Source organism: Mus musculus, chromosome 18 (assembly GCF_000001635.26).
Source record: "Mus musculus strain C57BL/6J chromosome 18, GRCm38.p6 C57BL/6J".
Taxonomy (NCBI): domain Eukaryota; kingdom Metazoa; phylum Chordata; class Mammalia; order Rodentia; family Muridae; genus Mus; species Mus musculus.
The window spans coordinates 48,192,291-48,336,469 of record NC_000084.6 but is presented as its reverse complement, the minus strand read 5'-3'; the positions used below and the strand labels follow the sequence as shown (position 1 = coordinate 48,336,469).

At 37.3% G+C, this 144,179-nt stretch overlaps 1 long non-coding RNA gene across 1 annotated transcript; it reads right to left on the bottom strand.

Moving 5' to 3' along the window:
• Positions 1 to 30,153: 30,153 nt before the first annotated feature.
• Gm41721 lies at positions 30,154 to 95,926 on the bottom strand. The gene is made up of 3 exons (XR_877387.3): positions 95,743 to 95,926; positions 53,606 to 53,679; positions 30,154 to 31,192 (listed from the first exon to the last, which is right to left on the bottom strand). It is a non-coding gene; the product is annotated as a predicted gene, 41721 (long non-coding RNA).
• Positions 95,927 to 144,179: the final 48,253 nt, after the last annotated feature.

Sequence of the window (144,179 nt, the reverse complement as noted above, 5' to 3'; positions counted from 1 at the left end):
TGGACTAGCAATTCATATAACATCAACTTTCTCTTTCACTATCATAAAGATGAAAAGATAAGTATAGAAATAAATACTGAGTAACTTGTACAGATTGGTAAAGCAGACAGATGCCTAAGCCCAATTCCATCCCATCTGAGTTTTGTGTTGCAGAGGAAATATAAAGCCCTTGACTAACCATGATAGTTCAGAATTGGAAAATGAGTCAGTGGAGCTTCTTTTTCATCAAAGGCCTTAGAACTACACACTTGCATGGCCAGCTAAATACCTGTGTCTCTTGTAAGATGAAGCAACAATTTATACCAAGTTTTTGATTATGCCAGGCCAGTGAAAATTCAAATTTATAGTTTGCAAAAAGTTCTAGTGCACTCTCTTTTTCAGGAAGCTGTCCCCTACAGTGCCAAGAGTCAAAACGTAGTTCTCTGCAGGCTTATTTATAGAGATTGTTCCCAAGAAAGAAAACAGTTTAAAATCATGAACAGTGCTCCAGAAGAAGGAGGAAAGATATGAGACTCGACTGCACTTGCTTACTGCAAACAGGCATGTTAGGCTACAGCTTGTGCATGGGAAAACTCATTAGAGCCACTTGAAGCCTTGGCAAGTATAGTGGGCAACTCGAGAGCTCAGCCAGGAGCCTCCTTGCCCAGAAGTCAATCAATCTGCTGCCAGGGCAGAGCAGGCAGCGCATAGTGAATCAGCGTATCAAGGCTACAGATTGGTCTCCAGTAGTGCACACGGTCTGCTAAGCAGGAAAACAATGTCAGATCACAGTGATGGCTGAGCAGTTCAAATAAGCTGGACTTCATTTTTCCCTGAACTAGAAAGGACATTTGACAAAAGTCTTCATGAAGGAGGTAGAGGCAGTTCTACTACTCAGTACACAAATGTTTTCTTTATATTAATCAGCCCTAATAATATACAATCCAAATCAGATGGGTCCACTAGAAAGATTTTAATGAAACAACATAGAGTGGTAGAGGCATATAAAAAAATCAAACTTCAAAAATAAAATTGAGATACCCAGAATCAATTACAAGCTAAAAGGAGCAAAGAAGATAAGGAATACTGATGAAAACTAGGGACAGTTTAGGGAACTGTGATTATAATGGCTACAGCCTCTTGCCAAAGAGATACTGGCACTGTAAGGGAGTTGGGTAGGTATGGGTATTGTCTCAATAGTGTCTTCTCTTGCCCTTTATTCTCTTGCCCTTTCTTCTCTTGCCAGTGTCTTCAATTGACTACAGCAGCCTGGAGCTACATAGGAAAGGAAACCCCAGGGAGTCAATCTGTTCACATCAGCTGCTCAAGGAGCACTGCAGGACAGAATGTCTCTGAGTGGGTAAACACGTCAGACATCTTCCTTGGAGAGGAGCTCTCTGTTCTTCATGCCAACAGTGACAGAGGACATGATGCAGGCACACTGGAAGAGCAAGCAGCATATCTTGGTAATAGAGCATGATGCTCACACCCAAAGAACAAGAACAGTACACACCCAGCTTCCTTCACTACATGTGGAACCAGGTCTGCTGAAGGTTCAGTTTGAGAAGAGAAGCTAAAAGTCCAAGTCACTATGTTTTGAAAATCACCATTTCAATCATTTGTATCTATGGGAAATACTAATCCCATTCTTTGGAAGTGAAGAACATTCTAATTATTGTGTGAATTCAGCTGATTATGAAATATTGGTATAGTTAAAAGCAGTATTGTGATAACCAAAACCTATTTATGAGGAATATTGTTTTTTCCAAGGCAATGCTACTCTTACTTACATAGTTTGGGCTTGTATAATGCAGAGAAAGGCAGCAGTGAATAGGTTTGAATTTTGTGCTTTCAATCTTCTGATCCATCAGTATCCTACACTTAAAAGGAGTGTTCTAGTATTCAATTATGAGTGGAACAAATAATGACCTTTGTAATACACCTTTATCGTGCACTTGCCTAGATATTTCCAACCATCATCTATGTAATTTATTAGTAATCACTGACAGTCACCCACAGTGGTGAAGAAAGTCTCTCATTCTGAGTCTTCTACTTTCATTTTTCCTGGGTCATCTGCTCTGGAAGCAAAGCTCTTTCATAGACTATAGTTTTAGAAAAACTCCTGGCAACTTCCATCAATTTTCAAACTATGCTGTAAAAAATTAAAACACATCTGACTTTGGGTAACAGTTTATGTGTACCAATTGCATACTGCATATTTGTGGCAAAATAAGCCACCCACCTCTGCCTAAATTGCTTAATAGTATAATTAAGCCCAGAGAAAAAAATATAAAGTCATCTAAACATTTATGCCTGGTACTGAACAAAGTATAAAAATTAATTTCTGTGAATAGTCATTAATTTTTGTTTTACTTTGATTGCTAACACCTTAAAAATAATCAATAGAAATTTCTCTAAATATTTATTTTTATGTGTTTATAGAATAATTCCAAAAGTGGGCCTGCATTCTTTCTAAGAAATGAGCTGTGTGGGTAGAGATGTTAATATACTTCGTAGTAATAGGGACTAGCAGAGAGGCCTATAGGCATAACAAATATGACGTGGTCAGTGATTTATATCTCTATGTGTTGTTTTCATCAGATTTAATTTATACATTAAATGCATATTCATATATCCAGTATGTATTTATTAAGTATTTTGTATTTGCTAGGGAATGAGATACAACTTGGAGTTACTTCAGTGAAGCCAAAAGCTCCACCTCTGCTTTCATAAGGTTTACAGTATAGTTGGCTAGAAAATTAAACCTGTAAAAGCACTGAATCTACTTTGCCGAGAAAATAGAAAGCATTCCGAAATTATACCAGAGGTATTTCTAACTCCACATTTCTGGATGAAGGAGCGATAACATGTGGACATTGAGTTATAGATGAGACCATGAGAATATGTCAAAGTCAACCAACTAAGGGAAACGACGAGGCAAAGAATTTTCCATAGGATAACTAACAAATGCACAAGGGCTGTGGGCTTGAAGAACAATTGGGATCTGAGATTATGGATAAGGAATGATGACAGGCTTCCTACAAGACAGGCAGAAAGCAGGTCATGAATATCAAACATGCATTGGAAGGGTCCATGATTTGCTGAAGAATGATATTTCAGATTCAAATAGTGTGCAACAACAAAGAGCATTTATTCTGCAGAAATCCAGCATGCAGGGGTCTCCCATTCATGAAGATGGAAGTGTGAACTTTGCAGGTTCCCTTTAAAGCCTGTTAGGGTTGGAGTGGATGATCTTTGCCTTCTTTCCTTTGATTGAATGGCTCTATTGCCAGGGTTATGGATACCTTTGTGATTGGTTAAGGCTCTGTGGAATATTTGGGATGTTACCGAACCATTGCTAATTAACTATATTTCACTCAGAATAGGTAGCAGGGCAGCTGCTACTTGACTGGTGGTGATGTGTGTTTTTTCCTGGAATTGACTTGTGTTGGACTTCTCCAGTTCTGGGAAACAGAAACTCAGGTCTAGTCCCCTTAATTGCTAGTTTGCATGATGGAGTCAGTCAGGCTCTGGCCACCTCAGTCCTCTCAGCATGGTGAGGAGTATGGCCTTTGCCCCACCTGGCTGTGATTGTGGAGCTGGACTTCCTTAACTCTCTGTATGGTAGTGTACAAGACCAAGAATCCAAAGCCATAACTGCAAGGCAGAAGCAGAAGGCACAGTGAAGTTGATGCGGGGGAGGGGACAAATGAATATGGGAGTTGATTTAAGAAATAATGGAAAGGCTTTCAGGTTGTCTTTCCAAATGAACCAGAGACACTCACTGCACTGGTACTAACAAGTTCAGACATGAATTAGTCATTCCTGTTGTATCCATCAATAAGCAATTAGTTTACAATGATGTGTAAACAGTATAACCTAATTATTTACAGTACTTTCAAATTACCTGAAATTAATGAAAATCCTCCCTTGCACAGAGCTTGCTCATCACCTGATGAGAAGAGTCAGTAAGGACTAAATTAAGAGAGTCAGAACCATCATGGAGCCTTTATTTTCAGACTGCAGGACTCCTTAAAAAGAGATTTTATTGATCTCTGTCACCTCTTGGGTTACTATCACAGTGCACCTTGGCAGAAGCTTGGAGAAAAATGCTTGACACCTAACCAGTAACTACATTTACTGAGACTGATTGCCAATAATAGTACCTTTGGTAACTTGTTGAATGACAAGAGTGCCACTCTTATATCTCAAAATATGCTTTTTTATGTGTGTACATAGAGCTCTTATTTATCTTGGGTATAGGAGCTGTTAATTCTTAATACATACTTTCACAATTATGGGATAACTCTGAGGGTTCCTAATATGAATATGATATTTATTTCAAACCTGAGCATATACAGCTCTTCAAATAATAGTCAATTCATGTGATGGCCATTTGTACATTTATTGAGACAGGAACACATATTGTAATCTTGAACTTATGGTCCTGTGCTTCAGCCCCCAAAGTGCTGGGACTGTAAGTGTGAGCCATCGAGCCTGACTCAGAGATTGTATACTCCTAGTCAACTGGAAAAGCATGATTCCTTTGTTTTGCCCCGAGTTAATCTACCATACTATAAGAGAAGCAGAAACAATTCATCCAGAATTAGTGCCTTTTTTGAACTTCCCACTGTCTTTCTCACTTTCTATTGACTATTATACTGCTATGTTTCTCCATAAAATTGGCCTACAACTTTCTGCAAATTAGTAAGCTTATGTGGCACAACTTTCTGTAAATTAGTAAGCTTATGTGGCACGCACATTTGTATCAGCTTTATTCTATTAATGCGATGCACTCTAGTGCCATATGTGGTTCACAAAGTTACAAAATTTTTCATTTGCCTGAATAGTATTCCCTCTCTCTCTCTCTCTCTCCCTCCCTCCCTCCCTCCCTCTCTCTCTTTCTCTCTCTCTCTCTCTCTCTGTGTGTGTGTGTGTGTGTGTGTGTGTGTGTGTGTGTGTGTGTATGAGTGGGGGAATGCAGATGATTAGTTATTTGAAGAAAGTAGAATATTTTAGAATATTGAAGCCTCTACTACTGTATTAGGTCCTACTTTTACTTTTAAGTTTAATAATATTTGTTTTATGTGTTTGGAATTCTTTTGTATGCATATATGCATTAATCTATAGAAACATATAAATATTTCTATAATCATTGCATTATATAGTAAAATAAATAACTTGTATATAAAATATGAATATATAGGCACAATTATTTCAAATGAGTTGAACTCTTTAAATAATATTTCATAGATTTTAATATTTAGCTCTATACTTGTTTCCAATTGTATGTTAACTTTTTCCAATATTTTACATTAATCTCATTGCTTATTTAATAGTAAGGTAAGTTACTTCCAGTTAGCTTATAAACTACATTTTTATCATTTATTCAGCTTGAATCTTTTTGTTGATGAATTTAATCATTACTTTAAAGTTGTTATTGGCAAGCATGAAATCTCCTTGTCTCATTAGTAACCATATTGTATTTGATGGGTCTTATGGTTCATATGGTTCTTGTTCCTACATATATTTTTTTAAATTTTCTCTATAATCTAGTAGTTTCTATCATGCTAAGGCTTGGCCTTTCTTTCTTCCATGTAATTCTGTGATAATAGGTTTTATATATCCTTTTTCCCCTTTGATGTTAATTGTACTAGATAGTTTTCTCATGGCTTTAGGAAAATATTTTACAGAACATGGTGAGAGAGAGAGGATTTATGGCCTAAGGTTAATGGGAGTATCTCACATGAATATGGGACCATGTGTTCATATCTCAGTGGCTCAGGAAGTAGAAAGTGCAAACAAGCTGTAAGACTCTAAAGCCTTCCACCAAATGGCCCACTTCTTCCAGCTAGGCCACCTTCTAGAGGTCCCTTTAAAAATGCCAGTAAGTAGAAAGCAAGCGTTCCGTTCACATGAATATGGTGAAAGATTTCTCATGCAGAATCTGGCTTTCTGCTGATGGGCATTTGCCTATCTTGTACAGCAAGATTCATTCAGTCCATGTCCCAAGGTATCCATAATTTTAGCAAGCCTAACACTATTCAAAGTCCAGAATCTCATGCAAGAACCTCTTAACTCTTAAATTATAGTTTTTAAAAAATATATGTTTAAAATATAGGGTATAAAATAAACACTTACATTCCAAAAGGGAAAACCATGTATGTCCAGCAAAGACAGTGCAAAGCAAGACCAGTAGGGAAAACAGAAAATCTGAACCTTCATGACCCATACCTTAGGCTTCCAATTGCAGTGCTAAAGTTAAACAAACTTGAATAGTCGCATGGTATGTGCAGTCTTTCTCTTGGACTAACTCCACACAGTATGTAGCCTTTCTTGGTGAGTATCCCATATGTCTTGAGTCTGTAATATTCTGGAGTTTCTGGTACATTTTCAACTTGGTCTCTATAGCTTCACACACAACACACTTAGGAGCTCCACAATGCTACATACTGTCTGATCTATGGCTTTCTGGAATGATGGTGGAAAACTCGTTAGTCCTTCATTATTGTCTACTACATGCCTTTCTGGTGAAATCAGTACCGTATGAATGTTGCAAAGTTTCACTGCTAGATTAAGATAGAGCCATGGCACATTGATGCATGAATGAAGCTGTTCCTGTGTGTCTTCACCATTGAACCAGGACACTGCCTAAAAATATATATTTTCCAGCCAACTGTGCTGAAGGCTCCCTCTTTCCAGATCCTTGCCTTTGAATTGAGTTTGTATTGTGTGTCTACACATTTTCCATGAGAGTCATGAAATTATAACCATTTTGCCCACATCCACTTTGTCTCCAGTATTAACTGGGATCAAGCTCCTCTAGTAAGGCTCCTCCTCTTGAAGCTTTCCAGACTTTCAAAGCATTCAGGACCCACACATTCAAGTGCATAGACCAACGGGAAGTATCTCCTATCCAACCATAAAGTTATCATTTTATTTCTAGTGTAGTTTTTTTTTTCTTTTTGCTATTTCACGTAGGGCTTATCTGGAAGTGAAGAATTTCCCCACTTGCTTATCTGGGATTTTTTTTTTCTAAATTTCCTCCAGATTTTAAGGATCCTTTTGATTGGTGGTGTATTTTTGGATGGCATTCTTTGTTGATCAGCAACTTGAATATTCCATCTGATTCCCTTTGGACCTATAAGGGTTCTATTGGCTAAGTGTAGATGACTTCCGATTATCTGTGACTTTTTCTGTTGTTAGTATTCTTCCTAATCCTATGTTTTTGGCATTTTGATTAAAACATGTCTAGATGAAAGGTCTTTTTAGTTTGGGTTCTTTAAGATTCCTAGGTGTGAATGTTCATATCCTTCATTATTTTGGAAGTTTTCATTAATTTTTTTTCTTTTTTTCTTTTTTTTTTACAAAACAGATTTTCATTAGGTTTTTAATTTTCTTCTGGAATTTCTATAATATGAATATTTGTTCAATTAATAGTATTCCACTATCAGTTTTCTTTATCCTTTTAATTTTCTTCCCCTTTTTATGTCTCTATTAATTCAAATGATATGCACAGAACTCCTTTCTTCTAGCTAGGTGTGGTGGTTTCTGACTGTGATTACAGCATTCAGTACATAATGAAATACTGAGGGAAGGAGGGAAGAAGGAGAAAAAATTCTTTGTTATAGAAACTATTATGTTTGTCATTCTCTTAATTGAAGATTTATCTTAAAATTCTGTTTGACTTTCTATGACTTATATCTATATTAAATGTCTCATCTTGGTCATTTTTTCTCTCAATGTCATTTGCTGAGTTTTCTTAAGAGGACTTTAAAAATTATTTCATTCTCTTTTGAAAATATGAAGCTTCATTTTCCTTACATCGATGTCTGCCCTTTTATCATATAGTCCTTTCAGTTTTATATGGTAGATGTTTGTTAGATAAGGTATAAGGATATTTAATAGATATATTGTGTTTCTTCATATATACATACAAATATATCCTAAACACTGCCCCCTGTCAGTCCTCCCCACAGAGACCCTCTCTGGTCCTCCCTCCCCTTCTTCTCTAAGAGAGCAAGCTCTCCCTGGTATCCACCTACCTTAGCACAATCAAGTCTTTGCCAGATTAGGTGCATTTTCACCCACTGAGGCCAGACAAGGTAGCCATGTTAGGGAACATATACCACAATCAGGCTACAGCTTTACAAAGAGTCTCTAGTCCAGTTGTTTGGTTCCCCATATAGAGATTGAACTGTGTGTCTGCTACACATGTACTGGGGGCCTCAGTCCAGCCTATTTACTTTGGTTGGTGGAGCAGTCTCTGGGAGCTCCCAGGGATCCAGGTTAGTTGACTTTGTTGGTCTTCCTATGGAGTATCCATGCCCTTCAGGGCATTCAGTGTTTTTTTCTCTTAACTATTCAATTGAGAGACTTCAGCCTTAGTCCATGTTTGGCTATGGGGATCTATGTCTGTTTCAGTCAGCTGATGGGTAGAGCTCTTCAGAGGACAGTTATGCTACGGTACTGTCTGCAAGCATAACAGAATATCATTAATAATGTTTGGGACTGGGACAGATTTCAGTTTGGGCTGGCTATTGGTTGGTCATTCCTTTCAGTCTCTGCTCCATCTTTGTCACTGCATTTCTTTTAGACAGGACAAATTTTGGGTTGAAAGTTTTATGGGTAGGTTGGTGTCATGATCCTTTCGGTGGGGGTCCTGATGGTTACAGAAGATGGCCTCTTCAGATTCCATGTCTCCACTGTTACCATCTCAGCTAAGGTCACTTGCATTGACTCCTAGAAGCCTTCACCATCCCAGATCTCTGGGACTTCTTAGAGATCCCACACATGGACACTACACATGGCTGCAGATTTCCATTTATTCTCATTGTCCCTCAGAGCCTCTTTCTTGTCTCTCCCCACACCTGATCCTGCCCTCTCCCATTGCCCTCTCCTATTCAGTTCCCTCCCTCTCTCTGCCTCTTATGACTATTTTGTTCCTCTCCTCTAAATGTGGTTCAAGCATCCTCACGTGGGCCTTCCTTCTTTTTTGTTTAATTTCTTTGAGTCTGTGGCATATATCATGGGTATTCTGTACTTTCTTAAAGGAAGCTTTAAAAATGCACAGCCTGTAGGTGTGTCTTTCATCTTGAATCAATGTCCACAAGAAGGCCTTTAGAGTCTAGTCTATAGCAGTCAATAAAGACTGCTTTTTCAGTAATTCTGGAGCTCTATGAGATGTGGCTCTGACAGCACTAGGTGCTGTGGCAGCTGCTACCAGTCTTATGGTGTGAAATATGGAGACTTTCTTCACATCTCTCCATAGCAGTACAAGTGATACACAAGGCTGTGCCTCTAGTAGCCATGATCCCTAAGCTACAGGATGTACAAGAGACCTTCCCTAGGACTCTCGGTATAAATGTTTGGCTATGACTGGCATTGTGAATCTCTGGATCCATGGGATCAAATAAGGAATTCCATTAGCTTCACAGCATTGTGCTGTGTTGGAGTCTGTACTTATAACCATGGTCTGAAAACTGGACTAGTAAAGGCCCTTAGGTTCTGTGCACAATTTCAGCTGGTACATGGGATTGATGTATTACTTGATGCCTTGATGGAGCTCTGGAACCAAGATGGTACTTTCGTTCCTCAGATTGAAAACAATAAGGCCTTTGTGGAGGATATGTGTCACTGGAGTGGGCTCTGAAGTTTCAACAGCCTTTTGCACACCCTGACAGCTTTCTTTGCCTAGTGCTTGTGGATTGGGATGTTACTGTCTTTTCAATGAAAGGTTGGTTGTTTCTCTAACTAGATACTTCCAAATGTATATTCATGATCTTACATGAAAAGTTCTGGAATTTGTTTATACATTTATATTTGAGAATAAGAAAGCATAAACAAAACAAAACAAAACAAAACAAAACCCCAAAACCAGTTAGGGATGGTAGCCCAACCTGAAATCTTAGCACCCAAGAGACCAAGTCCGGAAATTGTACCAAACATGAAGCCAGTCTGTGGCACATAGAAAATTAAGGCCAGCCTGGGATATTGTGTGATGCCTGATCTCAGGGAAGCAAACAAAAGGAAAAGTGCTTTAGATTACTTTTTATTTCCATAAGTCAAAATATTTTAGCCTGCATCTTTAGGTTATTAATTTTATCTCTTAAATAAATGAATGTCTCTTTGAAATGACAAAACTGTATCTTCAGCATCATGAAGGACTTTCAATGTATTTGAAGAAGGGTCTTGGGATACTACTATGGAAATGGAAGGAAAGAGAGAGAGTATAGTAGAAATTTATACTAAATTAAATCTATCCTAAAATGGTAGAATATTTTAGAAAAGGAATATATAGTGCCATTTATCTCTTTAGAGGCAGATTTCTTAAATATTCCTAAAAGTGTATACAACTTAGCAACTATCTTCATGTTAGTAACATTATGCTTCTGTAGACCTCCTAATGTTAATAAATATTTATAATAGAAGCTCACTTTGTATAACATGGAACGATTACATTTTTAAAATACTCTGTATTAAATGCCACTTTTGTCTTGCCCACTTGCGAATGACTGGGGTTACTTGTATATAAACCACACAGTTAAATATTGAAATCTACCAACAGTCTCTTTCAAATCGTAGCATGAAGTGCAATGCAAAATCTTTAAAAGCATTTCCCATGATTGTGTATTTTTTAGCAGAACCTTTTCCTTTTTGATTAATAATCTTTCCTTCTTCATGATTCAGAACACAACCTCACTCAGAAATGCAGTTTATGGACTGCCTTTGGCCTGTTCTGTGCTAGATAAAATATATGTTAACACATTGAAATCTTAAGGTCTATTTCTCCAATGTTTTTGTTTGTTTGTTTTTTGTTTTGTTTTGTTTTGTTTTGATGTTTTGGGATTTTTGGCGGGGGGGGGGGGCACAGAATAATGATTAAAAACTGATAAAATTCCCCTTTATGAATCTCACTGTATTTCCTCTAAACTAGCCCACCACCAGCTGCTGCTGGATGAAGTATGCTTAATGAACAGAGCCCAAGACTCACTCCATGTTCTTCAAAAAGCAAAACAAGAAGAAAATCTATTCTAAAGATTTTTAGATTTGTGTAACCCTTTATAGTCATTACCTCGAAGTGAGCAGTACCAAAAAGCACTCTTTCTCTTCTTCAACTTTCTTCCTTAACTAATCCTTGCTATGTTCTGTACTTGTGCTAAGACAGAAATAAGAAGCTCTAATATATTAGAAGTAATCATTGATACTAATTGTTCTCACTGCTAAAGAGACATAACGAATATACCACCAAAACCCAAACAATGAATAAAACGTGTTGAGAAAAGACTATTTATGAGGTTTTAAATTTTGAAAGATAAACAACGGAGGTTTTTTTTTTCAAACTCTTCAAATGATTTGACTTTGTAAATTTCTCAAATTCTATTCTTTAAGATGTCACTAGAGTATAGAATATGCAGAATGGGTTCTGAGACTGAAGGAAGGAAAACAGTTGGAAAGATGGCACTGGATGAGCTACAGAAAACACTGCACAATGGGCTTCTATCTGAAGCATCTTATTATTCCTAAATTTAGAAACCTACAGAAAAGTAATTGTGGTGGGAGCATAGTGGCTATTCACCTGAGCTTCTGCTGTGGGTTTTAATAGGGGGTCTCACTATGTTTAGTTCCGTGTCCTCAGACAGACATCTTAATATTCCTCAGGATATGATTATCTTCTTACTCCAAATATATAGAAACTGAGGCTTGTAAGGTTTATTTCCAGGCTTGCATAATATCCAGTCAAATTTCAACTTGCTTTGAAATGCAAATGCCCTGCTCTTTAAAAATCAACATTCAAAGAGAAGATTGGCATTGGTTAACATGGACAGATCTCCTTGTTAAAAAAAAATCTCTACAATTAATTAAAATGATGAGATTACTTTGAAAGCTTAGGAAACTGTAATAAAGCAATCCACACGTATGGCTTGACTATCTGTTTAAATAATTTTGCCTAAAAGATGAGCAATTTTGATTTATTCTTATTTTTATTTTTCAAGAAAGGGTTTCTCTGTATAGCTCTGGCTGTCCTGGAACTCACTCTGTAGACCAGGGTGGCCTGGAACGCAACTGCCTCTGCCTCTCAAGTGCTGTAGTTGTGATTCATGTACATCAATGATGTTGAGGTACCCAAAGTTAAAGTGCTTTATCCAGCATCCAAGTAATCTTTATTTTGGTGAACACAGCTTTGGTAGGGAAACCTTTTGTATCTTTAGGAATAATAAAGTACTATAATAATAAATACATATAATAATAAAAATAAATAAATATATAAATAATAAATTTTACTTTTCTCCAGTAGACCTTGACCCAACAAAGTATTAGACTGGGATAAAAAAAATCTATGCAAAGCGCTCCAATTATAATGATTCAAATCACATTATATTAAATAGGTCCTTCTTATAAAGAAAGCCACATACTAGGGCTGGTCTCTAGAATGCAAGTTGATTACAAAGATTCTTTCCATGGCAGCCCTAACTTCATCTGGGATGAATGTGCTATGATTTTGTGATGAGTAGAGTTTTCCTCTCATTTCATTTAAAGCTGCTTTAGACTATATCATTTCAAGTACTATTGTTAGAAGAGCAAATTATGGCAAGAATATTACAATATTTTAAAGCCACATTTATTGCTTATTTTACAATTAATGAATATATAAGACACAATTTACTTGAATGGAAGAAGACCAACTCATAATTATATTTAACTGAACTACTTAAATATAATTTATGTTGTCGTAGCTTTCTCCACTTCTTCCAAGCAGGGAAATAGCCCAATGCTTTTAATCTTAAAAAATTTTGATAACCTTCACGTTATGAGGACTCAAACACACTTTTCCTAATATAAACAAGAATGGTAAAAGCCCATGGTATATGTCTCTTTTTTTAAACCGTGTTTACAAGTAATTGCTTTCTGAGTGACTTTAAAGGCTGGGTGTAATGTTGCGAGCAGTGTAAAATTTGCACAGAACATAAAGCCTTCACCTCCTTCATATCAATACTACAAATAAAGTCACGAACTTCAAGAATTCATCAAGATTTCTATCCTCCTATGTAAGGCTTTAAACTGTGGGTGATTTTAGATAATTGAATGAGTAGATCAAGTAAAGTGAGATAAAACATTGTGGTATATATTTCAATATTATTTATGATAGCTTTATGATGTGATTCTTTTATGGAAGATGCATAAAATATAGCGACCTTAACACTGAGATTATGCTTTTATTTTGTGTTGACAACAATTTGTCATTTCCAGCTTAAAAGGTGTTAGGAATCTTCTGAGCCTTATTGATTCTGGATGTCATTGCATGAAAAAAAAAATTCATTTATAAAGTAGCACCAGACATCATCAGCAAGGAAGCATTTATGCAGAATTTTTAAAAATTAAATTGTGTTGTTATAAACTTTATAATTGTTTCTGAAGAGGCTATCGCATTTTCTATGGCAATGGTCAACCAAATCTCACTAGAAACAAACAAACAAAAAAATAGTAAGGAGAAATTTTGTGTCTGTAAACAAAGACCAAGACTGGTTGAATGCTTAATTGGATTACCCTAAACACTTTTATATAAGTTTAATGCATAAAAGCAGATAGAAACACATGTTCCAAGTATTTTAAGCTAGAGATGGTCATTTCCATCTTTCTTAGTACCTGCCATTTACCTAAATCTAATTTATATTAAATACTTCTAGAATTCTCTTTCTCTATTAAACAGCTGGCTTTTAAAACTCATTCAAAATGTTTAAAAGAAGTTTCTGATTCTTTAAACCAATAGTATATCATTTGTGCTTTGGTCAATACCGTTAGAAAGAGAAGGACTATATCCACAAATTTAGAGAAAATATTTGCAAATTCTATATGCTCAAATGGATTTATTTTTAGAATGCTAGAAGAATCCTTGTAATAAGGATAAAAAAATAAACAGAACATATTATGCCATTTAGAAATGGTATAAGTTTCAGAAAGTCAAGATTATCTCTGAAATCAAAAAAAGAAGGTGGTGCACTATGATTCACACAAAATTCACACGTGAATTTTGGGCAACTTAAATCCTTGCCATAAATATGGATTGCAGAACATCAATTCCTCCCAGTGAGCTTCACACAATGTAAATGCTAAAAGGATCTAATGCAACCCAGATTTTCAGCAGCCCTTGTTTGTCTTCACCACTTTCTCTGGACCCTCAGGCTTCACACCTCTCACCATATTAGTGCTTATAGAGTACCATGAAGAAACAAATGCCTCAGTGGGATAGTCTCATGGTTTATCTTCATCATCACAGACCATGGTGTGGGCCTCAATTTATTTTTCAGAGAATGAAGGTCTCTGTAACTACACAGCTCAGATAAGACCCCAGGTTAGATTGGAAGGCATCAGTAGCAGGGCAAATCCAACACAGGAAAAAAATAGTGCCTTTAAACTCCAAAAACTAAACAGGCATAAACACTTCTTATAGGAACATTGAACAGTAGTTAAAATAACACACATTTAAGTGATTTGGAGTCAAGAAAAGTTGAGAGTGCTAAAATGGTGAAAAATTAATTCAAAGACCTATTAATAGATACTTCCCAACCTAGAGAAGGAAATGGGCATCTAGTGGAGAAGACCAAAGGTTATCACTCACATGTAACTTAATCTACCCAAGATGTCCTATCATTAAACACTCATGGGTGAAAAAGTGAAACCCTCATAGACATGAAGTACAAACAACTTCAAGGTGCAGCAGCTTGCATGATATCCAACTTTTTTAGCAGAAATCTTGTCAAGAAAAAAATGCCATGAACATTTCTGAGTACTGGAAGAAAATTATATCTACCAAAATATCTAATCTAAGCTAAACTTTAGCAATGGTGAGCAGATTAAACACTTTAACCAACAAAGGCAGAGACAATGTCTCCACCACACACATTCTACGACAAGTGCTGAAAGAAGTTATTTAAGCAAAAAGTAGTGGACATTAATGAGGAAGGCTGTATAATGAAGGTATAAAAATCCCTATAATTATACAAATTGATATTATCCTAATAGTGGAAGCAAGCACACATAACAATCATAATTAATCAGTATTAATAAGTGTAAGTGGGGAAACACCAATACTACAATAGTTGGCAGCTTATAACATCTTCCTTTCAGCAATGAACACCAGATCGAGAATATTGGCAAGGAAAATGAGTGTAGAGTTGCACCCTGAAATGAATAGACATCTACAGGACATTTTGCCTAAGAACTGCAAAGAAAGGTTCACCTTTCTTTTCTCACTGGAGCATGTAATATTATTCATGATATATGATATGCCTCCCCCAAAATGGTATTCAACACATTAAAAACATATTGAAGAAAGGCACATAGGTTCCCACCTAGGGGGCCTATGGGTGATGCCACTATGCTGAACAAATACGTGATGGAGAGATCAGAAAGAGGGAGTAAATACATAGTGAAGAGATGAGAGAGAAAGCGAATTTACGTATTTAATGTGAAGAGACATAGAACTGGAAGTGATGAACAGACAGATATAATGAGCCTGTGTAATCACCTAGGGTCATGGTGATGTCCCAGGCTGGGCTACCAATAAGGGCCCTTTCTGTGTCTGAGGCACTACTGCAACCAGGATCTGTGATGGTGACTTGGTCTGTGTTGCCATAGAGGGGCATCTGAATGTCACTGGTCTGAGCTGCCACTGACATGTTAATGTCTGGGGATAGGGGTAGGAGCCGCACTAATGTGATGGTAGGGTGCTGAGGACTAGGGTGGGGAGGTTGGCAGATGGGGGTTATTGGAAGAAAATTTGATCTGAGTAGTTTGTGTAACTACCTGAGATCATGGTGATGTCCTGGCTCAGGCTGCTGCTGAGGGCCATGCGGAGGCCTTTGATGTCTGTGAACAGGTTACCACCAAAGACCATGTGGGCATCAATGATCTGGACTGCCACCCATAGGGCACTGTGCTGATCTGGCCTGACCCCTGGACAGCTCCTACACTAAGCAAATCTGGACTCATATCTAGCCTGGATAACATAGCTGGCCCTGGTTGTGTGGGTGTGGCACAGTCCACCCAAGGGCAAAAGAGCAGGAGAGCTGGCCCTGGTGGTGTGGTCACAGAAGCACTGGTTGGCTAACTGACTGAGCTACCAACCAGACCCAGATCCACGCCATCTGTGAACTACTGATGGAATATGTGAAAGGGCTGGTCCGGTATATGTAGAGCTGAAGGATCTCCATGACATAAGCAACAACCCAATATGTAGAAGGAGTTCCAATGAGGATCCAGGATTGGTAGTGTAGCAGAAGCCAGAGGCCTCAAACCAGACCAAGGACCCATTACACTTAACATTTGTGAGTAAAGCTGTTTGGGGCAAGGGTAACTGTGACATATGGGAACACACCACAGATTGCACAGCAAGATTCTTGTTGTGGTTTCTTTGTTTTTTCAAGGGTAGAATACAGACATGAAGGGACAGAGGGATTATTGGGATTGCGGTGCATGATGTGAAATTCACACAGATTCAATTAAAAAGTTTAAAAATACATACTGAAATAATGTAACATATTTTGGAGGGACAAAAATACAATAAATTTAGAAGTCAGCATAAACAAAAATCTTGAAAACCACCATGATATATGGAAATAAAGTCACTTGCTCTTAAACAATCAAGGGATCATGGAAGAATGCAAGAATATTATTAAAATATTTCTTGACACAAAAGAAACAGAGAGAAAAATACAAGTGCATACAAAATCCTGTGGGATAGAGCAGTGCTGGAAGGGAAGCTTAAGCACATCAATGCTCACATCAGAAACCTAGAAACATCTCAAATATATACACTGCATTTCAAGAAAATAGAAGAGAGTACAATCCACATTTCTAGAAAATACTAGAAAAATAAAAGAACCATCTAAACCCAAAGTGGTAATAAATAAATAAATAAATAAATAAATAATAAAATTTGAGGACATAGAAGAAATAAAGATGGAAAATATAACTCAAAATCTACAGAAGGGAAAGCTGTTTGCGGGGGGGGGGGGGATGAGCACCTAGATTAAGAAAGAGAGAGAAATCAGAGATTGGGAAGGTAATATTATAACTGATAAAACACACACTAATAGCTTCACTGGGTGTTATGATGGGAATTATATCCCAATACAATTAAAAATGAGAATGAAACAAAGAATTTTCTCGATACATAAACTTTATACCAAGAATGGATTATGAAGAAACAGAGAAGACAAAGAGTCTCATAACAAGTAATAAAAATCAGTAATAAAAAAGCTTCCCATGAAGGAACAGATGTACTCACTGCTGAATTCTATAAAACACGTAAGGAATGGCTACCCATTCTCTTTTTGTGATTCCAAAAGACAGAAGAGGAAGGATTTCTTCCAAACACACTCTCTGAGGCCAGAATCATCCTGACACACAAGCCAGTTAAAGACACAAAAGTAAATTTCAAAAGTTGTATGTTTAGCTGGTACACTTGTGTGGTATCAGCGAGTGGAAATCTAAGAGGAGAGGATCATTGAATTCTCTAGGACATCCTGGGCTATCTAGTGAGTCCAAGGTCAGTCTGGGCCAGAGAATAAGGCAAAAAAAAGAAAAGAAAGGAAGGAGAGAGGGAAGGAAAGAGGAAGAGAGGAAGGGAGGGAAGAAAAAAGAGAGGGGGAAGAAAAGTGAACAGGCCACATGTTTAAAGTACATAAATGCAAATATCCTAAAATATAATACTGGTAAACCAAATATGCAAGTGTATTAAAAAGATTATTCACCATGATCAAGTTAGATTCATTCCAGAGATGCAAAGATGAGACAATGCACAAAGATCTATAAATGTGAAACAGCAAATCAACAGTATGTGGGGTAAACCATGTATCCCTCTGAATTTATACGGAGAAGGCATGAATGAAGATACATGTTCTAAGATGATGAAGTAACTCTATCATTTTACTACTTGTTACATAAGCATGAACAGCTGCATCCAAATACTAGCACCTATGTAGAAAGTTATGTAATGGGACTGTCTGTAACTACTGTTCACAAGAAGATATGTCTAACTCAATAGGCTCTAGTCAGAGAGAGACTTTGCTTCAAAAAGTAATTTATAAAGTGATGAAGAAAGATACCTAACATTGAACTTTGAACCCCCTACACATACACATATCATTCCACAAGTACATATAAACATGTTTTTTAAAAGATGTAACATTTTCTATTCTAGAAAAATATTGAATGAATTAAACATGCCAAAAATATACTCCAACAAAAAAAATACCATGGATAAAAGTGAAAAGCTAATATTACATTTAATGGAGAAAGGTTAAAATTTTTCTCACTAAGACTTAGAACAAGACAAAAAAATCCACTTTTGCGACTTTGATGAACATAGTCTGGGAAGAACTGGATGAAGCATGTAAATAATTAAAACAAATAAAGAAAAAAATCAGAAAATGTCAAGTCCAATAGTCCCACTTCACAGATGCTAAATAAGGTCTTGCTGAGGACTTATTAGAATAAATGAATTCAGCAAAATTTCAGAATGCAAAACTAAGATGCAGAAGTCAGTAGTGTTATCATATAACAGTACCAAATTTGCTGAAATAAATAATGAATTCAACCTCCAATCTGGAGAAATGGCTTAGCTGAAAAACTGACTGCTGCTCCAGAAGGCACAGCATCAAACTCCAGCACCTGCTTGACAGATCTCAACCACTTGTAACTTCAGTGTCAGGTGTACATCACCCTCTTCTGGATTCCACAGGCACTGCATGCCCATTGTGCACCGACATACACAGAGGCAAAATACCCATATACATAAAAGAAAAACTTAAGAAATCCTCCTAATTTATAATAGCTGCAAAACTTTATATGAGTAGGTATATATTTGATCAAAGAAGTAAAATGTGTCTAACAAGAAGATTCCAAAACATTGATATAAGAAATGTGGAATAAACAACCACATGTGTACACAAATGATCATTTGCACACACATTTATGACATGTTTTACTCGATAGGTTATGATACATTATTGTTAAAATGTCCACAGTAGCCAAAATAAATTACATATTAATGCAAGCCTTAAAATATAAAGATTTCTTCATGAAACGTCTAAAGAAAAACAATCTAAAATTCATGTTGAGCCACGAACACATTAAAAAAAGCCAAAAATGCTAATGTCATCCTAAGCAAAATGAGCAGAATAGGAGGTATTGCTCTATTTGACAACAAAATAACATGGTATGAGAATGAAACACACACAAACCAATGGAGAATAATAGAGAACTCAACAATACACTCACACACCCATAGACAAATACTCATTGGATAAAAATCAGCTCCTTCAAGAAATTTGTGTTTAGAAAATTAGACATGTACATGCAACAATATGAAATTCTATCCTTATATCTCACTAGTTTAAAAGATAAATACAAATTGTATTAAACATAGCACCAAGCTATGACACGATTATAAGACAATAAGACAGGTTTCAAGAGAACACACCCATATAAGCACAGGAAACAAAAGCCAAAATAAGTAGACTAATTGGCTACATTAAAAGATTCTGCACAAGAAGCAATCAACAGAGTACAGAGACTGTATGCAGAATGAGGGAAAGTACTTGTAATGCTGACATCTGACAAGGATTCGATGACTAGAATATATAAGAAATCCAAATATTTAATATCATTTTAAATGGACAATATATCTTTCAAACAGACAATTTTCAAAAGAATACACACACACACACACACACACACACACACACACACACACGCGCACACGCACACGCACACACACACACACACACACACATACATATATATATATATGCTTAGCAGGTAAAGAAAAACATCCTTAATACCACTAATCATCACTAAAATGCAAGTCAAAATCATCATGCAATATTCTTCAGCTCATAATAATGACTTGTAATGCAAGGGCTAAATCAAAGAAGTGTTGGTGATCTGAAGAAATAGGAAGACTGACACACTGTTGGTAGGAAAGGACATTATTGCAATCACTGTCTCCCACTTCATGGAATTCCTCTGTATTCACAGAGAACAACAATATGATCTAGGAACCCCATTCTTAACTCAGCATACACACAACGGAGCCCATAAGATCACTCAGCATGGTGACATGCATCATAACCCTGAAATGCATTTACAGATGGCCTACGAGAAAGTTGTCCTCTAACCTATGCACATTACTGTCACACGCATGCCTCTTCACAGACACATACCTAAATACAATGAAGAAAAGAGTGACCAAAAAGGATAAAATGCTGTCATGTACGGGAAAAACAATATTAAGCAAAATAAGCCAAACAAAGCAGAACGAGGATTACATATTCTGCCACCAGAATGCAACTGAAGGGGGAGAAAGGGGAAGACAAGAGAAGAGTATCCCTGAAAGTAGAAAGGTGGTTATTAAGTGATAACAGATGGGGCCAGGGTAGAGGTGGAAGTAGAAAAAAATGGATGTGAGTGTGTGTATGCATACACGTGTGCAGACTTATGAGAATGTGTGTATGTGTGTGCATACAATCTATTCATGCCATTTGTATATGCAAAAACATCGGTGAAACTCACTAAATGATACAATTAACACAAGTTAACAATACAGTTGCACTGAAACTGTGTACAAATACAAAGAAGGTAAATATCTTAAATACATTGACTCCGAACCCAAAAAGAAGGCAAATGTCTCCAAGTATTTACTCTCTATTCAGTCCGAAATATGTGGTTCTCCATATGAAGGTCTTGAGTATTTTTGATGCTTTATTCTTAACTATTCTTTCATTTCTTTTTTAATATTTATTTTATGTAAATGAGTACACTATAGTTGTACAGATGGTTGTAAACCATCATGTGGTTGCTGGGATTTGAACTCAGGACTTTCGGAAGAACAGTCAGTGCTCTTAACCGCTGAGCCATCTCTCCAGCATTTTGTTTTGTTTTGTTTGTTTGTTTGTTTGTTGTTCTTGTTTGTTTTTTGTTTTGTTTTGTTTTTGAGACAGGGTTTCTCTGTATAGCCCTGGTTATCCTGGAACTCACTATGTAAACCAGGCTGGCCTCGAATTCAGAAATCCTCCTGCCTCTGCCTCCCAAGTGCTGGGATTAAAGGCGTGTGCCACCATGCCCGGCCCATCTTTCATTTCTTTATGCTTTTAATACTAGGCTTTGTCTTCTTGATACATTTTATGTTAAACATACATTTTGTACAGCTTCAAAACTAAAAAGTGAAATATACTTTCTATTAGAATTTAAAAAGACTTAAAGATTTACTTGAGCCATATTCTATAATTTGTTTGTCTAAAATTTTATTTTCTTCAGGGTAACTTATCCTGATTATCTGTGAATAAATAGCTAGAGGCCCTGTGTGAGATGCCTGTAGTAGAGCCCTCTGTGCTTGTTGTAATCATTCCCTTCCTGTCTCTGTAGACCCAACTTTTTCACAATCACACCAAGCAAGTAGAAATGCACTCATTCACACACACACACACACACACACACACACACACACACACACACACATACAGGGCAGGGGGAGGTTCTTGCCTAGGCAAGACATTCTGAAAAGGTCTGAACAACATTTTGCATTGTACACCAGTTTCAAGTTGTCTCTGTTTATGATAAGCATTTTATTCCTGGTGAGCAATATATCACTGTAGGCTTCATTATCTGTAGTAGCCCAGTTAATATAATTCTAATGGAGAAAATTATAGATGGTATCTTGATAAAAGGGACCAAAGAACAGACAATAGCAGATACAAATTCAAATCTTAACCTAAATTCTTCATTTAGTTCCAGACCCTTGGCATTATTACCATGATATCTTTGTTCTTGAGACAGATGTGAGCAGTGGAGCAATGAGGCTGTATATTGTCTTCATGATTTGGAATAAGCTATTAACACTAAAGGTCCACTGTCTAGGAAGCATAAAGGAGGTAAAGGGAAAGCCGAGGTTTCTTCCAGAAGTAGCACACCTTTGAAGACCATCTCCTTATCTCCTTCTCAGTAGTGGGAAACTAGACTGTCTTGGTTTGCCTTGAAGTTTTCTAATCAATCACGAAAGTGGGCGAAGAATATAAAAATATGGTGTGTTGGTTTGAATAAGTTTGGCCCCCATAGATCCGTGTATTTGAAAGGTTGGCCTATAGGGTGTGGCACTATTAATAGGAGTGGCCTTGTTGAACAAAGTGTTTCACTGTGGGGATGGGCTTTGACCTTTCATATATAAGCTCAAGCTAAGCCCAGTGTGAAATTCCAGTCCCCTTCTTCTGCCTTAAGACCAAGATGGAGAACTCTTAGCTCACCTAGCATCATGTTTGCCTGCATGCTGCCATGCTCTCTGCAAGGGTGATAGAGTGAACCTCTGAAACTGTAAGCTAACTCCAATTAAATGTTTTCCTTTATAAGAGCTGCCTCAGTCATGGTGTCTCTTTACAGGAATGGAACTCTAAGACAGATGGTTTTGAAATCTCCTTTGTGCCAAGGGGGATTTAGTTTATTAATTTTACAACAGTACACTTTAACTTTTTAGTAGCTAGAATTGGTAATTACTGAATGAATCAGGCTACAGACTTGCTTTTTATGAAAGCTTATAAAAATGGTTTGGGTTTAAACTGGAGACAAGAAATGCCTCCTATTGAAGCTAATCAATAAAAAGTACAACTCAGCTAAGCAAAAAGTAGTCTATATAGTTCTCCAAAATAGCTTTTGCATACTGAACCAAACCAAGCAACTGCCAAATAGACAAGGAGGCAGAGGGATGTTGTTCCTTCAATATGTCTTAGTAAATGAAACTGAAATTCATGAACTCATAATTTGCAACTGATATGATTTTCCAAAAGCCATGAGACACAATTCTAAGTTAAAAGATATGCTTAAAGGTATAAGTAAATGAACATCTTATTACATATTAGAGGAAAGCACTCATCTTTCTGCATCATTTTATAACTCTCTCAAAGTTTGAATTTGGCAGATTGTTGGAACCACAATAAAGGGTGTTAGGAAATAAATCTAGTAATTATAGTGTTTTTAAAAGAAGACATAGTTCTTTTCCCTAAGCACTCAAAATCCAAGAGCAAATCAGGTTAGCGAATATTTAGTCACATCCTGATGTCAAAGGGGGGAAAAGTAAAGCCAGAAATATAAAAAGATACACAAAGCTGTGGATACATGGAAAACAGGGCTAGAGACATTTCTCGGGAAAATAATATTTGATGAAGAGTTCTACAAAAGAAGATAGGAGATAATAGGTTCAGCACACAAAGCCATGCAAGAATGACAGATGAGAGGACTGCATATGTGAGAAAAGAATGAAGTTATGTGCTCTGGGGGTGCAGTGGTCAGGCAAGCAGTGAATATTGGGAAATGTCCTATTGCAGAGGTACTAGCTAGTTTTTGGACTTTACAAGTCTTGGAGAAATTTGTGTGTAAAATAATATCCATGGCCACAGCCTGGGGAATTCCTAATGCAATGACACCAGTGGGGACCAGAATGTAAGAGTCACAATCTAAGACACTCAGGAAGTTATCTGCCTGACATAGATAGGATCCTGAATATTCCAGTGAACCCACACAGAATTTGTATGAGAAAGACATACTTCATTTCTTTTCCATAAATGACTTAAAACAGTGAAAATAGTATAAGGCCAATTATAAACTGAAGAACATGGTAATTTACTAAGCACTCACAAGTCCACAACCTTGCCCAGTGCATTGAGGAATGGCTAGCTACTCTTTCAGTCCCTAGGGAAGAGAACACGGAGTGCACAGATAAAGCAGGCTGATGAATGTCAATGCACAGCTGCCTTCCAGACTGACTGTCATCTACTCGACAAGATAGAGTAACCTGATTTCCCACATGTGCATGTTTCATAGAAAAAGTGAGTCTCACCAATGAACACAATAAGGGTTTGGTGACAAGGGCATGGTTTCAGCCATGTGGTTGCAAGACAAATAGCTCAACCCAAAAGCTGTATTTCATTAACAAAGCTCTTAGAAGAAGTAGGTGAGACAACGGTTTTCATCAAGTAAACAGCATTAAATCCCTAATTGCCAATAACTTCAAAATGCTTTTCTAGAGCATTGGTGTGTCTATGTGTGTATGTACCTGCTTAATGTGGGTGCATGCCATGGCATGTGGGGAGAGGGGCTTAGATGATAACCTCTGGAGCCAGTTTTCACTTTCCATGTTATCTTAAACATTTTTCCTTCATTGTTCATCGACTGATGATTTCACCAGGACAAGTGGGCTGCTGCCTTTCAGACATTCAAATGGGCTACTGCCTTTTAGTCATTCTCTTATTTCAACCTTCTGTTTTTCGGTTGAAGCAATGAGATTATACAGGTGTACTGCTATTCACAGATTTACCTGGGTTTTGAAGATTCCAGCTTAGATCTACAACCATTTAGTGACTGAGCATTCTTCCCAGCCCAATTTTTTCCGTAGCTTTTAAAAAATGTTAAAGACATATGGAATAGATCTGTGCTGTATATACGAACCACCTCTAAAAGGAAAAAAACACCTTAAAAATACACATTTAGGTTCAGTTTTATGAATTTGGCATTCAGTGACCATCAAGACAGGAAAAGATACACCTTAAGACAGAAGATGTACTAATACAAGTTCAGGAGTAGATATCTATGAGCACATGGTTGAGAGTAGAAATGCAAACTGTTTTACCTTCTGGAATTATTTTATATCCTTTATCTTATAAAATAAATCCAGTAAATATTTTAGGAAACTGGTCCTAACTGGTAGAAATAATGATAAATATGTATGATAATATATAGCTTTATTTTTTACATCCTGTAAATGTATTCTAAATATAAGATTTACAGAGGAAGAAGAGACCAGCTTTGGTAGGTTCTCTGTATGAATTTGTGAGGAAAGCTCGAGCATCCAAGATGCTCAAGCTAAAATGTAGAATTAGGCAAGTTTAAAAGTTCCCTTGTCATTGAAGGTTTCTTTGACATTCTAAAAGAATTAATAACTCCTAGGATAGCATGAGGTCAGAGCCATATGCATATATAAGAATTCCACATAAAAATTTTTTATATGAATATTGTTTTTTAGGAAATTGTGTGAACAAGAGAAAATTTGGATAATTTTCAATAGTATAATAAAGCAAACACATGATAATAAATATCTATTCACATATCTCTATTGCTATATATCTGTATGATTTGTGTTAAGTGAGATAATTAGTATATAAATCTTGAACTGTCTGTAGCTATTTCCTCAGGATAGAAACATTCTAGGATTCTCTCCTAGAGGGAGGTAAATATGGCCCTTGGAGGGTAACAAAATTTACAAGGCTCAGGACATACCTGAAATTTACAAGATTCACAAGCCTCAGTCTTCATGGTTATATCAGAAATAATAAATTCTAGGAAGAAAACTCTAATTTCCTAACTGCCTAAAATTATAAGGGATAATTGATAGCTTTCCTGAGTTATGTGTCATTTTATTTTATGCTTCCTGGTGACACAGTTGCCTTTGAGTCACCTGTTATTCTTATTAAATTAGAATTGGTTAAAATCAATTTTTTGTTGTGTCATCAGTACTTGAGGTTAAATAAAAGTTTGTTCACATTTGCCCAAAAAAGTCATACAAGAATTTCTGTGTGTGTGTGTGTGTGTGTGTGTGTGTGTGTGTGTGTATTTATGTGTGTACTAGTATTTCTGTTTACCTATTTTTCAATGTCTTCTTATTTCAAAGCATGAGGTACTTAGCTGTTATTCTATGCACAAAATATAGGTCTCCAACTTGTAATTTTGATTCAGTAGAGGTAGTAAAATTTTTCTGACCATTCATCTCCATTCATTAATGTCTACCTCACCTATAAACTATTTAGATGTAGCATAATTTCCTTCACCAAGTAAAGAGCAGTTCATTTTCAATGACATTATATTAAATAAGATTTATTCCCTTCTTTAACCGCGATTCAGATAGTACTTTGATGCATGCAAAGTCATCTGAAATATTGATGATTTTTTTAAAGAGAGAATAGGATAGCCATGGACTAGATTTTGCCCATGTGGACTCTAAAGACCCATGTTTTAAATTTAAGTAAGAGTTCCCTATTGGTCTTTATCTTCAAAAGCATGTCATTTACTGTTCATGTATAATTTGAGCTGTTATTAAATTCTTTTAGTAGAGAATTCCTTAGAAGAGAGCATCTTGCTTTATAAAATATCTTTAGTGTTAGGGAAAAGAATATATAATTGAAAAACATGTGGGTTGCTAGGATTACAGGATGGGAATAAGTTTCAGGTAATTTTTTTTTTTACAAAGCAAGAACGATGTCTTATAGCATTCAACTTATCAGATTTTTTACTAAATTACTTTGTAGTGAAAAACAAAGAATGTCATGGCATATATCTACTTCATAATATTTATGAACTTACGATGAGAGGGATCCCCTGTGGTGTTTTTGTCTATAATAAGCTGTAAATATCAAGGTAGACAGAGTTTCTAACAAATGCTATTCATAGTAACGAATCAATGCTCAGAGCAAGAGCATAGTCACTGCTATATGGAGATGCTCTTTCAGAGACCTTGAACTACATATACAGAGCATATACGTATATGTGTGCTATATACATTTAGTATATACATATATATAGCATATAGCAAATACCAAAAGGATCCTTTAAAAGCTTTACTGTGATAGTCTCAAACTCACTCTTCTTGGGGAGGATGTAACAGGGGTCAACAAACAAATACAAGTAGGTTACTCCTTGAGCAAATAAATTGCTAAGGAAACACCTCAGTTAACTTCCTCTGCTTGAACCATAGGTATTTGTCAACTGGTAATATACAACCCAAAGAAATAGAATATTAACTCTATGTTTTATATTACTATGCTGGGTGTTTCAGTCAGATCTAGTACCAGTTAACTGTGAGACTACACTCTTGAATCCTCTTTAGTTTGCGATATTAGCTTTTCTATCTGTTTAGTAGGATTTACTACACAAGAAAGGCAACATCATGATCAACACTTTCTCAAAGGTTTCATAAAAGAATGCTGAGTAAAATACAAAATAAATAAATAACCTTATTTTTTGCAAGTTTCAGGTGAATATTAACATCCAATGACAGTATCAATCTGCAAAATTCATGAGATTTTCATAGAGGGATTAATCATTGTGACCATATATACAGCTTTAATCTTGCCAATGAAGATGCTGATAAAAATTTTATATCGAATTATATTGCTTTGGCTTTTTCTACCATTTGTTACTTTACAATTCTTTGTATATCCTATATTCTTGATAACTTTCTGATCATAGACTACACATCCAAAACCAATACCCTTTCAAAACTGAATCTATGCCACATCATTCTGATAGGACATTTAAGCAGCCCATATATTTCAATTTTTTTCAAGATCCTTAGGGTGTATTCAAATTGGAATGTGACTTTAGGGGAAGGTTTTATTCCAACAAATATGAGATCCAATCTAAGTAAATATAAGGATTGACTCTGTTGTCTGTCTGTATATTTGGAGATGGAAACACATATAAAGCAAGGTGACCACTGAATCATTTCTGTGGTCATTTCTGTAAGCAGGAAAATCAGGATTTATTGATGATTGGTTTAGATGAAGTATAGAGTTTATGGAGTTCTATGTTGTTGGTTTATGAAACGAGCTACAATATAGCTCTAATTTTGGAGAAACAAATTTAGGGCATAAAATAAAAAGCATCTTCCAAAGAAAGATGAAGAATAAGTAGCTGAATATATGTGTGAAACTCTGGGTGAAAGCAATTAGTAGTTATTTGCATATAAATGATATTTAAATTCAATGAACCAAGGAAAAAAGAAAGTTCCAATAAATGACAAGAAACAATAATGAAATGTGAATAAGGAAAATAGTTCATAGCATTCCAATGCTAAGAACTGAGGAAGAAGAATTTTTAAGGCAAAATATTGACAGATTAAAAAACAAATATGTAAATTAATTGACTTTAACTGCAAATAAAAGAATTAAAGATAAAATAAGTCTTTTGCAAATATTTATACAAAATATACTGGTAAGTACTTATCTCATAATTATTCAAAGTTATTTATTGGAATATTATTTTTCATTTCAAATGAAGCAAAGAATATGAATGAATATTTTCCATGAGTGGCAGTCATAAAACCCAGGAAAATGTACATTTTGTAAGTTATCAAAGAAATATAAAAACAATAGTATATTTTTCATTAGTGAGTAAAATGATTTTACTTAAATAAGAACATTCAAAGCTTGTAAGCTTTTGGTGAAACAAATATAATTGAACACAGCTGTTTGTTCTGAAATGAACAATGCATAGTGAAAAACAATATGTTCATCGTATTTAACTCAGTAATTCCACCTTTGGGGATATTTAAACTGAAACCATAATTATTCAGAAGAAGGCTACTTATATAAAGAAACAGATTTTCATCGCAATATCTTCTAACTTTTAGAAATTAGAGAAAATCAACATAATTACATATAGAAATGTGGTCAAATCAAGCATTGTGGCTGTAAAGTGGGTAAATACTTTTAAACCACACAAAAAAATATTATACATAATCCATGGAAACCCATGGAAATAAGCAAAGTGTAATAGGATTTTAAGTGTCTCTAGCTGCATATGTAACAGAGGATGGCCTAGTTAGACATCAGTGGGAGGAGAGGCCCTTGGTTCTGTGAAGGTTCTATGCCCCAGTATTGGGGAATGCCAGGGCCAGGAAGCAAGAGTGGGTGGGTTGGGGAGCAGGGCCTGGAGTGGGTGGGGTGGGGATTGGGAATTTTCAGAGGGGAAATCAGGAAAGGGGATGACATTTGAAATGTAAAAAAGAAAATATCTAAGAAAAAAAAAAAGAAGATTAAATGAATGGTACCAAGTTGTTCTTCTGAATGTTAATGGGTGGATTTGGGGTTGTGTTTCTGTTTTGCTTTGGTTTTTGGTCTTTGGTCAACGTTCTCTGTTAAAGATTCTACAGGATTATAGAATTCTTTCTCTATGTACCTCTGCCATTTTAACCAACTACCACTTGAGGCTAATGGCTATGAGTTAGAGTGACATCACCTCTGACAGGCTTTCATTTGTGGTACATCACACTCAAAATCATGACTTGTAATATCCAACAAATTGGGGCTGAAGAAGTAGCTATATGAGACCTGGAGGTGACAAAATAAGTAAATGACTATAACCTAAATGATTCCTAGAGGACTGATTTATTATTATTAGAGGTTACTCATTAGAATATTACTCTTTAAGTACAGCAGGAACGTGTGTGAAGTAGGTAGGTTTGAGTCAAAGACACAGGAAATTTGAAAAAGTCTGAGAGTGTAAGAAATGACACTTTAACCCTTGTCCTGATGTTTCTTTTTACTTTTCTTTCTTTTCTTTTCTTTTCTTTCTTTCTTTTTTTTTTTTTTTTTTTTTTTTTTTTTTTTTTTTTGTTTGAGACAGGGTTTCTCTGTGTAGTCCTGGCTGTCCTGGAACTCACTCTGTAGATTAGGCTGGCCTCAAACTCAGAAATTAGCCTGCCTATCCAATGTTTCATAATGACCTCCATATAAGCCCTACTAAGTATAGAAGACCTAGAAATCTGATTGACCTATTTTTTTTCCTTTGGGGTGTGATAATGGTTTCAGTGACAGAACTAAGAAATCTCTTTGTCCCTATTTAAAATACCTTTGAATATTTAAATAAAATTACTAAAACATCTTGATACACCTTTACACATTTTCCTAACCTATCATTTTAGGGTACTGCTATCTATTATTATATGAACAAACTTGTAACACAATGTTAGTGGTTGTGAAATTAGACTAATGGATCAGTGCGGTTCGAATGACATGGCCCCTACAGGCTCATGCACTTGAAAGCTTAGTAGCAGTTGGTGGAAGTGTTTGAGAAGGTGTTGGAGATGTGGTCTTGTTCTAGGGGTGTGCCACTAAGGATAACCTTTTAGTAGTCAAAAGACTTGTGTCACTCCTAGTGTGCTCTCTGCCTTCTTTACTATTTAAGATGTGACTTTTCAGCTGTTCCTGTTAGCATGCCTTTGCTCTGCTATCATGTATTTCGAACCTTTGGAATTGTAAGTCTTATTAAGCACATTAGTTAAGAAGTAGCCTTGGTCACAGTAAGTTATCACAACAATAGAAAAATCACCAAGACAACTAGTTTTCTGGGAGTCATACATTTATGCTAAGGAAAATGATCTTTAATGAAAATTTTAACACCCACAGTGATCATACAAAGGAATACTTTATTTCATATGAGTTTTTTTTTCCCCCCAGAACATCACCCTTCAAATCACAGCACAAAAGATAACACAGACTCAATGTAGCATTGCCTTCAAGACTAGAGATATTTCTGTGTGGAACTTTTCAGCACAAACAAAAGAAGAGTCATTGAACATTACTGCCCCACTACAGGTGGATAATAAACAGAGTTAACTATTTCTATAAGCACATTTGGACCTCGTCTGAGTTAAATTTCTACAAAGATCTAATGATTGCTGAGAAGGCAAGATAAGTACTGTTTTCCATTGTGCTGTTTACAAAGTAAATAACAAGTAACCAAGGTCATTTAAGACAGCAGCAACAAGTCAGTCACTACCAAGGAGGTAATCAAGTGCCAAAAATAAAATAAAATAAAATAAAATAAAATAAAATAACCCCTTTTCCTCAAATCTTACACAGAAGCTATGACTCAGAAGAGTCTCAAGATGGCATGTAATAGGAGCCCAGTTTCCTACTGCACTCTAGTTGAACCCTTTTCCATTGAAACAGCAGCTGCATAGTTGCATGTTGAATTAAAGGACTATTGGCAAGTGCTAGGATGCACAGAGAATGGTCAGATAAAATCCAGACATCCTGGATATTGAATACCAAGAGTAACACAGTACCCTGACAGGGAGGGCTCCACAACAGGATTGTGGGATAGGGAACCATTGAGCACATCTTTAAGTGAAAAATACAAGCACAGGCCATCTGCACACACAGAAAATGGCATCTAATAACACATAACCAGCAGACAAGGGACCTGGATCTTGCAGAGCAAGCTGGTACTGAAGATGCTCTCCACAGTTGCCAGCATGTTCTTATAGGATTTAGGTCAGGGATCATATCAGGTGACGGGCCATGTTGTGTGAGCTCATTGTTTCGCGGATCGGGGCTGCGTTCTTCTGTCTTCGGATGCTTTCCATCCTGCCTCTGGGGACAGCTATCTAGAGAGAATACAGAAGCACAGAAGCGATGAAGAAGCATCTGTGAAGAATTTTGTACAGCATAAGAGGGGTCTGAAATTTAGAGGCAAGCAGAAGTTGCTTTCTTTGTAATTGGCAGTTCTATGGTCTGTCCTTCCAAAGCCTGGACAGAGAGAGTCCCTCACAATGCTTAAGGGCCTTAGTGTTGTGCTGCTAGGACTGACAACAGTTCCCTCTGTGCACTACAGCTCAAGAACCAAAAGTGCTGGCAATTCTCCAGCACACGGGGGGCTTTTGCTTCAACATCACTTTGTAGACCTGTGTCTCAAGTTAGGAAATGATCTCATGGAACCCAGTGGATCTAGAACCTGCCAGTGGCTTTGATTTTACCAGAACAATATTAGAGATATTCTCTGGTGCAGTTCAGAACTCAGAGACATATATGTCTAAGTTGGGATGTAACAGTGACTGCACTTCACAGGAATCATATAAGAGGGTCACTCTCATGTACTCTGCAGTGTGGGGACCTTCATACCCATAATTGGATGACGTTCATTTTAAACCTCATAGGTCTGGGATCAATCAGTGATTGTCATTCTCAGATACATGATCCTTGTCTTACTTAAGCCTAAGATCTATCTTTGTTCTTAATATTTAAGTTCACTTTATCGAATTGAAAATAATAGACTACACTACAGATGTACAAAAACTCATTTAAGAAACTAAAAAGTATGAAATGTAAAACATGCAAAGGGAAAAAATTCCCTAACTATGTACCCAAATTTAAATAATATCTGAGATGTCTCAAATATATCTTAAAATAAAAGTCACAATAAAACTTAGTGACATGCAAAAGATAACAACCTTATTAGTAAAATGAACCATAATTCTACAAAGTAGTAACTTTAATCAACAAGGTAAAAAATAAAAATAAAAAGCTTCTACAGAATATTTGATGATGGAAAATTATCTCTGTAGTTACAGACTAGTTCCATGAATTAACAGTGAAAATAAAAAATCGAAGGAATAAAGAAATCCAGTGAGATCTGCATCCAAAGAACAAAAAATATGAAGTGTTAAACGCTGACACCATTGCATACACTAGCAAGATTTTGCTGAAAGGACCCAGATATAGCTGTCTCTTGTGAGACTATGCCGGGTCCTAGCAAACACAGAAGTGGATGCTCACAGACAGAAGATGAATAAAGTAGAAAAGAATGTAAAACTATAGTTCATAAAATAATGACTAAATACATTTCTCATTTACAAAGAGGTATGGACACCCATTTTCAAGATATTCAAATAAACCCAGCCAAACTCAGGTAAAACACACTTCAATGAGAAAAACATATAGTTAAAATGTCAAAATACCCAAGATATAAGATACAATTTGCTAAACACATGAAACTCAAGAAGAACGAAGACCAAAGTGTGGACACTTTACCCCTTCTTAGAATTGGGAACAAACCACCCATGGAAGGAGTTACAGAGACACAGTTTGTAGCTGAGACAAAAGGATGGACCATCTAGAGACTGCCATAATCCATCCCATAATCAGCCTCCAAACGCTGACACCATTGCATACACTAGCAAGATTTTGCTGAAAGGACCCAGATATAGCTGTCTCTTGTGAGACTATGCCGGGTCCTAGCAAACACAGAAGTGGATGCTCACAGTCAGCTATTGGATGGATCACAGGGCCCCCAATGAAGGAGCTAGAGAAAGTACCCAAGGAGCTAAAGGGATTTGCAACCCTATAGGTGGAACAACAATATGAACTACCCAATACCCCCCAGAGTTCGTGTCTCTAGCTGCATATGTATCAGAAAATGGCCTAGTCAGCCATTAGTGGAAAGAGAGGCCCATTGGTCGTGCAAACTTTATCTGCCTCAGTACAGGGGAACGCCAGGGCCAAGAAGTGGGAGTGGGTGGGGGACTTTTGGGATAGCATTGGAAATGTAAATGAAATAATTACCTAATAAAAAGACAAAATAAAAAAAATGTCAAAACTTCACAATAAAAAAATACACAAAGATTAAAATTAGAAAATTGGATGAAGTAAATGGAAATCAGGAAGAGAATATCAGACAAAGCTCACTTTAAATGAAAAACTGTTTAAAAAGAGACAAGTTCATTGTGTATTTTTCAAAGTATCAAAATAGCAATAGATTCTCAAAGTATAAACATATGTACACACATAAACATGGATATGTTTATGTCTGTATAGAAAGTAAATATAATTTAATATAAAGGAAAAGGTATACTTGAACACCACATAAAAAATGATATTGCATAGTCTGAAGCCAGGTCTCAAATAATCTAAGAAAGTATGTCAAAAGCTTAGAAAATCTATAGCTAAACAAATGCAAAACGAATGGAACAAGTTAACTTACAGTAATGATAAGTACAGACATAAATAAAATAAAAGGAAAATAATACTAAAGATCAACAAAACAGGGTAGAAAGGATAAACAAGGCTTTAGCTTGGGTAAGCAACTAAAAACAATGAAGACCAAAATAAATGAAACTAATCATATGAATAGGCATTATAACTGAAACCAGACATGTAAGAAAATCACAAAAATTACTGTGAGGAATTATAGAAGACTGAAAAATCTATACAAAAGGAGGAAATGTTTTATTTATTATTTATTTATTTATTTATTTGTGTTTGTTTGTTTAGTGGGTCTTTGAGGGAGGGTTTCTCTGTGCTACAGGGGCTTTCCAGGGGCTCACTTTGTAGAGAAGGCTGGCCTCAAATTCTCAAGTGGTGGGATTAAAGGTGTGTGAAGCTACTGCCTGGCTCCTTGTTTAATTATAAGACTTTTATATATGCATCTCTGTTTGATCAAATCCACTCTTATCTCCTCCCCTATAGTTCCTCTGCTATCCCTATTACTTTACCCTCCCAATTTCAAGCATTCTTCTTTTAAAAAAACCCACTCAGTCCACTTATGTTCCTGGGAGTCACACCATCTACTGGAACATGGGTAACCTTTCAAGAGCCACATACCTAAAGAAAATTTAATCCTCTTTAGACATTAGCCATCAGTTTCCAATAGCTCTTCAGGTCGGGGTGGGACTCTATCAACCTCTCCCCTATCCATGCAGAGATTTTATCAGGCCTTGTTCACACAGTCCAAACACTGTGAGGTTTTTGTGCAACTGATCTTACCTGTCTGGAGAATATTGCTTCCCTGCATACATTTAACACCTCTAGCTTTTATAGTCTTTCTTTTCCTGTTCCATGATAGATAGCACAATAGCTTTGTGGGGAAGGAACATGATATGCTATCCATGTAAACTTGATCATTTCATAGTCTCTTACTCACTGCATTGTATATCAGTTGTGGATCGCAATATCAACTGCCATCTACAAAACAAAACAAAACAAAACAAAACAAAACAAAACAAAAGCAACAAAACAAAACCCGTTCTTGATTAGGACCAATAGATGTGTTAGCCTATAAACATGAGGAGTAAAAGTAACTTTTATTTGCTACATGTAAATGCCATCCCGGAGGCTTAGTACTGACTAAGCTTACCTTTTCTAGTTTTTGAACTCAGGCTGACTGGTTCAACTCAGCTGTTCTAGATCAAATTCCTCTCCAAGCCTAATGATTCAAACTGCCTTCTCTTGTCTTCTGAGAGCAATTACTCTGCTAGATCTTGCAACTAACTCTGGCAATTTATTCTAATCTTTGGACTCCTTCTCATTCACTGACTGATTCTGTCTTCTCCAGAAACATATCTCTGTAAAACTGTCTCAGTAAAACTGCGGCCGCCTCCTCCCTCCTCCTCCTCCTCCTCCTCCTCCTCCTCCTCCTCCTCCTCCTCCTCCTCCTCCTCCTCTTCCTCCCCTCCCTCTCTCTCTCTCTCTCTCTCTCTCTCTCTCTCTCTCTCTCTCTCTCTCTCTCTCTCTCTCTCTCTCTCATGCTTTTCTTTCCTGTGATGTTCTCATGAGAGTTGGGCGTATCTTATCTCAGACTCATTCTGTTAAATATTTCTTATGTATCACTTTGTCTGCCCCTCAGCTGAATGTTAACTTGAAACGTGGCTATTTTATTACACTAACATTACACACACTCTTTGGGATTAAAGATGTGTACTAGGGACATGTCTGCATTCAGGCCAGAGGGATCAAAGAAGTGCAGCATGCATTCCAGCCAGTTCACACAGATCTAGGTCTTTAGATGTGATCCCTTGACAAAGCAGCCATATTTTAGATTAAAATTCCTCTAAAATAAAATAAGAAATTATAAGGCAGTTTAATATTATGTCCATTTTGCAAAATAATGGTACAAGGTTCTTTCCTCAGACTATGACCTAGCTAGTCACAAGTTTTGGACCCCGTTTATGGTGTCAAGTACGAGTTCCGTCCGGTAGAGCTTGTTTTAAATCCAATAAATGGTTGGTTTTCCCCATAAAATTCATGCCACTAGTACTCCAACACAGTCATTACTGTAGCTCCCTATGACTCACAGCTAAATAAGAATGTTAATTACTTTCCTTTCCCAGATAGCACACATAGAAACTTTAAGCACCGTGGATGCTTGCCAGTAAGGTGAAGCTTCCAAGCCTATAATGTAGTTCAAGGGACCACACTAACGAGCAATGCAAAAGGGGGTAACCTATAAGTAGCAATCAAATTTCTGTTTAATAGCCAATAATGTTTGGGGAAAGCATTGACGCCCAATCCCTATAGAGGACCCCCATTTAAAACTCTTTTATGCATGTATGTGGGATTTTCAAAACTGTTTAGTGTTAACTGTCCTTCCTTATTCTCAATCTATAATACCCTCTAACTCCTCACTCCATTTAGTGATTTTTCTACACCATTATTCTGAGCTTCCCCTTCATACCACATGCTTTCTATACCCATCCCCTTGCCATTTACCCATGGACCAATACTTATACTTTTATTTTTATTTTACTTCAAACACATATATATCTAAATTTTTAAAGTTAGCAAACACATATGTGAGAAAACATGTAAAACTGTCCTTTCTGGATCTATTACCTCATGTAATATGGCCACTTCCAGCTCTACCCATTTCATAACTTGATTTCCTTTATAGCTGAATAATATGATAGTTTGAAAATGGAGCATTTTTATTATCCATTGATCAATTGATGTATATCTAAGTGTTTTTCTGATTTACACTCTGGTGGATCAAGTGATGGAACTTTTTGTATCCTACACATTCACTGAATGTGCTTATCAGTTCTAAAACTTTCCTTGTAAAAATCTTTATAATTATATATTTATATAAAATATTTCTGCAAATAAATGTACTTTAAATTCTCCCTTTCCTATCTATATTTCATTTGTCTCCTTCAATTGTACCTTTTCTATAGGAAAGAGATTGAGTATTATATAAAATGTATAAATTCTTGAATGCATACATCCTATGAAATTTTAATGAAAAGTAAAAAAATAAATCTGAATAGATCCACAGTGTACCATAAGACTGATGCACTAATCAAATTTCCCTGCTTGTCAAAAGCCACATGATGCTCTCAAAGCTGGAATCTATACAATGTTTTCTAAATATTTATTTATTTGACTGTTTGCATGTATGTACACATACGTACCACATGCGTGCCTAGTACTAGCATAGATAGACCAAAAGACAGCAGTAGATCCCTTAAAACTGGAATTACTAACATTTTCAAGGCACCCTATGTGTGCTGAGAACCAAACCTAGATCCTCTTTAAGAGCAGCAGGTGCCCCTACCTTTTGGTTAATTGCTCCAGTCATTCTACTCAACATTTAACTATACAAATTATTCTTATCCCATTTCCAAAAGAGTACACTGGAAAGAGTTATGCTAAATTCATTTTATGATGCAACATTCATAGCTAAACCCATAACACTACTATAGTAACAATAAAATAAAGCTGCAGATGTGTATTCTTGACTAACAAATACATAAATTCTCAATATTCAAGATGATACATCTATACACATTAAGAAACACATACCAATTAATAAACCTGTTAACAGAATGAAATAATTTAAAGTATATGATCATTCAGTACATGCATTGAAACATATTTAACATTCTTCCACTATTAAAAAGAAAAGGACTCAAACACAATCTCCAATAAATACATTGCAAATTTAAAAGTATATATATTGGAAACCCTTCAGCATGAAATTATTAATGTATCAAATCAACCAAGAGTTAATTACTTGAATGCACTGATATAGACAAAGATTTTTCAAATAGATCTCCAGAAGCATAAACAACACACAAAAAATTAGACAAGTGGGAGCACACATACTTAGAAGTCAGTGCTTGGCAGACAGAACAAGACAGAGCCAACTTTTACAAATGGAGCATTATAATGGCACAGACTTATATATTGTTGAACATATAAGAAAAATAAAAATCAGCTCATATTATGAAAGGGGTCCAAATGAGAAATACAAAATATATTATATTTTAAATGTTTTAAAGAAATCAATATAGGCATACAAAAAATACCTTGAATGGGCACCAAACATGTAGAAAAAAATTGTTACATTCACTAGTCATGTTGGAAATATGCATTAAAAACCACAATAAGATTTCATATTGCCCCAGTTAGGATGATTATTATCAAAAATAAAGAAATGGCAAATGTTGGTGAAACACACTGACACAGCATAATAGAAACTCTGATGTATTGTGTGGGAATGTGAATTAATAGAGCCATTGTTTAAAAATGTATGGTGATGTTTCAAAAACTAAAAATAGAACCACCATATAATTCAGAAAACCTACCACTAGAAACATATCTAAAGGACATGAAATTTTTATATCAAAAAATATACTCACATCCCCATGTTTATTGCAGCACTATTTACCATGGCCAAAATATGGAACCAATCTATATGCCTTTCAGGAAAAGAGTAAGTAAGGGAAATGTGGTATGTTTATGCAACTGAATATTACCCAACCATAAAAATAATGGAATTCTGTCGTTTGCAAAAGCATGGCTGAAACTGGGGAACATTGTATGTAGTGAAAGTGAGACACAGATATATAGATGTGGGTTTGCATTCATGGAGAGCAGCCAATAATTTGAGAGTAGAGAAGTACAGAATGGGGTCCGTACAGGGGTTGGGGATGGGTAAATCGATTTAGAAACAAATTAAAGGAGACCTTTAGGAATTAAGAAAAGATCCAGGGTACAGTTAAGAGATTAGTGGGGGAAGGGCTCTAGGTAGGAGTATATAAGGACATGAGCAAAGCAAAATGAACCACGTTAGTTGGTATGATTAATATATACATACTAATATGTAACAAATCTATAAATTAAAGGTATTGGAAATAAAAGAAAATAATTGAAGCATTGTTGAATGCTATACATGGAACATCCTGAAGAGCATCACATTTGGTCAGTGAGAAGTTTGATGATCTAAGTTTAAGTCCCAGAAAATGTAAGGTGGAAGACAAGAGTGGTCATCCTACAGAGGATGACTGGGTGTGCACACTGTAGCCTGTGTATTCCCCTATGCAATAAATAATAATGTAAATCTTTCATGTAATAATCAGTATATCAAGTAGCATAAAGCCAAACACGAACAATTTGTCTTGAATATTAGAACAAGCAATAAACAGAGACAAAAAGCAAATTCTTGACATCCAAGTCTCATGTTAGGACAAAAGAAATAGCTACCTCCTCCTCATAAGATTTCCTGGGAGCAGTGACACAAATCTGGAACTAGATAGGAATAACTGTGTAAGCTGTGAATTTCCCAAATGCAACTTAATTTTATATTTCAAATGAGATCAAACATGTGCAGAGTGACATAAACAATAAACAAATTGAAATGTGATAAAACTGCTTTAGTTGCTTAAAAGAATGCATGGTTGAATTGCTACCTACTGACTACTTAATCTCTAAGAAATCATACAAGATGTGTGATTGGAGGAACTTAGCGGAAGAGGAAGATGAAAAGAATACATTCCTAGATCCTACTGCTGATGTGTAATGATTAGCAGGAAGTTGGGGTGTGGCTAGCCCTCCACATGCCATAAGCATTGTGTGGAGTGAGTTCCAGGGCATTCTGGTTTTGAATTTGCTTGAGTTTCCCTCCAGCAAGATGTAAGTAACTAGGACACAGGTTTGGAGCAGGACATTTTTAGGTTGTACCTGTTGGAGTTTATGCAAAGCAAATGGCCCCATCAGGAGCTGGGAAAACCTGCAACAAAGGGGCAGGGAATGTCAAGTATTGTATGCTCATGTTGTATTAGACTTCGAAGCCCTTGAAGGGCTTATTACATCAAGTACTTCTGCATGACACTCCATAGATTTTAATTCAACATGTCTGTCTGGGGCCCAACATAGCATATTTTTATAAAGCTTATAGGTGATGTGATGCTGGTAGCCAGAAGTCACACTGAGAATGAATGCATGAGGTTCTACTCAGTGTACTGCATCCCTGCCAGATTAGTGAGCCAACTTCTTCAGTTCCTTCTGGTGTGATCCATTCTTTCCAGGACACAGACTGCTCTTTCCACAGTAGGCTAGCTATAAATTTGCTTTCTTACCAAAAAGAGGCCAGAAGATGATAGTGGAACTTTGCAGAGAATAAACACCAGGTTTGAACTGTGATTCAGTGGACTGCTTTTTATGGATTGCATGTGGAGAATAAAGCTTGGGACAAAAGTGACTGCTGTCAACCCACAACACATGAGGGAATCTAGAAGACCAACCATCTCTCTCTTGAATCTTAAGCCAAACCATTTTTTACTGAAAAGATTTCTTTTCTTTTATTCCACTATACAAGGACATATTTTTATGAACTAAGAATAATTATCTAAATAAAATCAAAATCCTTTTAAAAAGTTGACCATCAGAATGGCTAAGATCAAAAACTCAAGAGATAGTACATGCTGGCAATAATGCTGGAACAAGGCAGACACTTCCTCATTGCTGGTGGGAGTGCAGACTGATATATCCACTTTGGAAATCAATTTGTCATTTTCTCAGAAAACTTGGAATGGTTCTACTTAAAGACCTAGCATATACCACGCATGGCCATATACCCAAATGATGCTGCTTCATCCCACAAAGACACTTGCTCAACTGTTTATAGCAGCTTTATTTGTAATAGCCAGAAATTGGAAACAACCCATTCAACTGAAGAATGAATAAAGATAACAAGATACATCTGCACAATAGAATAGTATTAAGCTATTAAAAGCAAAGAAATCATTAATATTGCAGGCAAATGGGTGGAACTTGAGAATCTCATCCTGAGTGAGGTAAACTAGTCCCAAAAGGACATTCATGGTATGTACTCACTTATCATTGGATATTAACGAAAGTACAGGTAGCATGTTACAACCCACTGACCCAAAGGAGCTAACTAAGAAGGAAGGCCCAAGTGAGAAAGCCTGCATCTCACTTACTAGGGAAAATAAAGTAATCATAAAAAAGTTGGCTTGCAACATAACAAACTCAGTGCAGAAACCATTATATTGTGTGCAATCTAGACTATTGAGCATAGTGCTGAAATGCTTTCTGGACGTGTTAAGAAAAGTTGATATAGGATATAGAAACAATAAGAATAAACTGTTTTTTAAAGAAGCCTCGGAACATAATTCTTCACATTCAATAAAAATGATCTCTTGGGAGTTTTTGTGCTCTCTTGAAACAGTTCAGACATGCATCCTCATGTCAGAGCATATCATTCCTTCTGGAAGACACCCACCTAAAGAAAACCCAAGGTTAATAGGTAGATGGAAATATGAAGTTGCTTACCCTATTATAGCTTTTTTCTAGTAACTGTTCTTGCCTACATTGAGGTAAGAGACACCTATCCTTGTAGCCCAAAGAGTAGCTCTATTTAATTGAATAAAAATTTTAGTAATAAAAACTATTACAGAATCTGAGAAGTCAAAAACATATGACAAGAAATTTTTATATAAAAGAGAACATTACATGAGACTCGATCTGTCATTCAATATTTATTGAGCACCTGTCTTGAACTGAGAACTTTGCTTAGTACACCAAATTACAAAATGATCTAAAAAATATTTTTGCCCTCTAGAAGTTTATTAGGTGCTGAGTGGGATAATGCTAAGCAAATAATTCTAAAAACTTGATTTATATTTGAGAGCAAATGTAATCGATTTCTTATTAAAATATGGTCTTTCTGTCTTATGTAGCAGAATGCTAATTTTTGGAAAGTAAAGCCTTCGGGGAAAATTTACTGTCTGAGGCAATGATTAAATTCTATTAGAGAAACCTATACACAAAGAATTAACTTTATAAAACACAACTCATGGTCACGGAACCCTTCATCCATCACCCTCAAGAGTAAAAGTATTTTAAGGCTGTCTCCATTGGATGTAAGCTGACATTACATTAAAAGGTGGTAACAATAGAGCATACAGAGGTTATTATGAATTTATTATAATAAAATATACTGGTATATCATTAAATATAAATTTGCTCACTTATTCTTCTGAAGGTTCTAGTTTGTGAGACAAGGAGGGTAGAGATTATGAAATGACTCTTCTAGTTCTGACCTAAAAAAAAGTCAATCAGCTCACAGCTATGAAGGAGCTGAAGGACGAAAAATAAATCGGATGCAATGTGTAGAAAGAATAAGGTCCCAGAATGGAATTAATTTTACTTGATCTAAAGTGTTCTGCATATTTATTTTCAAATTTAAAAAAATATTAAAAGTAAGCATAAAGTAGTAATGCAAGTACGTGATATGGTTATCGCATTGTGAGGACAAAGAGAATGTGATGGACCACACCCATTCTCTTCCTTTCTTATTGCCTCCTTCTCTTGTCTTTTCTTTTGCATTCCCCCTCTCTATTGAACTTGCTCTTTATTCAGGACAAAAAAAATGCTGCTTTAAACAAGTATCAGCCAATTGTTTTGGGTTAAGCTATTGAGCTAGGTCGGATGACACCTGTCTTTTGCTCTTTTTTTTTTAATTTTTTAAAATATTTTTTATTATTACGTATTTTCCTCAATTACATTTAGAATGCTATCCCAAAAGTCCCCCATACCCCCCCCCCACTTCCCTACCCACCCACTCCCATTTTTTGGTCCTGGCATTCCCCTGTACTGGGGCATATAAAGTTTGCGTGTCCAATGGGCCTCTCTTTCCAGTGATGGCTGACTAGGCCATCTTTTGATACATATGCAGATAGAGTCAAGAGCTCTAGGGTACTGGTTAGTTTGCTCTTAAGGACAAAATGTTTTAAGGAAGGAAAAGTACCCAGGGAAGAAAGAGAATGGATGAACAGTGGGTACCAGTGTGGTCCAACTTGTGTGTCAATGACCAGAGCTCCCCAGGGGAGGCCAACTCAACGCCATAAGATGACTGTACTTTGTCACACTTCCTGAAAGGCTGCTACCTTAAAATATTTTGATAAATAAGTATTTCTTTCTTAATCTTTGTCACAATTAAAGAGGCAATGGATCAGTCAAAATCAGTGAGGTAAATATTAGACAGTTTTTCCTTTAACATCCATCTGAAACACCTCTAGGACTTTAAACATTAATTCTGAGCAAAAACAAAATTTAATTAAAATTAACATTAAAAATGAATCATGAGAAAGTTTTTCACTATTTTGATTTTTCTCATAATAACCCTGAAATTACAATACCAAGACTATTTTAAGACTATATGTCTCTCTTTAGGCATCCCTAAATCAAATAGAGAGGCCACAATGGCATGATCTTAATCTTGTATAATTCATACAAAAACTGTGATAAGTATATCTTAGCTCCTATTTAGGTCATAATACTGGTATTTTCATTACAAAATGACTCTCTTGTGTTCAAAACAGCATAGAAGTTCGTGGAGTTGGAAAAGGTCACTGAAACTTGGAACTTGCTTGTATAGAAAGTGAAAGGGCATGGAATTTTACATTGGCAAAATCTAGCCACCCAGTCAGGTTTTTCTTCTCCTATGAGACAGGGAAAGGATGGGCATGGGTGGGAGATGGGTAAAAAATCTTTCATTTCTTTGAATTTCACAGTAGATAATGCCCAAAGGTAGATGGCTATTCTAAATGCCAGCTTTACCTTTCATTGATTACTTCCTAGAATAATCTTTTCATAAAGGACTTCCAAAAGTAATAACATTTTATTTAATATTCAGACTAAATGGTGTAGAGTAAATAATTATGAAAGAAAGTAAAAATCTTGGGAGCATGCAAGGATCAGGAACCTATGAAACTATAGTAAAAGAAGGCTATAAATGTATCACACTTAGTAATTTTAATATTTGGCTTTAAAATTTTTCAAATATTTTAAATCTTGAAATGCTAGAATTGTGATATTTTTAAAGTAAAAATATATCTGAATTGTTCACTAAGCTGAATCCTTTATTTTTAGAGAATTATGTTACATATCTAATCTCAGCATGTTTATTCTAACTTTTCCCAATATCATTTATTTTCTTACAGTCAATTTTCATGCCAGGATATGATGAAAGAGTACAGAGAGAGATTGGCATGGAGAGAGAGACAGAGAAAAATCTTTTTCTTGCTTATAATGAATGCATTATTTCTTCCTTAGACATGTTGCTAAACCTGCTTTATTGAATATTTCCTAAATGACATTTTGAGTTTTAGTTTTCTGTTTTTGAAACATTGAAACTGATGAAACATCACATTGATGTTAGGTTTGAAGATTTGTGGAAATACTGTTACTTTTCCTATACATGTTCCATTATCTAGAGATTGGAGACACTTTTTTTTAAAGAAGCATGATTCTTTAACTATATTTTTATTGTGTGCATATCTGCACACCCACATATGCGTGCATCTGTGATGATTGATTCTTTATTTTGACCATGTGGAACCCAGTAATTGAACTAAGGTTGTCAGTCTTTATAAACATAAGTACTTATACCCAGTAAGCCATGCTCCTGTTCCTAGGCATGTTTTCATTTCAGAGAATGTAAATGCTAACACTTCATTACTTTGATTTTGTAATGTGAAGCAAATGACTTGGAAACTAAAGGCACATCCCTGTGCAGACTTTTAAGTGTGATGAAATATTAGTCAGAGACACAACAAGTGTTTGTAGAACTTGCCTGCAGCCTAGCTAGAATATAAAAGCAACTTCTCCTGCAGGTCATACTATCATGCAAACCTATTTGGAATGAACTCAATCACTCACCTGTCTTGCTGAAACTTCTAACCACCTTGAATTCTGCACCGTATCCTCTTTGACTTCCAACTCTATGACTAGTTTACTGCAGCCTTTGACTTAGTTTGTATTGATTATACTTGGAAGTGAATTTGGTCCATATGAGTTTGGTTTTTATCCAGGGGTTTTTCAATGTCAGAATGTGATGAAAGAGTACACAGAGAGATTGGCATGGAGAGAGACAGACAGAGACAGAGAGAAATGCAGAGAGAACTCAGAGATATGAGATGCTTCATAAAATGCTGTGAAACCGTGAGTAAATGAAAGTGGGGCAAGTAGTTTTCTTGGAGATTCTTTCTGAGTAATTTGAGAACATTCTACTGACTCCTCAGATTTGAAACTTACTGCTCCTAATATTTGGAGAGAACTTTCATGAGACTAATGGAAATCATAAAAACTTACATGAATAGATGGAGACCTTAACAGAAAGCTGAAAATTAAGTAACTGAAATGACATGAAAAGATGAAAATTGGGGAGTCAGATTTGAAATTTTCCTTCAATAGTTTCTTTTTGCAAACAGAATGTATGAAAGTTGGTTGTCATCAAATCAGAATATATATTGATATTATCTATAATTTTTAGAACAGAGAATTACTAAAAAGAAGAAGCAACACATAAGACTATTGATAAGTAGTCTAACATATATAATTGCAATATTAATTTTATAGAAAAAGTGGGACTATTGGAGAGTAAAACAATAATAGGTTAAAATTGAATAACAAGTAAAGGACCACCAATCTTATATGCTCAGACCATACTTTGAGTAAGCATGAAGAATTGTATATACTGGGTACATTAAAATTTAACTTAACAGAAACAAATAACAAATAGAATTTTAAAGGTTATCCAAGCTAAAAGCGCATTATATATAAAGGAGTTAATAATGACCTCAGAAATTTCATCAGAACTTATAAAACACAGAAGAAAGTAAAATCAACAATACTCCTGAAAGAAAACAAACACCTAAATGAAACATCAAAACAAAGCTTAGTAATCAGAAAGTGAAAGTAAGTTGCTTAAGTAGAAAAAGTATGAGACCAGAAAATATGACAATATAAAGATTAAAAAGTGGCAGAATTGGGGAAAATTTAAATAAATATATAAATTGTATTTTATTTTAAATCTCTTTTTAAAATAAATATATTAAAGGAAATAAACTATTTGAAGCTATAACATAAAGATGTAAAATGAATAACAATGTATAACAATGAAATAAAGGGAGAAATTTAAAAAAATATCCTGTATGCCATACAATATGTGAAATAGGATAAACCAAAGATTATTTAGAAAACCCCAATCAATAAAAGATAAATATGAATACGATTAATAAAGTTTTCATGGAGATAAAAATGGGATAACAGAAACAATGACAACAGGTCATAGAAAATGAAAGTCAGAGCTGAGAACAGGTGAGATAACCAAAAAAAAAACACAAAGCATAAAAGAAGATACAATCCAAACATACCAATGGTCACCCCAAAAGCAGTTGGTCTAAAATGACCACTCCTTCCGTACTCCTTTTGTTATAAGACATTGTTCTCTTGTGCCTGCAGGTGTCTGATGGGAAACTAAGTTCAGCATCAAAGCCAACCGCCTCTGTGTTTCTCTTCCATCTGTTTCCTTCAACTTAAAATATCATGTCAGTTATTTCTCAACTTGTCATGTAAACAAGGTTGCCCATTGAGGAAATCATGATCTCAAACCTATATTAGCCCCTTTCAAGACTGAAGGCAAAGATAGAAAACTAAGATATTTTCCTGGCAGCCTTTACAGTGTGTATTCCATACCCTCCAAAAAGGGACCTGAAAGGGTGCAGTCATTTTCTTAAACCTGATGTCAGACTGGATTAAAAAACAGTAGAGTTTTTTTAATCAAATCATCCTGGATTGAAATTACTTTAGCCCATAATAGGTACTGAAGCTTGTTCTCAATAAAGATGGATAATTTCATGAGGATTGTGTTGCCCATCATATGCAGAGTACTTCTCTGATCTTTACATGGCAACGTGGTCATAGGACTAAAGTCCTCCCTCTCTTTCCATCATGATTTTCTTTTCACTTTCTTTGACAAGTAGTCTGATCTAATTTTTGGGATGCTCTCCAGCTACATAAACACATGAAAGTCCATTTGAAAGACAGAAAGTGACTTGAACAACAAAACCATACCAAGAAAGGTACTGTTTACAAGACATATATGTAAGAGGCACAGTGAGAAAGTAGAACGGATATAACACTAAAACAAAAGCTAAAGAAAATCTGTCATATAAGTATCAAAAACAATATCATTTCAAAGCAAGGAATTGCTCAAGAAGTAAAATCAGAATTTGATATTTCAAGAACATTCTTTTTTATTGGATATTTTTTTTAATTTACATTTCAAATGTTATCCCCTTTCCTGGTTTCCCCTCCAGAAACCCCTTATCCCATATCCCCAGCTTTTGTGAGGGTGCTCCTCCACTCAGCCACCCACTCCCACCTAACTGTCCTAGCATTCCCCTACACTGGGGCTTCCAGCCTTCCTAGGACTAAGTGCCTCTTATCCATTAATGTCCAAGAAGGACATCCTCTGCTACATATGTGGCTGGAGCCATGGGTCGCTCCATGTATACTCTTTGGTTGGTAGTTTAGTCCCTGGGAGCTCTAGGGTGTCTGGTTGGTTGATTTTGCTGTTCTTCCTTTGGGTTGCAACCCCCTTAAGCTCTTTCAGCCCTTTCTCTAACTCCTCCATTGGGGACTCTGTGCTTCAACTCAACAATAACACAATACATTGTTTTCAGGAAAGCATAATGTAATTACCAAGAAATACTGTAGTTTGTGCCACAGAGTAAATTTCCACAGTTAAAAAGTACTGATATTATTCAGCAAAGAACAATGCATCAAGTCTAGTGACCCAGCCTATAGTTAATAAATAAGGTGAAGGAAGGTGAGAGGGGAGATTACATTGATATGACAATGCAGTAGAAGGGATTGCTTGTCAAAATGTTACAAGGAAATTGAGAGGGTGGTAAATCTTAACTGTGATTCAAAACTCATCAAACCGTGTACTTTAAAAGTTAAGTTTTAGTGTACATAAATTGCTCCTCAATAAACTTGGCTTTAAATGCAAAGTGGCCTGTCACAGTTGCCACTCACATCGATTTTACTGTTGTAAACCAATGAAGGGTTCACCTTCGGTACACTTTTTCACACTTCCCAGTAAGGACACCACAAGTCTCAGCCACTGCTGAGCACCTTAAAACTGCTACAGTCAACAGCTTCACACACATTGGTGAGAATTTCTGCACCACAAAAATGCACAAGATTCATTTCCCTCAATAAAACAATCAAAAGATCACACTTGCATATGTTTAAAGAGTCTATTACTGACAGAGGTTAAAAAACTCTCAAATTAAAAATCAGTTCTGTCCCAGGTAAATGGTTTATGGCCTTTGCCTTCTAGCCTTATGAACACCCTTTTAACAGAAAAAAATCCTCCCCCACATTTGATTATTTCAAGTCATTCTTTAATTATTTGATTTATTTTTAAAATACTTTATTTTTATTTTTTCTATGTGTATGTGCATGCTGTATAGTGGGGTATATGATAGGGTGCCTGTAGAACTCTGAGGAGAGTGTCTGACCTCCAGAAGCTGGAGTTATAGACGCCTGGTGGAGCCTAACTTGAGGGTGAGGACTCTGGGAGAAAAGCGAATCCTCTTAACCACTGAGTTATATCTTCTCCCCGCAATTCTTTGCTTATTTGTTTGTTTGTTATAATTTTCTCCCCTGTTTATGCTTGCAGGCTTTATAAGAGGCCAACTCTTTCGAAATTTCAATTTGAACTAAATGTGATTTCCTATTACTCTGACCCACCATCCTTATCTTCAGATTAGTAGCGGAAGGAAAAATAAATCAATAACAATAACAACCAAACCAGAGCACAACAAAATTAGCTGCCAATTTTTTCAACAATTCGTAATCATGAGAAAGCTTAACTTACACATCCACTTCCATGCTAATATTTTTCAAGTGCATTTAACATAGATTTGACCATATTGTTCATAATTTTAGGTTCAAATTATATTATTATTATTATGGCAACACTAAAGATCTTAAATTTTTAAAATTTGTGATTACATAAACAATTGGATTATCTATACTAGATCACAGTACAGTTGGCTCTCTATATCAGAAGATTCTCTATCCACAGTTTAACCAAACTGAGTAAAATATATTTTTAAATGAGGCCCTACATGATAGACTTTGTGCTCTGGTAGGTGTTTGCAAATTAAAATTTTCCAGATTTCTGTAATGAAATATAAAAGAATAAGTATGTTATCTGTATTTGCTATAAAATGTAAGGTAAAATGTAAAATATAATTAAAGTTTTGCGAAGATACTACATAAGAGCTATTTTTATGATTAAAATGTCCATTGCAGTGCATTACTGTGAACCTTAATGAAGTGATGTACCATTGGAATTTAATTCATGTTACAAATTTGATTTTATTAGATGACTCGGTTCTTCACTTAAAATTACTCCATTTCTCATAATATTAAGAGCAATAATTAAATCAGTAGTGGTGGTCTCTAAGGGGTGAACACAGCAAACTGTTTTTAGACACTTTAGGAAATTTACTTAGAACAGGTACTTAACAAATGCTTCATTATTTTAAGCACCTACAGTGCTGTGCTGTTACAGGTTTCATATTCTGCTATAAATATTTCAACATTTAATTAGATCTTATATATATTTTTGTTAACTAACACAGTCTGGTTTAAGGCAGTTGCCCTCTCTGTTGCACTAGGACAAACAAAATAGCCACTTTATTCTTCTGGGGCTGATACTGTACAGAATATATTGCCCAACCAAACTTTGAGGCTGTAAACGTTGTCCTTAGTTGAATCTCATGTGTTATTTAACATGCTCTGATTATTCCCCCAAATCCCAAACTTGCAAAAGGCAGAAACAGAGGCAGAGCAATCTAAGGAATCATTCAAGAATAGCATGTTTGAGGTAAAGAAATTGATTTAGTAAGCACATTTTAGAATTCTTGTCGACTGCTCAAACTGAGTGCTCTAGATAATGCATCTTCTCCTCTCCCCTGCCTTTCTTCTTTCCTGCATAGCCATGTCTGTGTTGGGGAATCTAGGTACAGGAGTAAACTGTCAACCCCAAGCTTCAGCAGCATCCACTCTTCTCTAACTCAGTCCTGAGGTTCCCCAGCTGCTATCCCAAGGGATCCATTCTTGAACCTGTTCGGCCATACTGATGCAGGAGGAAACTTGCCAAGGCTGTAAGACAGAGTCTGGGAGGCAGTGGAGATTCCATCCAAAGGTGATATATATTATATATGCAACATGCACTGAATTGCTCACCGGATTGTAAGGTTAATTGGATAATTTATGGTATTTCCTTGAAATAAAACAATGATCAGAGAGAATTTTTCTCAAACAATTGGAATCCCAGATAACAAGGGAAAAATTGTGTTTACTCAACTGCATTTTATACTTCCCAAGTGATTGTCTAAATAGAGGGGGTTAAGAGAAACAATATTTGAAATGTAAATAAAGGGAAGAACAAAATGCACAAGTCTAAAATAATTTTAAAAGGGTTCTAAAATTATTGAAAACTAAGAAGAGTAACTCTGTATTGAAAGATAAAATACTCCAGACTGCCTGTTTTTATATTATAAGAAAAAAATCTGGCAGAAATGCATGCATGATTGAACAAAATAAAAAAATTAAAAATAAAAATAAATAAAAAATGGAAAGGTATTGACTTAGAACAGTACTTCTCCAACTGGGGGTCTATAGATCCCTTCACAGGGGTGGCATATCAGATATCTTGCATATCAAATATTTACATTATGATTCATAATAGTATCAAAATTACAGTGATAAAATAACAAAATAATTTTATGGTTGGGGGTCACCACAACTTAAGGAACTCTATTAAAAGTTCCTTTAATTAAGAAGGTTTAATTGAGAATCACTGCTTTAGAAGAACATTGTAGTATAAAGAAAAAAATTTAAAGAAAGTTGCCTCCCTGTTTTATTGTTGAAACACATAGGTGAAAATATTTATTTTAACAGTTCCAAAGTAAGGCAAACGGTTATTTGTTTGTATTGAATCATTTACAAAACCACACTCTCAACACTTGCATATCTCACAATATATAGTTATATACTCCTATATACCTTCTTTGTTAATGAAGGATGCCATTCAGTTCATGGGTACCAAAGTCAATGCTATTCACTTGGACTTGGTTTCTGGAGGTACAAAAGTCAAGAAGCTATCTTGAAAGACTTTTCCTATTACAATTCTCTAAAGAGTGAGTTAAGTCCTCAGTAATTATGTTAGTGACATAGGCCCATCTATATCAACTACCCCAAATTCTCAGTTCCATGGCATGAGAAAACATCCCTGAATTGAGTCTCAGATGGATGACAAAGCCTTATCATGGCACAAATACAAATGTTGATAGTGTTAAGAAAATATCCACCCGTGGGGCAGTGGGTGTGGGGGGAAAGAGGGGATTGGCTAGAGTTCTGGGCAGGCAGACACAGGAGGACTGCGCATGCTTTCCACATGGCCCTGGGTGGGCATCTGACTGTGTTAAGCCACTGACACCACACTGCCAGTGGTGTACAAGGGGCAGCCCCAGGTACCAGGTTCTCAGCTTCCAGCATTCCAGGCTGGATACTGCGGAGGAGCTGAGGACAGAATAGGGGCCCTGGGGCAGCACTTGGACCCGGGGGTGAAAGGAGGAGACGGTAGGGGGAGAAGCGGCGCTGGATGGTTCCCACAAGGGTGAGAGTCCTTGGTCAGGTCTGTGGCTGGAGCACAGGATGGCCTTTTGGCAGGAGAATAGATATGGCTCGTTAGGAGAAAGCCTATCCCATCTTTCAAGGCCTTGATGATCAGAGACAGTCTATGGTTTTAGAGCTTTATTGTAGAAAGGCAGGGAGAAAGGAGAGAAGGTAGAAAGAGAGAGGGAGAGGCTAGCCATGGCCAAGTCGAGAGAAGCGGAAGGGGAAAAAAAGGAGGGCTAGAGAGTAAGAAAGCATAAAGAAAACGAGGAGGGGCCAAACAGCCCCTCTTATAGTGGGCTGGGCTATCAGGCTGTTGCCAGGTAACTGTGGGGAGGAGCATACCTGGCTATAATCAGGTAACTGTGGGGGTGGAGTCTAGCCAGAATGCCAGAAGCTTGGGACATTGTATGAATGCCTGATAGCCACAGACCTCTCCTGTGGGGATTGTGGGGGCAGTAACTTCGACAAGAGCCAGGAGTCCAGGAGACATGATCAAATGCCTTCTGTCTCATGTAGGTGGAAGTTACCACCCACCGGGTCCCACCAGGGTTCAAGACCTAACCTCAACTGGAGACCAGGCTGTCTGTGCATAGCCCATTGACCCACATCCACCATAACTTTCTCCCTCACATATTATTTATGGCCCCAAAACTGCTTCCCTCTATAGACTGCTCCTTCCAAGATAAGCCAAATCTACCTCCTGTTCAGCTGTATGCAAAGAGAACATCTCCTTGCGAGACTGTATATAATAAATACCCCAAGCTTCCCTGAGATGGGGTAGGGGACTTTGGGGATTCTCTATCAGAGACCCTTAACTATCTAATCCTAGTACTTCTAGATGTGTGCCTGTGGATTTGACTGCTCTTCATTTCCTCAACACCCTAACAAGTATTCAGTGAGTACATACCATGTGTATTCTTTTGCGATTGGGTTACCTCAATCAGGATGATGTTTTCTAGTTGCATCCATTTGCCTAAGAATTTCATGAAGTCATCATTTTTAATAGCTGAATAGTACTCCATCGTGTAAATGTACTAAATTTTCTGTATCCATTCCTCTGTTGAGGGACATCTGGGTTCTTTCTAGCTCCTGGCTATTATAATTAAGGCTGCTATGAACATAGTGGAACATGTATCCTTGTTATATGTTACAGCATCTTTTGGGTATATGCCTAGGAGTGGTATAGCTGGATTCTCAGGTAATACTGTGTCTAATTTTCAGAGGACTCAGGACTATGATGGTTTGAGTAGATTTTTCTCCTATAGAATCATGTATTTGAATGGTTGGCCCATGGGTTGTGGCACTATTATTAGGATATGTGGACTTATTGAATGAGGCATAGCATTGTTACTGGAGGTGTGTCACTGTGGAGATGGGGCGTTGATAGAATATATATATATATATATATATATATATATATATATATATATATATATATATATATATATTTCAAGCTATGCCTAACGTGAAACACAGTAGTCTCCTTCTGGCTGCCTTTAGATCAAGATATAGAACTCTTGGCTCCTCCAGCATCAAGTCTACCTACACAATGTCATGCTTCACACCAGGATGGTATTGGTTTGAACCTCTGAACCTGTAAGCCAGATCCAAGTAAATATTTGCTTTTATAAGAGTTGCCATGGTCATAGTATCTCTTCACAGCAACGAAACCCTAAGACAAGGTTCTAAAATCATGTGGCACAAGAGTATGCTATTAAAATCAGGGTAGAAGATGAATTAAAAGATATTGATGGGCTCATGGAAAAATATGAAAACATCCCCAAAGGATAAATATATATGCCAAGCCAACAATAAAATTACAACACTGATGAACTAAAATGGGAACACTCTGAAGGGCATCCTCCCTCTAGATCTTCTCATTTTCATTTCAGGATCAGATCAATAGAAGTTCTGGGTCCTGAATGAACAAATCAGATCTCTTTTGAAGAAACCATTAGTAAGTCAGAGCTAGATTTCTCACAAGTTAATTCAATGAAATGTGGCTATGTTAAAAACTCACTTACAAAACATACCATAAATCAGACTCAGCAGAAATTAAGAAAGGTAATAACATCAGACATTAAAAAAAAAAAACTGTTAGGTATTGAAAATACCATAAAACTATAAAACATTAACAGATTCAATAGAAATTTTTCTTAAAAAGTGATAATTTTATGAGATTGACTGAGAAAATAATCAAATGAAATTATAGAGCAAATATCTGTGAGATGGCTTATCAGGTAAAAATGCTTGCAGCACATGTCTCATAATCTGACTTTAATGCCCAGAATCCATATAATGGTGAAACACAACTCTAAAAGTTGAACTCTGACCTCTACATGCATGCTATGGTACATGTGCTTACACATATATCATGCACAGAGGTATAAATTAATAAAAATAGCTTAAAGGTATTAAATTTTAGAGTAAATATTTAAACTAGATGTGATAACACATACCTGTAATCCCATTACTTGGAAGTCTGAGACAGGAGGGTTGCAATAATTTGGCAATCAGGCCAGGAAAACTTTGTCTATAAAATAATGTATTTAATGTGAAATTAATAAAACAATAATAATAGTGTTTTGATTATGATAATGTCAGAATTAGAAAATAGATCTAGCAAGGCACTCCATATTTTAGAGATACAAAATATAGAAACATAAAATAATATTAATTAAAAATGAATTAGAAAAATCTGTCTTCTTATTTTAATATCTAATGGAAGAATAGACAGAAGGAATGGAGCTAAAATAAATAATAGCATTAAATATGTGTGAAAGCTTTAGGTAGAATGGCATATCATTTTCATGGATTGCTAGGTGGTTAAAATGCTTAACAGACTATAATCTAAAGATTTTCTCTTCATGTAAATCAGTAAATGTTCAAATAGTGCCTATGTGTGTTTGCATCTTTATGTGTATGAATGTGTGAATATGTGTAGGTGTGTGACTGTGTGTGTGTGTGTGTGTGTGTGTGTGTGTGTGTGTGTGTGTGTGTGTGTGTTTCGGAGCCAGAAAGAGGAAGATCCCACAAGATTGCTGGCCAACTTGTCTAGTTAAATCAGTGAGTTCCAGTTACGTATGCATACACACACACACATACACATATACACACACATACACAAACATATCACACACATATCACACACACACACATTACACACACATACACACACATACACACATATCACACACACACACACATTATACACACACATTACACACACACATACACACACATACACACATATACACACACATACACACACATATCACACACATATTACACACACACATTACACACACATACACACACATACACACATATACACACATATATATACACACACCTACACCTACACACACATACACACACATTCACGCACACATACACACACACCTACACAAACACACATACACACACACATACACACATACACATATATACACACATACACACACATACATACACATATACACACATACATACACACACATACATATACACACATGCACACACATACATACACACACATACACACACACACACACACACACACACACACACATACACAGAATGATTCATATGAAATTCAGAGTAGTGGTTAGTTGTTATAGGTAAGTTATGAACAAAATGTGACAAGATCAGAAAAATGGTATTATTGCTTTTAAGGTAAGATTGATAGTGAGTTTATGTTTATTATTAAACTTAAATTTTTTGATATATTACATAATATCTGTACATTTGAAAAATAGCACACACATTACACAGAGTTCTAAATTTGTTTGCTTAAATGACATTATCAAGCAAAAATTTCGAACAAGAAAAGTACCACATACAAAAAAACAGAATCAAGAATAGAAGCAAAAATTCAGCAGAGATTAACATCTAAACAGTAAGCCATCATTAAAATCATCTATGAGGTATAGATGATGTCACCATTAGAAATAACTGAATATAAGATGAGCCAACACCTTTTCAGAACTGAGTACCACTGGGGTTGTTAAAAAACAAAACAAAACAACAACACAACACACTTTATTTTGTCAGCCGTGGGATTTCAAGTTCATGACAACATGGAGTGGGCAAAGCGTGTGGCAATGGTCAGAAGCAATCCCTACTCAAATTGTTCACTCATTCAGTGGGTCATGGTGAGTTCCTTTCATTTCCTGTACTTGTCAGTCATCCCTCTTGCTTCACATTTTTAGATCATAAATTATTCCTGAAGGCATATGAGTGTTTGAAAACACAGACCAGAAATGTTTAAGTTTAGTACCAGGCGGCTGATATTAGCAAAGAAAAGAAACGCTCCTATGAGAAAAGGCTTTGACAGGTGGGTAGTATAACTAGATAAGGGTGCCACAGAACGTAGAGGGAGAATGTTGTCATTATGTTTGGTCCCTAAGAGTCCTAGGTGTCTATCAGTCATTTGGAACAGTGTCTTCCATAGAATACTCAGTATTTCCTGCTGTATCTCACAGAGGTCAATGTCTGATATCCTGATAGGGAATTGGCAGCTAGGGTAGCTTGGACACATCTTTCACCCTTTTGGCATTTTTTTCAAGTTTCTGTTCTTTCATTCCCCACACTCAAAGTAAGGAGTTCTCTTACAATGCTGTCATTTCCTCCCAAAATACATCCAGATATATGTGGTGCAGATTGCTCATAGAGACTAAAATCAAGTCTTTCTCTTCTTCAACCCCCCCAGTACGATAGCAAAAAATTAACTAATTAAATAATAACTAATTAAATAACACTAATACAAACTATTCATTTGCCTTTCTTGAAAATAAACCCAGCTACAAAGAAAACGAGAGAGAATTGAATTATTTGACTGAAGTAAACCACTCCTCTATGGGAAAGACTCATTTGCCACTGAGTGCTTCTGAAGGGCTTTCTGTCTCATTTTAGTGGAAAATACAAAAGAGTTGCTTTTGAAACTACTAAGTTAATCAAAAGGAAAATAAGTATTATATATTCTTTTCTTGTTCTTCTGTAACAACGTAAGTAGTATACGTATTCAATTTGTCCTCATATTTTAATATGGCCTAAGGTACACAGCATTCATCTGTAAAAATGTTAATCTTTTTAATCCTCTAAAAATGTGTTGGTGACTGTGAGGAACTAGAGTTTCAGTTCTCACTCTGCCATGACACTGATATGTAGTCTGGCCTGGATCTGACTTGCTGTCCATCTCTAAAGAGAATGTCATGTAGCAGTACTCTAGAAGACAGAACCAGGTCTCCATTTCATCATGTATCATACAGAGGTAACCTTGAAAGTCTTAGACAGAAGTGATTCTTAAGATACTAAAACTATGCTTGTAACCTTTAACATGCTATACACCGAAGCACATGGTAAGCATTCAAAAGAATTGGCTTTTATCAATGGACACAAATGCATGTGAAACTTCAGACTTAACCTTTTAATTTTTCATGTTTCCTCCAGCTTCATTCTACAATTAGAATCTTCATTTCCCATAATTCTCAAAAAACAGTTCCTGAAAACACTCTTTCAGACACTGATATAAAGTAATGAAGTAGATACTAGAATTAAAAATTTAATATTCATGTTTAAAATAGAGATGTCTGTGAGTCTGGGGAGATGGCTCAGTGGGAGTGAATAGTGATATGATCGTCAGCATACATGTAAATGCCTACCTAGTGGCCTGCATGTTCTCCCAGGACTCTGTAATTGGCAGCGGGGAATCCCAGAGCAACTAGGCTAATTAGACAAGCTGAATGGTTCTCCTATGGGCTCAGCCAGAAGCCCGACCTCGGTGTATAAAGTGGAGAGTGATGAAGGAAGACACTAATGTCAATCTCCAGCCTCCACATGCCAATGGACAAAGGTGCATACATTCCTGCATACACATGTTAACATAGGTGTGTGTGTGTGTATGTGTGTGTGTGTGTGTGTGTGTGTGTGTGAGAGAGAGAGAGAGAGACTTCTCCACCATAAAAATATACATGCAAAGAGAGATACAGAAGCAGAGAAAGAAAGAAATAGCAATAGAGAGAGGTAGAAACAGACTAGCATGAATTCCTTTTATTTATCCCAGCTTACTTTGGACTCAATTCTCTTTTAACCAGGATGAAATGACTGGCAGACAGGAGGAGGAGCCCGGTTACCACAGAGACTGAGTAAGTCTGGCAACTATGACAGCTTTAAGGTTTATTAAGTAATGTCTACTTGGATCTTTAACGTGGTTTTAGAATTTGTCCTTATGAAGACATCGCAGAGACACTTTCCAGTACAGGATATTCTAGCAGAAGTCTGTCTGGACCACAGCGGCCACTTCATGTAGAAGTGCTTGTGTTTCTTTTAGATTTCCTATGTTTCATTCAACTATCATTTTATTACAAGTGTGCTCTTGTTGCTAAGAGAACTTCTGTGTCACAAGGAAAGAGTGCAGTGTGACAAAAGGAAGGAACACTGTTGCTAGACAATATCCAAATCCCCAGAGAAGGCTCCTGTGACGGGCTGAGGCTCTACAAGATCACTGGGGTGTCAGAATTTAGAGGATGAATGTGAGAAGAAATACAAAGATGGGAGGAGAGAGAGGAGCAGATGAAAATGTCAGAGGGGACAAATCAACTCATATGTTACATCTTTAAAAAATGGGGAGTTGAAGGGGAGGACTGGAAATGGTTGTACCCCAAAATGTTCACAATTGCCTTTTAAAAAACTCGAGCTCCTTCTGCAAGCCATAGTCCAAACTTTATACTGCTATTTCAGTCTTTAACCTTGACAACACGTACTTTCATCCAGGATGAGAACAAAGTTCTGTGTGTTCTCCAAATGCTATTCAACAGAAGCAATTTTTTTTGTTGTTGTTGTTTGTGGACAGTCCAGAAAGAGGTCAATATAATTCTGAAATTTATGGAGATATCAGCTCCGCAAACTTAGTTGGAGCCTGGAAGGACAAGCCCCATCTTTCTCTCTTTTGAAAGATGCATTGGCTTCATGCAGAGAACGTTTCAAGGAGTTTTGTTCAGGTAATCAATACATTTCTATATTTATAACCCTAATCAGAGCCCATCTGCTTTTCTGCTAAAGTACTAATCAATGAGACAGTCACATAATCTAAATTATAAACTTTATTACATTGATCTTTTTGTTCTACTTGTTATTCAGACCACAAAAATAATTAAATATTTTCATATTAATAAGTACAACTTGACACAAAATCATTTCTCGGGAAATATTTCCCCAACGTCAAGACCATGACATCTTACACTCAGTTCTATCATTTCTCATCCTAATTATTAGAATGTAGCAGACACAGACTTATTTTTAATGCTCTAGTCTTGAAACTTGCCAGCTGCTCTCCAGGCCATACATAGAAACCCAAGCAGCTGCCTACAACTGACCTCAATGGCACAGTCACACAGAGCCTGATATCAACCATACAGACTCCAGCCTCACAGCAGAAAACCTGCAGGGTCATCTATAAATACGTGCAACTAGCCAGGGTTCGCCTGCTGTTGTTTTGCTGAGGCAAGTGACTGCTACCATTATTCATGCAAGAGCAAGCATCCTTGAAATTTCAACTACATTTTTATTTCAACGGGGTACAGCTAGTGAATGTTTGACTGACTCTATCCAAGCATGGAGAGAGGACTAAAAGAAATAATCATAGATATGTGACATTTTACAAGGAAGGAGGAGAAGCCTGGTACTGCCAATGAGGACATGTTTCTTTTTGTGTTATGGGGCCAATTCATTCAATTCTCATTGGCTTATGGACAGTTATAATGGTCAGTAAAGAAAGTATACAGAACTCTCTGCCTTCCCTGTCACATTCAAGCTACCAGCTCCATGGCTATGCACTTTCCCTGAGAAGACAGCTTTGCTTTCAGGGCGATGGGCAGAACCTAAAGGCATGTAAATGTTCAGTATCTGTCCTTTGTCTCTGAGGATCCTGTTGATGTCATTTAGGCATATGGCGCTTCCACTCTGAGATGAATGTGAACTTTTTAACCTTTAGGCTTTCTCTGTTACAAAACTTCTGAGTCACAATCTTTAGGTCTAGCTGGCTGTCTTCCATTCTCCAAAAGACTAAGTCCATCAGCCTTGCTTTCCTCAGAACCAAATTACCTGTCTGTAGAGAGTCAAAAGCAGGAGTTTTAAAACTCAACCTTTCTTATTGCAATAGTGACCATTTGTCCTGCCTCTTCTGTGGCTTTTCTACCAGGCTTGTCATTATTTTAATAATAAAAACAGATTAAAAAAATCTCCATTATTTCTATGCCACAATTTATGGGTTTTTTTGTTCCTGTGTATATTAAGTCAGTATTCTCTACATAGTATGTGATACCAGCATGGAAAATATATTAGGAAAGGTATATTTAAACTGCATCTGCTATCATAAGTAATCTTCAAATTGCCACAAAGCCTTTAGACTAAAAATTACCTTAGCCCTAATACGAATGTGAGATGCTTTGTGACTCTATCTTATCCCAATTATAAAGGCTGTCATTCAGAAAACAAACGACAACAGGTGCTGAAAAGGATGGAAGGACATCAAAACTCTTCCGGATTCAACTAAGCATCTGTTTTCCTTTATGAATATATACATTTAAAATTATTTATGATGATCACAGTGGTGCAGGTGTTGTGTGTATGGAGGAATGTCTGATATGTGTACAAGTATGAGCGTATGCAATAGTACACGTGCAAAGGTAAAAATGAATTCTCTTAGGTGTCAGTTATCTCCTTCTACCATTGACCTTAAACTCAGATTGTCCAGCTTTATACTTGGTGTATCAACTGTTAAGGCATTTCACTTTCCCTGAACATGTCTTATTAAAAACAAAACAAAACCAAACGAAACACGGCAGCAAAAATAACAAACAACAGAACCACAATATTACCTTTCGTGGTTCCAAAATAGCTAAACAGAAGTAATTTCAGCAATAGCATACAATAACAATGAATATTTAGTCAATGTAGCTAACTATGTGTAATAGTTAAAATAAGGAAGACTCCCCATAGGCTCATATATTTGAATGTTTGGTTTCCAATTGGTGGAACCTGTTATAAAGCATTAAGAGGTGTGGCCTAATGGGAGGAGATGTGTCATTGAGTGTTAGTTTTCAATTTCAAAGGCTCAAATCAGGCCCAGTCTCTCTCTCTCTCTCCTCTCTCTCTCTCTCCCTCTCTCTCTCTCTCTCTCTCCCTCTCTCATTCTTTTTCTCATTCTTTCTCTATTACCAACACTGATATAAGGTCTCACTCATGGCTCCATCAGCATACCTCTCTTCCTGCTGCCACACTTGCTTACATAATGTGCATGGACATAATTTCTCAAACCATAAGCAAGTGCCCAATTTAAATGTTTCCTCTTATGAGTGGCCTTGGTCATAGTGTTTCTTCATAGCAATATAACTGCTATTATAAGATAGGCATTAGTCTATCTAGTGTAGACCAGGCATTTCATAACCAATACCATTTTCAACAGTAAGAAAAATAAAATTTCAAAGCAGTTTAATTGAAGTTAACAGTGCCTTTGAACTTTAGTGGACTTATATAATACCAGAAAATGTAAATTTTGAACTAAGGAGGAACCAGAATAGATTATTTAGGTCAAAACATGCATTTAATTTTCTCCATATCATGTTTTCTATCTACAGGACTTGACTGGCCTATTTAAAAGTAACACCAAAGGTTCTGATAATTTATCTTCTAATCAGCTAGCTGCTACTGTTTAGTGTAGTATCAATCTGGGATTTTTACAGTATTTATACCGTACCATTGCTGCTACACATTAGATAGATTCCCTAGACTCAAAGCTATATTTTCATGTGAACAGACAGAAATCCTTGTAACATTGAGTACCTCTTGGTCATAGATGTAGAATAATGTTTGTGCTCTGGGTACAGATCTAGAGTCATGTTCATGATTATGCAAGTTAAAGTCCTCCAAAGCAATATGTCACCTGTCTAGTGGTAGTAGGACCTAGGAGAATGGATAAATGAGGCCAACCACAGTCTCATGAAGTAGCAAACTTTATTCAGAGAATCAGACAATTTATACTCTGAAGGTGAAGGAGAGTCACATGAGAAAAGTGTCTCATCACAAGGGCAAAATGCATGTAGTTATGTGTGTGTGTGTGTGTGTGTGTGTGTGTGTGTGTGTTGGATGAGTCACATGTGGTAGACAAGCATGTTTTTTCATAGAGGTGTATAAATAAATAATAGTAGTCAGTTGTAATGAGTAATATGATGTAAACTTGCTCTTATCGTCCACACCTGGAAGAGGCACAAAATCATAGTTCAAGAACAATTCTTTATTGTTAAAGAAAATCCTGTCACAAGACTCTCAATTTCTTGATATTTTCTTACAAATGAGCAGGAATCTCCCCATGACTCCATTCTTGACCCTTATTATGAAAATAACGAATGTGTTCTTTAGTAAAAATATTTACCATTAATGAAAAATAACATCACTTAGAATATGATGCCAGGTAAAATATAAATGAAGGCTGTTTAATTGTTTGTATCTAATACATTTTTACATTCAAATATGCTAACTACACAGACTGATTCAGTGCTATCCAAATTATTAGTGATATTATAGAATGATGGATCAGTGACAACTCAAGTACAGCTATGAACAAAAAATAAAGCGGTCTTTGTGTTTATAACCTTTAATTTTTCAATTCTAAGTTGTTAGTGATAAAATGTCACTTAATATCATATTTTATCCTGGAGTAGGAATTGCTACATGGTGGCTCAAAACCACTCCTGTGACACTGCCCTCTCTGGTGCATCTGAAGACAGCTACAATGTACTTATTTATAATAATAAGTCTTTGGGCCTGAGGGAGCCGGGCTGACTGGAGTGAACAGAGGTCCCAGATCCAATTCCCAACAACCACATGAAGGCTCACAACTACAGTGTACTCATAGTGATACAAAGTCAGTAGTGGTTCAGATAAAACTGAACTTACTTCTCTTTCTCATTAACAGAGTTTCTGAATCAATTGGTCTGCATTCCAAGTTCCTTTTACCTTGTTTCTCTTTTACAATTTATAATCTATTATCTTTATTGACATGTTTTTAAGTAGCTCCCAAGCATCAACCCATGGGATTGAGAACAAACTAGATAGCAAGTGTATGAACAGAACAGATCAATGATCAGTGTGTCAAGTGACCACACACCAATGCCTAATATGTCTACCTCCACGATATACTAGGAAATGAAGTCTCTGTAGGCATAGGCATATAGATGGGTAAAGTTGGTAGATAGGGAAGAAAAAATGAACTACTTCAACTTACAAGAGCAAAATCAAAAATAGAAGAGAATTAACACTGTAGTAATGTCTCCTTGAACATTAATTAGGTTAATTTCAATTTATCTTATAGTTAATATTCATTCTAGACCAAAATTTACATATTTGATTAAGGCACCACTTAGATATAAGCTCAAATGAACAGTCTAAGAATATTAAAAAACAAAGAATATTTTTAGATGGACATTTTTATGTTTCAGTGTGACACATCTATAATGTATGTTATTTCCTAAGTAAAACACTCATGATGTTCCATTGCTACATCAGAGAGAATTATAATCTTGAGGCTTTTGATATAGTTTAACCAAAATATCCTCTGAAACTTTTGCTAATTTATACTTTAATAGAAATTTGCTAGGAAGTGATTCAGTGATTTTTACATAGCACTTTATTAAGGTGTAAATTATTTGCTATAAAAGTCACCCTGTGACATTTATCCTTCAGTGGTTTTTGCAGATTTATGCAGTTCTGAGTATCATCATGTTATTAGAACATTCCCATCCTATCATCCTAAAATGATCTCCCCTTGCCCACTTGCAGTCAGTCCTGCTCCTTTGTCTGAATAAACCACTGTCTCTTAGGGCTGGGACTCTTCAACAATTATGTGTAACTAGCATTGCCCAATAATGGAGGAGGGGAAGAGGAGAGAGAGAATCAGTTGCCTACTTTACAAAGCCATCTACATGGTGTATCATGTATCTGTGGCCTATTGGCTGTTGTGGTTGAATAGTGTTACAGGGTATAATACAGTTAATTTTTTTTACACTTTAATCAGCTGTTACTCAGGTTTCTACAATTATAAGGTAAAACATTTAAAGATTTTTTTTCCAAGTGTTTGACATGACTTGGATGGATTTATGTTATTTCTCAGTTTTGTTATACTTTAATTTTAATTTTAATTTAATTTAATTTTATTTTATTTTATTTTAAGAGTCCCAAGTGTCTATGTTAGTTGAATCAGTTGTTCTTCCTGTGGGGTTCCTATCCTCTTTGGGACCTGCAATCCTTCCTCCTATTCTTCCAGAAGAGTCCCCAAGTTCCATCCACTGTTTGACTACTAAACATGCATGGGCATGTTTAATAAATGAATATTAAATATGAGACCACATACAGCGAACCATCCAGTCATATAATTATATGAAAATGATAATCCACCATACTCTCAAGAAAACTAGAGGTTTCTTTTCAGAAATAGTGTTAAAACAATACTACATGACCAAAGCCAGTTCTACAAAATAGCTTTTTTTGCTGGTTTTGTTCAAGTAGGTCAAAGAACACTCAATTAAAGAGCTGATATGATCTTTCTTGGTACACAAGATCTTGCTTAAAAATAAATTAGAAACCTCAGATTATGATTGAGGTGTGCTGCATTCATTTTTTGCTATAAATTTAATGTATGTGTATCGTAGTATTTTCTGACCATTCATGATATACCAGAAACTATTTGGACGGCTGTCACTGTCATGGAGCTTTGTCATGTAAGAAGTTGATCACAAGGTAATGATTTTACAAAGAGGATGAACTATGCAATCAATAGTCTACCCACCTTCTTTGGCTATAGGAAGACCAGGAAAGAAAAAAAAAAAAAAAAAAGAATTAAAACCCAGGTGAAGTCTGAATGAGATTAGCATAGAGGAGACAGTAAAATATACAAAGACAAGTTGCCTATACTCAACACCTCTAACTCTATCACATAGCATAGGTCACATTAAAGAAGGCTCTTTCTCTACAATGTAAACTCTCCCTGCTCTCTACCTCCTCAGGCAGAATAATACGAGAAGCTGTCTTATTATATCTGGGTGGGGGTGATATTTAAACTCGCTCTTTCAAACTCCACATTTTGGTCAGTGCGATTAAAGACCCGTTGCCTAAAAGAATCTTTCCAACTCTAAAAATTTTACAAAAGGGACTTTTGTGAACAAGAGAAATAAGGGTAAATTTGTCACTATGTTACATTCTTATTTATTAGACTGTCATGAAAATTATAACAGAAAAAATGGAAATTTTAATTTAGTCTTAGTAGAGATAGAACATAGTACAACATTAGCAAACATAATAATTTTTCTAATAAACAGTATGTATTTAAAATATTTTGCTGACCTTCAAAGTGAATTTTCTTCTTTAAATAATCTTAGACAGAGACAGATGCAGAGACACAGAGAGAGGTCTACGCTGCAGCACTGTGTAGAGGTCAGAAGACAGTTTCTGTGTCCTGCCACCTGTGTGAAGCAGGGAATCTCTTGGTGTTTGCAGTGCAAATGCCAAGCTAGTGGCCTGAGTTTCACATGATTCCTCTGCCAGTGCATTCCAGGGATGTACTAAGATTGCAAAAACTCACTGCTCCATCTGGTATTTTGCATGGGTTCTGGGGATCTGAACACTGATTTTCAGATAAAGGGCTTCATCAATGAAACCATGACCCTAGCCCATCTAGATGTTTAAATTCCAAACAAAAAATAGGTGGAATGTTAAAATACTTGACTGTAAATCTTTGTGCTTAGCATGATAATTGGTTACCAATGAGGCATTATGAGTTAAGTCAGAGAGTACAGAAGATTATTGTTTTGGTCAAGGTCCCTGCAGACAACAGATGGTACAATAAAGTTAGGGTAATTTAAGGAGTATCTAATGAAGAGACATTTTGCAAAGGTGTGGCAAGGTGTTGAAAAACCATATGGGGCCGTGCAGTAATGTTTTGCTATAAATGGCAGTGCTAAACCACCTTTTTAGTTTTAAATAGAAGACAGTGTTATCAGAAAATGGAAATAGTCTGCATTAGAGAGTCTCTAGAGTTCTTCAATAGGCACTGAGGCCATTTATCAACAGCAAACTATAGCAACTCTATCAGAAGAGCTGGAGAACAGCACTTCACTGCCTCCCTCCTGGGTCCTTGCTGGTGATCCCTATTGGCTGATAATAAACTGCATTTAAAACGAACTTCTTATAGTGCTGAGAAAGATTGAGAGTGAATCTAGTGAAGTAAGTGGGTGACACTACATCTTAACTGGTTCTAATTCTAAACCCTTCAAGACATCAATTGTGTGAGCTTGAGTAAATTTGTTTTCTGTGCTTTAGATATTTTGTATGTTGTATCAATTAGCATCTAGTCCAGAGACAGAAAAATCACCATTAATAGGAGATAAAGAAATCTAAGCTAACTACCTTGTAAACTGAGTCAAAGTATGGAAAATGTCTGAAGTAGCCAGTGCATGATTCTCCCACTGCACTGGGGCACAGGGAGGGTGAAAAAAAATTAAAAATCAAAACCTTTTTCTAAGACAGAAATTCAGACTTCTGTCAGAATGTGGTTACCATAAGAAAAAATGACTGCCAGCACTCACTCATCATGGGGCCCAGCTTGTCCTTAAGGTAGATCAGATGGGTACCACCCACATTATTTTTCTAACCTGATAACTACCACAGTCCCCTTTATACTGAGCCAGCGGTAGCAAAGTGACTTCTAGGTCCCCAAACAGCACCAAGCATCACGAGAACAGGGAACTGGAATTTGAATTGTAATAAATCCTTAGGTGGAATGTGTAAATGAGCATAATAAGAACAACCTTAATCATTACCACTTAAATGCCAATTATTAAGAACAAAGCACATTACTAAACACTTTATAAGTATTATCTTGCTCATTTCTCACTGAAATTACACTAAGAGTACTGTAGTAGATGCTTTAAACATGAAGGAAATAAGGAAAAATAGTAACAGCACATTAAAAAGCCACTGCAGATCTCCAGAGATATTTCACATACAACACATTAGATGCTGAGTTTCCCAGTCTCCTTACTTGCATGGGCTAACCAGCCATATGGGCTAGCTAGTCATTTTATTTTGCTTTAAGGCTTATCACAGACGTAGTATGTAATAGTGTTGCCAGTCTGTCTTAGCACCCCTGCTGAATATGTCTTTACAATGCCACAAGATCCCAACAATGTTTCCTTCATGCAATCTGTGACACCAACCTTACCTGCTTTTCTTACTATTCTTTTTTTTACCGTATATTTTATTTATTTACATTTCAAATGTTATCCCCTTTCCCAGTTTTCCCTCCGGAAACCCCTTATCCCATGCCCTTCCCCTGCTTCTATGAGGGTGCTCCCCCATCCACCCACCCCCACGTTACCACCCTGGCATTCCCTACACTGGGATATAGAGCTTCCACAGGACTAAGGACATCTTCTCCCATTGATTCCAGATAAGGCTGCCCTCTGCTACATACATGGCTGGAGCCATGCGCACCTCCATGTGTACTCTGGTTGGTGGTTTAGTCCCTGGGAGCTCTAGGGGGGTCAGATTGGTTGATATTATTGTTCTTCCTTTCTATGTATCATAATTATCTATAATGTGAAACTAGAATATTCTACATTAATAGTGAAAATGTTACTACAAATGTCAATAAATGGAACCATTCCCCTTTTTTGTGGCTTTATATTAGTAGATAATTTTCATTTGTCCTGTTCAACATAATCCCTTCTCCATTGCCTTTTGATTTTCTGTTTGCTGCTCATGCTGGATTTGCTGTTTGAATTTTATTTTTGGTTATCATTTGCTTGCTTTAAGACAAGATCCAGAAGACCCTGATGACTCCTCTGCCTTGGCAGCAAAGGTGCTACAGTGAAAGGTCTGCCACAGCCCCAAAGATCACAGACCTGTGACGTGTTCTTTTGATCTTAAAACTTTAGGGAAAACAAGGCTGATTTTGAACTTTAAAATTCAAAATTTGCCTTGTTTTCTCCAAAGCCTAATTACAGATTTGTCCTTTTGTTGAATTGAAGATCAAACACACCAATGGCAGTTATGAAAGATGACAATTCATACTAACCTTTCCTTCCCCAGTGGCAGAGACAGCAAGTATGGCCTCCTTGTACCCTTAGCAAGTAGAACAACTGAGGGAGTAGCGTGAATGCATTCCTCTGGTGACAGTCCTTTTGGACCTCAGTTGAGAATAAATAAATGCTAAGAACTACAACTTCCTCTATGCCTACTTTACTCATTTTGGATTCAGAAAAGATGGCATAAAAATGGCAAAGGAGGTTCCTAATTGTTTCTGACATATATCTTAGACATCTCACATCTAATGTAAGCAAAGCTATTTTTAGAATCTTCCTAAGATTTTTCCACAAAGGGACTCATTACAGTTGTTGCAACAAAGTGTCTTCACTCACAGTGACAGAATTGCCACAATGTATAAAGTGTTCATCCTGTGTATAATCACCATAGCCTTGTTTATGGAATCTAGTAGCTTTAGTAATCACAGGGGCTTGATACACAATAAAATGTATGAAACCTGGAGCAAAGCAAATTTAGGTTACAAGATAATTTTCTTTTACAGTTTTAAAATAGTAATTTTGAAGTTACTCACCACATGAATGTTTTCTTGACATTATCCAAATAAATACATTTTTTTCATAGTTTATTGCTAAAGATATTGAGTATAGTGGAGAGTAACTTAAAAAAATAGAACCAGAATTTGGGGAATAGAACACACATGAGGTTCATACCCAGATCCTAAAACACACCGTGTTTGGCTTGGATTTTTAATGTCTCTTGCCATTTACACATGCATTTTCCTGGTTGATTTCTTTACTGAGGATCCTTCATTTATCTTTTAATGGTGTGTTCCCTGGACTTTCAAGTTTTCAGGGGACCTCAATAAACATGTGGTTTGAATATCTGATCTTTTGGTCAGTGACTTAGAATAGTCACTGACCATGGTCTAAATATGTATTAGTTTCCTACCCTTTTGTTTGAAACGCTACCATTAAGAAAGTTCTGTCTGTTGTATTGATGTAAAGATAACAGGCTGATTGAGTTGTTTTACAGGACATTTATTTTGGGATGTGAAGGTCAATGTCCAGTTGCCATGTAGATAAATTTCTTTCTATAGTTTCTATATCAGCACAGGCTCCCATATAAATCAGGTTCAACATTGTTTTGGTAAAAGATTGTGATTAGAGGCAAAGAACTGTTTTTCCCCTATGATAATATTTAGCAACATGCAAGATGAATATTAAAAGAGATAGCTGAGCATATCAAAATAATATTTAACATCTGGAGCAAAGAAAATATAGTTCACTTTAATGTTGCAAATATTTGGATTCCGGGGGTGGGATAAGATGCTAAGAAATAAATGAAAGTTCAAGTTTGAAAATTTTTCAGTCAGATCTGTATGGCTACTTCATTTTTCTCAGCTAATTAAGTGAAATTTAAACACCAATGCATAATGAGCAATGATCAAATTTATTTCTTATTTATTCATCATTTTCTTTGAGTATAATATCTTACCCAGTAATTAAAACATTTTATAAAATGACTTTCACATGATATTTGTGAGAGGCTGAAATATCATGTAACATTCCCTAATTTTACTTACCTGATCCTTGTCCTTCCCCTTCAATGTCAGCTTTGTAAGCATTTAGCTTTCTTAATAAATATTTATATTTTTAACTCTGTCCTTGAGTAAAGTCTTTTTTCACACTACTTTTGGTTTTTCTCCATAATTTAATCTATATATAGATACAAACTAGCCCATAGATAGCTGTATATACAGCTGTGGACCTCTACATATAGGATATAAATTAGCCCATAGATAACAATATGTACAACTCTGGACCTCATTTCTGAGTTATATACTTTTCTAAAAAGAATCTGGATGGTTATTGGTTATCTCAAAGATGACTCAAAGTCAACATGTCTAAGCACGAATTTACAGTCTTCCCTGAAACTGCTGGCTCCTTGCCAATGTTTCCTAACTTATGAAAGGCAAGGCCTTTCACTGAAGTCATTCAATCCCAAATTTTGGAATCAAACATGGCACCTCCCTCTATTCCTACAGCCATCCAATCTATTCCCAGGACCTTATTATTTTATTCATATAAATATAAAAATGCCATATTTATAATGTTAGCAGAAAGGCTTCAGAGCATGAATTAAGTAATTTCTGGATAAGAATAAATCAATCATTGTAAAGAATTGAACGGATAAGATCTACTAGATGAATTGTGTATTATTGGGGTTCCTCCTAACTTTTAAATTCTAAGTTTACCAACTTTAGAAAAGAGTAATTTCATCAATAAAGAAAAAATAGTTTATAAACTTTGTTAACAAAGTTTATTAATCATTTATTAACAGGCTAAGTTGTGGCTGAATGGATAACTCCAAATTTTAGTTGCTTATAATTCTGAAATATGTATGTGATTTCTGCTACATGCTTATCTTGTGCAGGTAAAGGCACTTTTGTGCACTCCTAGTAAGCAAAATACCAAGCAGCAGAAGACGAAATGATAAAGAACATGGTGGTGATTTCAATATGCTAGGCTATGGGAAGTGACACTATTAGGAGGTGTGGCCTTATTAGAGTAGGTGTGGCTATTTTGGAGGAAGTGCATCACTGTGGGGGTTTGAAGCTCTAGCCAGTCTGGAAATGACATTCCTCCTAGCTACCTACAAGAGACAGTTTTCTCCTGCTGCCTTTGGATCAGGATGTAGATCTCTGGCTCTTCTGTCTCCTTATCACTCTCTGGATTGTTCTGCCTCATCTGTGTCTAGCTTACTGTTTCTGTATCCTGTCTCTAAAAAACTGCCCTACCAAACTGCCATGCACACAAACCACACACCAGTCCACAACCCCCCTCCTCTTCAGTAGCCTCTCTTTTCTGTGTTTTTCTTTGTGAGTTGGGTATATCCTATCTCCCCTGACTCATTCTGTCATTCACTCTGATTCATCACTGTGCCCTTTAATTAGACATCATTTTCAAACATGGCTGCCTCCATTTCATAGAAACAAATTAACTTTACTGTCATTGTTAAAGATTAAAGGTGTGTACTAAGGGCATGTCTGTATTTCAGCCAGATCACACTGTAATCCAGAGCTTCTACAAATTCTGGCAGGATCATATCGTTGTATGTGACCCCTTGCCAAAGCAGCCATGGTTATTAGATTAAAATTCCTCTACAGGGTATTCCTTGGGGGAAATTCATGAAAAGTGAATATTATCTTAAAAAAAGATATACCCCATCTTCAAATATACATCTCAGAATACTGAAAATCCTATCCCCTTTAGATGAAGGCAACACTCTTAGTCTTCAGCTGCGTCTGGTAGGATTCTGTCACTTTGTAGTGGGATAAAATCATAATGGAGGCTTTGAAGTTACTGTCTAGTCCTTGCTAACTATTCTGTTTTTAGTTCACTCTGAACTTGTGTGCTATGTATAAATTTTACTTGCCCTTTTTTGAGAGTGGTTAGAAGCAGGCCAATTCTATTTCCTTAAAGAAATAGTATTTTCTAAGAAATTTAATATGTTTGAAAGAAAAAACAAAGCAATTAATTGGTTGTTTTTTTCTTTTTCTTTTTCTATTGGATATTTTCTTTATTTACATTTCAAATATTTTCCCCTTTTCAGATCTCTTCTTCAGAAACCCCCTACCCCATCTCCTCTCTCCCTGCTTCTATGAGGCTGTTCCCCCACCCACCCACCCACTCCCATCCTCCCGCACTGGCATTCCCCTACACTGAGGCATCAATCACCCTCAGGCTCAAGGGCTTCTCCTCCCACCGATGTCCAGCAAGGCTATGCTCTGCCACACATGTGGCAGAAAATGCAAAAAGTTTTAAATGTTGTTTTACATCACCATGATTCCTATCTCTTCAGACTATCACACAACAACTAAGTCAAATATGGCTTATGGCTCTGGCAGGCTTTCTTAGTAAAAACTATCCATGCTCTTTTCTGCACATGGTTTTCAAACTGCCTAATTTTATAAAAGTTGCTTTTCCATTCAATGGCCATGACGAAATGTTTAATGTCGTCCTTAGTGCCACACTGAGTAACTGCAATTCCACTGACAAAGTGTTTGATTGACCAAAGCTATAGGAATTTTGTTTAAATTCTTCACTAGGAAAAATAAAACACTCAGAATCTTTCTTCCTTTCTTTGATTCTTTCTTACTTTTTATTCTTCACTTTACATCCCTCTCACTTTCCCCTCCTGGTCAGCCCCTTCCACATTTCTTCCCCGCAACCCTCTCCCCATCTCTTCTGAGCAGGTGGACACTCCCTGTGTGTTTCCCATCCTGGCACATCAAGTCTAGGTGGGGCTGGGTGCACCCTCTCTCTCTGAGGCCAGACAAGGCAGCCCAGCTTGAAGAACATATCCCCCGTACCAGTTGTCCCAGACCCACATGTAGACCAAGCAGCACATCTGCTACATATGTGTGGGGAGGCCTATATCAAGCCATTTTATGCTCTTTGGTTGGTGGTTCAGTCTCTGAGAGCTCCAGGGGTCCAGATTAGTTGACTCCATTGGTCTTCCTATCCACTACAGGGCCCACAGTCCTTGCTCTTATTCATTCATAAGACAACAAGCTCCATACACTGATTGGCTATATGTGTTTCTGCATCTTTCTGAATCAACTTCTTGGTAGAACCTCTTAGAGTATAGCCATGCTAGACCTCTGTCTGCAAGCATAACAGAGTATCATTAATAGGGTCAGGGATTGTTGTTTGTCCATGAGATGGGCCTCAAGTTGGGCAGGTTATTGGTTGGCAATTCCCTCAGTCTCTCCTCCATTCCCCATCCATTCTTGTAGATGGAAATTTATTCAAAGTTTTGTGGGTGGGTAGGTGTTCCTATTGTTCCACTGGGGTTCCTGCCTGGGTACAGGAGGTGGCCTCTTCACTCAGAGCGCTAAGCCATATTATACAACTTAGTAAGCATAGATGGCATCCCATTACTATATATCACTGTTAAAATCATATAAAAAACAGACACAAGCCCCAGATGCCAACCTGTAAATGCACTTCATGTATTAAAACACTTTTTAGTGTAAGGGGATTATAAATCAAAGACCAAAGGAACTGGTGTTCAATTTTATGAATTTCCATTATCACACAGGATCTTATAATAACAACAACCAAAAAAGGAAAAAAACAAAAAAACAAAAAACTATCCTCCAATTTTCATTACATGTAAATTATTATTTTGATGTCATAGAAGCATTTGTAAAATGAACTGGATTTTTTTGGTCTCCTGAATTGGTGGTATCCACATGGTAATTTATATACATAGCATATCAATTGCTTTTCTGACTCTATGAATAAGCACCAGGAACAAAGTAATTTATGGCCTTACAGTTCCAGAGGGATCAGAGTACATCATGGCATGGCAGAGGGACAGCAGGCATTGTGGCAGGAACATAGAGAATGAGAAATGACATCTTGAGCCACAAGAATGAAGCAGAGAGAGTAAACTAGAAATGGCATGGAGCCTTTAATCTCAAAGCCCCCCACCCCCAGTGACGTACTTCCCCCTGCAAGTCTGAACCTCGTTAAGTTTTCCAACACCGTCAATGATAAGCAAATATTCAACTAACTTAGCCTATAGAGGACATGACTATCATTTTGACTGATAATTCTGAGAGGAAAAGGATTATTTCCTTCAGAATGTATCTAAAACCAAAAAGTTTGCAAAGCAAAATGCCCACTAGAAGTTAAGCTTTGTTGCAGCCTTTCCAGTAACATTGATTAATGAATAACTGGTACATATAGACTTTATAAACAGTGATAGATAATGATTATGTTTTCTTTTCTCAAAAGGAGTGTGTGTGTGTGTGTGTGTGTGTGTGTGTGTGGTGTTACTGTTTATTCAAGGTTTCACTGTTTTGTTTGTTTCTAACATTTTGCAATTTAGTTGACAAAGGACGGGGCTTTAAAAAAGTGATGGAGGGAAATATTGAGAAAGTTACTACTAGCTGTGTGCTAGTAACTCCTAAACCAGTATTGATCTTGCATAGAAAATCCAGTTTCAGTTTGTGTCTGTAGACCGTCAAGATTTGTCTTATTAAAAACATTTCACATCTTGCTCTGATTAATATTAAAATGCAGAGTAAGAAAAAATCACATACTTGGTATCTTCTGTCTCAACTTGTGTTTACAAAGTGCCATAGCTGCCTAAGTCTGTGTTTATGGAATCAGTTCCTAGAACAGCCTTGTCAACACTCACTGCTATTGTTTGCAGAAGCAGAGGACAAAGGCAGAGTGATTTGCATCTTTAAGTCGAATTCTCCTTGGGCCTCTGTTTTTGTTTGTATCTGCAACAGTTTGGTTGTCCAGGGTCACAGTTTCTGATTTTGTAAAGACCAGATAATCTCAAACTGAAATCCATCTTTCCTGAGGCTCTTTCCGCACTATGTAAACATTTTGTGCCACATACCAACACTGAGGAGCCTCTCACGAGAAACTTTGCTGTGTAAATATATTCTGTCTACCTCCACAAACCCTAAGAGCTCTCACAGGAACCAACATGATTCACACCCAGCCAAGCGTGGGCCTCTCAGCCATTGCATGGGAGATAAGAACAGGTTATTATTGATTTCTTCTTATGGAAATACTACCAACTATAGGAAGTTAAAGTACCTATGAACATACACTGCCGAGTTGGATGTAACTTTAATAGTTCATCGACTTTAAGGAGTATTGTGCCATAGAGGAATCCTTGAGGCATTTTTGTCTGTTTTTGTACACTACTTGGACTGTTTCATTGGTAGTGATGCTAGCATTCTCCAGCATGATTCTATCAGAAGAGAGCTGGAGAGCCTAAAGTAACTTGTGGCTCTTACAGAAGGAAACTGAAGGCCAAAGATATACAAGAGATATCTATAATAGGATGAAAATGTTAATTACCTGGGACTTACATAATGATCTCCCAAAACAATTAGGCAGGAAGTTCAACCTTACCTATAAAACTGTTATCTAATAGTAAACTACTCTGTTTCCATATGTACTGGAATAAATCTTTAAGCAAAAACGGGTTTATTACCTGACTTATCTCAATAGCTGCCTAATCCCTGCACTATGTCTGTGGAACACAAGCCAGAGAGAAAACTGTCTTAAGGGATTGCTGGACCTGAGGGATATCAGCCTCCCAACCATCACCGAAGCCTGGCTTGTGGTGAAGAACTTCAACTGTCACCAACTAAGAAAAGGAAAGACTAAATGTCCTTAGGAAGAAGATCCACCCTCCTCTTTAAAGACGATTAAGTACAATTTAGCCCAAAGACAAGGGTTTTTAGAAAAAATAATTTGCACTTGCTTATGGCATTTATTAAGCTATTTCCTGCTCCCCCATTAGTATGCCAGAGCCAGTAAGAGGCATTACATTCTTTCAGTGTCATTCCCTGGACTTCATGAAGCAGATAGCTAAGATGCAGGAGGATAACAGGATTCACTCAGAATCATGAAACATTTTGGCAAAGGCTGAGAAGCAACCAACTATAATCAAAAGTTAGCTCAGCAGGTGGACCCTGGCAGTGTGAATCAAAGATGTTAGTTTATCCTGCTCTACTCTGAAAGTACAGTGTAGAAATAATATAGAAGATGAAAAAGCGAGCAAAGGCAATATTTTTTCTAAAACGTCCCCTGTCCACAAATAGAAAGATATTAAAAGTCATAGCATCTGAGAAAACGTGGACTTGTTAAAGGTGGTTGTTTTGGCTTTGTCCATCCCCACCCCCCCCAGAAGCTTACGTCCTCAGAACATAATAATAATAATAATGAAATAAAATAAAATTAAAATTAAAAAGACACTATTGGTGGTGCAAAAAATTTTTAAAAACTGATTTATTTCTAGATTAATACTCTCTACTCTTTTGTAGGAAACAAATTAAATGAGATTATTTCCCCATTGAAATGAAGCTATGGGTGTTGTGTTTACAAGATAAAGCAAACACAGAACAGTAAGATAGTTGATTTCAGCAAGCAATGTCAATGAAGTGCTGTTCTAACATAGAGACTTACAATACTACCAGTAACCATTGTACGTCCAAACACCATTGTTATAGCACTGAGTTATTTATTTTTGTTATGATTTTTATGGCACTGAGTACCACAGCAACTTTTACTGACGGTCTGCTATGTGTCGATATCCATCCAGGCACTGAACAGAATACAAAACAGAAAAGGATATCCCTCTTCTCACGAAGTTTACATGCTAAATAAAAGGCACATAAAATGCTATTAAAATATACCATATATTTTATACATCTATAAATGGTTTTGTATAGCCATCACAAACAGTAAGCTGCTTCATGGATTTATTGCTGAAAAACAAGAAAATCTTTCTGCTGAAGACAACTAATATGGCTACAAGTTTGTTCTGCTGATTAAACAAGGTTTAACAGTTTTGGGGAAATGGAATAAGTTTCTGCATTACCAGAGTGTTCTGATGTAGAGCATGCACACGCATGCACACACACTCATACACACACACTCACACACACCATCCAACACCCTTAGTGAATTCCTTTCACATGAAGAACTCAATATACTACGTATTAGGCTAAACTAAGGTAAATTAGTCAAAAGTGTGAAAAGTGAATGGATATAATCACACAACACAATTTTGGAATAACAATTAATCATAAAGTTCATGTCATCCAAAACATGCCTTTTAAATAGTAAAAGCCAAGTTTATCAGGAAACCAAATCAAAATATTTACATATAATTTGTTATCTAAGGTCTGTATCAAGTCCAGGGACATTAAGATGTTTTAAAGTTAGTCATTATGATTCTCGTACATCAGTATTTCCATTGCTTGCTGCTAATGCTAAGTGGTCCTGAGATTCTTTAATGCAGTCTTAAAAATCAGATAAATAATATTAATAGAACATTTTCTTTTCCTTTCCACTTTTGGTCTTTCCAAATAAGCCATCAGTTCTCCATAGCTATATGATGTCTGCCATTGCAGCAGATGGAAGATGGAGGCAGACGTCACTCCTAAATGTGTTCTTCTAAACCAGAGAGATTTGCTAATCTATAGCAATGGATTTATTATTTTTAATGTTTTACTTATTATTATACTTTCACATGTGTCATTTCATGTTTTGCCTGCATATATGTCTGCATATCATGTGCATGCCTAGTGCCCACAGAGGCTAGAAGAGGGCATTGGATCTCCCATAACTGGGATTGCAAATAGTTGTGATGGTAATGGTAATGGTAGGTAATGGTAGTCACACCCATGTACTCTGAGTGGTTTTCACTGTTGACTCATATATCCAAATCCTGTGATTTTTATCATTGAAATAAACTCAATAAATATATGCTGAAGTTTCTCTATTTACATTTGAAATAGAAAAAATTATAGTGTTCATAAACAATATATGCTTGAGATTAATAATATGAAAGGGGATGAGAAGTATTAACGGCTATTCCTCATTGAACAAATGCTATATGCTAGACAAACTCTAGAATTTAGTAACAACATTTTAACTGAATTACTTTATTTCCATTATAAAAATATGGAAAATGAAAACAAGAGATATTACATTGCCCATTGTCAGATATGTAGCAATTGGCAAATAAAAAATGCAAACCCAACTTCAAAACCAACAGCTGTGCTCTTAGATGTTCTAGGTCAGAGCTTCTGTGGGCAATGCTTCCCCTTCTTAGACATCTAATATCAATTTATCACAACACGAAATTCTACAAACATAAACTACAATAAAATAAAATGAAAGCAAAAATATTAAACTGTAAATTATAACAAAGAATGTACACATATGAACCAATTCTAGTATATTAGTGAACGGAGAAAGAACCATGATGAGAGAGAATAGGAAAGGAAGCAGAAAACTGAGAAACAAACAGTCAACAGAGCACTGTGTTTCTTCAAAGACAATGGATCAAAAGAAAAGATCAAGTCTGTTGGGGCAGGAGAAGGGAGCACAGCACCAAGAGTGGACAGTAGACAGGCTTGCAAAGAATATGAGATGACACAGAGTAGGTGCGCTTGGCGTTCCATTAGACACCATCAACCACTGAAGTCAGCAGTGACTGTAAACAAGTTTGTGGCTTCTAAACAAGTGGTGGAAGTGACAGACAGGAAGAAAATACAATGCACAAAATCCTAACTGGACTCCCATGTACTTATCAGGATAAGAGCGACTGAGAGAATCAAATATCTACTGAATTACTCCCTGGAAATACTACATTTGCAGTTTAGGTTAAACTGCATTCGATTTGATATTTTTCTCAAAGGGGCTTATTATGAGTTGACCAGTTTATTTCCTTTATATAAAATTTATAAAAATAGCATGAATCTTTAAATGAATACTTTATGTGGGTTTTTATATCCTCTATAATAACCCTTCCCCTCCTGCTGTAATAATTGCTTAGAAAATAGGAGAAACTGAAAGTGTTTAAAATATACTTACTATCTCAGTGGGAATGGTTAACAAAGATACAAAGAGGATAATTGCACAAGCTGGAAAACGTGTGTCCCTGCCCTTGCATTGGGAGGTGAATCCTTCACTCTCCCTCTGCTGAGACCTGTTTGCCACTGAGATTCATTGCTCAGATTACCAACAGCCACAGTAAGAATTGCTAATACTCCTTTCCCCAAGAATGTGTTCCTGGCTGATTAACACCCCCCCCCCCCCGCCCTATTCAGCCAAATACTGAATAGTTAAGGAGATAAAGGGGAAGGTCAGCTTCCACTACAATTGAGTTCTGTCAAAACTGCTTCCAAGTACAGTTCTGTAGACGACATGAAACAAGCAGAGTCCAAAGGCACTGCAAGGTATACTCTGGATTGTATATCTAACAAATGAACACCCTGGATCAGCCAACATCCATAATTTAAATTGTTTTAGAAAACTCAGTTAGTGACCATTAAATGCATGCTTGATCCAACTGAAGCACCGTGGTAGGTAACTCTGGCAACTACACTACACGACAATGCCTATTCCAAGCGCTCTGCATCCATTGATTCAACCAATTGCAGAAAATTACATCTGCATTGAACACGGTGTAGCCATTTTGTTTGCCATTGATCCCTGAACAAGACAGTCTGACAACTTTTTATATAGTGTTTATCGTATACCATGTAGTACAAAACTTCTGTAATGGTAAAATAAAAGAAGGGTACATCTACATCACATTCATATACTATATATATAAATGTAGCACCTGTAGATACTGATATTCTTGAAAAGCATATGGGATTCTATAACTTATTCCCTACAGATAGTAAGTGATAGTTATATTTTGTTAACGTTTTTACATTTAAAAAATATAGCAGAAACTATATTTTTTAGAAACTGAACAAGTGGCTCAAGACCACCCAGCTAGTAATTTCTGGGGCTAAGGATCAACCAAGGTATTAACAACCCTGCCTGTATTTTCAGGCTCTAATTCAGACTGTCTGGGAGTGGGCCCCACATTTTTAAAAAGGATCCAAGTGCCCATTTCGTCCTGGAGTGTGTTCAAATGTACCTGCAACATCTTTGAGGATTTCAATAATGAAATGGATATAACTAAAAACCAAAATTGATCTTTTAAATAATCAACTCATTGTTTGGGCCCTAATGACAAAGTAACCCTTCTCTTGCCCTGTGTGTGCCCTGCTTTCATAGTTTATTGGCTTAGTACTGTGCACTCAAGCACAGTTGGAGGTAGGGAGGACCTTCAGGAACCTAAGATGAAGTCCCTCCTTGTCTTTGAGACATCTGTCTTTCTCCCATCCCATATATTTTTTATGGGTCTTGTGTCTTTAAGTCAAAATCAATAAAACAACACAATGTAAAAACTGGGAAAAATATTGTTAAAATCAAAATGTTTCATCAAAAAAGGGAAAAAACAGAATACAGAAGAATAGAAATTATAAGAATAGAGAAAACACCCATATAGAGGGCACAGATATCATGAGTGGGAATCCTATGAGCCGGGCGTGGTGTAACACGCCTTTAATCCCAGAGGCAGGCTGATTTCTGAGTTCGAGGCCAGCCTGGTCTACAAAGTGAGTTCCAGGGCAGCCAGGGGCCAGGGCTATTCAGAGAAACCCTGTCTCAAAAAACCAAAACCAAAACCAAAACAAAACAAAAAGATTAGGATATTCCTACATACCTTTCTCCATTTTGTTAAGATGTATGATATAGCCATTTTCTAATAATATTTAGGTTTAACTACTTATCTGGACACTGAATTAGAATTTAGCAATTTTACAACATGTGAAGAATTTCTTTTATTTAATTTTTTCTCAATTTATACAGAAAAGTCCTTTGTAAAAAGTTTAATTTCACTTCATAATAAAAAAAGCCTGAAAGAACAGTATGTATATATATGGCTATATATGACAAGCTTATCATCAAAATTATACTAAATTATACTAAATAGGAAACATATAAGATCAGGCATGTTCAGGCTGGTATGGCCATAGACCTAAATAAGAAACAAAAGAAAAGTTGGGGGAGTGGCACATATATTTAATCCCAGCACTAAGGAGGCAGAGGAAGCCTGATCTCTGAGTTCGAGGCCAGCCTGGTCTACAGAGTGAGTTCCAGGACAGCCAGGGCTACACAGAGAAACCCTGTTTTGGAAAACAAACAAAAAAATGTTCTCTTTTTCAACTCTTAGCTACCACAATATGACATGAAACAGAAATAAAAGATACATAATAGGAAAAAAAAACATCAAATTATCATTATTTGCAGACAGTATGATCCTACGAAAGAGACACTAAAGACTCAAAAATATAGCATTTATGAACACTTTCAGGAAAAGAGCAACAAACAAAGGGAAAATACAAAATTTGTATCTTTCCTATATAGCAATAGAAAGCAAACTGAGAAAGTATTCAGAAAAATAATTTCACTTATAATAGCTTAAAAAACATCTAGTTTATTACGGTTCTCTCAAGGTACATAACTGATATATTCTCTCTATTTATATATCTGCTTCATCCACTCTTTCTCAGTATAGAATTTGAACTCTTAGCTACAGCAGAGTTTTGTGTGTTTGTGTGTGTCTGTGTGCGTGTGTTTATTGTCTGCTTTCTCTACTCTTTTTCAGTATAGTGTGTGGACTATTATCTACTACACACACACACACACACACACACACACATATAGTTGATAGTGCAAACACACATATACATATGTATATCCTGTCTGCTTTCTACAATCTACAATCTTTTTTAATATTATGTGAACTATTAACTACAGCCTATATATACAGCATACATATAGGCTATAGTTAATAGTTCAAGCACACACACACACACACACACACACACACACACACACACACATATATATATATATATATATATATATATATATGAGTTATTATATTGGCTTACACAATATGAGTGTGTATTCCAACAGTGGCTACTGGACACTAAAGAGGCAGAGAACTTTGTAGCCACTGAGTTTACAAGGCTAGAAATCTTAGCAGACCTGATCTGCTGCTGGAGATTAAAGGATTCCTAAGTATTTGCTGGCCTTCAACCTATGCAGAAAAGCCAATGTACCTGGGTGCTGATTGCATGTGGAGGATGGTAGCCTCCAACAGCAGTAGCGCTCACAGATGGAGGCAGCAAGAAAGCAGCAAAGTTCTTTCCTAGGACCTTGTTACATTTGGCTTCATGGCAAAAAGTGCTAATTCTTGTGAAGGACATTCCTCCCTCAGTTAATCCTTCCTGAAAATGTCTTCATATATCCAAGCAGATGTGTGCTTCTTAATTGATTCCAGATATAATCAAGTAGACAATCATGATTAACCACCTTCCCCAGTAATAAACCTAACCAAGGTAGTGAAAGATCTCTACAGAGGAAAAAAAAAAAAAAAAAAAAAAGACCATAGTAGATGGTCAATGACTTCCCATAATCATGGGTCAGAAGAATTAATCTATTGAAAACAGCCATACCACCAAAAGCAATTGAACAATTTAATGCAATCTTCACTAAAATTCCAATGGTATTCTTAGCCGTAAAAGAAAAGAAAAAGAAAAAAAATCCACAAATTCACATGGGACCAGGAACAAGCCTTTGTAGCAAACACAGTAAAAAGAACAAAGCTGTAGGTATCATGATGTCTGACATCAGGTCATAACGCAAGCCATAGTAGCAAAAGCAGCAGGGCATTTGAACCAAACCAGAAGCATTGATCAATAGACCAGAACAAAGAATGGAGTCTGGGGTCAACAGAACAGCTATCAGACTGATTGTTTGTTTGTTTGTTTGCAGCAGTGTCTGGCTTAAATGTGAAATACTCCTACAGCCTCATGTTTTGAACTCCTTCCCTACCTAACAGTGTTGTTTTGAAAGAAGTAGAACCTTTAGGAGATGGATTCACATGAATGAAGTGAGAGCCTAGGAGATCCTTGAGTCTGAGCTGCCCTCGCCTCCTGTCTACTCTCGGCTTCCTGCCTGCAGATGCAATGGGAGCAGCTGCTTCACATTTCTCAGGCCATGCCACCCACAACAAGGATGGAATTTAACCCCTCTTAAAGTATAAGCCAAAATAAAGCTTTTCTCACTGAGGTTGTGTTTTGGTTAGGTATTTTGTCACAGCATTACAGAAAAAAAAAAAATCATAGACATGCCAAGGTCAAATGCTGGAAAATTTCTTAAAAACCAAAATATCCCAGAAATAATCAAAAGAACTGACATATTGGCTTGCATATATAAAATTGTTTTCTGCATGGCAAGGGAAGCTGATTAGCATAAAATCCTTGCTGGTTCAACATTTAGCAGAGGTTTAGTATCTAGATTATATAAAGAACGTGAAAACTAAACACCAAAAAAATTAAAGAAATAAATATATTCACCAATCAATAAATATGCTAATAAAATGAACAATTCACAAAAAACAAACTATAGAGAGGTCATAAAAATATGTAAGAATGTCTAACATTCTTAATAACTGTAGAAATTCATATTGAAACTATGCTAAGATTCTATCACTCCCCAGGTTAGAATAGCTTTCTTTAGAAAGTAAAATGCAGTAAAGTATGTAGGTATGGTGGGACCCTTATGCACTGCTGGAGGAGATATAAATTGATCCACCGGTATGGCAATCACTATTGAGGTCCCCTGAAAACTCCTGTATATATACTCAAAGAACTATAAACCTATATCCCACAAAGTACCTGCATATCTATGTTTATAACAACACATCTCAATAACAAAGTCATATAACATATTATTTGAGTTCTTTGGTGATTGTGTTACCTCACTCAGGATGATGCCCTCCAGGTCCAACCGTTTGCCTAGGAATTCCATAAATTCATTCCTTTTAATAGCTGTACTCACTGATAAGTGGATATTAGCCCAGAAACTTAGTATAGTGAGATATAAGGTACAATTTGCAAAACGCATGTAACTGAAGAAGAACGAAGACCAAAGTGTGGACACTTTGCCCCTTCTTAGAATTGGAAACAATCACCCATGGAAGGAGTTACAGACACAAAATTTGGAGCTGAGACAAAAACTGGACCATCAAGAGACTGCCATATCCAGGGATCCATCCCATAATTAGCCTCCAAACGATGACACCATTGCATACACTAGCAAGCGTTTGTTGCAAGGATCATGATATAGCTGTCTCTTGTGAGACTAGGCCGGGGCCTAGCAAACACAGAAGTGGATGCTCACAGTCAGCTATTGGATGGATCACAGGGTCCCCAATGGAGGAGCTATAGAAAGTACTGAAGGAGCTAAAGAGATCTGCAACCCTGTAGGTGCACTATTATGAACTAATCGGTACCCCGGAGCTCTTGACTCTAGCTGCATATGTATCAAAAGATGGCCTAGTCGGCCATCACTGGAAAGAGAGGCCCACTGGACAGGCAAACTTTATATGCCCCAATACAGGGGAACTCCAGGGCCAAAAAATGGGAATGGGTGGGTCGGGGAGTGGGGGGGAAGGTGTGGGAGACTTTTGGGATAGCATTGGAAATGTAATTGAGGAAAATACATAATAAAAATAAATAAATAAAAAACAAAGTCATATAACAAAACTATATTTTGATCACAGATGAATGAATAAAGTAATATGTTATACATACGCAACAGAGTTTTAGTCAGCCATAAAGAACAGAGTTGTGGGGCCAGCAAGACTGGACTGTTCAGGGGCATCAGTCCTGGGCTTGATTCAAATAACACACTGGTAGATGGAGAGAATAGATTCCTGCAGTTGTTCTTTGTCTACTGTGCACTGTGCACATACACAAATGAATAAGGGACTGTAGAAAAGGAGAACATTTCAAAACTAAATTAGGTGATTTCCTAGATATTGCAGATAACCAGAGGATGCTATACTAAGTGAGACAAATCAGATTCTGAGAAACAATGCTCAAATCTTTCACTTACTCTTGAGTAACAGAATGTTTTGTAGATGCATAAAATTATACGTGTGCATGTGTGTGGGGCTAAAAGGAAGAAGGATATGAAGGGGAAAGTATGGAGTAATCAGAGAGAGAAAGGAAAAATAAGAAGATTGAAAAGGATGAATGTGCATGGCATATTTGAAAGAAATTGTCTATATAAAAATCTAATACTGTGCACAATAAATTTTTTGTAATAAAAATGAAGATGCAGAGAAGCCTCTTCATAGCTCTCTTTTGGTGTGTGATTTAGGAGTACAAATAGCTAAGAAACAGGTAAATAATTTTTGCTAATTACTTCTTTATTATTTTATTAATATTGATATTTTGAGGCCATTAATGTATATATTTTGGATTAAACAACATAACCATTAAGGGGAGGTGACCATTGTTATTATTAGATTTTTTACCATGAAAGTAAAAAAAAGTACAGAAATTTAGGATTAAAGAAGTTAAATTTACTCTCATCATGAATTTACATTTATAACACATATATACTTACATATTATATGTACATGCAATATAAGCATATAGTAGACTTACTTGTCTAATTTTTTTCAATAGATTTTTAGTACCAGCTCCTGAAATGTCTAGAAGTAGCTAGTTCAGAAGTAATGAGCCCCTCATATCTGTCTTATAGTTTGCAATCATTTTCCACTAAGCAAATAGGACATTTTAGTGCAACAATTTATTTCAGATCTGAAATGCACGGGTAGAATAGAAGCTGCTGCATCTCACAATGTCTAAAGATATGCTTGCCAGGGAGCTCCAGGAAAACAGAATCCTTCTGACCAGGAGCAAGGAACATTTCAATATAAAAATGGTTTAACCTGTCAAAAATGGAACACATTGAAACATGTTCTTTTGAGGGGGGTGATGGGTTCTAATTTTGTAGCCCAATCTCAAGTCAAACTCTTTATCCTCCTGACCCAGCCTTTCAAGTAGTTGGAATTACAATACTCATGCAACAACATGTATATTGAAATGCAAAAATTGTTTGAGTACGTATGTGTGTGTGTGTTTGTGTGAGTATGTGTGAGTGTGTGTGTTTGTGTGAGTGTGTGTGTGTATGTGTGTTTGTACTTCCAGTGTAAATTCCAGTGTCAGAAAGCTAAATTCTTATTGGTGATGTTTTTATAATCATCATTATTATTAAAATAGCAATATCAATGAAAAGAATTTCTCACCTATCCCATCATTTCTTTAACAGCTGTATAGCCAGCTAACCAAATGATAAATGAGAGAGACTTCTCTTCCAGAAACATTGCAGTGATAAATCATAAAGTTATAATGAAAGATGATAATCACCACTTTGCAATCTATAATTGAAAAATGGAGCTAAGTATGGATCACCAATACCTATTTGCTTCAGAAAACTGATTTCATGGCCTCTTAAAGTACACAGACTTCCCGATGAAAGAGCCTTGGCAAAAAACAATCTGATTTGAATGTGGTAAGCCTTTGCCCTCCAAACAGAGTGATGGAAGATGATTACCAAGGATCGTCTCCTGAAATGACTAAACCGACATAGGGAAAAATGAATCAGATGTGTGGGAAATATCAGGAAAAATTTTTGAGTTTCTTCAACGTAGAAAATTTGAAAGTCAACATTGACTTGACGTATGTCACAAGAGCCCTGAGAAGACACTATGATCCTATGCAGACATTGAAAGTTTTTCAAACAAGAAAAATATATTAGGAATACAGTAGCTGCAAAGTCGATTGTTTTTCTCTTGCTCCATTAGAAAAACAACATTTCAGGACAAGCCAATATTCCTAACATTTGAGGACTCTCATGTACCTGAAGTAACATTGCCAAAACTTATTCAATGGAATCAGACCTCTGGATAGCCAGCCAAAACTGTGAGTTTGATGAATTTCTGGATCCTGAGTGTGGACCAGTTTAAGTGTAATAACATGTGAGAGGGGGTGGTGCTAAATGAGCCCAACATGGAATTATTTGAAAGGTTCTCAGAGCAAGGACAAAGTGTTCATAGTTCTGACAGAAAGGGGAAAGTGATCATTCTAGAATTAAATCAGAGCCTTTCCTGTTGTCTTCCCTGTAGAGAAAAGACAGCCAGACATTATTCCACTTGGAAGAGTATTTACCCAACACCCTGTGCTTCTACCCATTTTCTTCTCTTTTGTATGATTTTTATAAAAAAGTGCGTGGTCAGAGCTAGGGAACTGCAGTAAGTAGATAGGAGCAGCAAAGGAGCAGTTTGTACTCAAAGTTATAAGCTCTCTTATTACTTAAACATTCGAAAATCAATCAGAGCCTTGAAATAGATGCATGAAGACAAGAGATTTAGAAGGGTGACCATCACTCTATATATGAAGGGGCACAGTAAAGAAACTGTCATCCTGAGAGCTCCATCATTAGGAAGGAGGTTTTTATTGTAAGTATGAAAGAGAAAATGTCGAGGGGCATCTGGAAAAGTCCAGAGCAGAGAAAAAGATAAAGAGACTGGACATGGCCCGGACCATCTATGACAGAAGTGAAGGAGAAAATACTGGAGATAGTGAGGTAGTATGGGGTAGCCATTAAAGCCTTCCAAGAAAGGGAACAGCAAGAGATAGCTAGGCTATGAGGAGGATGAGTAGCTCAGCAGAGGGAAAGGCTGGGATGCTAGTGTGGATGTTGAAATGTATACGACATACTTATGAGTAAGGGCCTAGGCATCCTGGAGGCCACCATTGACTCTGAAATGCTTGTAGGCACCACCTTACCTCTGCCAGAGGTAAGCGAAATAACTCCTTTTGGCAGATGGGAACCAGTTTACAAGTTCCTGAAGAATGCTGGCGTTTATCTGACTCCCACAGATCCTTTTACCTTGAGTTGTTTATGAATAAATGGAATTCCTATTAGAGTTCAGGGGGTTCCTTTGGCCCTGACAGCTTCCCTATCAAGCACATTACCATCACACCCACAGACTCCATGAAATGGATGATGGCACAAAGAGTTTCAAGATGTGGGCTAAATAAGATCATGTAGCTGATGCCCTATACCTACAGCCAGTCCTAGATAAATTAATACAAATCTGAAAGTGGAAGTCTCTCTGACATTGTTCTTATTAACTAGCACAATATATGTGACTATTAGAAAGATAAATAAATGAACAAACAAATAAATATCACACAACAAAAAAAGCCAAGAAATAATATAACTGGGTATAGTCATCATAAACACTCGTGGACACAGACACTTAAACAGTGCAAATACTGAAAATATCAGGCAAGGAACAGGACATAACTAAGGTTAGGAAGTTAAGAATGTTAATGGGCAAAGTCATCAACATAAAAAAAAATCAGTGAAGAATGTAAATAAAGAAGCTGTAAGAAAGTTTAAAACATGTTATGAAGGATTAAGCAGTGGAAGAAACAAGACAACATACACACACAGGCACCACACATGCACACACATACTCTCACATGCCCAAGTGCATACACACACACACACACACACACACACACACACACACACACACACATACACACACACACGAGTCAGTGATAACCTGGGAAATCTCAGGTCAGGAGAACCTTTCTAAGCTGAAAAGCAGAAAGGGAAGCAAAAAAAGACAAAAAGCAGAATGGTGTTTATTATCCAGATCACATGGGAAGAGCAAAGGGCGATGAGGAAGGAGAGGAGAGCACATACTTGAATAATGTGAACCTTCTAATCTGGATAAGACCCAGGACCAAAAGTAGAAGAGGGGCGATAGGCTCACCTATGAGATGTGATTGGAGTTTTACTTATAACTCATAACCATATCTTTGCATGTGTTCATCTTCTGTGAAATCTAAGAAGAATAGATGTGAATACATTATTGACTTTACAGTGTTCCTTTTTTAAAAAATCTAAATCTACTCTAAACTTAATCAGTTACCACAAAATAAATATACCACCTATCTAAAAATATAGGTAGTTTAATTTCATTTTGGTATTTTAAAAACAATGACATGTGGAGACATTTTGTACAGATCTGTGCTACTTTGAATAAAGTATTTTATTATTTTAAAGTTATTATCTTAAAAGTTGTTGGAAGCAAGGGGGAGGAGGAAAGGGATGAGGAATTGTGGGAAGGGGAACCAGGAAAAGAGGCAAAGACTAGAAGGTAAGTAAATTAAAAGGTTAAAATTTTTAAAAATACAACTGGTACCTCAAGAAACTAAGAAGCTTCTGTAAGACAAAAAACAAAGTCAATAGGACAAATCAGCAACCTGCAGAGGAAAAATTCTTCACTAACCCTACATCTGAAAGAAGACTAATATTCGAAATATATAAAGAACTCAATAACTAAACCTCCAAATACCCAAATAACCCAACTAAAAAAAAATGGAATACAGAGCTAAACAGAGAATTCACAGCAGAAGAAACTTTAATGGCTGAAAAGCCCTTAAAAAAAAGTTCAAAGTTCTTAGCCATCAGGGAAATGCAAATCAAAATGACCCTGAAATTCTACTTCATACCTGTCAGAATGGCTGAGATCAAAAACTCAGGAAATAGAAGATGTTGGTGAGGATGTAAAGAAAGAGGAACACTCCTCCATTGCTGGTGGGATTGCAAACTGGTACAACCACTCTGGAAATCAATCTGGCAGTTCCTCAGAAAATCAGAAATAGTTCTACCTGAAGACCCAGCTATACCATCTTGGGCATCTACCTCAAAGATATGGCACCATACCACAAGACCACATGCTCCACCATGTTCATAGCAGTCTTATTCATAAAACCCAGAAGCTGGAAAAAACTTAGATGTCCCTCAACCTAAGAATGGATACAGAAAATGCGATTCATTTACACATGGAATACTTTTCAAGTATTAAAAATGAGGGCATCCTGACTTTTGCAGGCAAAGGGATAGAACTTTAAAATATTGTCTTGAGTCAGGTAACTCAGACCCAAAAGGACATGCATGGTATGTACTCACTAATAAGTGAATACTCACCCAAAATATAGAATACCTAGGATGCAACCCACAGACCATGAGAAGTATAACAAGTTAAAATGCCTAAGTGACTAGGTTTCAACTCCATTTAGAGGAGGAAGAAAATAATTGCACAGGTGGAAGGAGTGAGGGACCTTGGTGGGAGAGGTTAGGCAGAGAGGAAAGAGGGAACAGGATCAGATATGAGGGGAGGGGACAGGAGAGTTGCCCAGAGGGCCAAGAGAATGAATGGAAATAAACAGGGAAGTGGGAGATTGGGGGGTGATCCTCTAGAATACCAGACATATGGGAGGTTAAGACACTCAGGAATCACTAGAGATGACCTTAGTCCAAAGGCCCAGCATTGGGGAAAGGGAACTTCAAATGTCCACCTCCAGTAAGTAGACAGGACCTCAAGTGGGGAGACAGGGTTTCTAACTCACAGTCAAATTTTCTGGCCCAGAATTGTTCCTGACTAAAAGAACTGCAGGGACAAATATGGAAAAGAGACTGAAGAAAAGGTGGTCCAATGAACAGCCCAACTTGGGATCCATCTCATGGGTAGAGGGTCACCAAGGTCTGACACTATAACTGATAGTATGATGTGCTTACAGACAGAGCCTGTCTGGTGTGGTTGTCCTGAGAGGCCCTACCAGCAGCTGACTGTGACAGAAGTAGATACTTACACCCAACCATTGGACTGAAGTCAGGAACCTCTATGTTGAATTAGGGGAAGGATAAGAAGCTGAAAGGGAGATCAACCCCATCAGTCTCAACTCACTCAGATCAGAGAGCCCCCCAGAGCCTGAGCCACCAACCAGGAGCAAACACAGGCTGGTCTGAAGCCCCTGATACCTGTGTAGCATAGATCTGCCTGGTCTGGCCTCACTGGGAAAGGATGTGCTTAATCTTCAAGAGCCTTGAGGCTCCAGAGAAAGTGGAGGTCTGGTGGGGTATGGAGGGCACACTCTCAGAGGCAAGACGAGGGTAGGAATGAGATGAGGAAATGTGGGAAGGGAGATTGAAGGTGGCAACAACTGGAATGTAAATAAATATAATAATTTAAATTAAAAACAAAGCAAAAAAATCTTGTCATAGATTTTCACTGCTGTAAGTAAATGGCAGTAGTGGTTTGCTCATAAGGAGCCATGTCTCTCAGTTCTGAGGGCTGGGGAACCCAGGAGCACTGCCCTGGCATGTGGTGAAGGCTGATGTTCTAGGCTACCTGGCATAAGGAAGAAACCCATGGCAAGTAAGGACACGAGACACAGAGAGACAAGTTTACCATTTGTCAAGAGCATTCTCCTAAAATCACATTGATCCATCCATCAGGATTCAGCCTTCGTAACTGAAGAACTACTTAAAGGCCAACCTTTTTCTGTGATCACAATGGCAATTGAGCTCTACTATGAGTTTTAGAGGGGGCAGACAAACCATATCAAAAAATGCTAACTGGTATCTAGTGGGAGATTCATTTGATGCCATCATCTTGCTATGTATCAAGAGTGGAGGAAGTGGAACTGCTAAGGCATGGAGCTGGTCTGGTTGGATTTGAGGGTTTTGAGCTATGGGCACTGAATAAACAGGGTTTGTCCAGGTGCCCTTACTGTCTGTGAATACAGTGGGCCAAGATGAAATATTAAAGTTTTTAAAAGGAACTTATATAGCATCCCAAGTATTATGGGGGGAGGATTAAAACTGAACAAATAAAAAACAGATGGATGTATTTCTCTCAGTTAAAAAAGAGCAGTTTGACAAAACATTTCAAATATTCACAACTTTGATTCTTTGAAATATAACTATTCATTATCTTAGCAAAAATAGTGATTTCATTCATCAATAAACCATCTGGGGTGCTGACATCACCCCCCCACCCCCCCCACCCACACACACACTTTCCGTTGTAGCTGCTTAAGACACAGAGACTGAGACTTAAAATGTAGCAATGCAGTATGTTCACATAGAGGAGAGGCATGTGGAGGTATGTAATTAAACCCATATAAGATCGGAAGCAGCTGGATGTACATGATGCTACCCTATGTGAGAGTTCTATGGTGTTGATTGCCAAAAGAAGCCAGAACCTTCTCCCTGTTAAGAAATATTAAGGACAAATGACTAAATAAGCCCTCTTATGAAAGATCAAGGTTCATAACTACAGATGAGGCAAAAGGGCAAATGAATATTAGAATTAAATCTTGTGTTTACTTCACAGCAACCAGCAAAACTAGCACTTAATGATCTAGTATACTTCAAGGTTTCTCTGAAATTCAAGATGGATGACCACATTATTTTACATCAGCAGTTGAAGAGATCATATCAAATGCATAATCGACCATAGACATAAATAAAATAAAAACTGGGAGGGGAGAGTTATAGCCACTGTGAAATAGTAAAGCTCTCAGGTGTAGCTGAAGCTCACGTTGTGCAATAAAAGGAGTTTTAAGCTATTCTGGCTTTAGGCTTTTTACACATCATTAACATCCACCAGCACACGTCACTTTAAATTAGGCATCCAAGAAGTTAAGTTCCCATTTTCCTTGCTCCAAGAGAAGAATTATAAATGTAAGCTTTCCTCCCCCTTCCCCACAAAAATTAAAATGCTGCTGTTGGGTCAAAGCAGAGAGCCAGGATCTCGGGTCATGATGGAGAAACCTGGAAATGCAGCAAGTTGCAGAACATAATTTTCATTGCCTCACCCACTACTGTGTCTCTCAGTTGTGTGGAGATTAATAATGGGTGAAGAGGAGTAAAACCATAAACTATGTTGAAACGAATTTGTGTTGGTCTTGTGGACTCCAGAGAAGGAGGACTCACCTAATGGATTCAGAGTTGAGAATATGAAGAGAGGCATTCCAGTATAATTGGGGGAGATGTCCGTTTCTTACAATGATTTATTCCATGGAGGCATGTGTAGCAAAGATTTTCATTTAAATTCATGTGTCACATATGTTATGTTTTGTTCTGCATTAAAGTATATCCACACAAATTTCTATGCTGCATTATTATTTATGAGTATGGAAGAATTTAAAAGCAAGTTCTAATAACCAAGATTATTTCCAGCATGTTTTCGATCTTTAAAAATGTATAAATTGGTGACCCAAAATACAACACTGAGTATTGATCAATAGGAAGTGGAGGGCTGGGGAAGACAGGAGTATCCTAAAACATCTGGGAACCCAGGATACAACACAAACATTCTTGTGAAATAAATCATTGAGATTTATATGACAGGAAAGACAGAAGCAGATAACTGCGATTTCCTGAGTGAGAAAGAGGATGCAGAGAGACTGGAATTCATTCTTTAGTGCTCGTTATGCTGGCCAAAGTTTCAACACTCTCTCTCTCTCTCTCTCTCTCTCTCTCTCTCTCTCTCTCTCTCTCTCACACACACACACACACACACACACACACACACGCGCGCGCGCGCACGCGCACACACACAAATGCAAACGCCGTAATAGATTTAGTGATTGCTAAGGATGTTAATACACTGCCTCGAGGCATTTCGCTGAAGATAGAACTCAAATTGGCTTGAAAATGAACATTGTCACTTCCCAGAAACTGTGAGTTTAGCTGGGACAAGATAAAATCAGGAAGTCGATCACACCAAGGTAAATGATATTATTCCGACCACAGACACAAAAGCGAAATGTGCCATTATCCTGCTAACATTCCTCTTTCTGCTCTTAGCTATTCGATAGGGAATACTTTCCACCTCTGTTTTCAAATGCTGGGATTCAAGAGAGAATGGAATGACTACACAGAGGTTATATTCAGTTGCAGTACTCTTTTCTGACAGTGAAGCTCATGCCAATAAGCAAATGGCATACAGGGTTGACGTCGCGATTAGGAAGGAAAACCTGTCTATCTCCAGAACAGCAAGCAGACTTTGGACTTTACTTGACAGGCGTCATTGACCTGAGAGTTTACTGTCTTCAACATATGTATGCATAATCAAATTTCTCAGTTTTGAAATGGTGGTGGTATTTGGACTTGTTTAAATATGATAACATGGGGAAGGAGCTTTTGAAAATAGCAGCCGTATAAAGGCAGGGAGAAGACTTTTAGCATCTAGGCCATGCAAGAAATTCAAGACATACTTTGAGAAAGAAAAAGGGAGAATATCCTCATGAGCAGTGTGTGTGCATGCGTACATGAATGAGTGGTATCTGTGTGTGTGTGTGTGTGTGTGTGTGTGTGTGTGTGTGTGTGTGTATGTATGTGTGTGTTTTGCATGTTAGCTTTTTCACTGAGGTAGAACTTACTCATGTCCATTCTTTGGAGAATGGACATGGATGGGCAGTTCTGGGCTGGGTTAGTGGGAGATGTTTTGTCATGACTGCCCTTTTCCCAGTGATGCCCAGCTGGACTAGATTTTGCTTTCTCTTTGACTGCCTCACCTCTCTGTACTTTAGATCTTACAAACAGCACAACTGTGCTCACAGTGTGGTATTATATTCTGCAAGTAGAAGTTAACTTTTAAGCAATACTTAATGCCCAGTCTTTTTAAAAAGTTCCAGCTGTATGAAAGGAAAACTGACTAAATCAAATTTAAGCTTTTCTTATTCAAGCCCAAGGGTGAAAATCATATCATTGATGGTATTATCAGAATGTCACTGCTGCAGCTTAAGATTTTGTACCTAAGAAAAAGATCTAGATTCAACAATCTTTACCATTTAAAATAGAAAAGGAAAAGATCACTTAGTCGGGGAACAAGCAAATGTTTGTACTTCTCTTCAGGTAAGGGTGGGCATAAGCTTCCTTTTTAATAACTGCTGCTGAAGTATTTACTTGACCAGATTTCTAGAAATTTCCTTTACTTGTTGAATATAGGTCTCATTGACCTCTAAAATACTAAACAGTTAATAGTTTCTTGTGCAAAAATAAGACTTTCATAACAGTCAAAGCCTATGGAAAGAAGGCAGGAGGCAATGAATGGGCAGCCTGCATGGTGTCGGGAAGCTTCCAGGGTCTATTTATAAGTGAGCATGCCTAGGTTCTGCTTGGTCACACAGATGAGTCCTATACTCCCAAGGTGTTAAATTTGTGAATGGTCCACTAAAAACTCCTTCTTGCTAGAACAAAATCATGCCTCACAAGACCACGTGCATGCAAGGTCTGCCCTGGGTGCTCCAAATCCGGCTGGAACTGAACAGCGGACTGAGAACAAGTGACTGCGATGGGTTTCTGCAACGCACATAGAAACTTCTGAGGTCATTCACCAGAACTCCATCATAAAACAAATCATTCAGCAAGGCTGCCAGAGGGCAGTAAAAACTTCACTGGCTCCATATATTATGGGTTGGAGTACAGTGGGCAGCTTTCCATAAGGCAGGGGTAATAGGACAGGTGTGGTAAAATCATAAGCTAGAAACTGCCTGGGAAAATCTGGTCGGGCTGGAAAGGTGGCACCACTGGCACCCTCACCATCATAGGCCAAAATTCCCCAATTAGGCACTAACAAAGAGCAAGCTGAGCAAACAAATTGCTAAGACGGGCTCCCCTGGGAAGACATAAATACAAATTGATACAAAGCCTGGAGCATTTGGATACCCTGGCAACAAGCACCTCTGGGAGAAATGAGGTTTCCAGTCTGTGTGTCAAAGCTATCATGTTATGACAAAGACTCTAGAGGATTGTTGAGTCTCCTAGAACAGAGACTGGAGCCACTGCTGGGCACATTGAAGATGGGCAGATGACCTTGTTAGACCCAATCACAATTCCTTCAAGGCCAGAATACTACCTACATCTGCATTTGGAGCAGACAACAAGAAAAGAAAAGAGAAGAAAAGAAAAGAAAAGAAAAGAAAAGAAAAGAAAAGAAAAGAAAAGAAAAAGTAATGACTGGGAAGTCATTATGCTAGCTAATGAAATTATGCATTTGTTCTATCATTAATTTATATTAGAGGGTGATTAATATATTCTCATTTTCATTAGTACCACATAGCTTAACACCTTAGGACATAGAAATTTGAGCATCAGCCATAAAAATGTACTTTAACATATAATAAACAACAACTCCAGGGTAGACTGCTCACATTTTCCCTTGTTCATAGACTTTTCAACCATTATTCAATTATCTTGGGCTGATTGGAAAAATTACAAAAGGCACAGTGCACTTAAACATAGAAGGAAAACGTTAGGAAGTCTAAGAAAGTATATATATATATATATATATATATATATATATATATATATATATATATATATATTCAAAGCCAACATTAGTCAACTTTTCCCATAGATACTAAACTGTTTGGGAATTTTTTTCTTACTGGGAATTTCCACAATTAATTTGGCCATGATTTAATATTTACAGAGTAGTTTAAAGTTTCCTAGCATTTTACAAGCAATGCTTAGTCTTCCTTTAGAAAAGTCCCAGAAGGTTTAAGCCATTCAATTTCTCACTAGGGGCATAGCAGGGAATTCTAAACTGCTACAAGAAAGAATATTCTATAAAGTGTTTGGGTGGTGAACAGGGAAGGAATTCAGCTGCTTATTCATTTTATTGACTTGATTTGCAGTAAATTCTGCCAACACTTGCTTGAACTCAGCTGTGACAATAATCTTCCATGTTTTAATTGTGATTAACTACGATGAACCTTGGCAAAGAACAGAAGTTTAATATAAAGGAATTTGAGATCAAGCAGTTTGACGTTGGGTGAACTTAGGAGACCGGTCATTGCAGAATAGCTCTGCAAGTGAATTGTCTCAGACAGATGAGAATTCAGTAAGACCTTTAGATACCTTCTTCCCTCAATGCTTTCACGATTGAATGTCTTAGTACAAAAATACTATGCTCTTATGTCCAAAATGCACATAGTTTCAGGATAAATCCATTTCCTCTTATTCAGTCCTCATCATAAGTGTAGAGAATAAGTAATAAACTGTTTATGACTGTACAAAGCAATACTTATTTTTATTATAGACATTCAAATTTTTTTGCATAGGAATTCCTGCTTCTTAGACCACGTTCTACTAAATATTTCACTCTTCAAATTATCAAGTAACTAGTAAATTTTATGAGATCATAATTACAAAAAACTTACAGATTTCTGGTAGAGCACCATCTCTAAATCAAGAAAAATGACATTCTGTCCATTTGGGACTGAAGACACTATCTCAAAGCAAACAGGAGAGTAAACAAACAAACCCCCAAATGCAGCTGTCCACTATTCTTATGAGCCTATACATACCTTGTTTCCTGGATTCTCCTTTATTCCCTATTCACACTCTCTGTAGAGTGCCAATCCATTAGACAAAAAAAAGAAGGAAGAAAGAAAGAAAGAAAGAAAGAAAGAAAGAAAGAAAGAAAGAAAGAAAGAAAGAAAGAAAGAAAGAAAGAAAAGGATCAACCTAATTACATGGTTTGTTCTGTGCAAAGAAAGAAAGGAAACGGGTTGAGAGTCACTGCAGTGATGCATACACAGAAGATGCTAAAGACACGTGGATCACACTGGTTTCTAAAGTAGTACTTAATATAATCATGCAGGGAAAATATTTGGACAAAGTGGAACAGCAGATCCTGTGATAGCTTAACCCCTTTATAAAAAAACAGATGGCATCCTAAGAATTTGGGTAACAGTGCCATATAGGGTAACTGCTGTCAGTCAGGATTCATTCTTCATATGACAATTGTGATGGTTAATGAAATATTGCATTCAGAAATGCTGACATGCAGTTCCATATTTTGACAGTTATGGTGATTATTCAAGAAAGGGGAAATAGGGAAAATGTGGGCTACAAAATCAAATAGACCTAAGTTTGCATATCTACCAGCTAGGCAACCTACCTTACTTCTTTAGTATGTTGAATCCCTTCTCCTCTTCACTCTGCACCAAAGGCAACTCGAAATAGATGGAAGACCTTGACATCAGATGTAAAACTCTGAAACTGTTTAAGGACAAAGCAGGGGAATACTTTACTATATAAGCATAGGAAAGAACTTCTTGCACGGGATCTAGTCACTCAAAAAATAATACCAGCCAAAGGGACCTAATGAAATTGAAAAGCTTCTGTGAATCACAGGAAACAGATACTGAGGGAGGAGATAGAATAAACAGTTGGAGAACATCTTCCACCAGCTATATGTCTGACAGCAGATTAATACTTAGATATACAAAGAAGAACAACAAAAAAAAAATCCCTGTGCATCATGGAAACAAACAACCCAATCAATAAAAGGGATAATGAAATAAACAGACAATATTCCAAAGAGGAATTAGAAATAGCCAATAAAAAGGAAAAGATGCTCAATCTCACTAACCACTAGAGAAGTGGAAAACAAACTCCACTGAAATTTTGCTCCATGCCATTTTACTCCAGCCAGAAGGTCAGACATTAAGAAACCAAAGAGCAAATGATACCAAAAATGTGATGAGGGAATACTTGTGTACTACTGGTGAGAATGTAAAGTAGTCTAGCTTGAGTGGAAATTGGTATGGAGGTGTCACAAAAAACACAGAAATGCACCTACCATGTGACCCAACTATACCACTCTACATTTAACCAATGAACTCTTAAGTCAACAGATCAGAAAACTTGTGCACCATTGCTCACGACATTAATATTCATACTGGATAAATTATGGAAGCAGACTAGGTTTTCAACAATAGGGTATTGGTAAGAAAATGTAGTATGGAATTTCTTTCAGATGTGAAGGATGAAGTTGTGTAACTTTAGAAAAATAAGTGCACATGGAGACAATAATATCAAGCAAATAAAACCATACTCTAGAAAACAAATGTAGGTTTTCTATAATCTGTGGCTCATAGACTCTATACAGTTACATGAAATCATACATAAAGTATATATTAAACTATAGTAAAAATGAAGTTGTCTAGGGAAGCATGAAGGACTAATGGGTGAGAAGAAGGGGAAAGATGATGGGAGGGACAGGGTTATGAAGTATATTTTTTAACATACACTACATACCTGTGAGAATCTTTTTAAAGATTCCTGTTGATCCCTCCTCCATGAGTTCTACAATCTTATGAAGACAGTGAAGTGAATTTCTGTTTTCTGCTTGATGATACCTCACTTAGTTCTAAAATGATAGAGAAGCAGTGATTTTGTAAGTTATACAGATTTCAAAAAAATGTTAATAAAGTAAAAACAATGAATATTAATTAATTAAAAAGTACATTGTCACTACTTTTTAGTTAAATATAAATGAGCGACATAATAATACTAAAAAAAAAAAGTAAAAATTTCAAAATGGGAAGAATGGTACCCCACTATAAGAAATAAGTATAAAATATCAGCATCTTCCATCTCATGGAGAGTTTCTTAGGAATAATACATTCAAATCCACTGCACAAAGGAACACTTCTGATAAGATCTGAGAACTGCACTAGTCAGTAGGTGAAGAGATACTAATTTAAGAGAGTAATTTGAAGCTCTGTTCATTTAGCAGACTCACCATTGGATCAGACTCACGTTTGGAGCCTTTGAGTTCCCCAAATACAGGTTTTTGGATTGATTTATAGTACCAAGCAGTCATTTCCTCCTGCATAGTGAGCCTTAAAAGAAACCAGGAAGCAATTAGTTGCCTGCATGTTATCTGTCTCACTATTAGCCTTTGGGAATATTTTGTCATGTTGGTGATTATTATTGTTCACAGCTGGGTAGAGTATTGATGCGTATTTTCCCTTAACAGCCTACAAGGTACCTTCTGGTACTACAAACATTATCCACAAGAAGAGGCTTCTGGTCACTACTAACTTCATCTTTCCATGTCCCATTAACAAGTATGTGATATCTTCAGCAATAGGGCTTTACCATCATGTTCTGGTGGGCCACCAGGAACAGAGAAAATAGATTGTATTGTACTGGGGTTCTCCACAATACCCATAGCCAATACCAGGGGAGATATTCCACAACTGGCACTGCAATTTTTGTTTGGCTTCTGAGAAAACCATTATGTAGGGTAATTTCAATTAAAGTCATTTTATGAATAGGTTGAATGTGTGTGTTTGATATCTACAAAGTAGGAGGTTTCTATAAATCTTTTGCAAACATCATTAGTTAGTTATCATCCCCTATCTACACTTTCCTTTATTCTCGCCTACCAAGCTAAACATCACTCCCACTTTCCACAACGTATAATTTGTGTTATGTTATACTGTTTCCCTTAATATCTTTCTTCCCTTGCCCCACAATTGTGCCTTTCCAGTTTTCTTTTAATTCTATATGTAGTCCAAGTTAAACATACAAATCTAAAGATTTGACACAGAGATCCAAGAATGAGTCAGAATATGGATCATTTGTCTGTCTGGGTCTGGGTTACCTCATTCACCATAACAATCTTTAGTTCCATTCACTTACCTGCAAATTTCATTATTTCATTTTGCATGACGTTTTGTATAGGTAACACATTTTTACTTTCCATTTATCAACAGATGGACATTTAGACCATTCCCATGCCCTAGCTATTGTTAATAGAACAGGCATGAATATGAATGACCACATGTCTCTATGGTAAGAAACAGACTCCTTTTCATATACGTCTAGAAATAGTATAGTTGGGCCATATGGTAGGTCTATTTCTTGGATTTTTGAGCAAATACTATGCTGTATCTATATTGGTGTTAACAGTTTGAACTTCCATCAACAAGCATGGAGGCTCTCCATTTACCACAACCTCACCAACATTTGATGTCATTTGCTTCAAATTTTCAAGGGCTGATAATTTGTTTCTCTTAAAGACTTGTTTTTCACTGGACTCCAACTTAAAAGTTGAAGTACTCAGTGAATTCAGCCTACATCTCTTGGTAATCTGTTTTTGGTGTTTTTTCTTTAGCTTCTTTAATTCTCCTCTTCCTCCCCCTCCTCTTCCTTCTCATTCCTCTTCTCTCCTTCTTTCTTTATCTTCTAACAATAACCAACTTTAGAGCACTCGGATTGTTGTAAACCACTACACACCACTGACCAGACTTATACCTTTTTCTCCAGTTATTCTTGGTCTGTAACAAGTAAATGAAAATGTACTTTTGATTTGTATTTACTTGATGACTAAGAATTTTGACCATTTTTAGTGATATTATTAGGAATTTTTATTTTTTCTGCTGGAAATTTTCTCTTCAGCTTTATAGCCCACTTTTAGATTGAGTTATGTTTCCTTGATGTTTCGTGTTTAATTCTTTGCATATTCTAGACACTAACATTCTGTTAGAGGTATAGCTATCAAAAAATTGTTTTCCCATTCTTTAAACTTCTTCTTTAACAATTTTTCAATTAAGAGTTTCTTTTGTAGTGACCAGGGTCCTATTCAGAAAGTCATCACCTGATCTTATACCCTGAGTTATACTCCATACTCTACCTTCTAGAAGCTTCCAGTCTAACACTAAGATTATTTCTTTTTCAATTGGTATTGATATATTTGCAGAGTAAAAAGGATCAAATTTCATTTTACTGTATATAGATATCCAGTTTTCTTAACACTATTTGTTATCAATGCTGACTTTTCTCCAATGTATATTTTTGGAATTTTGTTAGGAAAATAATGTAGTAACTGTAGGTATAAGAACTTATATCTAGCTGGGCAGTGGTGGCACACACCTTTAATCCCAGCACTTGGGAGGCAGAGGCAGGCAGATTTCTGAGTTTGAGGCCAGCCTGGTCTACAGAGTGAGTTCCAGGACAGCCAGAGCTACACAGAGAAACCCTGTCTCAAAACACACACACACACACACACACACACACACACACACACACACACACACACACACAAACACACACACAAAACCAACCAACCAAGCAAACAAAAAACCTTATATCTAGATCCTTAGTTTATGCTGTTGATGAATATGTATGGTTATGTACCAGTACCATGCTGCTTCTGCAACTGTGGTTCTGTGGTATAACTTGAAAATAGAAAGGTTGATACTTCCAGAAAAGTTCTATTGTATATACACAGACAGACAGACAGACAGACACACACACACACACACACACACACACACACACACACTTCACTCACACACTCCACTCAGAGGTCATCATAGTAGATGCAGTAGAAAGACCATAGTTAGGGAGAACAGAAATCCAAGTCTCTTTTAGGCATGAAGGGGTAGCTATACTCACAAACTCATAACATCTGACATACACAAGATCAAGCTAGTCAACACTCTAGCATGGATGACATTTTAAAGGATAGGTCAACTTGGTAGATTGAATACTGTACAGTAAATGGTCCACATACTATGCTTAATGTGTTATTTTTAAGAAATAGAGAACGAGAGAGAGAGAGAGAGAGAGAGAGAGAGAGAGAGAGAGAGAGAGAAAGAGAGAGAGAGAGAGGAAGGAAGAAAGAAAAAAGAAAGAAAGAAAGAAAGAAAGAAAGAAAGAAAGAAAGAAAGAAAGAAAGAAAGAAAGAAAGTAAGAAAGAAAGAAAGAAAGAACAAGTTCATGAAATTGGAGGAAATGGAATGTGGAGGTGGGGATGAGAAGAGTTAGGGGAAGAATTAGAGTTATGATCAAATAAGCACTATGAAATTCTCAAAGAATTACTATTATATTATATTTGAAAAGACATTCATTTCAATGATCATACTCTGTTAAATATTACAGTACCACTGTGATTACATATAACCAGAAGGCTTACATTTTTAAAATTCACTTTAAGAATAGTTCTTTACACATAAACATATTCTTAAACAAAACACATATGGATTTCTGTTTCTTTTCTTTCTGTTGGAAAAATACCTGGTATGCACTGAAACCAATACTCACTCAGCCTAACCTTTTCCATATTTTATGTATTATACGAGAATAAATTTAATGTTTGGTTCAAATGCAGTGGAGAAGCTTGGCGACCACCAAAAAGCTAAGTGTAAAATTACCACTGAACTGAAGGGAGAGATTTGGAAAAGATCAGTACTCCCAAATATCTATCAGCCAATGAACAAATAAATAATAATGTGCTAGCATTTTTGTCTTACTACTTTGATTTCACATAAGAAAGCCATAGATAACACTGTAGGGTTGAAACATATTAAATCATGGATGATGCTTAAAAACTTCATGCTAAGGGAAGTAACCAGATCGATTCAATGGTAAATTTTCTTTGATTACAGTTAAGAAGCTTTTAGGTTGACAAAAGTGAGGTTCAAGGTCGTCAGAAGCTGAAGATGGAAGAAAAGTGGAGTTATTTATTGTTTAATGATAGCAGAATTTGCATTTGAGTTTGGAAAACATTTAGGAAATAGTCAGTAGCCACACTTTTACAATGGTCTGAATACAATTAATGCTACTAAAATTGTAAGCATTAAAATGATCAGAAATAAAGATAGGGCTTAGTGGCTTAGAGTACTTATTGATCTTTCAAAGGGTGGGAACTCAATTCATAGCACGCATGTTCGATGATTTACACTGGCCATAACTCCAGTGCTAGGGTAACTGTCTTACTTGTCTATCCTCAAAAGATACTGAAACAACACAGGTAGAATACATACACATGCAAATGCACACACATACACACACACAAATGCATGTTTAAAAATAAACCTTATTTTAAAAAAACTCTCAAATTGGGGTTCTGTGGTAGAGAACTTGTCTTATATATCGAAAGTCCTAGATTTTTATCTTTAGCATCAAAAAGTGAGTGTTGGGGGGGTGATAAAAAGCATAAGTTTCAGATTATATGTATTTTACCACAAGTTTCAAAATGTAATATAATAAATGTACATAAATGTATACATTGTAAAATATGTAAATTGTGTTTCAATAGTTATCTTTAAATTAAAACCATCCTTTACTTCTTAAAACTTGTACCTAAATTAATTTTAGAAAAAAAATTATAATTTTAAAATGAGATAGGTATGTATGAAATTTGGTAGAAAGCATATACTAAAAGGAAAATGTTTTTCTCCTTTTTATTATTAGATATTTTCTTTACTTATGTTTCAAATTGTATCCCCTTTCCTCATTTCCCTTCTGAATCCCCCATCCCATCCCCCTCCCCCTGCTCACCAACCCACCCACTTCCCTGTCCTGGCATTCCCCTACCCTGGGGCCCTTCACAAGACCAAAGGCCTCTCCTCTCATTGATGTCCCACAAGGTCATCCTCTGTTAAATATGAAGCTGGAGCCATGTGTACTCTTTGGTTGGTGGTTTAGTCCCTGGGAGCTGTGGTGGTACTGGTTGGTTCATATTTATGCTAAAGTCCAATTAGAACAATTTTTCCAGAATGCTATTTTATGAACAAAACTGATAATCTACTAATTATATCAGAATTTAATAGGTTATATCTGCAGAAGAAATACAAAATTCTTAGTGTTAACTTGACATAAAGACCCTCACTAGAATGCTTTTCACGCTCCAGACTTTTCTAAGCATTAGCACTCAACAGACACGTCTGTTTGTGAGATATAGGCTCACACACAACTAAAAGAGATTTCAAAGCACAACTACCTCTGTCCCCACCCCAGTCACTGAAGTGACCAAAGCTCCTTACATTTGCAGTAAGTCTGATCCAGTGTCTACAATATTCACACCCTAACAACAGAAGTTAATTGACCTCTATTATCAATGTGCTTCTGCTCTATCTATATTCAGCTTAAAGGGAATTAGGTTTTAAAATTCTCTACTTTAATCCTAGTCTTGGTAACTTATATATACAGCACTGTTTTCGTTCTTATTATTTTCACCAATTCTAGTATATTTGAGGAACAACTGAGTTATTCAGATAGGCGAGGAAAATGGAAAGAGAACACAAGTTTCTCCACTTGCTTTTCCAATGGGCTTTTAATCCTGTTACATGATAAGTAAGCCCTTTTCTTGTGAAGACTAGTTGCATTGAAACAGTAAAAACTGTTCTCCTCCCATATCATAAATTAACCTTAAACAAGAAGCTGCATATGTTCGTGGTCTTTGCTACTTTGTGGGTTCTTCTTTTGCCACCCTTTATCCCCCTGGTTTCACTCCTATCACTAGATAGGGGGAAGAGAGAGAGGGGTGGGGAGAGAGAGAGAGAGAGAGAGAGAGAGAGAGAGAGAGAGAGAGAGAGAGAGAGCGCTAATTTCTTTCCTTTTGTTTCTTCTTTGAGGACAACTACTTACAAACCACAACCAACCCATCTGAATGACCAACAATCATCACTCCTGCCTAGCAGGGCTCTTGCACTTATACACCCTCTGAAAAGTTACCAGAATTCCAAGTTTCATACAATTACAGAAACTACCTGCTGCTGGAAAAATCATGCCTTTGATAGAGCATGAGGCAAATCATACTCAGCTACTGTAGTCAGCTCAAGAGTGTTCCCTATTCCCACAGCTGGGATTAAAACAAAAACACTTTCTTATGATATTTCTGCATTTTTAAAAGGGACCAAAATTCCTAAAGTGTCACTACACATATGTATCTTTCTTTAGTGAGTGCTTAAATAGAAATGAAAAACACTAGTATGTGTTTATTTATTTATTTTAATTAAAATGCTATTTTATTTCATTTTAGGCAATTCTGAGAGTGCCTGAATGTCTGACCTTCAGATATCATTTCCAGACAGACAGGAAACTTCTCTGTCTCACTAATCTTTGGCTTTCAAGTCACCTGCCTCAACTGGGAAAAAGGGAAATACTAAGGTATCTTTTCCTTCCACCAAGATTCGCGAGCTTAAATGTCTCCTCTCTTGCAAATCCCATTGGTTACAGTTAGGAAACAAAATCCTGATTAATGACTTTCTTTAAAGACAAACAGGTTTGGTTAATCAATATCTTCCTGTGGCACATCAGCTTTGCAGGGAGGCCACCCTGTGTCAATTTATGGGAATTTATGATCTCTTAAATGATTGCAAGCTTCTCAAACACAGTGAATTTGAGTTTGTCACAATGCACTGACTTATATGTGCCTTCGACAATGCCTAGTTTTACTTTGGCAATGCATACACTTCATAAACATAGCTTTGGTGAAGTTGAATCTGTATATGTTTCTACTGTGCATGTTGATTATAGCTATTAATACAATTAGATTGGCTGAACACTTCTATTGATTGAATAGCAAACACGTTTGAGACCAGTTGTGCCTTTAAATTTGGATTTCAGCTGCTTGACTATGGTGGATCTACTTGTGATCAGAGATGGTGAACAGAAAACTTTCCCAAATATCTTGAAATGTGAATTCTCCCTCTCTGTCAAAGGAGTTCTCTGTGTGTATTGTGATTGGTCTCCTGATTCCACCAGGAAGTTCATAATTTTCCTTTACTCTTAACTTCCTGCTTGTATTCAGCATCATAAGAAGGTAATAATGATATATGTATGTGGTCATTCTTGGAGTAAATATAAGCGTATGTGTGTGTGTTTCTAGGTTTTTCATGTCTGTATGAATTCTTTCCAACATTCCGTATGAAATTGTCGGTTGAAATTTTTCTTTTAAGTATAGTGTTCTTATCCTATTCAGTGGGCTACTGCTTTCTAGAAGCTTGCTACTGGTTTCTGGGAGTACTTTTATGAAAAGGTTTGGGTTTTCCAGACAATGTATATCTTGGGAGAGGAGACCAGCAAAAGGGAAGATGAAGCTGAGTGGAGTTGCTATTCTGACCACAATCAGGGCAGCTTCGTGCTCACTCTGATATTCAGGAAACAGCTCATCCTCCATTCCTGGTTTGCTACTTGACATTCAGTGCTCTCCCACTTTCATTTCTTATCTATAAAAGAAAGACTACTAAGCTGTTGTGTTATGTGTTTTGTAGAAAGTCAATACATTTTCAAAGTTCCATTTACCATAAACCAACAGAGATGTAGCTATAGCATTAATTATTGGCCAACTGCATGTTTTACATGTAAGGAAATGATGAGTTACATGACTCTGTCCAAACCCAAACCAGATGTGTAAGCTCCCACCAAGTGATCACTTCTTATTGTCTACTGGAAATTCAGTTACAGGTCAAGGAATATCTTAGTTTTTCTGGTACATTTAGGAAGTAGCCATTAGTCTTGCTGTGATGTCCTAACTAAAACCTCAAGCATGGTCATTTATATACAATACAATACAATACAATACAATACAATACAATACAATACAATACTATTTCTCACAGATCTTGAGACTGGAAGTCTAAGATCAAAGCAATAGGTGCCTGGTGAGGACCTTTGTCCAATATTGTCACATGGTAGGAGGGAGAAGTGCTGGGTGGTCACATGTGGGAAGAAAACAAATGCTCTCTCAATGATATTCTTTAATAAACAGTAGTTTTTTTAAAAAAAAAAATCTTAGTTTGATTTTATTCTTTTAAATTATATTTATGTGGTGGTTCCCTGGCTATGGCAGTCTCTACATGGTCCATCCTTTCATCTCAGCTCCAAACTCCGTCTCTGTAACTCCTTCCATGGGTGTTTTGTTCCCAAATCTAAGGAGGGGCATAGTGTCCACACTTCAGTCTTCATTCTCCTTGAGTTTCATGTGTTTAGCAAATTATATCTTATATCTTGGGTATCCTAGGTTTGGGGCTAATATCCACTTATCAGTGAATACATATTGTGTGAGTTTCTTTGTGAATGTGTTACCTCACTCAGGATGATGCCCTCCAGGTCCATCCATTTGGCTAGGAATTTCATAAATTCATTCTGTTTAATAGCTGAGTAGTACTCCATTGTGTAGATGTACCACATTTTCTGTATCCATTCCTCTGTTGAGGGGCATCTAGGTTCATCTAGGTGGATATGGGGGACTTTTGGTATAGCATTGGAAATGTAAATGAGTTAAATACCTAATAAAAAATGGAAAAAAAAATTATATTTATGTGCTGAAGCTAAGCAGCTACCTTGGGTAGCCTGGGTCATCAGAGACTCCTCCAGTTCAAATCTCCTTCTTTTGCTCTCAGTTTCCACCTCAAAGCACTACCTTCCACTTACAGTAGAGTATTCCCCAGTCAAGCATCAATCAAGTTTACTTTACGACAGCCAGCCATCCTTTCCCATGCACCCGTAGCCTTTCCCACATTCTTCCACCATAGCTGCACCTCTACACCACTTCACTGTGAGCTGGCTTAAAGTCTCTTATCCTTAATTATGTAATTCATCTTGCCTACCTGCTTCTCCTACACTGTGCTCACCTCTACAAATAAACACTGACACTGGTTCCCAAAGGCCTAAGGAGACACCAAGCTTATTTAACAATTGTTTCTTGAATGTGCAAATAAAATAATGTTCTCATTTACTTCTATTCTCTAGAGGAAATAGAAAATTAAGTGAAAATAATCCCTGAGCTCATTCTGTAGGCAAATGAGGGCAAGCTCAAGTTAATGTTCCTTGTCTATCACCATTCCGGGGAAAAGGCTTAGTAGGGTATTCATAAAAGAAAGGGATAACTGGCCTTCCGCTGGGGCAGATCATTAGTGTGTGTGCCCCTCTGAAGACCCCACAGTCTAAAGGCCTCCTAGAAGGTTTGCTGCAGCCAAGGTCACAGGTTTCCCAGGAGACCTGCAGCAAATCAGGGGCATAGGAGGCAGGCTCCAGACAGAAGCACCCAGGCCATTTAACACCAGAGACAACCAGATGGCAAGAGACAAGCATAAGAACATAAGCAACAGAAGCCAATATACTTTGGCACCATCAAAAGCCCTGTATACCTGGAACACACATGAAAACCACGATTCTGATCTAAAAATCCTATCTCATGAAGATAATAGAGTATTTTAAGGAGAATATAAATAACTCACTAAAAGAAATAACAGAAAACACAAGTAAACAGGTAGAATCCCATAAAGAGGAAAGAAGTAAATCCCTTAAAGAAATATAGGAGAACAAAGTTAAATGGGTGAAGGAATTGAACAAAGAGGTGAAAAGAACTAAAAATGGAAGTAGAAAAATAAAGAAATCATGAATGGTGGAAACCCTGTAAAAGGAAAACCTAGGAAAGAGATCAGGAGCTACAGATGCAGGCATCACCAATAGGTACAAGAGACAGAAGAGAGGATCTCAGGCATAGAAGATGCCATAGAAGATATGAGCACAACAGTCAAAGAAAATAAAACAGTGCGAAAAGTTTCTAACCCAAAAGATCCAGGAAATTCAGGACACAATGAAAAGACCAAACCTAAGAATAATAGGAATAGAAGAGAGAAAAGATTCTCAGTGCAAAGGGCCAGGAAACATCTTCAACAACAACAAAACAAAACAGAAAAACAGAAAGATGGGTGAGTCAGCAGAAAACAGTAATACTGGGATGTAAGAGGCCATCTTCCTCAGGAACTGTACTCACAGGAAGTCCCCTCCAGGTCACCCTCCATTAGGACCTCTCACACTCTTGGGGGCCATAATGTGGTCACCATGTGGAATATGAGACCTTAGACACATAGGCACTGACACCAATTATAGCCAATGGTTCTTAACAAGAGGTATTCATTCTCTAAACTAGGGACACTTCTTAACCCCAGCCAAGAGCCCTGGAGATAGCCTTTTATAGGCCTGTTGTTAGAGCCTGCAAGATGGTTCCTGAGGTCCTAGAAATGGAAGGTCAGTTGAGGATAGCAGGATGGTATGGAACACACCCTAGATCGGATGTCTTCTCTCCCTTACCCTCACCATGTGACCAGCTTTTAGAAAGGCATGTGGAAAACCTTTGTTCTTTTAGACACAGTTGTGCTCTACAGACCTGGAGTACCTGGAATTCATGATGTAAAGCAGGCTGGTCTCAAACCCACCAAGATCAGCCTTCCTCTACCTTTCAAGTGCTGGGACTAAAGGTGTTTGCTTAAACCATGATGACTTAAAGAAAGTTGGAGGTTTATTTGGATTACAGTTTTACATTATAGTCTATCGCTGAAGGAATTCAAGGCAGCAACTCAAGCAGGGCAGTAACCTGGTGACAGAAGTTGATACAGAGGCCATGGAGGAGCAGTTCTCACTGGCTTGCTGCACATGGCTTGCTCAACCTGCTTTCTTATAGAACCAATAACTACCAGTGCAGGGGAAGCCACACTCACAATAAGCTGGGCCCTCCCCATCAATCACTAATTAAGAAAATGCCCTACAGTACATTGCCTATATCTCATATATATATATATACATATATATGCACATATACATATATATGTGTGTATATGTATATCGATGTATATGTATATGTATACATATATTATACATTCTATATGAAATATTTAGGAGCTACAGAAGCCCCTGTAGCATATATACATATATATATATATATATATATATATATATATATGTATATGTGTGTGTGTGTGTGTGTGTGTGTGTGTGTGTGTGTATAAAATATAATACATATGATATATGGTATAATAAATGCATAATATATAATACATGGTATGGAGTAATATGATATATGGTATAATATATAATGCATCATAAATATATAATACATAGGCATTTTCTCAATAGAGACCTCCTTCCCTCAAATAACTCTTGCTTGTGTCAAGTTGACATAAAATCATATAGCACAGCCCCCTTCCATTACTTTCTTCTTTTGCTATTTCTGCATATGCCCTCAATTTAATTCTGATATATTGTTGTGTCTATATGCATGAGAATGGTTCCCATAGACTATTTGAGTGCTTGGTTGGAAGTTGGTAGAACTGTTTGGAGTGGAGGAAGTCTGTTACCATGTGTGCCACTATTATGGTCACAGATTTAACTTCTGGAACTGTGGGCAAACCCCTAATTAAAGTTTTCTTTATACTTGCCGTGTTCATGGCATCTCTCCACAACAATATAAAGATATCTAAGACAATAGTATACTCCACAGTAGTTAGCTAGTTTGTCTTGCAGTAATTTGCAGTGCACCAGTAGACATTATTTAGTGCTAAATGCTTTTCTATATCTTGCTTGATTTGATGTTGTTGCTCTTTTAGCATCCTGGTGTTCATTTTGGAATAGTACTTAGAATTATATTTCCAAAATTACATTTCTCACTAAAAATATCTACAAATTAAATAGGGAGAGATGGCCAAGCAACAGGTATGCATATTGCAACTCAGAATCAAAAAGAAAAAAAATAAAAAGAGAGGAAGGAAGGAAGGAAGGAAGGAAGGAAGGAAGGAAGGAAGGAAGGGGAAGGGGAAGGGAAGGGAAGGGAAGGGAAGGGAAGGGAAGGGAAAGAATCAAAAAGATAATAAAATATCTCCAAAAGGTGATATCTTCTTAGACATTGGATTCAGTTAAAGACACTGAAATAGATACAATCTTGATTGAAGAATTGAAAATTTACCTGTAAAAGTGAATAATCACTTCACAGAGAAGGCACTCAAGTATAGGAATGGAGCACAAAAATCAATCCAGGACTTAGAGAGAAAAATGAGCAAAATGGTAAGAAAATTACAAATATAGGTTAAAACATAGTAAACATGGAAGACATATTTCATAAGAAAGTTGAGATTTTAAAAAATGGAAATGTTGGGAATTCCTAAATAAACAATAACAACAACAAAAACCACCACCACCAACAACAACAAACAAGCATCACAGTGTGGAGTAAGTAAAGAAAAGATTCTCCTGGCTAAAATTGTGAGAGAGGCCAGGTATAGTGGCACACACTTTAAGCCTAGCATGCAGGAGACAGAGGCAGGTAGATCTTCATGAGTTTGAGGTCAAGTTGGTCTACATGATGAATTACAGGACAGCCAGGGCTATGTATAAAGATTCTCTCTCAAAACAAAACGAAAATAAAAACAAAAAGAAAAAAAGAAAAGAAAAATTGAAATACTTACAAAACAGATATTGCATATTTCTTATACTTAGGATACACACACACATACAACATATACACATGCTCTCTCTCTCTCTCTCTCTCTCTCTCTCTCACACACACACACACACACACACACACACACACACACACACACACACACACATACACACACACACATAATATGATGATATCAAGTCAATAAAGTGATACACTGGAGTGAGCCACATTTACACTTTCCCCATTGGACTTCCTATGGTTGTGGAAGGTCCAATCATCTGACTACTTTCCTATTTATTCCTTCTGCAGTGATCTCCTCCTGGAAATGAGACTAGAGAATTGGGTTGTCTATCTACATGGAAAATTTACCATAAAGGGTGACATGTCTGCAAATAACAAAGAAAGCAGACAAAAACGGAGGAAATTGGGTTGCTCAGACTTGGTGACTCCAATAAAATGAAAAGGGTAAAAGCGAGCCACTCTTTATTAAGAATCAAATTATTCACCCAATTAACGAAAGAAGCACATTTTCAAACTTAGAATAGATTGTAAATGTTATATTTTTCACTTCTATGACAAGAACAGTTCTCTATGAAATTAAGGTTTCTTGTGAAAAACCCAAAATGACTGCACATTTATAAAGTTGAATCACATGACATATTCTGTGCCTCATCTGTTATTTTTAAAACTGTCAACTCTCCCATATTGGGCTCTAGGCTCACTCATTAAAATTAGAGAGATATAAATTATACAATATTGCTGTGGGACCATGTACCACCCCACTATTGATTATAAATTCTACCTAGGCTTCATTATCTTTTGCCCCATTAACATTTTATCTTGGTCTTTCTTGCTTTTACTTTAAGGTTGTAAGATAAAGTAGACCATGGAGGAGAAATAACTGTATATAGCATTCTTTATTGGTTTCTTTATGTACTTACTGATGAAAATAAAGAATTGCTGTCATAGTTATTCTAGATAGCCCGACTCTGTCCATCTCAGGGGTCTTTAAGTATTTTAAGCAGCTGTTTTACACATAAATCTTGGGGAGACTATTTGCACCTGTGTCAAGGACGGGGCCACACCTGGCACTGGTAGAGTATAGCTTAGCATTCTGATCTGTGTTGTATGTGATGGCACAAGTATGAAAGCCTAGTGGGAAATGTTCTTAATTTCTCTCAGAGCTTTATTTGGTTTCATACATAGGTTAGATTGTAGTTGGATTCTTAAATTAATCCATTTCTCAAACTTTCTCCCTAATAGATCTCTGACTATAATTAGAAACAAAATTTCATTGAAGAAACCATTATCTAGATAAAAGCAAGGCAAGATACAATGTGATTGAAGTAAGAAACTTCAAGTTCAAGAATATAAACATTAGAGTTAAAATTTTTCTTCGTTCTTATTGTGGTTTTATTCTTTCATGGATAAAAAATTTAAATACAAATGTCTGTCATTTCTAAGATTACCCAGATGTTACTAGATTTCTAAAAAGAGATATTTTTATTCACCAACAATTTGGGGATGTGATTAAAGAAGAATGAAAAAGGACAAGGGAGGAGAGACATGGAGGAGAGAGGGAGGGAGGGGGAGGGGGGCAGGGAAAACAAGAAAGACAGGAAAGAAAGCAGCAGAGTCTGAGTACAGGATGGTCACAGAATGTGCAGAGGTATTAGTTTAACAATAGAGAAACAAGTTCATTGTCTTTATGCTGATGTTGTCTAAATTCATCAATAAAAACAAAATCTGCTCTTCCAGGTTTGCAAGTTTAGAAATTCTAAAAGTTTGGCAGATTTTAATTTAGCATGTCACAATTTTTATTTCCCTTAACAAATTAAATAGCAAAACCACCAGCCACCCCCAACAGTATTACTACTATAACCATCACCATCTCTGATACATCCTTGCATACTAAAGAGCTAAAAATTAAGATATAGTCCAGGTGGTACAATTTCATGATGGCATTTTCCATGTATCTGTCACCCTGAGGTCAGGATAAATTAAAAAGTTTAGACAAATAGTAATTAACTCAGCCTCATGTGTGTGTGTGTGTGTGTGTGTGTGTGTGTGTGTGTGTGTGTAATATAAGAAGCATAACCTTTAGAAACATAGAAGTGTATGCCGTGTTTATTCAGAAAGAGAGAATTCTGAATACTGAATGCTGAGCTTCTCGCTTGCCAGTAACTCTGTATATGTGTCTCCTAATGTAGAGGCCCACAAGAGGCAAATATTTAAATACAAAAAAAGAAGAAAGAAAGAAAGAAAGAAAGAAAGAAAGAAAGAAGGAAGGAAGGAAGGAAGGAAGGAAGGAAGGAAGGAAGGAAGGGGAAGGGAAGAGGAAGGAAGGAAGGAAGGAAGGAAGGAAGGAAGGAAGGAAGAAAGAAAGAAAGAAAGAAAGAAAGAAAGAAAGAAAGAAAGAAAGAAAGAAAGAAAGAAATAGAATGGTCTTGTTGAGTGGATAGATTTTTATGGAAGCTTAGAGATAAGAGGAGTTTTTTTTTAATACAAAGACTTTAGCAGTATAAATTATTACACAAGATTTTGTCCTACTACAACTTACAAAGAACTAGGCAATAACACTTAAGGAGTTTATCCAGAATACTTTATTTTTTCTATTTCTGCTATAGCTTAGACAATTCAACAAAGTCTGTTCCGTGCCTCTATCACCTCTGCACTGATTTCTCTCATTTAAACAAGAATAAGTCTGATTGAGGACCAGATGTCTTGTCCCTGGGTGGTTGGTTTATTTTTACATGTGTATTATATTACAGAAGAAGATTAAATTTGTTAATGAGGTAACTATATTTCAGTTAAGTAAAACTTTGATCTGGTTATTTCCACATCTTATAAAAGAAGGTATCATGTTTCATACACTAAACTAAGGTGCTGCCATTACTAAAAGCAGATGTAAATTTAAAGAAAAAAAATTTTGACCTCAAACACAAATTACCAGACTATGAACTTTGAGAAGGCTCCTGAATGTTCCCAATCTCTGGATCATAATACAAGACATGTAAGTTTTGAAAATATGACCTTTCTAGACAGCAGGCTATGAGTGCATTTGTCATGGAAATCATTAATAGTATTGTATTAAAATTATAATTGAAATAATGGCTTTGGCTTTGCCTTAGTCGGGAAATCCCTCTTTCTGTCCATAAGAATGTCTGAATATTCTATCTTACTGATGTCAAGACATGCAGGGAAGAAAATCACACCAAACAAGGCCATTTTAATGTATACTACTACATTTAAAAGATGAAGAGTTTAACACCATAGTGTTAGTTTCACCCCTAAGTTAACCTCAGCTGATCTAAGAATAATCTATAAATACGCATGTTCTATATGGTAAGAACAAAAAAGCAATATTTAAATAATGTAAGTTTTATCCCTGCATATTCAAATACAATTTGTAATTTGTAACTTGTCGCAAGGGGGGGGGGGCAACAAAAACCTGCATCATCCTAAAGCAAAATTATGTAACTTTGATTATACTTACCTATTTGATACCTAATAGGGTATTACATGCCTAAAAATCCCAGTACTCTGGAGGCTGAGGCAGGATGATCATGAGTTTGAAGCCAGCATGGGCTACAAAGCAAGATCCTATCTCAACAACAGCATTTAGCCTTTATCAACTATAAGTGCTCGTTATAGAATACTGAAGTGTGCAACTCTGGAGCCTGAGTTCTTGACAGAAAGGTTGGGAAGGTAATTGTAGTTGAATCAGCCCAGCTTGAGTTAGAGCACCCCAGGTAGTATCACCACCAAGTGATTCAAATATCTGGTGTCACGTGACACATGACAATGTTCTTAGGAAGTTGGGGGTATAAGTAGTGGATAGTTTGCTTTACTATTAAAAAAAAGTGAGAAATAATTTCTAAGACTGAACATGTTCCTTCAACACAGTTCAGATAATTTGCTTATTTTTTGAAAAGCCTTGAATAAGTTCATTACTCAAACACTGTTGTAGCATCAATAATCATTCAAACACAACCGTATTTTAAGGGGGAAATTTTATGAAGGATTAAATAAAGTTTCATTTTTATAGAGTAAGTCACTTTCCTGAATTTTTACCTAAAACAAGGACTAACACTTCATGGTTTGTTGGAAATTTCAAATGGAATTATCAGTAAATTTTTGGAAATGCTTTTAAAATAACATATATCAAAAGATGTCATAAAACTGAAATTTTATTAGTATAGTCTACTATAAGAACAAATGGAAAGACAAAAACCTCATGATCATCTCATTTGATGTAAAAATGCCTTTGTCATAATCCAACACCCTTTCATGATGAAAGTCCTGGAGCGATTAGGGATACAAGAGGCATATCTCACGTAACAAAGGCAGTTTATAGCCAGCCCATGGACAACATCACTTAAATATAGAAAAATTCAAAGTAATTCCACTAAAGTCAGGAATAGGATAAGAGTTATCCACTCATTCCTTACCTACTCAATATAGTCCTTACAGTCTTGGCTAGAGGAATAAGTTAATAAGAAGAGACCAAGTGGGTTGAAACTGGAGAAGTTAAAGTAGCTTTGTTTGTGTAGATGATATAACAGAATACATGTGTTACCTGAAAAGTTCCACAAGGAAACTCCTACACCTGATAAACATTTTCAGCACAGTACCCAGACACAAAATTAATTCACAAAAATCAATATTACTACATATACAAATGACAAACAGACTGGGATATAAATCAGGTAAACAGCATCTTTCACAATAGCCTCAAATAATAAAAAAATAACCTGGGGTAACTCTAAGTAAATTGAATAAGCAAAAATCTCAAGTCTTTGAAGAAAGAAGTTGAAGAAGATTTTAGAAGATGAAAAGAATCCCCATGCTGATGGGTTGGAGGAATTAACCTAGTAAAAATGACCATCCTACCAAAAGCAATCCAAAGTCTCAGAGTACTCCCCATCAAAATTCCAACACAAATTGTCATTGATTTTGAAATGACAGTCTTCATCTACACACACACACACACACACACACACACACACACACACACACACTCCAGGATAGCTAAAACAAATTTTAATAATAGAATTGCTAGAGGTATTGTCATTCCCAATTTCAAGTTGTTCTATAAATCTATAGTAATAAAATCAGTGTGATATTCACTTAAAACCGACATGTTGATCAATGGAATCAAATTAAAGATGAAGACATAAATCCGCATACCTATGGACAACTTATTTATGGTAAAAAAAAAAAAGACAGAAATACACATTGGAATAAAAACAGCATGTTTAACAATGATATTTGCCAAATAGATGCACACATATCACCTTTCATAAAAACTCTAACCCAGAGACAACCGGCCACCTTCCTGGTGAGAGCACAGGGGTCTGCCCGGCCCGAGAGGTTTCTGCCTCAGGCTCTGGCGGGAGCCACCTTGGCTCCGGGACTCCATGTAGGGCAGACTGCATGGGTGAAGGTGTGGAATACAGAGGCCAGCAGTTTCTGGGACAGGCAAGAGCCACAGAGCTTCTGAGGTGGCGCCATCTTCGGCTCCAGACAACCGGCCACCTTCCTGGCCAAATCAACACAGCTTCTGGGAAAGATCCTGTTTTGGGCCTTCATCTTCAGCCAGGAGGAGGTCCAAACACCAGATAACTGTGCACCTTCCCTGAAAGAGGAGAGCTTGCCTGCAGAGACTGCTCTGACCACTGAAACTCAGAGGAGAGAGCTAGTCTCCCACATCTGCTGATAGAGGGTAACAAAATCACCAGAGGAACAATCTCTAAACAAAGACAACTATAACAACTAACTCCAGAGATTGCCAAATGGCAAAAGGTAAATGTAAGAATCCTACTAACAGAAACCAGGACCACTCAACATCATCAGAACCCAGAACACCCACTTCGCCCAGTCCAGGGCACCCTAACACACCTGAAAAGGTATACCTATATTTAAAAGCATATCTCATGATGATGGTAGAGGACATAAAGAAGGAATTTAATAACTCACTTAAAGAAATACAGGAGAATTAAAAAATGGGGCTCAGAACTGAACAAAGAATTCTCACCTGAGGAATACCGAATGGCAGAGAAGCACCTGAAAAAATGTTCAACATCCTTAATCATCAGGGAAATGAAAATCAAAACAACCCTGAGATTCCACCTCACACCAGTCAGAATGTCTAAGATCAAAAATTCAGGTGACAGCAGATGCTGGCGAGGATGTGGAGAAAGAGGAACACTCCTCCATTGTTGGTGGGATTGCAGGCTTGTACAACCACTCTGGAAATCCGTCTGGCGGTTCCTCAGAAAATTGGACATAGTACTACCGGAGGATCCAGCAATACCTCTCCTGGGCATATATCCAGAAGATGCCCCAACTGGTAAGAAGGACACATGCTCCACTATGTTCATAGCAGCCTTATTTATAATAGCCAGAAGCTGGAAAGAACCCAGATGCCCCTCAACAGAGGAATGGATACAGAAAATGTGGTACATCTACACAATGGAGTACTACTCAGCTATTAAAAAGAATGAATGTATGAAATTCCTAGCCAAATGGATGGACCTGGAGGGCATCATCCTGAGTGAGGTAACACATTCACAAAGGAACTCACACAATATGTACTCACTGATAAGTGGATATTAGCCCAAAACCTAGGATACCCAAGATATAAGATACAATTTCCTAAACACATGAAACTCAAGAAAAATGAAGACTGAAGTGTGGACACTATGCCCCTCCTTAGAAGTGGGAACAAAACACCCTTGGAAGGAGTTACAGAGACAAAGTTTGGAGCTGAGATGAAAGGATGGACCATGTAGAGACTGCCTTATCCAGGGATCCACCCCATAATCAGCATCCAAACGCTGACACCATTGCATACACTAGCAAGATTTTATTGAAAGGACCCAGATGTAGCTGTCTCTTGTGAGACTATGCTGGGGCCTAGCAAACACAGAAGTGGATGCCCACAGTCAGCTAATGGATGGATTACAGGGCTCCCAATGGAGGAGCTAGAGAAAGTACCCAAGGAGCTAAAGGGATCTGCAACCCTATAGGTGGATCAACATTATGAACTAACCAGTACCCCGGAGCTCTTGACTCTAGCTGCATATGTATCAAAAGATGGCCTAGTCGGCCATCACTGGAAAGAGAGGCCCATTGAATACACAAACTTTATATGCCCCAGAACAGGGGAACGCCAGGGCCAAAAAGGGGGAGTGGGTGGGTAGGGGAGTGGGGGTGGGTGGGTATGGGGGACTTTTGGTATAGCATTGGAAATGTAAATGAGCTAAATACCTAATAAAAAATGGAAAGGAAAAAAAAAAAGAAATACAGGAGAACACTGCTAAAGAGTTACAAGTCCTTAAAGAAAAACAGGAAAACACAACCAAACAGGTAGAGGTCCTTATAGAAAAACAGAAAAACACATCCAAACAGGTGATGGAAATGAACAAAACCATACTAGACCTAAAAAGGGAAGTGGAAACAATAAAGAAAACCCAAAGTGAGGCAACGCTGGAGATAGAAACCCTAGGAAAGAAATCTGGAACCATAGATGCCAGCATCAGCAACAGAATACAAGAGATGGAAGAGAGAATCGCAGGTGCAGAAGATTCCATAGAGAACATCGGCACAACAATCAAAGAAAATGGAAAATGCAAAAAGATCCTAACTCAAAACATCCAGGAAATCCAGGACACAATGAGAAGACCAAACCTACGGATAATAGGAGTGGATGAGAATGAAGATTTTCAACTCAAAGAACCAGCAAACATCTTCAACAAAATTATTGAAGAAAACTTCCCAAATCTAAAGAAAGAGATGCACATGAACATACAAGAAGCCTACAGAACCCCAAATAGACTGGACCAGAAAAGAAATTCCTTCTGACACATAATAATCAGAACATCAAATGCACTAAATAAAGATAGAATACTAAGAGCAGTAAGGGAAAAAGGTCAAGTAACATATAAAGGCAAGCTTATCAGAATTACACCAGATTTTTCACCAGAGACTATGAAAGCCAGAAGAGCCTGGACAGATGTTATACAGACACTAAGAGAACACAAATTCCAGCCCAGGCTACTATACCCAGCCAAACTCTCAATTACCATAGATGGAGAAACCAAAGTATTCCACGACAAAACTAAATTCACCCATTATCTCTCCACGAATCCAGCCCTTCAAAGGATAATAACAGAAAAAAAACCAATACAAGGACGGGAACCACGCCCTAGAAAAAACAAGAAGATAATCCCTCAACAAAACTAAAAGAAGACAGGCACAAGAACAGAATGCCAACTTTAACAACAAAAATAACAGGAAGCAACAATTACTTTTCCTTAATATCTCTTAATATCAATGGACTCAACTCCCCAATAAAAAGACATACACTCACAGGTTAGAGGGTGCGCCAGAGAACCTGACAGCTTCTGGGACGGGCAGAAGCACAGAGCCGCTGAGGCAGCAGCCTGGGCGGGCCGCAGACAACCGGCCACCATCCGGACCAGAGGACAGGTGTCCGCCTGGCTTGGGAGGCGACCTCAGCCTCAGCAGCAGCGGTCGCCATCTGGGTTCCGGGACTCCGCGGGACCTAGGAAATTAGTCTGAACAGGTTAGAGGGTGCACCAGAGAACTGGACAGCTTCTGGGACGGGCGGAAGCACAGAGCCGCTGAGGCAGCAGCCTGGGCGGGCCGCAGATAACCGGCCGCCATCCGGACCAGAGGACAGGTGTCCGCCTGGCTTGGGAGGCGACCTCAGCCTCAGCAGCAGCGGTCGCCATCTGGGTTCCGGGACTCCGCGGGACCTAGGAAATTAGTCTGAACAGGTTAGAGGGTGCACCAGAGAACCGGACAGCTTCTGGGACGGGCGGAAGCACAGAGCCGCTGAGGCAGCAGCCTGGGCGGGCCGCAGATAACCGGCCACCATCCGGACCAGAGGACAGGTGTCCGCCTGGCTTGGGAGGCGGCCTCAGCCTCAGCAGCAGCAGTCGCCATCTTGGTTCCGGGACTCAGCAGAACTTAGGAAATTAGTCTGAACAGGTTAGAGGGTGCGCCAGAGAACCTGACAGCTTCTGGGACGGGCAGAAGCACAGAGCCGCTGAGGCAGCAGCCTGGGCGGGCCGCAGACAACCGGCCACCATCCGGACCAGAGGACAGGTGTCCGCCTGGCTTGGGAGGCGACCTCAGCCTCAGCAGCAGCGGTCGCCATCTGGGTTCCGGGACTCCGCGGGACCTAGGAAATTAGTCTGAACAGGTTAGAGGGTGCACCAGAGAACCGGACAGCTTCTGGGACGGGCGGAAGCACAGAGCCGCTGAGGCAGCAGCCGGGGCGGGCCGCAGATAACCGGCCACCATCCGGACCAGAGGACAGGTGTCCGCCTGGCTTGGGAGGCGACCTCAGCCTCAGCAGCAGCGGTCGCCATCTTGGTTCCGGGACTCAGCAGAATTTAGGAAATTAGTCTGAACAGGTTAGAGGGTGTGCCAGAGAACCGGACAGCTTCTGGAACGGGCAGAAGCACAGAGCCGCTGAGGCAGCAGCCTGGGCGGGCCGCAGATAACCGGCCACCATCCGGACCAGAGGACAGGTGTCCGCCTGGCTCGGGAGACGGCCTCGGCCTCTGGAGCAGCGGTCACCATCTTGGTTCCAGGACTCCCTGGAACTTAGGATTTTAGTCTGCACAGGTGAGAGTCTGCACCACAGAAGCTGACAGCTTCTGGGAACTGCCAAAGCAACACAGCTTCTGAGAGAGGCCCTGTTTTGGGCCTTCTTCTTCGACCAGGAGGAGGTCCAAAAACAAGATATCTGCACACCTTCCCTGTAAGAGAGCTTGCCAGCAGAGAGTGCTCTGAGCACTGAAACTCAGAGGAGAGAATCTGTCTCCCAGGTCTGCTGAGAGACGGTAACAGAATCACCAGAAGAACAATCTCTAAACAGAGTCAACTATAACTACTAACTCCAGAGATTACCAGATGGCGAAAGGTAAACGGAGGAATCCTACTAACAGGAACCAAGACCACTCACCATCATCAGAACCCAGTACTCCCACTTCGCCCAGTCCAGGGCACCCCAACACACCCGAAAACCTAGACCTAGATTTAAAAGCATATCTCATGATGATGGTAGAGGACATCAAGAAGGACTTTAATAAATCACTTAAAGAAATACAGGAGAACACTGCTAAAGAGTTACAAGTCCTTAAAGAAAAACAGGAAAACACAATCAAACAGGTAGAAGTCCTTACAGAAAAAGAGGAAAAAACATACAAACAGGTGATGGAAATGAACAAAACCATACTAGACCTAAAAAGGGAAGTAGAAACAATAAAGAAAACTCAAAGTGAGGCAACACTGGAGATAGAAACCCTAGGAAAGAAATCTGGAACCATAGATTTGAGCATCAGCAACAGAATACAAGAGATGGAAGAGAGAATCTCAGGTGCAGAAGATTCCATAGAGAACATCGGCACAACAATCAAAGAAAATGGAAAATGCAAAAAGATCCTAACTCAAAATATCCAGGAAATCCAGGACACAATGAGAAGACCAAACCTACGGATAATAGGAGTGGATGAGAATGAAGATTTTCAACTTAAAGGGCCAGCAAACATCTTCAACAAAATTATTGAAGAAAACTTCCCAAATATAAAGAAAGAGATACCTATGAACATACAAGAAGCCTACAGAACTCCAAATAGACTGGACCAGAAAAGAAATTCCTCCCGACACATAATAATCAGAACAACAAATGCACTAAATAAAGATAGAATACTAAAAGCGGTAAGGGAAAAAGGTCAAGTAACATACAAAGGCAAGCCTATCAGAATTACACCAGATTTTTCACCAGAGACTATGAAAGCCAGAAGAGCCTGGACAGATGTTATACAGACACTAAAAGAACACAAATTCCAGCCCAGGCTACTATACCCTGCCAAACTCTCAATTACCATAGATGGAGAAACCAAAGTATTCCACGACAAAACCAAATTCTCACATTATCTCTCCACGAATCCAGCCCTTCAAAGGGTAATAACAGAAAAAAACCAATACAAGAACGGGAACAATGCCCTAGAAAAAACAAGAAGGTAATCCCTCAACAAACCTAAAAGAAGACAGCCACAAGAACAGAATGCCAACTTTAACAACAAAAATAACAGGAAGCAACAATTACTTTTCCTTAATATCTCTTAACATCAATGGTCTCAACTCCCCAATAAAAAGACATAGACTAACAAACTGGCTACACAAACAAGACCCAACATTTTGCTGTTTACAGGAGACACATCTCAGAGAAAAAGATAGACACTACCTCAGAATAAAAGGCTGGAAAACAATTTTCCAAGCAAATGGTATGAAGAAACAAGCTGGAGTAGCCATCCTAATATCTGATAAGATTGACTTCCAACCCAAAGTCATCAAAAAAGACAAGGAGGGGCACTTTGTTCTCATCAAAGGTAAAATCCTCCAAGAGGAACTCTCAATTCTGAATATCTATGCGCCAAATACAAGGGCAGCCACATTCATTAAAGAAACTTTAGTAAAGCTCAAAGCACACATTGCACCTCACACAATAATAGTGGGAGACTTCAACACACCACTTTCACCAATGGACAGATCATGGAAACAGAAACTAAACAGGGACACACTGAAACTAACAGAAGTGATGAAACAAATGGATCTGACAGATATCTACAGAACATTTTATCCTAAAACCAAAGGATATACCTTCTTCTCAGCACCTCATGGTACCTTCTCCAAAATTGACCACATAATAGGCCACAAAACAGGCCTCAACAGATTCAAAAATATTGAAATTGTCCCATGTATCCTATCAGATCACCATGCACTAAGGCTGATCTTCAATAACAAAAAAAATAACAGAAAGCCAACACTCACGTGGAAACTGAACAACACTCTTCTCAATGATACCTTGGTCAAGGAAGGAATAAAGAAAGAAATTAAAGACTTTTTAGAGTTTAATGAAAATGAAGCCACAACGTACCCAAACCTTTGGGACACAATGAAAGCATTTCTAAGAGGGAAACTCATAGCTCTGAGTGCCTCCATGAAGAAACGGGAGAGAGCACATACTAGCAGCTTGACAACACATCTAAAAGCTCTAGAAAAAAAGGAAGCAAATTCACCCAAGAGGAGTAGACGGCAGGAAATAATCAAACTCAGGGGTGAAATCAACCAAGTGGAAACAAGAAGAACTATTCAAAGAATTAACCAAACGAGGAGTTGGTTCTTTGAGAAAATCAACAAGATAGATAAACCCTTAGCTAGACTCACTAGAGGGCACAGAGACAAAATCCTAATTAACAAAATCAGAACTGAAAAGGGAGACATAACAACAGATCCTGAAGAAATCCAAAACACCATCAGATCCTTCTACAAAAGGCTATACTCAACAAAACTGGAAAACCTGGACGAAATGGACAAATTTCTGGACAGATACCAGGTACCAAAGTTGAATCAGGATCAAGTTGACCTTCTAAACAGTCCCATATCCCCTAAAGAAATAGAAGCAGTTATAAATAGTCTCCCAGCCAAAAAAAGCCCAGGACCAGACGGGTTTAGTGCAGAGTTCTATCAGACCTTCAAAGAAGATCTAATTCCAGTTCTGCACAAACTTTTTCACAAGATAGAAGTAGAAAGTACTCTACCCAACTCATTTTATGAAGCCACTATTACTCTGATACCTAAACCACAGAAAGATCCAACAAAGATAGAGAACTTCAGACCAATTTCTCTTATGAATATCGATGCAAAAATCCTCAATAAAATTCTCGCTAACCGAATCCAAGATCACATTAAAGCAATCATCCATCCTGACCAAGTAGGTTTTATTCCAGGAATGCAGGGATGGTTTAATATACGAAAATCCATCAATGTAATCCACTATATAAACAAACTCAAAGACAAAAACCACATGATCATCTCGTTGGATGCAGAAAAAGCATTTGACAAGATCCAACACCCATTCATGATAAAAGTTCTGGAAAGATCAGGAATTCAAGGCCCATACCTAAACATGATAAAAGCAATCTACAGCAAACCAGTAGCCAACATCAAAGTAAATGGAGAGAAGCTGGAAGCAATCCCACTAAAATCAGGGACTAGACAAGGCTGCCCACTTTCTCCCTACCTTTTCAACATAGTACTTGAAGTATTAGCCAGAGCAATTCGACAACAAAAGGAGATCAAGGGGATACAAATTGGAAAAGAGGAAGTCAAAATATCACTTTTTGCAGATGATATGATAGTATATATAAGTGACCCTAAAAATTCCACCAGAGAACTCCTAAACCTGATAAACAGCTTCGGTGAAGTAGCTGGATATAAAATTAACTCAAACAAGTCAATGGCCTTTCTCTACACAAAGAATAAACAGGCTGAGAAAGAAATTAGGGAAACAACACCCTTCTCAATAGTCACAAATAATATAAAATATCTCGGCGTGACTCTAACTAAGGAAGTGAAAGATCTGTATGATAAAAACTTCAAGTCTCTGAAGAAAGAAATTAAAGAAGATCTCAGAAGATGGAAAGATCTCCCATGCTCATGGATTGGCAGGATCAATATTGTAAAAATGGCTATCTTGCCAAAAGCAATCTACAGATTCAATGCAATCCCCATCAAAATTCCAACTCAATTCTTCAATGAATTAGAAGGAGCAATTTGCAAATTCATCTGGAATAACAAAAAACCTAGGATAGCAAAAACTCTTCTCAAGGATAAAAGAACCTCTGGTGGAATCACCATGCCGGACCTAAAGCTTTACTACAGAGCAATTGTGGTAAAAACTGCATGGTACTGGTATAGAGACAGACAAGTAGACCAATGGAATAGAATTGAAGACCCAGAAATGAACCCACACACCTATGGTCACTTGATCTTCGACAAGGGAGCTAAAACCATCCAGTGGAAGAAAGACAGCATTTTCAACAAATGGTGCTGGCACAACTGGTTGTTATCATGTAGAAGAATGCGAATCGATCCATACTTATCTCCTTGTACTAAGGTCAAATCTAAATGGATCAAAGAACTTCACATAAAACCAGAGACACTGAAACTTATAGAGGAGAAAGTGGGGAAAAGCCTTGAAGATATGGGCACAGGGGAAAAATTCCTGAACAGAACAGCAATGGCTTGTGCTGTAAGATCGAGAATTGACAAATGGGACCTAATGAAACTCCAAAGTTTCTGCAAGGCAAAAGACACCGTCAATAAGACAAAGAGACCACCAACAGATTGGGAAAGGATCTTTACCTATCCTAAATCAGATAGGGGACTAATATCCAACATATATAAAGAACTCAAGAAGGTGGACTTCAGAAAATCAAACAACCCCATTAAAAAATGGGGCTCAGAACTGAACAAAGAATTCTCACCTGAGGAATACAGAATGGCAGAGAAGCACCTGAAAAAATGTTCAACATCCTTAATCATCAGGGAAATGCAAATCAAAACAACCCTAAGATTCCACCTCACACCAGTCAGAATGTCTAAGATCAAAAATTCAGGTGACAGCAGATGCTGGCGTGGATGTGGAGAAAGAGGAACACTCCTCCATTGTTGGTGGGATTGCAGGCTTGTACAACCACTCTGGAAATCCGTCTGGCGGTTCCTCAGAAAATTGGACATAGTACTACCGGAGGATCCAGCAATACCTCTCTTGGGCATATATCCAGAAGATGCCCCAACTGGTAAGAAGGACACATGCTCCACTATGTTCATAGCAGCATTATTTATAATAGCCAGAAGCTGGAAAGAACCCAGATGCCCCTCAACAGAGGAATGGATACAGAAAATGTGGTACATCTACACAATGGAGTACTACTCAGCTATTAAAAAGAATGAATTTATGAAATTCCTAGCCAAATGGATGGACCTGGAGGGCATCATCCTGAGTGAGGTAACACATTCACAAAGGAACTCACACAATATGTACTCACTGATAAGTGGATATTAGCCCAAAACCTAGGATACCCAAGATATAAGATACAATTTCCTAAACACATGAAACTCAAGAAAAATGAAGACTGAAGTGTAGACACTATGCCCCTCCTTAGAAGTGGGAACAAAACACCCTTGGAAGGAGTTACAGAGACAAAGTTTGGAGCTGAGATTAAAGGGTGGACCATGTAGAGACTGCCTTATCCAGGGATCCACCCCATAATCAGCATCCAAACGCTGACACCATTGCATACACTAGCAAGATTTTATCGAAAGGACCCAGATGTAGCTGTCTCTTGTGAGACTATGCCGGGGCCTAGCAAACACAGAAGTGGATGCCCACAGTCAGCTAATGGACGGATCACAGGGCTCCCAATGGAGGAGCTAGAGAAAGTACCCAAGGAGCTAAAGGGATCTGCAACCCTATAGGTGGATCAACATTATGAACTAACCAGTACCCCGGAGCCCTTGACTCTAGCTGCATATGTATCAAAAGATGACCTAGTCGGCCATCACTGGAAAGAGAGGCCCATTGGACACACAAACTTTATATGCCCCAGAACAGGGGAACGCCAGGGCCAAAAAGGGGGAGTGGGCGGGTAGGGGAGTGGGGGTGGGTGGGTATGGGGGGGACTTTTGGTATAGCATTGGAAATGTAAATGAGCTAAATACCTAATAAAAAATGGAAAGAAAAAAAAAAAAAAAAAAAAAAAAAAAAAAAAAAAAAAAAAAAAAAGACATACACTAACAAACTGGCTACACAAACAAGACCCAACATTTTGCTGCTTACAGGAAACTCATCTCAGAGAAAAAGATAGACACTACCTCAGAATGAAAGGCTGGAAAACAATTTTCCAAGCAAATGGTATGAAGAAACAAGCGGGAGTAGCCATTCTAATATCTAACAAAATCGACTTCCAACCCAAAATAATCAAAAAAGACAAGGAGAGTCACTTCATACTCATCAAAGGTAAAATCCTCCAAGAGGAACTCTCAATTCTGAATATCTATGCTCCAAATACAAGGGCAGCCACATTCATTAAAGAAACTTTAGTAAACCTCAAAGCACACATTGCACCTGACACAATAATAGAGGGAGACTTCAACACACCACTTTCACCAATGGACAGATCATGGAAACAGAAACTAAACAGGGACACAGTGAAACTAACACAAGTGATGAAACAAATGGACTTAACAGATATCTACAGAACATTTTATCCTAAAACAAAAAGATATACCTTCTTCTCAGCACCTCATGGTACCTTCTCTAAAATTGACCACATAATTGGTCACAAAACAAGCCTCAACATATACAAAAATATTGAAATTGTCCCATGTATCCTATCAGATCACCATGGACTAAGGCTGATCTTCAATAACAAAATAAATAATAGAAAGCCAACATTCATGTGGAAACTGAACAACACTCTTCTCAATGATACCTTGGTCAAGGAAGGAATAAAGAAAGAAATTAAGGACTTTTTGGAGTTTAATGAAAATGAAGCCACAACATTCCCAAACTTATGGACACAATGAAAGCATTCCTAAGAGGAAAACTCATAGCTCTGAGTGCCTCCAAAAAGAAACTAGAGAGAGCACACATTAGCAGCTTGACAACACACCTAAAAGGTCTAGAAGAAAAAAAGGAAGCAAATTCACCCAAGAGGAGTAGAAGGCAGGAAATAATCAAACTCAGGGGTGAAATCAACCAAGTGGAAACAAGAAGAACATTTCAAAGAATCAACCAATCAAGGAGCTGGTTCTTTGAGAAAATCAACAAGATAGATAAACCCTTAGCCAGACTCACTAGAGGGCACAGGGAAAGCATCCTAATTAACAAAATCAGAAATGAAAAGGGAGACATAAAAACAGATCCTGAAGAAATCCAAAACACCATCAGATCCTTCTACAAAAGGCTATACTCAACAAAACTGGAAAACCTGGATGAAATGGACAAGTTTCTAGACAGATACCAGGTAACAAAGCTAAATCAAGATCAGATTAATGATCTCAACAGTCCTATATCACCTAAAGAAATAGAAGCAGTCATTAATAGTCTCCCAGCCAAAAAAAAGCCCAGGACCAGACGGGTTTAGTGCAGAGTTCTATCAGACCTTCAAAGAAGACCTAATTCGAGTTCTTCACAAACTATTCCACGAACTAGAAACTGAAGGTACTCTACCAAACTCATTCTATGAAGCCACAATTACTCTGATACCTAAGCCACAAAAAGACCCAACAAAGATAGAGAACTTCAGACCAACTTCCCTTATGAATATCGATGCAAAAATCCTCAATAAAGTTCTTGCTAACCGAATCTAAGAACACATCAAAACAATCATCCATCCTGATCAAGTAGGTTTCATCCCAGGGATGGAGGGATGGTTCAATATATGGAAATCCATCAATGTAATCCAGTATATAAACAAACTCAAAGACAAAAACCACATGATCATCTCGTTAGATGCTGAGAAAACATTTGACAAATTCCAACATCCATTCATGATAAAAGTCTTGGAAAGATCAGGAATTCAAGGCCCATACCTAAACATGATAAAAGCAATCTACAGCAAACCAATAGCCAACATCAAAGTAAATGGAGAGAAGCTGGAAGCAATCCCACTAAAATCAGGGACTAGATAAGGCTGTCCACTCTCTCCCTACCTATTCAACATTGTACTTGAAGTCCTAGCCAGAGCAATTAGACAACAAAAGGAGATCAAGGGGATACAAATTGGAAAGGAAGAAGTCAAAATATCACTTTTTGCAGATGATATGATAGTATATATAAGTGACCCTAAAAATACCACCAGAGAACTCCTAAGCCTGATAAACAGGTTCAATGAAGTAGCTGGATATAAAATTAACTCAAACAAGTCAATGGCCTTTCTGTACACAAAGGATAAACAGGCTGAGAAAGAAATTAGGGAAACAACACCCTTCTCAATAGTCACAAAAATACAAAATACCTTGGTGTGACTCTAACTAAGGAAGTGAAAGATCTGTATGATAAGAACTTCAAGTCCCTGAAGAAAGAAATTGAAGAAGATCTCAGAAGATGGAAAGATCTCCCATGCTCATGGATTTGCAGGATCAACATTGTAAAAATGGCTATCATGCCAAAAGCAATCTATAGATTCAATGCAATCCCCATCAAAATTCCAACTCAATTCTTCAACGAATTAGAAAGGGCAAACGGCAGATTCATCTGGAATAACAAAAAACCGAGGATAGCAAAAACTCTTCTCAAGGATAAAAGAACCTCTGGTGGAATCACCATGCCGGACCTAAAACTGTACTACAGAGCAATTGTGATCAAAACTGCATGGTACTGGTATAGTGACAGACAAGTAGACCAATGGAACAGAATTGAAGACCCAGAGATGAATCCACACACCTATGGTTACTTGATCTTTGACAAGGGAGCTAAAACCATCCAGTGGAAAAAAGACAACATTTTCAACAAGTGGTGCTGGCACAACTGGCTGTTATCATGTAGAAGAATGTGAATTGATCCATTTCTATCTCCTTGTACTAAGGTCAAATCTAAGTGGATTAAGGAACTCCACATAAAACCAGAGACACTGAAACTTATAGAGGAGAAAGTAGGGAAAAGCCTCGAATATATGGGTACAGGGGAAAAATTCCTGAATAGAACAGCAATAGCTTGTGCTGTAAGATCAAGAAACGATAAATGGGACCTCATAAAATTCCAAATCTTCTGCAAAGCAAAAGACACCGTCAATAAGACAAAAAGGCCACCAACAGATTGGGAAAGGATCTTTACCTATCCCAAATCAGATAGGGGACTAATATCTAATATATATAAAGAACTCAAGAAGGTGGACTCCAGAAAATCAAATAACCCCATTAAAAAATGGGGCTCAGAACTGAACAAAGAATTCTCACCTGAGGAATACCGAATGGCAGAGAAGCACCTGAAAAAATGTTCAACATCCTTAATCATCAGGGAAATGCAAATCAAAACAACACTGAGATTCCACTTCACTCCAGTCAGAATAGCTAAGATCAAAAACTCAGGTGACAGCAGATGCTGGCGAGGATGTGGAGAAAGGGGAACACTCCTCAAATGTTGGTGGGATTGCAAGCTTGTACAACCACTCTGGAAATCAGTCTGGCGGTTTTTCAAAAAATTGGACATAGTACTACCGGAGGATCCCGCAATACCTCTCCTGGGCATATATCCAGAAGATGTCCCAACCAGTAAGAAGAACACATGCTCCACTATGTTCATAGCAGCCTTGTTTATAATAGCCAGAAGCTGGAAAGAACCCAGATGCCCCTCAACAGAGGAATGGATACAGAAAATGTGGTACATTTACACAATGGAATACTACTCAGCTATTAAAAAAATGAATTTATGAAATTCCTAGGCAAATGGATGGACCTGGAGGGCATCATCCTGAGTGAGGTAACACATTCACAAAGGAACTCGCACAATATGTACTCACTGATAAGTGGATATTAGCCCAGAAACTTCAGATACCCAAGATATAAGATACAAGTTGCCATACGCATGAAATTCAAGAAGAATGAAGACCAAAGTGTGGACACTTTACCCTTTCTTAGAAATGGGAACAAAACACCCATGGAAGGAGTTACAGAGCCAAAATTTGGAGCTGTGATGAAAGGATGGACCATCTAGTGATTGCCATATGCAGGGATCCATCCTTAATCAGCTTCCAAACGCTGACACCATTACATACACTAGCAAGATTTTGCTGAAAGGACCCAGATGTAGCTGTCTCTTGTGAGACTATGCTGGGGCCTAGCAAACACAGAAGTGGATCCTCACAGTCAGCTAATGGATGGATCACAGGGCTCCCAATGGAGGAGCTAGAGAAAGTACCCAAGGAGCCAAAGGGAACTGCAACCCTATAGGTGAAACAACATTATGAAGTAACCAGTACCCTCTGGAGCTCGTGTCTCTAGCTGCATATGTATCAAAAGATGGCCTAGTCGGCCATCACTGCAAAGAGAGGCCCATTGGACTTGCAAACTTTATATGCCCCAGTACAAGGGAACGCCAGGGCCAAAAAGTGTGAGTGGTTGGGTAGGGGATCTGGGGGTGGGTATGGGGGACCTTTGGGATAGCATTGAAAATGTAAACGAGGAAAATACCTAATTAAAAAAAAAAACTCTACCCCAAATATACCAAAGAACTCAAAACCACATACACTGAACCTGATAGTAAAGAAATACCCTTAAACTCATTGGCATGGGGGAAAGGTTTTCTGAAAAGAACACCAATAGCACAGGCAATAAGACACACAATTAACTAGCAATACTGTATGAAACTGAGAAGTGTCTGCATGACAATGGGCACTGTCATTGAGCCAAAGCATCAATATACAGATACAGGAAAAGAATTTTACTAACTACACATCTGATAGAAGATTAGTATCCAAATTTTATGCAGAATACAAGAAACTAGATATCAAGAACTCAAATAGTCCAATTAAAATGGGGCACAACCTAAACTGCACACACATGCTCAACCATGATCATTGCTGCTCTATTCATTATAGCCATAAATTGAAAAGAACAAAGAAAATGTGGTACATTTACACAACAAAATATTACTCAGCCATTAAAAATTATCATAAAAATTTCAGGAAATTGATAGAACTAGAAAAATATTCTGAGGTATCTAGGACCCACGAAAACATATATTGTATGTACTCAGTTATATGTTGGTATTAGCTCTTTTTGGTTGTTATTGGTTTTGGCTTTTTTTGTTTGTTTGTTTGTTTGTTTTTTGAGACAGGGTTTCTCTGTATAGCCCTGGCTGTCCTGGAACTCACTTTGTAGACCAGGCTGGCCTCGAACTCAGAAATCCACCTGCCTCTGCCTCTGCCTCTGCCTCTGCCTCTGCCTCTGCCTCTGCCTCTGCCTCTGCCTCTGCCTCTGCCTCTGCCTCTGCCTCTGCCTCTGCCTCTGCCTCTGCCTCTGCCTCTGCCTCTGCCTCTGCCTCTGCCTCTGCCTCTGCCTTCTGAGGGCTGGGATTAAAGGCGTGTGCCACCATGTCCGGCCCTTGATATTAGCTCTTAAGTCAATGATAACCAAGCTATAATCCATAGAACCAGAGTATAGATACAGAGTAAGGGTAGATTCTAATTAGGAAAAGGTAATTGAATACATAATAATGAATGGATGAGGGACTAGAATGAGAGGATAAAGTGAGACAAGTTGTGAAGAGAAAGTTGAGGGGAAATACAGGTAGAAACAGGACATTATAGGACATTTGAAGAGTAGTCGGGAAACCCATTAGAGTAGAAACTTCCTAAAATATATACGTATATGAACATGATATAAATGAAATTACCAAAAGAGTGAGGGAGACAAAATCCCTAATGGCCATATCTTGTTACCAAATAAAGCAACCAGTACTGGGATTGGGTTACATTGAATTGATTTGTTGGCCAATAGGCTTCTATGAGAATCCCCAAACAACCAAGTCTGTTGCCAACACAATAGGTTGCTCCTCACAAACTGTCTGCAAGGCCTCATTGCTGAAGCCAATACTGAAGTGGAAACTTAAGAGTTCTTTGGAAAGTGAGTTGTGTTTGCATGGTGTTTTGCTGGGACAAACACATGAAGAAGTGTTTTCCTGAAGTGGATACAGGTTAAAGGCTAAGGCAGACATATAATGGAACATTTACTCATGTAGACATAAAGGGAAGGATTGTTCTGTTAACGTAAACACATGAAAGGACACGTGGTAAAGGATTCATCACTAACAACATGCATGTACTGGTCTGCCTTACATTGTGTAGTTGAGTTCCATTTGCTTTGACTCCATAGAAAGAAACACACCCAAAGCTTCTTGGAGTTTGCTGCATTTCCGACCTCTTCCTAGGATTTGGGCTGAGTGGTTCAGTGATGTCAGCTGAGAAAGAAGCACACTCATGCTGATACAGGACACACTGTGAGGCAAGATCTGTAGAGTACACCTGATATTTGGAGGAAATATAAATCAAATTTGATAGACAGTGACTAAGGTTGAGCTAGGCTTGCTTATAGAGCTAACTGCAATGTTTGTTGGTCTTGACTCTTTTTGGATCTTAGCTTTGCTGAGAGAGGCATAGCCAAGAACTTCTCCTGGCTTTCCTACTGGTCCCTCCTGAGGCTGACTTATGCTGAAGCTGAGGCCTGGCTGTTCCTGCTAGATCGTGCAACCACTCCTGCTGACCTGATTCTGTTGAACTGGACTGTTGATATTTCTGTGAGGTGTTTGCAAGTGGATTGAGCTGCTGCTGCTGCTGCTGCTAACCTATGAACTGAATTGTGGATTTCCAGATAACACAGACAGAAGTTGCACCAAAGAACTATTTCTAAATAGGTCCACTTACCCCATATACTGTGTTTTCCACAACCTCTTGTGGGTAATGGGCTAAAAAGGAGGTTAAAGCATTTAAGATACATCAGAAAAAAATATGTTTTGGAAAAATAAAAGTTATACAACACCCACCCAACTCATTGATTATGGAAAGGTTGTGCTGGTTTCTATGTAGAGCTTCTACCCTTACTTTCTAGTGTCTTTAGTACTGGAAGGTACTCTGCATGCTACCAAAAGAGAATCCCAAACATCAAGCAAGCCACAAACCTTCTGATATACAGTGTTGTCCTGCCTGAGACATATGCTAGGGCATTGGTGTTAGGAAGTGTGTTAAGTAAACAACAAATATTTGATTTAATAGCCTACTCCACAAGATGTAACTAATATCCAAAAACTGTTCAGGTAATCAAGAACTGGGAACTATATAATCCAGGGACCTAGCATAAAACCAAATTCTTCTGGTCTAAAATAAACAAACAAATAAAAACAGAGTGATAAAATGGCTCCTAACAATATTCTGCTATACTCATAGATCAGTCAGTGCCCTGTTCAGCTGACATCAGTAAATCTTCCTCCTACAGCAGGTGGGAATAAATAAGTAGACTCACATCCAGCTATGCAGAGAGTAAGAGACCTTGAAACAGTCAACTCTAAATGGGATGTCTCCATCAAATCTCTCCCCTCAGAGCTCAGTGAACCCTATGGAAGAGGATATGGAAAGAACATAAGAGTAGAGAAGACAGAAGACAACAAGAAAACAGGGCTCTCTAAATCAAGGTGATCAAAGCACATATGAGCTCACAGAGACTGAAGCAGCATGCTCGGGGCCTGCCCGGGTCCATGCCAGGTTTGCTGTGTACATGTTGTGGCTTCCAGTTTAATGTGTTCATGTTTTTATAGGATTGCTGAGCAGGTGAATGAGTTAGTCTCTGACATTTGTGCCGTTTATTTGGCTCTTTTTCTTCTATTGGTTTGTCTTCTCCAACTTTAAAATGATAGATTTGTTTAATCTTATATCTAATTTTGTTATAATTTATTATTATCTATCAGAAGCCTGATCATTTCTAATGAGAGACAGAAAGGGAGTGGATCTGGATGGAAAGGGGAAGAGGGAAGGGACTGGAATAAGCAGAGGGATGAGAAACTGTAACCAGAACACATTTTGTGAGAAAAGAATATTTATATTCAAGAAAAAAAGAAAATAGTAAAATGTTTTATGGAACTTAAATACCATTGAAGCAAGAGTGGTGTTGTGAGTTTTGGACAACATTTTGGTTGCTACAGAAGTACTTTTTGCTTATGAGAGTGTGAATTTTGCTGGTTTTGTGTGAAATGGTTACACTTTGTCACAAAGTGGGCCCAGAATGTCCTTAATCTTTCTATCTCAGCCTCTTTTAGTGCTGGGATTACAGATATGAGTCACTATGCAGAGAACCAGGATGCAATCTTTAAAGAATTTACAATGCTGACCTTTGACAACTCATTTTCTTTTCTTTTGAAATGACTTATAGTGCCCTATTTCCTCAGTTAGCTGTAATGTTGATCTATTGGATTTAATATCATGGTTATGTATTGAGTATTGGGATGCACTCTGCATTGCTGTATTTTGTAACTACTTACAAGTTTGTAATGACTTCATAAACATGATTCACTGCACTGATAAGCATGCAGGACAGCTGCAGAATCTGGCTAGTTCTTTGACCTAGTTTGTCTGCCCTTGGTATTTAGTGGTGACTTACCTCCTTCTGTAACAGACCCTTACTTGATATTTCTCAGTAGCTTATGGTCTTGTCAGAAAAAGGAGATCCTAATGTTATAGACTAGGATTTCTTAGGACCAATGAAAAACATTTATATTAATTACATTCTTTCTGTTTTGGTGAATATAACTATGAGTAGAAATGTTAAATGTAGAGTTAATTTGTTGTAAAGAACAGCAAGATACAGTTTCTACTTTCGGTGAGAAGGAGAACTTATCTAATTGAAGGCATAACACCAAAGGATATTCTTTGGAGGTCTTTGGAGGTCACAGAAAAATGGGCAAGAGTTCCAGCAGTGAATAGTTATCCACCAATGATTTTCTATTTATTTTGTTTTGCTTTAAAATATGAAGTGCTTGGCTTCAAGCAGTATGCTTGGTCATTCTAAGTATTCATATCCAACAGGCATGAGGCTGCCAGTCTATGTACAGTTCTCAGAACAAAACTGAAAAAGGTGGGCAATATTAAAGAGAATGTGAATCAGCTTGCAATGTCTACCCTTAGCCTGCACAATTAATTGTGTGACTAGTGAGCTATGGCTTTATCCCAGACTCTTCCTGTGTGTTTCAGGTCCTATGGTAGTATACAATTACACCACAATACTTTCTGTTCTACTTGAGGTTCTATCGTTCTAGCTTGTTAACATGAGCTTCTAGTTGAGAATTGATCCATACTACTTAGCACTTGTATCTAATAGCCCACACCCTCCAGAGCCATGGGCAGTGGCATGGATACAGTAGTGTGCTACATACATGCCTTTTTAAATTGCGACATCACCATGATAGAGCTGATACATGTTAGTTGGTCTGAGAATCAAATAAGGTTTATGAGATAAAGAAAGGAAGAAAGAAAGAAAGAAAGAAAGAAAGAAAGAAGAAATAGAAAGAAAGAGAGAGAAAAGGAAAGAAAGAAAGAAAGAGAGAAAGAAAGAGAGAGAGAAAGAAGAAAGAAAGAAAGAAAGAAAGAAAGAAAGAAAGAAAGAGAGAGAAAGAAGAAAGAAAGAAAGAAAGAAAGAAAGAAAGAAAGAAAGAAAGAAAGAAAGAAAGAAAGAAAGAAAGAAGGGAGGAAGGGAGGGAGGGAGGGAGGGAGGGAGCAAGGAAGGAAGGAAAGAAGGAAGGAAGAAGGAAGGAAGGAAGGAAGGAAGGAAGGAAGGAAGGAAGGAAAATAGAGCGTTGCTTCTTATGCTTCCAAACATCATCATGAACTACAGATTCTTATGATACACACATACCAGTGTAACTCACTCCTAAAACATACCATTCTCTTCTGTACAAGGCTATTCAAGCACTGCTATAATTTGCTTTGTCCTTGCTGGCCTAGGTCTGTACAACATAACTATCCTCAATTTCTTTCCTCTTATATACAACCTGACTATCCTCAATTTCTTTCCATCTGCCTCTTGAAACTCAGCATTTCATAATCTTGAATCAGTCCATGCAAAACAGTATTGTCTTATGAGAATGAAATGATGTGACTATTTAATCCCTGTTTGAATTTAAAAGAAAAGCTGCCAGACCTGCCAAGCACACAAAGCAGTAAAGTAAGTTTTCAAGCCAGAGAATAACAGGATCATATTATTAAGTTCCATTTTATGGTTTCAAATAGACTACAAAACACATCAGAAAGTGGGATTGCAAGTATGGTACTATGGTATTTTGAGGTATTTACATTGTACCTTAAAATGTATTATATTATTAGAAGATGAGTTGTGATCATTAAAACAGATATATTCTAATTTCTAAAGGAACTACTAAAAGTGAATAAATGGAACAAAGATGTTGGAAGATAAGCTTAACAAAAGGTATGCAATAGAAATGTTGTAAAAATACATAGTAGGAAGAATATCAGAACAGGGACTGAGGTGATGACTCAGTTGTTAAGAGCACTTGCTGTTTTTAGAGAGGACCAGGATTCAATTTTCAGGACCCACAACATGGCTATAATCACCTATAAATAAAGTTCCATTGGATGAAATGCCCTCTTCTGACTTCACTGAACACCAGGCATGCATACGGTGCATATATGTAACATACAGATAAAACACATATATACATAAAATGAAATAAATCTAAAAACATTTTAAAATGAGGACCAAAGAAAAAAAATGAAATGTTTTCTTTTAAAAAATAACACACAGATGGCAAAAACAAAAAATCACACAATATCACCATTTATTATTAAGTATAAATGAGGTAATTATTGTACTTAGAAGAGACACATTTCCAGAATGACCTACAAGAGGAAAGTAAAACTTACATTGGTTTTAAAATAAATTCACTTCAAATGAAAAGATTTATCTAGAAGAATATAGATTGGCTGAGAATCAAGTATAGAATACAATGTATTATATAAACACTAACAAATAGTACTGACTTGACTATATGTCCATCTATCACTTAGATATACCACCAGAGATTTAAAAAGAAATTGCAATGATAAAACACTAACTCATTTCCGGTTTCTATCTACCCCCAGAGCTGATCCTTGCCACAGCACTCCATACCCAAATACACCCAGGAGAAAGCTGGTCTCCCAAGAGTGCAGACACACCTGTGAGCAAAAGTAAGACCACCACTGCTGCTCAGAGGGACCTGCCCAGAACCCTCGGGACACAAGAACTGAGGATAAGCCTGGGACAGGATCCTTCTAGTTTCTATCTGTGCCTGAAGCTGGTCCTGTGCCACAGCACCTGGAGTTGATCCTATGCAAGAGTCTTCCAAATCCAAGTACCACCAAGCGAAAGCTGGTCTCCCAAGAGTGCTGACATACCTCTGAGCACAAGTAAGACCACCACTTCTTCTCAAATACCTGGCCCAAGAGGGACCCATCCACAGCAATCAGGAGAAAGGAACCAAGGAAGAATCAGGGACAGGAACATTCTGCTTTCTGTCTGAACCCTTGAGCTGACCCTGTGCCATAGCTCTGCATACCCAAATTCCTTCCAGATAGAACTGGTCTCCTAGGAGTACTGACACAGAGGCTTACAGGAGGGACAAACCACAGTCAGAAACAGCAAGACCAACTAACACCAGAGATAACCAGATGGCAAAAGGCAAGGAAAGAACACAAGCAGCAGAAACCAAGGCTACTTGGCATCACCAGAAATCAGTTCTCCCACTACCGAGAGCCCTAGATACCTTAACACACCAGCAAAGCAAGACTCTGATTTAAAATCACATCTCCTGATGATGATAGAGGACTTTAAGAAGGACATAGATAACTCCCTTAAAGGCATACAGGAGAACACAGATAAACAAGTAGAAGAACTCAAAGAGGAAACCCAAAATTCCCTTAAAGAATTACAGGAAAACACAAACAGGAGAAGGGATTGAACAAAACCATCCCGGATCTAAAAATGGAAATAGTAACAATAAAGGAATCACAATCTAGGGTAGACAACCTTAGAGATAGAAAAACTGGGAAAAAAGATCAGAGTCATAGATGTAAGCATCACCAATAGAATACAAGACATAGAAGAGAGACTATGAGGTGCAGGAGATACCATAGAAAACATTCACACAAAAGTCAAAAGAAAATGCAAAATGCAATTGCAAATAGCTCCTAACCCACACAATGAGAAGACCAAACCTAAGGATAATAGGTATAGAAGAGTGTAAAGATTTCCAACTTAAAGGGCCAATAAATGTCATCAACAAAATTATAGAAGAAAACTTCCCTAACCTAAAGAATAAGATGCCCATAAACATACAAGAAGCCTACAGAACTCCAAATAGATTGGACCATAAAAGAAATACCTCCTGCCATATTATATTCAAAACACAAAATGCACAAAACAAAACAAAAGAATATTAAAAGCAGTAAGAGGAAAAGGTCAAGTAAAATATAAAGGAAGACCTATCAGAATTACACAAGAATTATCACCAGAGATGATGAAAGCTAGAAGACTCTGTGCAGATGTCTTAAAGACCCTAAGAGAATATAAATGCCAGCCCAGACTACTATACCCAGCAAAACTCTCAATTACCAAAGTTGAGGAAACCAAGATATTCCATGACAAAACCAAATTTACACAATATCTTTACACAAATTCAGCCCTACAAAGGATAAAAGATGGAAAATGCCAACACAAGAAGAGAAACTACACCCTAGAAAAAGCCAGAAAGTAATGTTCTTTCAATAAACCCAAAAGAAGATAGCCACACAAATATACAAATAACATAAAAAATAACAGGAAGCAACAATCACTACTCCTTAATATCTCAATATCAATGGACTCAATTCTCCAATAAAAAGACATAGACTAACAAACTGGATATGTAAACAGGACTCAACATTTTGCTGCATACAGGAAATGCACTTCAGTGTTAAAAACAGATACTACCTCGAATTAAAGGGCTGGAAAAAATTTTCCAAGCAAATAGTTCCAAGAAACAAGCTGGAATAGCCATTCTAATATCAAATAAAATTGACTTTCAACTAAAAATTATGAAAAAGGATAAGAAAGGACACTTCATATTCATCAAAGGAAAAATCTATTAAGAAGAATGCTCATTTCTGAATATCTATGTTCTGAATGCAAGGACACCCACATTCATAAAAGAAACATTACTAAACCTCAAAGCAAACATTGTACCTCACACAATAATAGTGGGAGTTATGAACACCGCTCTCATCAATGGACAGATCATGGAAACACAAACAAAAAAGAGACACACAGTAAAACTAACAGAAGTTATGGACCAAATCGATTTAACAGATATCTATAGAACATTTTCATCCTAAAACAAAAGAATATGCTTTGTTCTCAGCACCTCATGGTATATTTTCCAAAACTGACTATATAATCAGTCACAAAACAGGCCTCAACAGACTCAAGAAGATTGAAATAATTCCATGCATCCTATCAGAACACCATGGACTAAAGCTGGTCTTCAATAGTAACAAAAACAACAGAAACCTCAATACACACAGGAGCCCTCCTCCATGATAATTTGGTCAAGGAAGAAATTAAAGAGTTTTTTAGAATTTAATGAAAATGAAGGCACAACATACCCAAACTTACGTTACACAATGAAAGCAGTGCTTAGAGGAAAGCTCATAGCTCTGAGGACCTCAAAAAGAAACTGGAGAGAGCATACACTAGCTGCTTAACAGCACCTGAAAGCTCTAGAACAAAAAGAAGAAAACACACCCAAAAGGAGTAGATGGCAGGAAATAATCAAACTCAGGGCTGAATCAACCAAATGGGAACAAAAAGAACAATACAAGGAATCAACCAAACCTGGAGTTGGTTCCTCGAGAAAATCAACAAGATAGATAAATCCTTAGCCATATTAATCAGAGGTCACAAAGACAGTATCCAAATTAACAAAATCAGAAATGAAAGGGTGAAATAATAACAGAAACTGGGAAAATTTTAAAAAATCATAAGATCCTACTGCAAAAGCCTATATTCAACAAAACTGGAAAATCTGGATAAAATGGATAATTTTCTAGACAGATACCAGGTAACAAAGTTAAATCAGTTTCAGATAGCCCATCTAAACAGTCACATAATGCCTAAAGAAATAGAAGCAGTCATTAAAATCTCCCAACCAAAAACATCCCAGGACCAGATGGGTTTAGTGGAGAATTCTATCACACCTTCAAAGAAGACCTAATAACAATACTCTTCAAACTATTCCAGAAAATATAAACAGAAGGAACACAACCCAATTTGTTCTATAAAGCCACAGTTACTATGGTACCAAAACCACACAAAGACCCAACAAACAATGAGAACTCCAGACCAATTTCCTTTATGAATATTGATACAAAAATACTCAATGAAATTCTTCCAAACTGAATCCAAGAACACATCAAAATGGGCATTCACCATGATCAAGTAGGCTTCTCTGGGATGCAGAAACAAACTCAAAGCAAAAAAAAAAAAAAAAAAAAAAAAAAAAAATCATTTCATTAGATGGTGAAAAAACATTTGACAAAATTCAGTATCCCGTCACCTTAAAATTATTGGAATGATGAGGAATTCAAAGCCCATACCTAAATATAATAAAAGCAATATATTGCAAACCGTTAGCCAACATGAAACTAAATGAAGAGAAGCCTGAAGCAATCCTACTAAAATCAAGGACTAGACAAGGCTGCCCATCATCTCCCTATCTATTCAATATGCTAATTGAAGTTCTTGCTAGAGCAACCAGACAACAAAAGGAGGGCAAAGGGATACATACTGGAAAGGAAGAAGTCAAAATATCACTATTTGCAGATGATATGATAGTATACTTACATGATCCCAAAAATTCCACTAGAGAACTCCTAAATCTGATAAACAACTTCAGCAAAGTGGCCAGATATAAAATTAACTCAAACAAGTCAGTAGGCTTCCTATACTCAAAGGATAAACAGGTTGAGAAAGAAATTAGCGAAATGATACCCTTCACAATAGCCACAAACAATATACAATATTTTGGTGTGACTCTAACCAAACAAGTGAAAATCTGTATGACAAGAACTTCAAGTCTCTGAAGAAAGAAATCAAAGAGAAAATCAGAAGATGGAAGGATCTCCCATGCTCGTGGATTAGCAGGATTAATGAAGTAAAAATGACCATCTTGCTGAAAACAGTCTACAGATTAATGCAGTCCCCAACAAAATCCCAACTCAATTCTTCATAGATTTAGAAAGAGCAATTCTCAAATTCATTTTGAATAAAAAACAAACAGAACAAAACAAAACAAAAAAACAAGATTGCTAAATCTATTCTCAACAATAAAATAATTTCTGGGGAAATCATCATGCCTGACCTCAAGCTGTACTACAGAGCAATAGTGATAAACACTGCATGGTATTGATACAGTGACAGACATGTAGATCAATGGAATAGAACTGAAGACCCAGAAATGACCCCACACACCTATGGTCACTAGATCTTTGACCAAGGAGCTAAAACCATCCAGTGAAACAAAGACATCATTTTCAACAAATGGTGCTGGTTCAAATGGTGGTCAACTTGTATTAGAATGCAAATCAATCCATTCTTATTTCCCTGTACAAAGCTCAAGTCCAAGCAGATCAAGGAGCTCTACATAAAACCAGACACAGTGAATGTAATAGAAGAGAAAGTGGGGGAAAGCCTCTAATACACGGGCCGAGGGGAAATGTTCCTGAACAGAACATCAATGGCTTATGCTGGCAAGATGAAGAATCGACAAATTGGTCCTCATAAAATTGCAAAGCTTCTGTAAGGCAAAGGACACTGTCAATAGAACAAAACAGCAACCAAAAGATTGGGAAAAGATCTTTACCAATCTCACATCTGATAGAGGGCTAATATGCAATATATACAAAGACCTCAAGAAGTTAGACTCCAGAGAACCAAATAACCATATTTTAAAATGGGGAACAGCATTGAACAAAGAATCCTCTACTGAGGAAACTCAAATGGCCAAGAAGCAACTAAAGAAATGTTTATCATCCTTAGTCATCAGGGAAATGCAAATCAAAACAATTCTGAGATTCCACCTCACACCAGTCAGAATGGCTAAGATCAAAAACTCAAGTGACTGCAGATGCTGGCAAGGATGTGGAGAAAGAGGAACACTCCTCCATTGCTGGTGAAATTGCAAACTGGTTCAACCACTTTGTAAATGAATCTGGCAGTTCCTTGGAAATTTGGACATAGTCCTGCCTGAGGACCCAGCAATACCACTCCTGGGCGTATACCCAAAAGATGCTCCAACATGTGATAAGGACACATGCTCCACTATGTTCATAACAGCCATATTTATAATAGCCAGAAGCAGGAAACAACCCGGATGTCCCTCAACGGAGGAATGGATACAGAAAATGTAATACATTTCACAATGGAGTACTACTCAGCTATTAAAAATAATGAATTCATGAAATTTGCAGACAAATGGATGAAACTTGAAAATATCATGAGTGAGGTAACTCATTCACATAAGAACAAACATGTTATGCACTTACTGATAAGGGGATATTAGCCCAAAAGTTCAAAATACCCAAGATTCAATTCACAGACCATGTAAAGCCCAAGAAAAAGGAAGACCAAAGTGTGGATGTTTCAGTGCATCTTAGAAAGCGGAACAAAATACTCACCGGAGGAAATATGGAGACAAAGTGTGGAGCAGAGGCTTCCCCATCCACGGATCCATCACCAAACCTCTATGCTATTGTGGATGCTGAGAAGTGCTTGCTGACTGGACTGTGATATTGCTGTCTCCTGAGAGGCCCTTTGAGAGCCTGACAGATAAAGAGGAGGATGTCACAGCCAACCTTTGGACTGAGTGTAGAGTTCCTGATGGAGGAGTTGGATAAGGGATTGAAGGAGCTGGGGGTGTTTGCAGTCTCATGGGGGGAGCAACAATGTCAACTAGCCAGATCCCCCAGAGTTCCAGGGGCTGGACCACCAACCAAAGATTACACATGGAGGGACCCATGACTCCAGCCACATATGTGGCTGAGGATGGCTTTGTTGGACATCAGTAGGAAGAGTGGCCCTTGGTCCTGAGAGTGTTTGATGTCCCAGTGTAAAGGAATGCTAAGGCAGGAATACTGGAGTGGGTGGGTGCTTGGGGGACCACCCTCATAGAGGCAGGGGGAGGTAGGATGGGATAGGGAGACCTGGAAAGGGGAAAACAATTGATATGTAAATTAAAAAATACTAAAAAAAAAAAAGAAAAAAAAAGAAAAAAAACACTAACTCATTAAAACATTGTGAAAATATCTCAAACAAAAAAATATGAAAATAATTAACATAATTAACCTAACATCTTCACAATGAAAATGTAAAGAAACTTACAGTCTTATTAGGATAATTAATTTATTCCTCCCATTGTTTGTTAGATTTGTTAGACAAACAACACGTGAGTCTATAGAAAATCTGAACTGGATTTATATTTCAACTTCACCTAACAGGTATTTACAGAATTCCATATTTAACAGCTGAAGAAGTTACATACATCCTTAGTCATCAAGGAAATGCAAATCAAAATGACCCTGACATTCCACCTCACATCAGTCAGAATGGCTAAGATCAAAAACTCAGGTGATAGCACATGTTGGTGAGAATGTGGAGAAAGAGGAACACTACTCCATTGCTGATGGGATTGCAAAACAATTTGGAAGTTCCTCAGAAAATTGGATATAGATCTCCCTGAAGAACCGGCTATACCACTCTTGGGCATATACCCCCAAAATGCCCCACCCTAGCACAGGGGCATGTGTTCTACTATGTTCATAGCAGCCTTGTTTTTGATGGCCAGAAGCTGGAAACAACCCAGATGTCCCACAACAGAAGAATGGATATAGAAATTGTGGTTCATTTACATAATGGAATACTACTCAGCTATTAAGTATGAGGACGTCATGAGTTTTGCAGGCAAATGGATAGAACTAGAAGATATCATTCTAAGTGAGGTAACTCAGACCCAAAATACATGCATGGTATGTACTCACTAGTAAGTAGGTATTAGCCAAAAAATTACAGAATACCCAGGCTACAATTCACAGAACTCAAGGAGGTTAACAAGCAGAAGGGCCCAAGCAAGGATGTCTTAATCCCACTTGAGAGGGAGAAAAAAGGAATGATGGGGGCCAAGGGAGGGAGTGACCTGGGTGAGAGTGGGGACATGGAGAAGAAAATGGGAACATAACCAGGTATTGTGGGATGGAGGAAACAGGACTGAAGCGCTGAGAGCCAGCAGAAAGAATGGAAACAGGCAACCTCAGAAATAGTAATTTTTAATAACATCCAAATTATAGAGGCAGAGAAGAGAATACCAGAAGACACAATTTGGGAAAATGACAAAGTTCTTAAAGGAATAAAAATATATTACTATATAAATTAAATTTCTAACTCATTTTGGCAATGAATAAACCATTTTAAGATTTATTTATTTGTGAAGTAAAATGTGTCAGTAAAAGCATTATTCTAACTCAGCTCTGGGAATTG